Source organism: Silene latifolia, chromosome 11 (assembly GCF_048544455.1).
Source record: "Silene latifolia isolate original U9 population chromosome 11, ASM4854445v1, whole genome shotgun sequence".
Taxonomy (NCBI): Eukaryota; Viridiplantae; Streptophyta; class Magnoliopsida; order Caryophyllales; family Caryophyllaceae; genus Silene; species Silene latifolia.
The window spans coordinates 26,079,904-26,204,059 of record NC_133536.1 but is presented as its reverse complement, the minus strand read 5'-3'; the positions used below and the strand labels follow the sequence as shown (position 1 = coordinate 26,204,059).

At 39.4% G+C, this 124,156-nt stretch overlaps 3 protein-coding genes and 1 long non-coding RNA gene across 5 annotated transcripts; all 4 read left to right on the top strand.

Moving 5' to 3' along the window:
- Window positions 1–41,091: 41,091 nt before the first annotated feature.
- On the top strand, window positions 41,092–46,991 carry LOC141611434 (cinnamoyl-CoA reductase 1-like). Its single transcript, XM_074429966.1, has 5 exons — window positions 41,092–41,538; window positions 41,839–41,993; window positions 43,384–43,569; window positions 45,110–45,462; window positions 46,602–46,991. The coding sequence occupies exons 1-5, from the start codon at window positions 41,394–41,396 to the stop codon at window positions 46,783–46,785; spliced, it is 1,023 nt and encodes a 340-aa protein (XP_074286067.1). The 5' UTR covers window positions 41,092–41,393; the 3' UTR covers window positions 46,786–46,991.
- Window positions 46,992–58,411: 11,420 nt separating this feature from the next.
- On the top strand, window positions 58,412–59,745 carry LOC141613736 (uncharacterized). The gene is made up of 5 exons (XM_074432480.1): window positions 58,412–58,644; window positions 58,740–59,042; window positions 59,123–59,275; window positions 59,364–59,456; window positions 59,541–59,745. Exons 1-5 carry the CDS (start codon window positions 58,570–58,572, stop codon window positions 59,664–59,666), a joined length of 750 nt encoding a protein of 249 aa, XP_074288581.1. The 5' UTR covers window positions 58,412–58,569; the 3' UTR covers window positions 59,667–59,745.
- Window positions 59,746–77,038: 17,293 nt separating this feature from the next.
- On the top strand, window positions 77,039–77,488 carry LOC141613135 (uncharacterized protein At5g19025-like). The gene has a single exon (XM_074431871.1). The coding sequence runs from the start codon at window positions 77,039–77,041 to the stop codon at window positions 77,486–77,488; it is 450 nt and encodes a 149-aa protein (XP_074287972.1).
- Window positions 77,489–77,670: 182 nt separating this feature from the next.
- Window positions 77,671–80,831, top strand: LOC141611428 (uncharacterized). Of its 2 annotated transcripts, XR_012528614.1 has the most exons (7): window positions 77,671–77,784; window positions 78,071–78,361; window positions 78,507–78,747; window positions 78,930–79,081; window positions 79,172–79,262; window positions 79,349–79,457; window positions 80,581–80,831. It is a non-coding gene; the product is annotated as an uncharacterized LOC141611428 (long non-coding RNA). The 2 variants fall into 2 exon arrangements; XR_012528615.1 differs by lacking the exon at window positions 77,671–77,784 and having other exon boundaries at window positions 78,271–78,361; window positions 78,667–78,747; window positions 78,872–79,081.
- The last annotated feature ends 43,325 nt before the right edge of the window (window positions 80,832–124,156 follow it).

The window sequence follows — 124,156 nt, the reverse complement described above, 5'->3', positions numbered from 1 at the left end:
GCCACGTATACAATGCTACCTAGCATTAACAAAAAAGCCAAGTGACTTACTAAACAAGACATGATAAATTTTAATGTGACATGACGAATAAATATGACATGAATTATCAACTTTTTATTACATGACATTAATTTAAATATATTATTTTCCAAAATTTATGTAAGACTTACAAATTTACATAAAAGTTTCATAATTTATAATTAAAATTGAAATTTTTGTAATAAAATATGTTAATAGATTAATTAAAACTTTTCATATTATTTAACACCCATCATTTTTATTAAGTATTTTTTCCTATTTAATTCATTTTTTTGATAAAACATGTTAATAAATTGATTAAAACTCTTCATAATACTTAACACCCACCAAATTAATTAATACTTTTTCTATTTAATTAATTTTTATAATAAAATATGTTAATAAATTGATTAAAACTCTTCATATTGCTTAACCCCCACCATTTTCATTAACATTTTTTCTTATTTAATTCACCTCTTGAGTGTCTCGGCATTCAATTATATTATTCAACAATAACACAAAATAAATTAAGAATAAAATTTAAATATTGGAATCTATGGTTGTGTAATGGCTATAAAAGTTTTAATAATACATATAATACTTTATATTCACTTCATTTATTTATTTAATACCTATTTTCCATTTACCCATCAGTTTCTAAGTTGTGGGCTATATATTTTATGGTTTAATTTATTTATTTTATTATGATGAGAACATATATTTGTATGTTGTTGTTGTTGTTGTTGTTGTTGTTGTTGTTGTTGTTGTTGTTGTGGTGGTGGTGGTGGTGGTGTCCTACAAAGTATATTTTATTTTTTATGTTTTATGAATTTTTTGCTTTATATCTGAATTCATGTTTTCCATTTGGTTTTTAAATGATTGTTATTATTCGTTTGCCAAGTTGTTGCCATGTTAATGTTTTACTCTTTGGTCAATATCATTTATTTTTATTATATAAACTTTAAAGTATCATGAAATGTATGTGACTGCAGATAAGTAAAACGTCATGTGGGTAATTTGAAGAGGGAAGAAATACAAAAGGCAAAAAAATGAGGTAAAATCAAAGGTAAAGAAAATGTAAGGTATCAACTTATAAGTAATGAATGCATTGTTTATTAGTAGATAATCTCAAATAAAAGAGCACACATTTTGTGTCAAATGTCAATGGGTTGGAAAGTTTCTGGAACAATTTTGGATAGCAATTTTGTTCAAATAACGATAATTTATTTCATAATCTCATATTTATTTTCATAATTGACACAAAAAATTAAAATATTTGTCTTCGTAATTCAAGTTATTTATATTTTTTTTAAGAAAGACGTAATTGTCTTGTACAATATCGTAATTTGTGCAAGAATTTGTTACACATTTATACTCAAAGTTAAACATTGGTGCTCAATTTTACGTTTAAAAATAAACATCAAAATTCTAATAAAACATAATTATTTTGTTGGGTAATTCGTAATAATTACTGAGTTATTTTTTTTCATAGGGACGATTCATTGGAAAACGAAGACGATATGTAGAAGTGAAATAATAGGATTGATTAAACAAATATATATTGGAGATTAATTATAAGATTGACGACATCAACGTGAATGACTAATAATTTTTTTTTTTCAAATGTATGATTTATTTTGATATTTGTTGGGTTTTTTCATCATTTTACCTTTGAAATTAAAATAGCACTCTTCACCTACTTGACTTATTTAATTTATTGATTTTGGTCTTTACGTTAACATGTCAATGCCCGTTATTTAAGTACACGATCTATCATCAATTATTCATGAGGCGATCTTATTATGTGGTTTGATATTTTACAAAATTACAATTTCTAGAAACACTAAAAACATCAGACTAAAAACAAAACATCCCGTGAATTTCACGGGTCACAAAACTAGTTATTCTTTAATTAGGCTATTTTCAATCCCGTTAACCCGTTTAATTACGTAATCCTACAAAACCTTTTTTTTTTTTTTTTTGAAAAATCCTATGGCAGGATTTTAATCTCATTGATAAATCGGTTTTAGCAACTTCAATGATGTGACGAGGAATATGTAACACCTCCATATACCGAGGAGCCTTAACCAGACCTTCCTTAGCATATAAAGGCATTACCATCTCGGTTGCCCAAGGTAAGTAATCGTCAAAAGGTCGATAAAAGAACAATTATAGTTATATTACAAGTGTTACAACCAACTAATAAAATAAAGGTACAACTCGTCAGCTACACATTATCTCTATCAGAACTCGTGACGACACACCCCTGCAAGGACTCCAGCTATCAATCTCATCAACACCTGCTAAGACTGACTGCTCACCATAAGGGATCACGGCAGACACATAAACAAATAAGACAACCACACAAGGTCAGTAACTGAGACAAGACACAACATAAACCAACAACAATTGCCAACACAATACAAACACAACCAGTCACACACAATCACACCCACTCCAATCAATCTCCGTCACCGACTGTCCACTGGACCAGCCCTGCCATTGGGGGACCGCAGCCGTTCCCACCCAAGCCCCGCTCATCATACCGAGCGATAAACCTGTCCCATTAATGTGCACATTCCCTCCCGTGGCGGGTTCCACGGAGGGCGAAACTAGGGCGTGAAGCCACTCCCGCAAGTGACTCCACTCAGCCGAGGACGCACCTCGAGAACCAGAGACAATCAATCACACACAACTGCAATACAACGACAACCAACAGAACAGTATACACCAATCGATTACCATGTATACTCAACCACACGGTCACAACAACAACGCAGCAATCGACACACTAGACAATCAACAGAAACTGAGTAGGCGAACCTACCTTTACCCAAAAGCAGCGATTCCTCGATCAATCATACGACATCAACCAAGCAAGCAATACCTAAACAAACAATACACCAGTCTATTGCTACCAATACAACTTTACAAGGAACAACAAAGACAAGGATGACGACGACGTACCTACGCATCTCACAACGGCGTTATGACCGCTATCCGACTCAAGCAATGCATCCCCAAGGCACTAACATCCTCCAAGGCTCCCATGGAAGGTATATGGTGAAGGGAAGGGAAGGAGGCGACCTATAGATCTGAAGAAATGAGGCGGAAATGATTTGCGGTTTTAACAAAACACGATTATAAACCCTCGCTGAAAAGACGCTACTCGATCGAGTAACCCATTTACTCGATCGAGTGGCCCCTACTCGATCGAGTACCCAAGCTACTCGATCGAGTAACCTCTACTCTATCGAGTACCACTCACTTTTACAGGCGATCAAGACACCAGGTAACTCCGGCACGCATCACTAAGGGTTATCACCTGTCCTCCAAAGGTCGGTCAACGTTGGTCAGCGGGTCTCTAAAAGTACGGGTATTACAGTCTTCCCCTCTTAAAAATAACTTCGTCCCAGAAGTTCCACTCATCTTCCCCCACCCATAAAACAAGGAACCAAGGTCAACATCACTGTTCTCCCGACACAGGTCACTACTCTCTAGAGGTCTTACCCCACTACGTCATCGTCATCATGTCCGACACACTACACACCAACTCCTGTAACCCACAACTCAAATTACTAACTCATAACATGTACCAACACAACCAACGACTATACTATTATTCCGAACTTTTAGCCACGCAAGTACGAGATTATAATGTCACCAGCACACAGCTACCAGCATCAAAACATGTCACAATACTTTCACTAGCATACAATTACCAACATCAAAACATACCACACAACGATCCTATTACACTGCGTGATTCAAGCACTTCGTTACCGTTCCCGACATACTTCTCTCTTTATGACCATCTTTTCTTTGTAACTACTCAACTTTTACTCAAGCATACGAATTACTCATCAAACGATTAAAACAGTTATAACTTCATGTTAACAACATAACAGGGATAAAAGAAAACATTACGAACAAACAACAAAATTATTATAGTATCGGTCTATTTATTTCCTTTTATTTTTGCGACATTACTCTTCCCCCCTAAAAAGGAACTTCGTCCCCGAAGTTCACCATCAAATAAATCTTCTAACATAAGCTGCACCTTGTCGACATTACTCATTAATCACGACGAACATAGTCCTATATATATATATATATATATATATATATGTATATACATCTGCTACCTTACGAGACTAATTATCAAAAATCATAAAAGAAATGCACATATCAACTGTACGTGAGGTAGTTATAGAAATTCTGCGCCCTAAGTAACAAGTTTTTTCGGTAATAAATAAGTTAGGCTTACTAGTGAAAGCAATAAAAGAAACCTTTATGTCACATTTATTCCCGCAAAACATCATTTATAAGACAAGCATGGATCCAAGCATAACTAATAAGTCAACCCAAACATGCTACTAACCTTCAATGACCACTATTAGTATCAAAATATGCAAAAATGAAAGCATTCAGGCAAACAAAATTTTGAAAAGTTCCTGTAACAGTGACACTCGATCGAGTGGGTTAGGCACTCGGTCGAGCTGGGCTTACTCGATCGAGTATCTTAGCTACTCGATCGAGTAGCTTCAGGTTAAAGGCTGCTCAAAATTTCCAAACACGACATCTATATCTATATATACATAATCACACTCTATAAGTCGGAATGATAATCCGACTGCAAATCCTGCAATCAAGTCTAAGGAAGCAAATACGGCCTTATGGCCACCAATACAAACCGAACATGAAAGTACGAAAAGAGAACGTTCCAACCAAAGCAAACTAACATCCGACACAACTACGAACAAGATAAGAAAAGGAGTATCACTCCTGCTGCTGCTGCTGCTCATCCATAACATCATACTCATACCCACCACCACCTGAGGTGCCTGCTCCTGACGTACCAACATCCGCATCACCACCGGCTCCAGCATCTGGCCTCACATACCAAGGGGTCAAACCGCCGTAAGGGTAAGACTGAGGCGCTCCTCATGTGGATGCATCCACCCCGTTAGAGTGGAAGACCTCGCTGTAATATCCGACTACCCTCCACTAAACTGGATGTGGTCCCGATGTCCCAATACCCTGAGAATACGTCATCTCATGCATGTTCCGGAGTGTCAAGGTAGAAGACACTCTCTCAGTCAGATAGCTATCACGTGTCTCCGGGGTATCAAGGTAAGGGTAACAAGGAAACGGGTGCTATGGTGGTGCTGTCGGCTGTGGCTGGGTCTCAGCCATCATCTCCCTCACGCGGCGTGGTCCTCTCCTTAACCTGGGTCTATCCTCTGCCGCTCTCACATTCTCCCCCTTCCTCGGCTCGGGCATAACCTGAAGAATCGTGTCATCAATGAGGTACGTCTGTCTCGGCCGGGGTACATCCTCATCCTCATCAGAATCAACCACATCCAAAGGCTCAGTCGGTGGGAGGTGCTCAGGAGCCGGTACCCCCATCCAGCTCATACCCCATACCCTCCAAGCTAAGTTACCATCCGCTAAAGTTCTCAACCATTTCAGGTCGAGGAAATAATCTCTATCCATGATAGGCACCGGTGTGGCTAAGGGAACGTACTCAGAGGAAGCCTCAAAAGAAGCTAGCTTTTCAGCCAATCGGGTGGCAATAGCACCGCAACTCAGGTACCTGGTACTAGAAGAGGCCATCAAGGCAAGGCTGGCACAAACCATAGCGGGAGCATTGAAAACTACTTTCTCGGTCCGCTCCGGGTTAAGATATAGGCCATCAGAAGCAACAACTCGTGAGAGTTCAACTTACTCATATCAGACCTCTCATAAATAAGACACGACACAGCACGAAGAAAGATCCTCAAGGTAACATGTTGCACATCGTTGATCAACATGTTACTAGCGGTGGGAGCAGATTTCCCGGTGATACAAGGCATAAGGCGGCAAACTCCGCACTTAGACGGTATGTCACGGAGGGCATTCTTGGAAGGCTTAGCCAAACCAAGGTGGGAAGCAAACAGGTCCATGGTTAACATAAAACTGGTGTTCATCAGACGGAACTGGACGGTCTGCTCAACCGGCTCGTATTTGAACGAGCTCATGAACTCTAGGGTCAGAAAAGTATAGGAATGTTTCCGTAAACGGTATAACCCTGTGAAACCCAAAGTCTCAAATATGTGACGGACATCCGTCTCAATACCCAGGTCCTCTAAGATAGTCGTGTCCACACAACGGGTCGGCCTCATCCTGCGAGACTGTAAAGCTACAAACCTCTCTCGTTGGTTAAAATCTATGAACACCACTGATGGGTACTCAGGTACCGCTGGGACTACTGGTCTGCTACCCTCCCCAACTTCGGGCTGAGAAGCCCTTCCCCTCTTACTTTGTTGGGTTCCCAAGTTTAGTCTCGGCATCTGTTCAAAATAAATTTAAATACACTAACATGGATGCACCAAAACATGCTAAATACACAAGTTATGCCATGAAAGAATTATCTAAGTACACACTATTACCAACAAATTCCCAAATTACAAGTAAAATTCAAGTTTTCAAAGTTCAGACGGTCTTTACAGCTGCGAAAATTTTGTCAAAATCAACATGAGTTAATTCATCTATTACAATTTCTAGGACTCCTACATTCAAATTGCATCCATGTACAACACAAAATCCCAATTATATGAAACAAATTTCAATTTGAGGCGCTTTTAAGACGGAGTTTTAAGGCAAACTTTGAGGTGAAAATCACAAAAATCAATTCCCCACATAACATATACAACATACATTACTCAAATTTCATCCTCCAATATGAAAAAGGTAACCAAAAATCAATTTGTTTTCTCAAACCCTAGAAAATTTCGGTCACTAACATATGCAATTTCTATTCGAGTTTTGTATAATAAACAACAACAATCATAGAAGGGGAGCATGTGAATCATATTACAACAACTACAAGCAATTTTCCTTTCATATAAATCGAAATTTTGGATTTTCAATCATTCTAATTACCTTTTAATTGATGAAAAGCATTAAAATAGGAAAGAAATCATACCTTACTCAAATAAGAAGCGAAAGAGCAAACAAAAGCAATAAAATCACCAAAAACACAAGGATCCAAGAGTTGAGAGGAGTTTAGAATCTAGGGTTTGCGAGATGTGAAGAAGAAATAAGAAGAATGAGGAAGAAAAGGGGTTTATGAACCCGTATAATTTCCGGTACTGTAGCTTACTCGATCGAGTGTCTAGGGTACTCGATCGAGTGCCCTTTACTCGATCGAGTAGGCGCTATTTTATCGAGTAATCCGTAGGAAATTTCCTACATCCCAACGTCATAGCTTCCTAACTAGATCGAGTGAGGTCTACTCGGTCTAGTAAGCACTCACACTCGGTCAAGTAAGGTTGGGTACGCGGTCGGAATAACAAGGTTAACTGAAGATTCCTGCAAAACAACATTACGTGTCGATTCCAAACCAAGCCCGGAAGTCGACACTGGTTATCATATTCATACACATTATACCATTACCACTCCACTGTATCGCAACGGTTTCACCAACTAGAACTCATATCATATTACTCTATAACGAACTTCACACGACATTGTTTACCACATGATTAAATCGTTCATGTATACATTCAATGCATTACCTCATAATTAAATCTTCGTCTTATTACTTCGCTAATAGACTTGTAAACACATTATTCTAGTTACTCATTTAACATTAAGTTCACGGGCATCGTACAAGTATACTCACAACATAATTATGCTTCAACCTAAGCAACTAATCTACTTAAATTAATCACATCATATGCGGAAACTTTCAGCCATACATGTATTACACTCATCCATTAACATTTCATAATTCTCATTACCATTCTATAATTATTTTAATTACCACCATCAGCACTATAGTAAAACTTATAAAACCGTATAAAAACTACTAGTACTAACAAGCTGAAATAAATATAGCTGTTATCACATTCCATATCACACCACACATTCTTACTCTTTTCACACACTTCTATCGAATTAAACCTTTCACGTTCCTCATTATCATCACACACACGTTCTAACTCCATCAAAACTTTTCCAGGTATAATCTTAACTTAACTATTACGCACATGTTAACTTCAACAAGGACTCGACCACTGTCAATGCCAGTATAGTCACAACACACATTTAGCACATGATTACCGATTCTACATTCCCATACCCAGTGACTGGCTTAAGCACAATGGGGCCAGGATTTTGAAATGAGGGCGCCTACTTACCCAAAATCTAGCATCAGCTGGGGCTCCCATTATACATACACCAGGTTCATTTTATTAGACTCCCTACGTTCATTAGGTTCATTTGTTACAAGTTCCAAAATCGTCGCTCTGATACCACTTTGTAACACCCCCATACCGATGAGCCTTAACCAGACCTTCCTTAGCATATAAAGGCATTACCATCTAGGTTACCCGAGGTAAGTAATCATCAAAAGGTCGATAAAAGAACAATTATAATTATATTACAAGTGTTACAACCAACTAATAAAATAAAGGTACAACTCGTCAGCTACACATTATCTCTATCGGAATTCGTGACGACACACCCCTGCAAGGACTCCAGCTATCAATCTCATCAACACCTGCTAAGACTGACTGCTCACCATAAGGGATCACGGCAGACACATAAACAAACAAGACAACCACACAAGGTCAGTAACCGAGACAAGACACAACATAAACAACCAACAATTGCCAACACAATACAAACACAACCAGTCACACACAATCACACCCACTCCAATCAATCTCCGTCACCGACTGTCCACTGGACTAGCCCTGCCAGTGGGGGACCGCAGCCGTTCCCACCTAAGCCCCGCTCATCATACCGAGCGATAACCCTGTCCCATTAATGTGCACATTCCCTCCCGTGGCGGGTTCCATGGAGGGCGAAACTAGGGCGTGAAGCCACTTCCGCAAGTGACTTCACTCAGCCGAGGACGCACCTCGAGAACCAGAGATAATCAATCACATACAACTGCAATACAACGACAACCAACAGAACAATATACACCAATCGATTACATGTATACTCAACCACACGGTCACAACAACAACGCAGCAATCGACACACTAGACAATCATCAGAAACTGAGTAGGCGAACCTACATTTAACCAAAAGCAGCGATTCCTCGATCAATCATACGACATCATGTAGATACCTCATTTCTGCACCTCACGCAAACCACCCGGTGATGATTGGGCCGCATGTTTGGTACGCGGAACGATTTGTGACAATTCGTAAGATTATCGTCAAGTGATTGCTCAAATATTAATGTCTACCTCTTAGTTGTCATCTACGTCCCGATACGGTCGTTTTGACAGTAATTAGAGTACATTCGGAGTCCGGGCCTAAAACCGTCTCCATTTTCTGATAACCGCTAAATCCCGAGTCAGAATGTTCTGGGATGTTCCAGATATTTCTATTCCATATTTCACAAATTTTATCTTTTAGTAAGCAATTTCCCGTAATATTCACATAAGATATTAAGGAAAACCGAATTATTTCCGTCCTACCATAACTCAAACACGGAGATCTTTCTTCCGCAGGAGGAAACCACTTGGGAACAGACGCAGCAGGTGCTGCGCCTCTTCCAAGAGACGCAGTGGCTGCTGCGCCTCTTCCCAGGCCCTTTTCTGCATATTTCTCGTATCTTTTCATATCTTTCCGAGATTCACTTCCAAAGAGTCTCCGAAACCCTAATTCCTTCACGTGATTAGTATAAATAGGAGCCTTTGTTCCTCATATTTCTCACGCGAGTGTCCGCCCTTCTCTTATCCCTTTGCATTCTAGACTTTGTTCTTACTTTTTGGCATCTACGTGCTTGAACATTCGACCACGTAAGCTCGGATCCTTCTGAGTACCAGCCTCCCCGTTTGCATGACCGACCAATTTGACCAACTACACAATAATCAACTTAATTAATTAATCGTTTTCCTCTTACGAGGGCACTTTCTTTGCATTCGAGTCGAGCATCACTAATCGATATCTTAGTCCTTCTCGTTTCGTCAACATGTAAGTCTGAGGGTGTATAATCTCTCTTTATTTATTGTATTTATTTATTGTAATCATTAATGTAAGGTTTATGTCGAAAACACCATTAAAACCGATTTCTAAAACCATGCTTTAAAATCTCTTTTTTACGGATTTCCAGTAGATAACCGTCGAGAAAGGACGCAGCAACTGCTGCGCCTCTTCGAAGGAGCGCAGTTCCTGCTGCGCTTCTTCGTGAGGCTGCCGCAATTCATGCTTCCTTTCTTCTTCGTTCGTCCTCTGTTATTCGTCAAAATCCTTTTGTTTGTTTCGTTTGTTTGTTAATTCTTCATCGTAACAGTATATAATTCACATGTGTTACATTAATCATCATCATTAATATGTTTTAATCATCACAAATCCGACTTAAATCCCTTATAATCTCATATTCGCGGGTTTTCGTCATTAAATTCAATTCCGGGTTGTAGAAATTCAATTCGTCAATATTGGGTTTCTGGAATTCGTCCTTGATATAGTTTTCATCCATCTTTCGTTGTATTCATTGCATATTCGTCATTAATCCATCATATCTAACCTAATTAATTGAATTAATTTGTTCACTCATTAATATTTTTCACTTCTATCATTATTCTGTCTTATGTTAATTTGTTCAAATCCGTCTTATTCATGTTTTATTGTTTTCACGACCCATTCATATGTTAAATAACATGCTAATCACTTTCATCCGAGTAAATATCATCAATCGATCATTAAATTCACCAATTAACATTAACGGCTTGCGATTACGGCTTCACAATTTAATCGAGCCAAAGGAACAGACGCAGCGTCTGTCTGCGCCTATTCAAAAGGACGCGCTCATTGCGCTTTGTTCTGGCCGAGTTCGTCCCTGAACTCCGTTTCTGCCTTGACCTAGTTTAATTAGTTTACGTATTAACTAACTATTATCCGTAATATCGCGCTAATTCCTATTTGTTAATTTATTTGATTCTTTCTTTTTTATTCTTCTTCTCAAACCATCCGTTTTAAAGGTATTTTCGACATAAATCGCCTAATCCATTGTAATTATTGTAATTTTCATTATTGTAATTTATAATTATTGTATTTCTTTTATTGCTTATATGTTTTCACATGTAATTGAACTTAAATCCTACTTCGACCCAATTGTATGCTAATTACATGTTTCACCGACTTAGTATTAATTCTCACATGCTAGGATTAAAACTTGGATGTTGCATTGCATGCATATAGCCGACGATATATCGAGTACGAATAACTTCCCTAATCATTAGTAGAGGCCGCTATCGAGGCGGGCGGGATTAGGTGTTCGATCAAAAGAGCTTCCTAATACGTACCCTCACCCCTTACTCCAGATATCTGTGAACACCCGTGTTCATTGGTATCCACGAGAGTCATTCTAGACATAGAATGCTAAGGGTAACGATTGCTTAGTGTTCATGTCTTTACTTTGTGTCTAGACATGGCACGAGGTATTCGAACGGTTCCAATTTCCCATAAAAATTGGTGGCGACTCCATACAAAATGCAAACGCTTGTTTCCAAAGCGCCCCCGTGGCCCCCGCGTCCACGTTTGGCGACTCACTGGGATAATACACTTACGTGTTGCCAAGGGTGAAACTTGAACAAGGTTAGGGAATAGTTTGTACAAGACAATTGTCGGTTTTCATAACTCGGTCTTCCTAGACCGTTTTATTCGACCTTCCTAGGCCCAACCCAACCCATTCGACCAATTGTCCCGTCTAAACGGTCCTAATTCTTATTTGGGCCTAAGGATGGATAGCGATTGACGTCATTCATACCATGATGCTTACTCTTGTTTGTATCAAGGGCCTTCACTACTTGAGGAAATGGACTAGGAATCGGCCTTACTCTTGTTTGGCACGAGCCTCTCCACAAACTTCGGGTTTGATGGTTCGGTATGGCAACCCACCTTTTAAACCAAATCCCTTTTAAATGCACTCAGCATCCCGTTATAATGCTTGTTAAATGTGTATACCTTACATGATCACCATTTCTAAACAAAACCATGACGATTTTTCAAAAAAAATCAAAACCCACTTTCAAGCAAAATTTCGAAATGGGCTTTTAATTAGCGCAAAATCCGGTCAAAACTCTGTCCATTTGTCGTGTCAAAATTCGGGCCACAAGCCCATCTCAAAACCTCACTTCGAGTCCACTCCTACAACTACACCATAGTTAACTAGGACACACATTTTCAAAAAAACTTGTCTTTCTTCAAAGTTCACTCAACACAAGTGGCACACACCCACTTCACGAGTCAAAACTTTTCCTCTTTTAGCAAGTGTGTTAGAATGGTCGATCGTGTTTTGATTCGTCGCCGATCTCTTATCCAGTTTCCAAGATGCCCGGATCAAGTGATGAAACAAACTTCAACCAACTTCAAAATAGTAATGATCGAATCCTAGCCGCGCTAGCCCAAATGCAAGCTACTCAAGAACAAACCTATGACCGCCTTGAGCTCATCGAGGGCCGTATCTATGCCGTAGAGGGAAGGTTGCCTCCTCATGAAAGTGAAGTACTACGTGACTCTGACAACGAATCCAAGGATGAAAATCCTCTCATGGGGATGACTGTAGCTGAGAAAAGACTCCAATACCTAGAGGAGCAATTGATGTACCTTAAGGGGGATGACATTTATAGGGAGAACAATCGCAAGTACGAGGCCGTCAATTCCAAATTGCCAACTAACTTTAGTATGACGGATATCCCTAAGTTCAAGGGACACGAGAACCCTTTGAACCACATTCGTGCCTTCAAGGATTACATGTCTATCAAAGGCATCAAACCCGAGATGTTCTTAAGGATCTTTCTTTCATCTCTTGATACCATCCCAAGGCAATGGTTCTACTCTTTAGATCACAAGAAGGTCGCTACTTGGGAAGATGCCGCAATCGAGTTCTCCAAACAATATGCGAATAATGCCGAGATCCAAGTCAACATGCGTACTCTAGAGGTTCTTACCCAAAATGACAAAGAAGGATTCACCGACTTCCTAAGTAGGTGGAGGAAGACTAGCACTCAACTAGTAGAACGCCCGGACGAGGCTACTCTTGTGGAGAAGTTTGTGGATAATCTCAAGCCCATCTATGCCAATCATTTGAGATACCAAAACATCAAGACTTTCAAAGACTTAACCGTACTAGGGACAAGGATTGAAGATGACATCCGTAAAGGACTCTTGTCCAAAACGGTAGGTTGAGGATATCAAGGGTCCACAAGTCGTTCATACGGCTCTACTAGTAAGACCGATGAAGTTAACCTCCTCGAGCCATCCAAGAAAACTACCCCACCAAGGAAATTCACAAACCTTGGGGACACTTACTCCAACGCTCTAAAAAGGTTAATGAAGCAAGGTAAACTCCAACCCATTGGACCTACTCCCGAACCCGAAAGGAAGTCCAAGTTTTGGGACGAGAATTCATACTGTGAATACCATAGGGGCAAAGGGCACGACACAGAAAAATGCTACAAGTTGAAAAACGTGCTTCAATATATGATTGAAGATGGTCGACTCCCAATACCACCGGGAGGTAAGCCCAACAACACTCAGAATCCTCTTGGAGTTCTAGTGATCACAAGTGATGAATCTACCTTAGATTGCTCTCACCTCATTTCTCCCATCGAAAATGAAATTCATGCAATCGAGAATGAAGGGCTCTACTCTACTATCTCCCCTACCATTTCCGACTTCATCACATGGGCAAGGAGTGTAGATAGACAAGTTTGGGAACTAGAAAACATGGTACGCAATCCCAACGCAATACCCGAAGAACATGTGCCCCTAATCTTCTCTCAAAATGCCACTATGCAAGAAATAATCACCGTGGTTGATAAACTAGTCGATCAAATCATACGATTAGAAGATGATATCATGAGAATGAGGGAACTAGCTGCAATCAATGGGGTTTGGGCCGATGATGATGAGGACGAGTATCTCATTGAAAACTCCTTAGTCAAGGAAATAGTCCAAAATGGTGAATACCAAGATGTGGACCACCTAACTCGTTCGGGTCGTCCATATCAAAACACTACTCAAAACGGTCCAACCAACGTTATCACGCCAAATGACAACGAAGATGACTCCACTGATCATTTGCTCAAGCAGTTACAGAAAACAAAGGCTGATCTTTCAGTCTGGCAGTTAATAGCAAGCTCATTCCCACATCGCCAAGCTTTACTGCAAGCTCTGGCCAAGCTAAACGTAGCACATAACTCCACTCCTGAAGATATAGTCAACTTGGTCTTCCAAGAATCACCGAAGCTAAGTAATCCTATTACTTTCTCGGACGAAGATTTGCCACCTTTTGGCGCTAGTCACAACCTTGCTCTATACATCACTGTCATTTGTCTAAAGAAGAATGTGCCAATGACTTTGGTGGATGATGGCTCCGCGGTCAACGTCATACCCCTCAAAACGGCATACAAGTTGGACATGCAAGAGTCGGATTGGACCCCTACTAATCAAGGTGTGCGTGCATATGACGGTACACGACGAAAAGTAGTAGGACTTGCTAACTTAACCATAGCCACAGGGCCAATTGAACGAAAGGTTAACTTCCAAATAGTGGACATCGAGGCTTCCTTCAACATACTTCTGGGAAGGCCATGGATTCACGCTTCCAAAGCGGTAACATCCACCCTTCATCAAAAGATCAAGATCCCACTAAATGGCAAAGTAGTGACGATCACTTCGTCACCCATCAAGGCAATAATCGAAAAACAATCAAACAATCAAGTCCTTGTAGATCCTATATACGAACTTGGGGGCTTCCAAAGTGTAAGTGTCATAGAAAGTGGGTTGGCACCCTTATACTATAATCCCTACTCCAACTTGGTGGTCAACCACATACTTAAAACCCAGGGATACTTCCCTGGAATGCCTTTGAACCCTCTTCGGAAGAATACCTTCGCACCATACAAGGAAGGCAACTCGACAAGGATACCACTTGGACTAGGGTACAAACCCACAAAAGAGGAGGTTCTCGAAATGCTCGCCCAAGTCCAAAACCGCAAGCACGTAGGAGTCCAAATGAGGCCCTATCTCCCTACTTTGAATGGGTACTTTGTTCAAGAAGGAAGTCTAGAACCCTTTCACGGATTTCCCGAACCTTGGCATTATCGCGAGAGGAAGTTAGTCGGAATCGAGATCTTTCACGATTGCTACTTCATCCCTCCAGAAACGGTTCCTACCGTCAAAACCCGTCAAGCACCTTGCTTAGACGAACAAGCTGTTAGCCTATTATTTGGAGAAGATCGATTCGTTAGGGCCGCGCAGGATGAGATCATTACTATGATACTTCAAGACGATCGCTTCAACCCCACCGCGTTGATCACAGAAACCGACGCGAAACAGCAGAAAGGATGGAGAAAATCTATCAAATGGACCAACAATCAAGGAAGACTCTTCAAGCTCACCACTGGAGAAGGAGAGATGTTCAAAGGAGAACCAGAAGACGATGAGTTCGAGTCGGAGTCGGAGTCAGAGTCTAGAGAAGTCATTAGAGAGTCTACTCCTGTCGTCATCCCCACTCCCTTCGTTTCTCCTAGCTTAGTCTCGAGTAGTCACAGTAGTTCGGGAAATGCCCCAACCACTGTCCCTTTGCCGCCACTGACCATGGATCAGTTCGCTTCTTTGTTTCAACTCTACTCAAATTTTAATATGAATAAACCAGGTTCTGCTTACTCTTTGTGTTATCTTGAGTGCAATTCTGTTTACGATGATACTGAGGATGACCAAGACCCAGACTCAATCGAAATACCTCCCTACTTAGCCAAAGAAATACTACAGGAAGGGGAAGGGGGACCAGTAATAGAGGACACCGAACCCATCAACGTAGGAACCGAACTAGAACCCCAAGAACTTAGGATAGGGACTACCTTGAGCTCTACCGAAAGGGCCGATTTCATAGACCTCCTAAATGAATTCAAAGACGTTTTCGCTTGGTCCTACAAAGATATGCCAGGGATCGACAGGGATATCGCTGAACATAGGATTCCGATTAAGCCAGGTTTCAAACCTGTGAAACAGAAGCTTCGACGAATGAGAACGGAATGGGCTCTAAAGATTAAGGAAGAAGTTGACAAACAATTCAAAGCCGGGTTCATCAAAGTTTCCGAGTATTCTGACTGGGTAGCTAACATAGTACCCGTACCCAAGAAGGATGGGAGAATCAGCGTTTATGTTGACTTTAGGGACTTAAACAAAGCAAGTCCAAAAGATGACTTCCCTCTACCTCACATCGACATATTGGTAGACAATACTGCGGACCACGCATTACTATCCTTCATGGATGGGTATGCAGGTTATAACCAAATCAATATGGCAATGGAAGATATGCATAAAACCGCATTCGTCACCCAATGGGGAACCTACTGCTATACGGTAATGCCGTTCGGATTGATCAACGCCGGAGCTACATACCAATGCATCGCAACTACACTCTTACATGACATGATGCACAAAGAAGTTGAGGTATACGTAGATGACATGATAGTCAAATCCAAGGAAAGAGAGGGACACATTGCGAACCTTCGCAAGTTCTTCGCAAGGCTACGAAAGTACAACATGAGACTCAATCCTCAGAAATTCACATTCGGGGTAACATCTGGCAAACTCCTGGGATACGTCGTTAGTCAAAGAGGTATAGAAATAGATCCTTCCAAAATCAAAGCTCTGATCGAAATGCCACAACCTCAAACAGAAAAAGAAGTCAGAGGATTCCTAGGAAAGGTGCAATATATAAGTCGATTCATATCGAAACTTACGATGATTTGTGAGCCTATCTTCAAGAAACTCAAGAAAACAGACCACACCATGTGGGATGACGATTGTCAAAAGGCATTCGACCGGATCAAGGAGATATTGGCTAAACCACCAGTACTCATGCCACCACAACGAGATCAACCTCTTGGTTTATATCTCACAAGAATCGAAACGGCCATGGGTGCCATCTTTGGCTCAAACTGTAGGAAGTGAAGAAAGAGCTATCTACTATCTTAGTAAGAAGTTCTTGGAATACGAGTGCAAATACTCGCAACTCGAAAAGACATGCCTCGCTCTTGTGTGGGCAACGAAGAAGCTACGCCATTACATGCTTAGCTACTCCGTCAAAATGTACTCCAGAATGGATCCAGTCAAATACCTCTTCGAGAAACCCGTCCTCAACGGACGTCTAGCAAGATGGACCTTGATGCTCTCAGAATTCGACCTCAAATACGTGCCACTGAAAGTTATAAAAGGTCGCTCCGTCGCCGAATTTTTCGCAGAAAATCCTATCAATGACGCACAAACAATAGATACTTGGTCATTTCCAAACGAGGATATACTCCAAACCGATGTAGAGACTGGGACTGTACTTTGATGGAGCATCAAACTTAAGAGGATTCGGAATAGGAGTGTTGCTCATTTCTCCTGAAGGCGAGCATACACCAATTCTTGTCAAACTCGACTTCGAGGTGACAAACAATCCGAGAATCACGAAGCTTGTCTCATTGGACTACAAGCGCAAAGTGAGCTTAGGCATTAAAAACCTCCGAGTACATGGGGATTCATCACTAATCATCAACCAAGTTACAGGATCTTAGAAAATCCGAAGCGAAAGCCTCGCACCTTATCAGGCTAGAATAGACCAAGTCGCTCAATTCTTTGATCACATAACCTACATACACCTACCTCGGGAGGAAAATAAATTTGCAGACGCTCTTGCGAAACTTGCATCATTGATTAATATGCCAGATCACATGGCGGAAATGCTTTTGTGCATCGAACGACGGTCAGAGCCGGCTTATGTCCACCAAATCACCGATGAAGAGGAAATCGCGCAGGAACCCTGGTTCCAAGCAATCCTGAATTTTAAGCTGAATGGTACATATCCACCAGATATGGACAAGAGGGGACAACACGCTATACGCCTACTAGCTTCCCAATACATTCTCATGCAGGGAGAATTATACAAAATAACACCTCTTGGTGTAGTCCTACGTTGCCTTGATCATTCACAGGCACGAAAGGTGATGGAAGAAGTCCACGACGGAGAATGCGGTCCTCACATGAGTGGGCCCATGATGGCAAAAAAAATCACACGTTTGGGATATTATTGGACCACAATGGAATCCGATTGCATCAAATACGTAAGACATTGCCACAATTGCCAAATCTTCGGGAATGTACAACATGTCCCTCCTTCATTGCTCTATACAATGACATCCCCTTGGCCATTTTCTGCATGGGGAATTGACATAATCGGGAAGATAACCCCAGCCGGAACAGGAGGTCACTGTTTCATTCTAGTAGCAATCGACTATTTCACCAAATGGGTAGAAGCGGCTTCCTACACTGGTCTTACGGCTAAAAATGTGGCAAAATTCATACAAAACAACATCATCTGTCGATATGGTTGCCCACATGAGATCATTAGCGATAACGGATCACATTTCCAAGCTGAAACCGAGCAATTGCTAGCCAAATACAAGATTAAGCATCACCACTCTTCGCCCTATAGACCACAGACTAACGGCGCGGTAGAGGCGGCAAACAAGAATGTTGTCACAATCCTCAAGAAAATGATTGACAACTATAGAGATTGGCCAAGCAAGATACCCTTTGCTTTATGGGGGTATTGTACATCTGTCAGGACGCCCACAGGGGCTACTCCTTTCTATTTGACCTACGGCATGGAAGCTGTACAACCAGTCGAGCTAGAAATACCATCCTTGCGTATTTTACTCGAAAGTCAAATCCCGGAAGCCGATTGGAAGAGGGATAGATATGAAGAACTCATCCTCCTGGATGAACGTAGGCTACGCGCCTTACATAATGTCCAAACATATCAAGCTCGTATCAAACGAGCTTTCAACAAAAGGGTTAGGCCAAGAAACATCAAAGAAGGAGACTTAGTGCTCAAATCGGTTAGAGCTCTTTTACCTGTTGACCCAAGAGGAAAATTCAAACCTAACTGGGCCGGACCATTTCTAGTCAAATCCATACTCCCAGGGGGTGCGGTTAGAATCACAGACCTAGACGGGAATGAGTTTTCAAACCCAACAAACCTTGACCAACTGAAGCGATACTATGCCTAGAATAGGAATAAAAACGCGCCTCGCGTAACCCCACGTGTCGCTCTTGTGGCACTAAATAAACGGCCCCTGGCCAAGCTGAAATAAGCCAATGTCACTGTGCTCTTGCATTTTGACAAATTCGTTATCCTCATATCATCAAATAAACTAAATTCGCACCTTCAGAGTAAGCAAAAGCTCATGCTTCTTTTCTAAGTTCATTACAAGCTCTTGCTTAGAACAATTATTCTTTTACATTTACTCGAACTATGCGCAAGGGTTTGATTTCGCTTTTTAAGTGAATACGTAGGCAATCCTTCACGGGATTCAATCCATTATATCTAAAATGTAAATAGAAGGACATTTGCATCGCATTTGAAATTCGACAAGAATAATAAATAGAAAGTCACAACGGTTTCATAACCACTTGACCTTTTTATTTCATTCATCTTCTAATAATAATACGCTACATAATAAAAATAGAATAGGCTAGGATTCTAAAAATCCCTCCTTTTTATTACAACAACAATAATAATAGTGATCAAATAATAATAAAGAGATTCGGGCTATTCCTCCATCTTCCCCTTACCCTTGTCATTCTTGTCATATTTCTTGTCACGACCTCGAGCCGGACGCTCTTGCGCCACTTCAGACCTAATCACCAACGGTCTTTCTCGAGGCCTAGCTTTTCCATTCTTGCCAATCACCATCTCTGCGACAGGAGTAGTCTTCGGTTTCTTCGAAGGATGAACAACTCGAAACCCGGCTTCTTCTTCTCCCTCTGTCAGATGCTTCTCTTTCTCTTTCTCTCCCTCGCGCACCTTGTAGTCGATGGGCTCGCGTTTCTTCAACTTCTCGCGCTCTTCCGGAATTGTAGCCTTTCTCCACCTCAGATAAGAATCCGACACGCATAAAGCATTGGCGGAGAAATTCAAGAACCACATGTTTCTTTGGGCCCATTTGATAGCCCACTCCCTTCGGCTCTCTGTAATAAGCGCCATAGCAGTATGCGGAACGGTATCGAGCCTTGGGTTCGTCTGTTTCAGCCCAACTTGTCTCATCAGCCTTTCTGGGAAGATACACACCATAAACTCCAATCCGGGAATGCGCACCGACCTAGTGGGATCCAAAGAAGACACTCCAGTGACGGACTTGAGGTGCCACCACGGAACGACCCACCTGATCAACGGGCCATCATCACTCTTCAGCTTGTTCTTCCAATAATCACAGACCCGGGTGAAGTCCACCATGTACAACCTCGTCCTCATCGCAATCGAACGGGCATGAACTGGGGGCTCGATCAATCGGAGCCGCTCCATAAGCCAAACCTACCAAAAGAAGGTATTAGACATCGAAAAAAAAAAAGAAAAAAAAAAAAAAACGAAAAAAAAAAACGAAGAAAAGGTGTCTTTTATCTGCAAAATGACGGGACTCCCCAAGAACGGCAGATCACGATTGGATTTCCTATTATCCAAACCCAATATAATCTCTCCTAGGCATAAGCAAGCTGGGCTCCTACGCAGCTCCATCTGCTCAACAAGGCCCAAAAGACGGGGATCACCTCTCAAGTCTTCGTCAACATGCCCCTGGAAGACATACACATGCAACAAGCAAAAGCCAAATGCCCTTCCGCCTAGCAACATGAGAAACGGTGGGGTCGGCCCTGTTTGATGAATCGATCTATGAAGTCCAACATTCTCACACCTTTTGAGGTAACTAGACGGTCCACCTCAAGTCTAGTCAATCCGAGCAAATCTCTAAATTTGCTTTTGTACCCTTGAGAAGTAGAAGGAATGGCAGGCAAATGTTCGGGGTCCCATCCACCAATAGCAGCAATGTCTTCAGGAAAGGGGCAAATATCACCTCCAGGGAACATAAAAACGTGGTAGTTCGGGTCCCAGTAGTCAAGGCAAGCATCCAAAAACGGTTTAACAACCTTGATGAGTTTCAAACTCAACAACGACCCAAAATTATAAGAGCCCATATCATGCTTCTCCATATTTGAAAACTCGTTGGTCCATTCCTTCAAGCGGATCTCCAAAGTATTCATGATGAAAATTTTGTTTTGAGAATTTTATGTATTTAGACGAAGAAGAGACGGAAGATTTGTGTGAATAAAAGCTCTATCGACGTTTCTATTTATACTAATTACTGTTTCCAAAAATCCGTCAGAATAGAACACTTTGGGAACAGGCGCAGCACCCGCTGCGCCTCTTCAAAGGGACGCAGCTCATGCTGCGCCTCTTCCTCAGTTTCACTTCCGTGATTTTCCGCGTTGGATCTTTCCTAATTCCATGACGAATAATTTCCTATTCCTACGGGTTATTATTTTGGTAAATACGGGAAGATTACCATGTTTCAAGTTTCCTAATTCCGCGGGCACGCATTTTGAGACGACATCGACATTTCGCCATTTTACCACATGTACACATTTTCATTTTTAGGAAATAAATTTCATTCTTTTTTTTTATAAATTTCATTTTCATTTTTAGGAAATAAATTTCATTCTTTTTTTTTTTATAAATTTCATTTTCGTTTTTAGGAAATAATTTTCATTTTAATTCATTTATTTTAACAAATCTCAACATGTATATATTAATTTCTTAATTTCATTTCTACATTTCTAACTTATACATTTTCTTTTTCTTTTTTTTTAGGGGATAACCCTCCCTACCGTCCGGTCATTTTTCGGCAAAATTTTTGCATTTTTTTGCATTCTCTCGAGTCTCTCATTTTGCGCTAATCAAGGCCACATGTATATACAAATGTATGCTTTGCATGTTTTCTATGTAATTTTCGGCAGCATGACGGCGTAAACCGTTATCTACCAAACCTGTTCGAAATTAACCAACATGTACAAGCAACACAATCCAGCAGCAAAGGCACTCAGGCCATCGTATATATACCAAATGAAGGAAATGTACAACAAACTGGGGGCTCGAGCCCCAAACGAAGTCCAAAAAATGTTCAAAATGATAGTCCAAATGTACAAATGTGCAAAATACAGCTAACAAACAAAAACTACTGCTGGGCGCCCTCCAACTCTGCAACTCTCGCCACAAGAACGGCATTCTCGGCATCCTGAACCTCGAGCTCCCTCAACAAGCGAGCCGTCTCCTCCCGGGACTGGGCCAACTCCCGCTCCAGCTCGCGGTCACCCTGTAAACAATAAATTGGCTCATGTCAATCGTTTCAATCAAAATCAGAAAATCAAAAAAATCAAAAAATGAAATAGGCGTAAGGTTCATACCTGACGACCTCGACCGCCGACAAGTGCCTCGACGGCAGTAGCTCGCAACCGGTTGGCCACCCTCCACAACGCCACAAACCGAGACGGCGCAACCTGCATTTTCAAAAAGAAATTCTCAACACTTGAACAAACCCAATCAAATGTGTTCTTACACAAAGGTTATACAAGTTAGAGGCTCACCCTCCGAATCAGATGCTGCCAGTCGTCCAGGCCAGCATCCGTCACAGCCACGTCAAAGTCACGCAGCTCGGAGATCGTCGTCCTCCCGGTCGCGTCAGTGTACTCGAGGGTCTCGGGGTACTCTGGGGGCTCGATGACCGCCGCCTCGACCTCCTACAAAGACAAATGGTTCCCATCAATCGATGATCTTTCATCATGATTCTCAAAAATCAAATCAAAAGGAAAAATAAAAGATACTCACCACTACCGGCCAGTACGCCAACTTCCCGTAAAGAAACGCCGAGTAGTCCTCGCCAGGAAGAATAAGGGCGTCGCCACTGACACCAGCCAAGTCCGCCTCCCTCTCAGCCTCAGAAGGCTCCCTAAACATCGTCCTGGGAGGATCGACGGGAACCGTCAACACGTCCCACAAGCACTGACGAGCCAAGCGCTCGCCCAAGTACCACACATGACCCATCGACGTCCTCGGTTAGTCGGCCCGAGCTCCTAGGTCGAAGGACCTCAGCCACAAAAGGAGGCGCTCCAGCGTACTTCGCCCAAGGTCGGGGCACCCACTGAGACAAGATAAAAAGGATCATTCCCGCGATCAATTAAAAGCAAATATAAGAAGCACGAGTAAATATAAGTGGGATACTCACGCTACTCAGCTGAAGAGCGTTCACATCCCGCCGGTAGACGTTGTTAGAAGAACGCTTGCTCTTCGTCCGGCACATCACCCAATCCCTCACCACGGGATAGGCCCTCTCCAGCGGCTCCGTCCTCTTGGGCGCGAGGCTCGGGAAGTAGGAGTACACCCACGCTTGCAAAGCAAAATAATCGATGACGATCTTTCATGATTTGATAAAGAAAAGGAATTTACTTTGGTCTAAAGGAAGGTTCATACCTCCAGCAGTAGTCCAGGTCCGACAGCACCAGGAGAAGTCCCCTTCTCCATCAACTCCGGACGAACCATGGCCCTCATGAAGCGGATGAGGACCGCAAAACCAGCAGCGACCCAGTCCCAACGTCCTAGGGAACTCAGTCGAGAAAGGAAGGGAAGAAGCTTCGTCGATGACCTCTCGCCCTTGTCTCCGAGGTAAATCGAAGACAGAAACCACGAGCCAGCGAGGCACGAGCCCCTGCTCGTCACCAGACAGGGGGAGGAGGAGCCGTCTCCCTCCCGTCAATCGTCACACGGGCCGGGTCTTCCCGCAAGTAGTCTCGAACGTAGGAACGGGTATCAAACCCAAGATCAGAATGACCTTCGGCGACAAGTTCCAGCCGATCAGTCTCCTCGCCTCGGCCGAGTCCGCCCTCATGGCAGTCTCCGGCCACACCACCTCCTTGGTCCCGCACGGCAGACCAAAAATCATGCCGTAATCCTCCAAAGTGACTCCCACCTCACCAAAAGGCATGTGAAATGTGGAAGTCGTATCCCAGAATCGGTCCAAGAAAGCACGGACCAGGCTAAGGTTAGCCCGCAACTTCCTCTTCGCGATATCCCTCCAGACCTGAACCAAAGGTCCGAACGCTCCACGCTCGATCATGGCCCTCTCCTCCGCCGACAACCGCTCGTAGTGCTCCATCGCTGTCGTGTAACCCGGGAACGACCTGATGTTCCCGGCCTCCTATTATGATTTGAAACAAAGCTATCTTTAGTTTTGAATGAAATTTGAAAGAAATTTGGACAAAAGAATGAAAGGGGATGAGTAGTGAGTAGTGAATTCCTATTTACCAAACTCTTCACCGTCCTGTAGGACAGGTGACCCTCTGCAGCCCACACCAGGTGCCTGCTCTCCCAAGTCTCAGTCCACGCAGGAGCTCCTCTCAGCTGACGACCTCCTCGTCCGACGTTGGCCCGTCTCGGGGCCTCCTCCTCCTCGACGGCCTCCTCCTCGTGAGCCTCGTCCCCGGCAGCCATCACCGCAGCGGTGAAGGCCTGCTCTAAAGCCTCCTCGACAGTAGCAGTGTCAATATCCATGGGAGCTCTCCCAGAAGTAGAAGCCTCATCGCCTGCAACATTAAAGCAAATTTAGGCCGCGTCACATGACGACAAGCCTTGGTTAAGGGATTTTCGAGCCTTCGGAAGCCCTGAAACCGCTCCTTTTTCGCATCCTTGGCCATATTCCCACCTACCCGATAACTCATGTGATAAGTTGGGTTAAGTCAAGCCTAATTCAAAGCCTAGTTACGGGTTCGAGTCGAAATTTCGGCAGCATTTCGTTATAATGGCGATTATGCTCTAGAAAAGTGTCCGGAAAAAGCCGTTACGAATCAAAATTTCGAGATGGTAGAAAGTTTACCCATCATTCAAGGATCCCAAATATCAAGTTCGATCGTAAATGGGCATTCTTAAGGCTATTTTCGAAGCGATTTACGGTTCAGCTGTAAAACCGTCTCAAATTTCACTCAAAGGCTCAAAACTTGATGAAAATTCGAAACAAATACATGGTTATGTTCCTAATATTACATACTATCCATTTCCAATGTCAATTTGACAAGGCAAATTCATTTGGGGGAAAAGCCCTAAATTTTCGATTGAAAGGGTCATAAACCCTAGATTTTTCGGCTCAAAATCGGACGAATGTGGATGATTAATGCAAGATTGAGACACATAACTCGATTAGTCATGATTAATGCAAGCTTTTGAATCAAACCTTGTCGGAAATGGTGAAGATTTGAGAGAGAAATATGTGATTTATGTTTCGAACAAATGAATACAAAGCCTCCTGATTTTCGCGTTTTTACGCAGGGAAATCAATTTGGGGGAATAGACGCAGCAGACGGTGCGCCTCTTCCAAGAGACGCAGCTCTTGCTGCGCCTCTTCCTTTTGTTCCCTCCATACGGATTTTCAAAAATTCGTTATGAATTCGTTATTTGTGGGCCCATCTTTGGTGCGCCTCTTCCCCGATGTTATTTTCATTCCTTTGGTCCGTTTGACGATTTTCTTTCGTTCCGGCCCGCATTTCCAAGCCCGCAGAAGACTGTTGCGTATTATTTATTCCGTCCAAGACCTTTTGCTTGTCGCAACGAGCATTCATTCCTTCACAAAATTCGACACACCTTCATTATGTCTCCAGTGAGAGTAAGCGGATATACTTTCCCTCTCATGACAAGAAGAATAAAATTCCCAATCATGTCTCCAGCGAGAGTAAGTGGACGTAAGGATTGATGATCTACCTAAGCAGATTTCCTCTCAGCAGTTCCCACCTCTGTCCTGCTACTCGCAATTATTTCCCAAAGACTACCCAAAGCAGTTTTCCTCTCAGCAGTTCCCGCCTGTGTCCTGCTACTCACAATATTTCTTGTTTCCCCGGGGGGTGCGACAAAGGTGTCGTTCTCCAGAAGTTTCCAAACCAACGCCTTCTTTCTTAGGTTCGTAGACCCGAAATTAGGATTTTTTAACTATAGGATCCCAATCCTTTTAGGTTCATAAGCCTTCAAGTTCCCAAACCAATAGAGTTCCTATACCCAAGCTTTAGTTACCCTTAAGTTGAACTTACTTTAGGCCTCATTCCCGCCGATGCTTTCCTTTAGGGTCCCACACCCTAGCGCCAATCCTTATGTATCCTTTAGGTCTTACCCTTAGCTCCTACGCTTAACCTTAGCTCCTACGCACCTCCGGAAGCATCTCGAGGAAGAAGTCTCAGGTATGATCTCTTCTTATGGCTGGCGAGCCTCCTTACGTAGTCTAATGGACTTTAAACGACCCTCCCCGATAGTCGACAGACTCTAAAATGTTCCCGACGACAGGTCCTTGGTTCAGACCCCTTGAACCGCCTCGCGTCGCCAAAGTCGTCAGGTTGTAATATTCGATTGACCTGATGGCTATACTTTGACTTTCGCCTTGTCCAAGCCTCAGTCAAAGTGGGGGGCTCTGTAGATACCTCATTTCTGCACCTCCCGCAAACCACCCGGTGATGATTGGGCCGCATGTTTGGTACGCGGAATGATTTGTGACAATTCGTAAGATTATTGTCAAGTGATTGCTCAAATATTAATGTCTACCTCTTAGTTGTCATCTACGTCCCGATACGGTCGTTTTGACAGTAATTAGAGTACATTCGGAGTCCGGGCCTAAAACCGTCTCCATTTTCTGATAACCGCTAAATCCCGAGTCGGAATGTTCTGGGATGTTCCGGATATTTCTATTCTATATTTCACAAATTTTATCTTTTAGTAAGCAATTTCCCGTAATATTCACATAAGATATTAAGGAAAACCGAATTATTTCCGTCCTACCATAACTCAAACACGGAGATCTTTCTTCTGCAGGAGGAAACCACTTGGGAACAGACGCAGCAGGTGCTGCGCCTCTTCCAAGAGACGCAGTGGCTGCTGCGCCTCTTCCCAGGCCCTTTTCTGCATATTTCTCGTATCTTTTCATATCTTTCCGAGATTCACTTCAAAGAGTCTCCGAAACCCTAATTCCTTCACGTGATTAGTATAAATAGGAGCCTTCGTTCCTCATATTTCTCACGCGAGTGTCCGCCCTTCTCTTCTCCCTTTGCATTCTAGACTTTGTTCTTACTTTTTGGCGTTTACATGCTTGAACATTCGACCACGTAAGCTCGGATCCTTCTGAGTACCAGCCTCCCCGTTTGCATGACCGACCAATTTGACCAACTACACAATAATCAACTTAATTAATTAATCGTTTTCCTCTTACGAGGGCACTTTCTTTGCATTCGCGTCGAGCATCATTAATCGATATCTTAGTCCTTCTCGTTTCGTCAACATGTAAGTCTGAGGGTGTATAATCTCTCTTTATTTATTGTATATATTTATTGTAATCATTAATGTAAGGTTTATGTCGAAAACACCATTAAAACCGATTTCTAAAACCATGCTTTAAAATCTCCTTTTTACGGATTTTCAGTAGATAACCGTCGAGAAAGGACGCAGCAACTGCTGCGCCTCTTCGAAGGAGCGCAGTTCCTGCTGCGCTTCTTCGTTAGGCTGCCGCAGTTCCTGCTTCCTTTCTTCTTCGTTCATCCTCTGTTATTCGTCAAAATCCTTTTGTTTGTTTCGTTTGTTTGTTAATTCTTCATCGTAATAGTATATAATTCACATGTGTTACATTAATCATCATCATTAATATGTTTTAATCATCACAAATCCGACTTAAATCCCTTATAATCTCATATTCGCGGGTTTTCGTCATTAAATTCAATTCCGGGTTGTAGAAATTCAATTCGTCAATATTGGGTTTCTGGAATTCGTCCTTGATATAGTTTTCATCCGTCTTTCGTTGTATTCATTGCATATTCGTCATTAATCCATCATATCTAACCTAATTAATTGAATTAATTTGTTCACTCATTAATATTTTTCACTTCTATCATTATTCTGTCTTATATTAATTCGTTCAAATCCGTCTTATTCATGTTTTACTGTTTTCACGACCCATTCATATGTTAAATAACATGCTAATCACTTTCATCTGAGTAAATATCATCAATCGATCATTAAATTCACCAATTAACATTAACGGCTTGCGATTACGGCTTCACAGTCAGAACTGAGCCAAGGAACAGACGCAGCGTCTGCTGCGCCTATTCAAAAGGACGCGCTCTCGCTGCGCTACATTGTTTCGGCCGAGTTCGTCCCGAACTCCGTTTCTGCCTTGACCTAGTTTAATTAGTTTACGTATTAACTAACTATTATCTGTAATATCGCGCTAATTCCTGTTTGTTAATTTATTTGATTCTTTCTTTTTTATTCTTCTTCTCAAATCATCCGTTTTAAAGGTATTTTCGTCATAAATCGCCTAATCCATTGTAATTATTGTAATTTTCATTATTGTAATTTATAATTATTGTATTTCTTTTATTGCTTGTATGTTTTCACATGTAATTGAACTTAAATCCTACTTCGACCCAATTGTATGCTAATTACGTGTTTCACCGACTTAGTATTAATTCTCACATGCTAGGATTAAAACTTGGATGTTGCATTGCATGCATATAGCCGACGATATATCGAGTACGAATAACTTCCCTAATCATTAGTAGAGGCCGCTATCGAGGCGGGCGGGATTAGGTGTTCGATCAAAAGAGCTTCCTAATACGTACCCTCACCCCTTACTCCAGATATCTGTGAACACCCGTGTTCATTGGCATCCACGAGAGTCATTCTAGACATAGAATGCTAAGGGTAACGATTGCTTAGTGTTCATGTCTTTACTTTGTGTCTAGACATGGCACGAGGTATTCGAACGGTTCCAATTTCCCATAAAAATTGGTGGCGACTCCATACAAAATGCAAACGCTTGTTTCCAAGCGCCCCCGTGGCCCCCCGCTGTCCACACATCAACCAAGCAAGAAATCCCTAAAAAAACAATAAACCAGTCGATTAATACCAATACAACTTTACAAGGAACAACAAAGACAAGGATGACGACGACGGCGTATCTACGCATCTCACAATGGCGTTAAGACCGCTATCCGACTCAAGCAACGCATCCCCAAGGCACTAACATCCTCTAAGGCTCCCATGGAAGGTATATGGTGAAGGGAAGGGAAGGAGGCGACCTATAGATCTGAAGAAATGAGGCGGAAATGATGTGCGGTTTTAACAAAATACGATTATAAACCCTCGCTGAAAAGACGCTACTCGATCGAGTAACCTACTTACTCGATCGAGTGGCCTCTACTTGATCGAGTACCCAAGCTACTCGATCGAGTAGCCTCTACTCTATCGAGTACCACTCACTTTTACAGGCGATCAAGACACCAGGTAACTCCGGCACGCATCACTAAGGGTTATCACATGTCCCTCAAAGGCCGGTCAACGTTGGTCAGCGGGTCTCTAAAAGGACGGGTATTACAGAATAGACGCACCATCGAGGAACTTACTTTCACCCACAGTACAAGAATGAGCTAACATATGAGCTGCTCGGTTAAATGTTCTACGAATATAAGACCAAGCAACGAAATTAAAACCTACACACAATTTTAAAATATTACTAATAATCATATGAAAATCACTACGCCCAGAATTACGACATTGGAGGGCTTCAATAACAGTCTTGCAGTCACTTTCCACACGGACTCTTGTATGCTTCATCTTCTGAGCTAGCCGGAGCGCATTTTGAACTGCTTCTGCTTCTGCAACTCTTGCCTCGAACTCTTCTCTACGGCGTCCCTCCCATCCCCATAACAAATTCCCATTCTCATCTCAACATAACGCACTCAAACCCATTCCTTTACCTTCCTTAACACCCGCATCCACACTAAAAATTACCTCACCTGGCACCAACCGTCCACCTCGCCCTACACCCTCCCTTTCCCTGAACCTATCCGGTTCCCCTATACTCCGCTGCTCCCCTCTCTTCTCTACGTCTTCCAGTTCACTTACAAGCCTCTTCACCCTCAACACCACGTCCTTCACTCGTGCCACCCTATTCTCAAATACGACCTTATTACGCATCTCCCAAATTGCCCATACACCCGTAATAAACACCTCAACTTCCTCCTCATCGAGCTCTCCCAACACGTCCTCCACCCACTCCTTCACTCTCTCATACCTCAATATCGATCTCAGTTCCACCCCCAAACCCTTCCAAATCCCAGCCGTATCCCCACACCCTCCCGCAACGTGAAAACAATTCTCTACATCAATCAAACAAACCGGACATGTTACATTAATTTGCGTCATCCGGGATGCTAAATTCCATTTCGTAGCGATTGCGTCACTACAAAATTGCTAAAAGAACATTTTGACCCGCGGTAACGTGCGAGAGTTCCATATCCTCTTCCACAGCCACCCACACTTAGCTTCATCCGATTGTCCTTCATTAATACCATAATCGCCCATTAACGCCTTATACGCAGATTTAACCGAATACACTCCATCCTTCTCCAAATCCCACATCTATTCGTCCTTCTCTCCACCTCCACCAATTCTAGTATTAAGTATACGCTGATGCTCAAACGGGTGAAAGAACTTACGTACCTTAGACATGTCCCACGCACTACCATTCGCATCCAGCAATTCCGCAACTAAAAGCCCGTCATCAACCCCACCCATTGGTGATAGCACCATCCTTGTCTTAGTTCCTGCTATCCACGGATCATACCATACCCGAGTGCTCAGACCATTTCCAGTGCGCCTTCTTAGCCTTACCATAAGAGCCTCATTCGCCTCATAAATACCCCTCCATGTATAACTCGGGTTCGTACCAAGTTCGGCCTTCATAAAAGACATGTTAGGGAAATACTTGCCTCGCAAGACGCGAACCATCAAACGCTCTCGATCAGTAATCATCCTCCAGGCCTGTTTACCCAGCAAAGCTAGATTAAATTCAGTGAAACTTCGAAAACCCAACCCGCCAAGACACTTCGGCTGACATAGCTTCGTCCAAGCAATCCACGGTATCTTCCTCTTGCCATTTTCCGAGCCCCACCAAAATCGAGAAACTAAGGAGCGAAGTTCGTCACAAAAATTAGAAGGAAGCTTGAAGACACTCATAGCATAGGTCGGAATCGATTGGGCGACATCCTTTATCAAAACATCCTTCCCTGCCTTCGGTAATAGCATACCTTTCCATCCCTGTAACTTACGACACAGCTTGTCCCTAATAACCCGACTGATAACCTGCTTAGAATGACCCACAACAGTCGGGAGACCCAAATATTTATCATGCTTATCAACCGCTCGTACTCCCAACCAACCCGCAATTTGTCCTCTTCTCGCAACCTTGGTACATTTACTAAACAAAACCGTAGTTTGATTATAGTTCACAAGTTGCCCTGGCGCTCCCTCATATACCGCGAGAATCTCCTTAATCTTACGGACCTCCGCTTCCTTTGCGTGAACAAATAGTATACTATCGTCTGCAAACAACAGATGCGTAACCGTAGGTGCGGCTGGCGCGACTCGAATACCCCTAATTGATCCATCTGACAGGCTAATCGTATACCTAGCAAAAATAACCAACTGGTCTCTAACTAATATAACTAGGGAAGTCGGGATCGTATCCACAGGTAGGCAAGATATCTGTTAAAGGTCCGTCTATTAGGTCACAAAATGGGGGTTTGATTTTTGATTTCTAAACTAATAAAAGATTAAGGGAAAGAGAAATTAAACCGGAGTAATAAAAGTGAGAAAATGTAATAAAGATGATCAAATAGAGAAAGTATGCCAGGATTCGGTTCACCATGGTAGTCTATCGACTCAGCTGCAAATAGCCTAGACAATCTACTGTGAGAAGGATACAGGAAAGGTCCTTCCGGTCCACTTTCTATCCTAGAACTCTACTAATTTAACTTCCGTCCCCATTAGGGTAGTCTACTGTTCATAGCAGGTCTATTTAATCCAATCTTCCGATCCAGGAGTAAAATTAATCAGATTAAAGGTAACTTAGAAGCGTGCACTCAACTAAGTTGATATTACAGTTAAATTGCTATGGGACAGATTCTCACAAATAAATCGTCTAGTCTATTCGCTACATCGTCACAATCCTACCAAGGATTCCCTAATCCCGACATTAAAGGAATTAGCTACTCATAATATTAATGGTATCAACACTAACAATAACGAGTGTACTAATCAAAGGCATGATGAAATAATGATAACTAAGCATAAACTAAATTAGGGCAGAAATAATAGAGAGAAAACAAAGATTAAAGTAAACAAAGTAAATAAGATTAAGATCATGGAAGAAAGAATGATTACAATCAAAAGCAATCCGGCGTAAAGATCAATCCACAAGCAAAGTACGAGATTAAGAGATTAAGCAGTAGGTTTAGAAGCAAAAGTAGAAGAAGAGTATGTGAAAAAAAGGATCCCCAATGACCTAATTAACGTATGCTTAAATAGGAAAAACAAAGCTTAAACAAAATAATTGTAACACGGGTCACTGAAGCCCGCTTAGAATAGCAAACCACTTGATCGAGTGGATTCAGACCACTCGATCGAGATCTTCTCCAGCATTTCTTCTCGATCGAGCAGATAAAGCTCTCGATCGAGGAACTCCAGCAATCAACATTTCGATCGAGCATGTAGAAGTACTCGATCGACCTCTCGTGTCATTCAAACCACTCGATCGAACCACAAAGCTTCTTGATCGAGTGCTTTTTTTTCAGATCAGCCTCTTAAGTTGTCTTTGACCGCTTCGTTGACCACCCTTCACGCACTCCAAGGTATATTTCTTGCTCTAACATTCCCGTCTCCTCATTATGCATGCTAAATGGGACGAATAAGACGCGGTTTCACCACTTTCAGGTTCGTTTCTGCAATTTAGACAAAACAAACCAAAGTAGCCAATTCGGGGCATTTTGCAATACATAACAGTACAAAAATGCATAGAAATACGTGCAATAAAAGGCTAAAAGGACTATATAAATTGCTCGTATCACCATCCTCAGCTGCTTTGCGAAGTTGTCCTAACAAGACTTCCGCACATAAAATAAATAGATAAGGGGATATAGGATCACCTTGTCGAATCCCACGACTTGGTGCAAATTCTTCTGTAAGCATACCATTCACCTTAATAGAAAAAGTGACTGTTGAGACGCATTTCATCACATTATCGACCCATCCAGCATCAAACCCCATTCTCCGTAACACCCGCTCTAAGAAATACCATCCAACCCTATCATATGCTTTCGCCATATCCAATTTTAATGCCATGTGACCATCTCCGCTTCTATTGTTCTTCATCTGATGAAACAGCTCGAAAGCAACCAATATATTATCTGAAATCAACCTGCCCGGGGTGAAGGCAGATTGATTCTCAGACACAATATGACCAAGAAAACCTTTAACCCTATTAGCAAGAACCTTAGCTACCAGCTTATATACTACGTTACAAAGACTAATAGGCCTAAAATCAATAATTTTATCCGGCGCCTTCTTTTTCGGTATTAAAACAATCTGGGTTCTGTTCAGGGCATGCGGAAATGGCTGACCCCGAAGAATAAGTAACACCGTCTTAATCACCAATGGTCCAACAATATGCCAATATGTCTGATAAAATAAAGCATTCATACCGTCTAGTCCTGGAGATTTAAGAGGATGCATTTGATTAGTAACCCATTATCCCAAAATTCTGAATAATAATTCTTACTTTCAAACGAGCTTGTTAGATTAAATATCAAGTTAACGAAACGAAATTTTGACTAATTTAAATAAATGGGTTATTTGTATTGTGTTCTTGTTGAAAGACCTCAACCCTAATCTCACCCACATAAGTTTTGTGGCGTGTCTGTGTCAATCAATTAAATAAATGGTTCGTAAATCAAATTATAAATATATGGTTCATAAATCAAATTATAAATATATGGTTTGTAAATCAAATTCTAAAAAAAAAAATTTAATAAAATTTACTACTTCCCCCTTCTCAAATTAAATAGACTGATACGGAGTATATTTTAAATAAATCAAATTAAACTTATCATCTACGAATACTTTAATTCGAGACAACTTATTCTTAATAGACCAAATAAAATTTAGGCGAAGTTGACAAAAAAAAAAGTAGAATCTGAAGGAAAAAGTATGCAAGTCGTTTATAAAACACAGTAGTATTACTATTGAGAAGTACTCACTAACTAATATGGAGAGTAACTAGTTAAAAACGTGCCATCATGATTTAAAACCCCTAACTACTATTCATTAACGGATTCAACCCAGGCCATAACATACATAACAAGTTAGAGTAATTAGTCTGCAATGATTTGGTCATTACTCCGTATTTCCTAAACTGTAACTCTAGAAGAAGAATCATCAACCGACTCAGCAATTCTTGCGTAAGACGGTTGTATCTGTGCTTTTTGACAAAAAGGTGACTATTTTGTGATAAATAGTGATCACTTTAAAAAACGGCTCATTTTTTAAGTAATAAAAAGTAGTCACTATTTAACATAACAACTAGTTTTGTGACCCGTGAAATTCACGGGATATTTTGTTTTTTACTATGATATTTTTAGTGAATCAACTCATAACATTCTACAATATGATTTCATGTTTTAAGACTTCTATAAAATCAAGACAAATTAGTTTTTTTGTACAATAGTTTTATGTAAAATCAGAAACTCAAGTGTTATATAGTAAATACTTTTATCAAAACCATGTCATTATTTGACGTTCTTTTATGAGGGTTTTAAATGGAAAGTGGTGTTACTCAAATCCTTTTACGTGCTTTGTAATATGTCAAATATGCGCAAATGGAAGCTGATTAAAATCAATTAATAATACAGGTATTCGCATAATCGAAAACTAAAGTAACTCAATGGAAGCTGATTAAAATCAATTAATAATACAGGTATTCGCATAATCACATTACATGAAACCATAATATTATCAAACAAAGATCGCCAAACATGCAACACCCTCACTAATTAGATATTAAAATTTTATCAACAAATCCGAAATTAATATAAAACACACGATTAGAATTGTTGTGACAAAAACTAACATTTCACAGCACCCATAATATTGTAGCTAGTATTATAATAAATTGCGGAACTAAGAATTTGAAAGGAGCAACTCGTAATAATTGGATCATTAAGCCCCTATACTTCATCCATTAAACAATATTAAGCAAAAATGTGCTTTGACATTTCTCCAAATTTTCCACCTTGGGGATTCAACCGTATACTTCAAAATAGATAAACTAAGCATTCCACTCAATCATGTTTTCTATCAAAAGCCATTTTGAATAGGCATGTGTCTCATGTGTATAATTAAAGAAAATGAAAATTAAATTTAAGGTGTACAAAAGAATAATGTAGATGTAAATAAACTTTTTAGATTTCTCTCATCTTTATAGTTATTAATAATTGATAATTAATTCACCTCACTAATTTAACATCTAACTCCTTTCTTAAATGATAATTTTTGGGCTTTTCACTCCATTATTTATGCTACCTATTATCCATGTCAATAAGATTGAGATCCTCGCAAATTCAATTTCATTCTATGAGTGTTATTTTTCTAAGGAAAAATGATGATTAAAAAACAACACATATCAAAATAAAGCATACATTTGAAAGTTTTTGAAATACTAATTTTTTTTATGAACCTAAAAACAATTAGTCATTTACATTCATATTGTCAATCTTATAGTTAGTTTATAATATAGTATTGAGTCAAATGAATAGAGTATTTGTTTAAGTAATTCTAATATTTCTCTTCTTAGTCTTCTTTCTTCAATAAACCATCCCTACATAAAAAAAAATCACTTAGTCATTAATTTTTGTTATTAATTTAAGTTTCTCTTAAATAATGGAAGAAAGATGACATTGAGTCTAAAGATGTAAGTATATTTACCTTTGAATAGCACAACACCACAAATCTCAATATCCCTAAATAAGAAATAAACAACAAATATGCGAGGTTAAAAATGTGATGTACTTCATAACCAATGGAAAATAAAATAAATAAATGAATTCTTAATTTAAAACCTTAATACATTTACCTTGATCTTTGATACAATGATAAAAAAAAAAAAAGTTAGTGACATATACAATTCTTTTCGCGATAGCGGTACAAAAATATTTACTTAAATGTTGTCTCACAAATGTTGTCTTCCGTCAAAAACTTATAGTCAATCTTGTAGTTAGTTTATAATATAGTATTGAGTGGAATGAATGGAGTAGTTGTTTAAGCAATTCTAATATTTTCTTTCTCCATATAGTATTTTTTCTCCAATGAACCATCTATAGGGAAAAAAAGGACAAAATCCATCGAGTAATTAATAAGAAATAAAATGGTGAAATTTGATTTACATGATATTAATCTTATCGTTATTAATTTAAGTTTTTATTTAAATAATAATAGAAAAGGGCATTGAGCCATAAAGATGTAAGTATATTTATTTACCTTCGAATAGCACAACACCACAAATCTTGATAGTTCCTACATAAGAAAGTTTTAAAAAGTGATGAGCAACCAATTGAACTTAAAAACAAATAAATGAATTATTATTTTAAAACCTTAATACATTTACCAAATCTTAATACATTTATCTACCACAAATCTTGATAGTTCCTACATAAGAAAGTTTTAAAACGTGATGAGCATTTCATAACCAATGGAACTTAAAAATAAATTATTAAATTATTAATTTAAAACCTTAATACATTTACCTTACCTTAATACACTTACCTTGATGTTGATATACTGATAAGATTTAAAAAAGACTATTTACATATACAACTACGATTTTAGGCGATGAGGGCAAAAAAATATTGGCGTGAAATTTGGCTCACAAATTTTGTCTTACATCGAACATTTATATCCAATTGAGGATGCATGTTATGACTTTTGGGTGTCTTTTTATTATTATCATCAAATTTAATATATATAATAATTATGTAGTAAGGTTTTAGGACTTTTGAGCATTCTTTTTCATTATTAGCAAATTTAATATAAACATAAATATGGAGCAAGGAGAAATGAAATGTTAAAGGTTTGCTTTAATTTTTATTTTATTTTTTATTTTTTTGTTGACAAAAGCCACCTTGTTTAATGTTAAATATGTTATTATTTACTCTTAATATCAACAAAATATTTATTTTTTTAATAAACGGAGTAAATTAGAATTATGTGATATTTATTTGTTGCTTAAAATATTCTAACAATAAACGTCGAAATTTAAAATTTAATATGAATTTTGATTTTAATTGTTGTTTAATTTATCTACAAGCTTAAAAGTCCAAAGTATAATATTTGTAATGCTATTTGCATTTAATATTTCTTTCTTTTTTTCTTTTTTACTTTTAAAATTAGAAATAATGATGTAAACTTTGGTGTAAATTTTAATTATAAATTATGAAATTTTGATGTAAATTTGAAAGGGATATATAAATTTTGGAAAAAAAATATATTTAAATTAATGTCATATAATAATAAGTTGATGATTTATACCACATTAACTCGCCAAGTCATATTAAAATTTGACATGTCATGTGTAGTAAGTGACGTGGCTTTTTGATAGTGTAAGGTGGCATTTATGACGTGGCATTTTAAGTTCCCTTTTTAATAGTATTATATAGAAGTTAGAGTAATTAGTCTGCAATGATTTAGTCATTGTATGATAAACGTTAACTGTAGAAGACGAAGCATTAACTGATGAAGTATTAGTCCGCACCAATCATCTTGGAATCATGACAATTTCAGAAGCTAATAACATTCAATTTCTTGAGAATTTTCGATGCAACATACTCTAACATTACAATAATGGCAACATGCACGCTGAACAATGTAGTATTTCCAAAAAAATGTCACTATTTGAACGAGTAAAATTATTCTTTTTAGTGCTGTTTTTGTTCTCTTTGAATCTTCTAAGACTTGTTTAAATGGTCATCATTTGTGTTTTAGCTTCGGTTTTCTTGTTAGCTACTCAACGAGACACTTGTTTTTTTTGTTGTACGTAGAGGTGGCAATTAGGTCATTTGGGTCAGGTTGGGTTTGGGTCAGGTCGGCTCATATCGGGTCATCATATATACGTCCGGGTTGGGCTTGGATTAGTCGGCGGGTCAATTCTTAGATCGGGTTCGTAGCATTGTTTATTTAGATATTATGTCCGGGTTGGGTTGGGTCATTTAGATAGATTTGTCAGGGTCGAGTTAGGATCGGTTTTGATTATTAGGTCGGATCATTGTCGGGTGGAGTCATTATTAGGCGCATTTTTGGGTCGGTCGTTATGGGGTCAGGATGCATGATAATTTGTCAGGTTTCGCTTGGTTCGGCTCATCAATATATTTCGGTCGATTTTTTCCAATTATTTTACGAGTTTTAGTTGAGTTGGTGTCATAATTCTCCGAAGTTATAATTAAGGTTTGTTGACAAGGTTAAGTCGTATCCCTACTCAAAAATATCCTAAACAGACACTAAAAATGCAGATAATGAAATCAGGGGTCGAAACACAAGAAAACTCGATTCCTAACTAGTTACCTATGAATAGATTAAAGGCTATTAGGTCACAAATAGATTGAGTAGATTGTAATTAGGACGATATCAAATATATCAAACGAGTCTAGGAAATCCGGTTCACAATGATTATCAGTTAAGGGTTTTAGGATCAATTAACTAATAACATAGATCGGCTACCTAAAGACATATATATTGTCTTGTCGGTACTTATAGGTCGTTTAGTACGGTGCTTAGCATGCGGTCGCTATAACTAAGTCGTCTACATGATTATCATAAGCCTTTCTTAGTATTAATCCGGTCGGCAATAATACTACTCCCCCTGCCCCGTCATTTGTTTGCCTATTCCATTTTGAGTTGTCTTAGTCAATTGTTTGTCTTTCTATTTTAGGAATGCTTTTGATGAGCAATTGGATCTTCCATAATTTGGTCCATTTGACATCTAATAATTGGCTCCCTCCCCTTTATTTGGTCTTTATACCAAAACCAAAGGCAAAAAAATGATCAGGACAAAGGGAATAGTTCATAATACTAATCAATTAACCGTGGCCAATAATTTATGATGATATTCTGATAGATTTTAGAAGGGGAGAGTATTTCATAAACGTACTTTGTTATTATTGATAATATTGTGTTATGATATGAATACATGACACCGTATTTATAGTACTGACTCAAACCTTAACCCTAGATCTAAACTTATTCCATAAGACAATAATAATATTTTTATGCTCACACAATATTTATCATATTGTGTTTCCTAATCTCACTCGGATACCTTATTACCCTCCCTCAAACTTATGGTAATTTGACCCAAATTTCCATGAGTTTGAAATTACAATACAATAATTAATAAGAAAAAAATAATTGTCGACTTTTCTTCGTCTTCATTATCTTCTTCCTCATCGATGCGTAATCGACTCGCCAGTCAAGATAAGTGCGTAACTTGCCAGTACATACGAGGGGTAACAACCTACCCACTCAATTCAATACGTGCGTAACTCGCCAGTACAATAATGCGTAACCGACTCGCCAGTCAATACGTGCGTAACTCGCCAGTAAATACGACTATATGAGCGATAACAACCTACCACTCATATAAATAAATACTCTTATCTTACGACAAATAGATAAACAATACGCCTCGTCTCACGACACGAGGAGAGCCGGAACGCCATCATATTGGACTGACAACCTTGCCGGTGTCAATAACAATGGCTACATACGACCAATACGAACAGACTTTTCCTTTGGGGAATACGTACAATATTCCAACTGAATTGTAATCACACTTGCTTACTTGCATGCGGAACGACATGCTCACATACTTTGACAAAACTTATGTAAATACCAGGTATCTCACGGATACCCGATACGTCACTTTTTTTTTTTTTTTTGTTTTTTAATAATAAAATTATCAATCAATCAACATAATTCCCGCCGGTGGGTATACATATCAATCAACCCACCGGCAGGGCAGCGGAATTTTAATTTAGGCCTCAAGCGCGTGAGGCTCTGATACCATGATAGATTTTAGAAGGGGAGAGTATTTCATAAACGTACTTTGTTATTATTGATAATATTGTGTTATGATATGAATACATGACACCGTATTTATAGTACTGACTCAAACCTTAACCCTAGATCTAAACTTATTCCATAAGACAATAATAATATTTTTATGCTCACACAATATTTATCATATTGTGTTTCCTAATCTCACTCGGATACCTTATTATATTCTTAAGTTGTGTTATTTTGTATTTCGGTTGTATGGTCGCATGGTAGTCGTAATTCGTAAACTCGATGAAATAGCACACGAACTTGCATATGCTACCCCGTTTACTATCACAAAATCTTGCTTGTGACGGAGGGTATCCGTCACAAACTTGTGACGGGTACCATATTATCTCAAAAAAAACCCATAGGGGGTGAGAGAAGGAGCACATGGGGTGGGTGCCCACCTTATCCCCTCTACTCATTTCCACTCACAAATTAACCGTCGCAAGATCCGACCCGTCACAAGGGAGACCTACTGGTTTACTATAGGGAAAGAGTGGTCAATAGAGTTCCCTCGAACTATTGCTGAAGGTGTAAACTTTAATTTTTTATTTATGAATTAGCCCCATAAAAATTCTTTAAAAAAAAAAGTTGTCTAAAATAACATGATCGACCTTGTATCCAATTTGCTCCTAGTACGTCAAACTCCACCATTTTCCTTACCTCATTGGCCCATTTACCCCTACACCACAGAAACATAAATAAAGTCATCAAGGATCCCTTCACTATGTCAAAATTTTTATTTTTAACAACTTTTCAATATCAAGAGTAACCATTTTCTTTAGGGGTTTATTTTTATTGTGTTAGTAATTATTTTTTTGACGGTCGTGTTGTTTTTATTATTAGTAATCTATTTTAATATCATTTACGACCATTTTATGATTTCATGTATTAATGTGTGCTCTTAGGGTATACGTTTGAAAAATCGTTATTTCTTTACGATTTGCTTTATTTTTTTAATGTCTACAAAGCCTAATAAATTATTACTCGGTACTACGTATCAGGTGCAAGTTATTTTTTAGGGAGTATTTCTTAAAACATAAATTCTCTTGACTTTATATCAAAAGTAAATATACATAAAATTAATCGGCACCGGTAGAGTATATTCGAGCTCCTTTGAGATGTCACTCGATCGCTACATTACCTATAAAATGAAATTGCAATATTTTAAAAATCTTGGCACTTCAATCTGTTTAATAAATTCCTATAGTGCCACTATCTATTTGTTTACGTACACTTAACCTTAATTAAATTCATTTATTTATTTATAGGAGAAATTTCTTCCAAAGTTGGTAGGTGAGTATTGGTGATCTCATTTCCTTATAAATACATCACATTCCACTCTCATTTTCCTTAGCTTCGAAAGCTCTTCACTCTTTTACCTACCTTAAGTGACAAAACAAACTCACATACATACATACATACACCAATTACAAAACAACCATCTTCAACAAAAGTCATTTTTCTAGTTTGAAGTAAAATGCCAAACATGCCTTCCGACGTCGTTGCCACCGGAAATGGACTTACTGTTTGTGTTACCGGTGCCGGAGGCTTTATTGCCTCATGGATCGTTAAGCTTCTCCTTGAGAAAGGCTATACCGTTAAAGGGACAGTCAGAAACCCAGGTAATTAAAAATTAATACAATTTTATTTATTTATTTATTTATTTGGTATGATGTTGAGAGTTGAGACGTACGTAAAGCCTAGTATAACAAGTTCACCTAAAATATGCATACGCATTACATTTATTTGTAATGGTAGTAAGTCTTGTATGAGACGTTCTTAGATCAAGAGATAGTTAATAATGTCGTTTATAAACCGAGGTGTATGTATACAAGTACACAACATGTTTAATATAATCATTAGTCATTATTGTGTAAATTAATTAATGAATTGTGTTTGTATGGTGATAATTAAAAAAACAGACGATCCGAAAAATGGACATTTGAGAGATTTGGAAGGTGCAAAAGAGAGGCTGAAATTATGCAAGGCTGATCTTCAGGATTTCGAAAGCCTGAAGGCTGCTATTACTGGCTGTGATGGTGTCTTCCACACTGCCTCTCCTGTTACTGATGATCCTGTAAGTGTCTTTACATTCTTAATTTTTTTTTTTTTTTTAAATGACGAGGGGATTGAATCCCCAGGCCCATGCATTCCCGCACCAACCACATGGACCATGTAAGCCACCCTTTTCGGGGGCTGCCGGCTGCAGTGGCCAAGTGATCATCGTCCCAGCTAGTAGTCGAACCCGGAACCTCTCAACTCCTGCATTTCTGCAAGTTTCAAGGTTTAAACCGGCTACCACTAGACTAACACTAGGGGTGTTAATGAGACGAGACAGCTCACGAGCTACTCGAGATCGGCTCGGTCAAAGCTCGGCTCGGTCTCGAGTTCAGCTCGAGAGCTTAACGAGTCGAGCCGAGCAAAGGCTGGCTCGACTCGAAAAGCTCGGGAGCGGCTCGAACTTGTGTGACTACGTAAGATATTGCTCATATTTTATAAAAATATTTTATCATGATTATATTTTTATATTACACATATCAAATGTCTCGCTGATTTGCCAAATAGTTTTACACATAACTTTAGAGCCCTATTATTTAAAATACCGAAAGAAAATAAAATAAAAAATAAACAGTTTTATATAGGCTCGAATGCTCGATTTGGGCTCGAGCTCGCGTTAAAGCTCGCAAGCTTTATAACGAGCACATTATTTTCAAGTTCGGGTAAGCTCGAGATCGGTTCGAGCTCGAGTTTTGATTCTTGAGCACAAGCCGAGCAAGGCCAAGCTCGGGATCGGCTCGGCTCGTTAACACCCCTAACTAACACCACTTGGTTCATTCTTAATTATTGTTTCCTCAACACTTTCCTTTACAAGTCACCAAACAAAGAATCTGTTTATTTGGGACTTGGGTAAATGAGATATGGTGCCCCCGATATCCAATAATAACCTTATTTGTTCCGAATTAACTTGATTATTACAAATAGATTCGAGATGACATATTACAAATAAAATTGCATTGACAATTTGACATAAATCTTAATAATGTTACAAATAAAATTGCATTGACAATTTGACGTAAATCTTAACTTCAATCTTCAAACTATGATATATGCTTTTTAAATTAGTTTTTGACTTCAAATTATTTGTCCAAATTAGATTTTAAAATATTGACTGAAATATAAATTGATAATCTCTCATAATAATGACCTAAAAAGAACCTGAAACAACGTATTACTTGATCATATGACTCAGCCTTTTTTTTTTTAACTTGTACCATACCCGAGCAGATGTCAACTAACTTAGTTGTTAATGTTATGAGATGTGAGGATACTCATGACCTTGGTTCGAATTCTATCAGCAGCAAAATCGCCCTTGAGGCTCCCTTTAAACTGAAAAAATAACTGAGTGATTTAATTGATTACCAGTTTACCTCATGAGTAGTACAATAATTTGATTTTATTTTCAAAAGGAACAAATGGTTGAACCAGCCGTGAACGGAACAAAGAATGTGATAATAGCATCATCAGAGGCAAAGGTGAGGCGGGTGGTGTTCACATCATCAATTGGAGCTGTTTATATGGACCCCAACCGGAGCCCCGATAAGGTTGTGGATGAGAGTTGTTGGAGTGATCTTGATTTTTGCAAGAACACTAAGGTTTGTATTCCTAACACATTTTTGTCTCCTTCCTGTTAGATACGAAGTATAAGGTTAATGAAATTAATTTTATCACAAGATTTATTGATTGTAGGAAAAAAAAATTCAAATATCAGTTGCTTCAATTTTCAATATATCACAATTAATAACAAATCTGTAGCGATATTCTGTATGTCACAATTAAAACCTGTAGCGATAACTCGATAATATCAGAGAAAAATGAATATTTCTAAACTCTACAAAATAGGTTATTCAAATTTCGTTCTTGATTTGATAGATGAATTAGAATTTATGTAGTTTTTAACGTCACTCTCATCAATTCCATGCATGTTCAATTTGTCATTAAGATAATTACCAGTACAAAAAACCACCCGACGATATTAAATCATTTTCCTAAACATCTCACGTTTGATATCCCGGCCCATATCCGTCTATCAAACTCTCAGCTACATTAGAGATTTAGAGGTTATTAGAACTTAGATGTGGTGTTCATTAGTCTTTACTAGGAATTTTCTTTACGTTGAATTTTGAGTAATTTACATGCAACGAACGAAAATAAAGAATTTGGTAGGATAAAATTAAGGCCCCGCAAGATCCACTAGCTCACAATCCACATCCCACCCACCAATGAAAATGAGGACGATACCATGTAGTATAGTCTTCTTTTTCTAGGGTCTTTTCAACAACTCCTATACTATGATGACAAATTCCACTACTTAACTTTTCTTGATTCTTGAACATTCTATGCTCCATATCATGCCGTAAAGTTGCACTACGAGTGGTAGCCGGGCCAATTCAAATCTCTAATAGTGTGGCTACATGTACTTTTTCATAATTTTCAATATAAATTTCATATTTTTTTAATTTGATGGTTCTACAATGTTGTCCTATATATATATAGAGCGGATTTTACTATTTCAGAACAAAGGTTTATAACATTACATTTTCTATAAGTTCTACGTTTTTCAATAACAATTCAGAAAATTTGAGTCAATCTGACTTCTGTAACATATTTTTGTATTAAGATCAGCCCGTACATTCCGTGCTAATTTGGGTGTAACAACTATGTAAATACGTTATTATAAGACAAAGACACTTTGTTTTGGTTGTGTTATGTCGGGTCAGCATTACTCATTAGTAAATAACAATGATATAGATTTCCATGGTAGTTTTGAGGTTTATAATACAAAAGGGTCAATATCATTTTCAAAGTTAGGTGAGTTAATGGGTTTACTATATCTTTTTTTTCACTATAGATGAGTTTAGACTTGTTCGTGCAAGTTGTTTCTTTTATAGACTAATAATTAGGTGCCATTTCTTACAAGTTTACCAAGTAACTACGTAAGGGAGTCTTCTCTATACTTGTGCTATAATAATAAAATTAATAAGAATATGGAGTAATAATACAAATATATAAATTTAATAAGAATACAATATTAACAAATATATAAATTTAATATGACATGTAAATTAAATCAGTTATCTCCTTTTATGAATTTTATCTAACTTATATAACTAACACGATTGAATTACAATACAGAATTGGTATTGCTACGGAAAGACCGTGGCAGAGCAAGTGGCCTGGGAGACGGCGAAAGAGTTAGGGGTGGACTTGGTGGTGGTGAACCCAGTGCTAGTGTTGGGTCCACTTCTACAACCAAGTGTTAATGCAAGTATAGTTCATATACTAAAGTATTTGAGTGGGTCAGCTAAGACGTATGCTAATTCAATTCAAGCATACGTTCATGTTAGGGATGTGGCCATGGCACATATTTTAATGTTTGAGAATCCTAATGCTAGTGGAAGGTTTCTTTGTGCCGAAAGTGTGCTTCATCGTGGCGAAGTTTGTGACATTTTGGCTAAGTTTTTTCCCGAGTACCCTGTTCCTACCAAGTATGTCCTCTTTTCTATTAATTTTAAATAATTTTTCTGTTTACTTATATAGGTGCCAGATTATTAACTTGTAAATAACTTAAGACAAAAACGTAAATAAATAACTGAGATACACAAATAATGAAATGTAAATAATCAAACCAGACATTAATGTATTTATATAACACTATTCCGTATAATATAAACCGTTTTCCTCCAAAATTAGTGAAATTATTTGTAAAAGAAATGTTGATGAATCGATCTATAAAAACATTCTTATTGACATGGTTGCCATAGTATGACCAGTCCCTTTCGCTTGTGACGGTCATAACCTTGTAACCTCTTACAACCCTCTTTCACTTGCCCTTTCACTTACCCTTTTATCTTACGTCATAAGCTTGTGACGAATTTTGTCCGTCACAAATGAGTATTCGGACATGTAAGTGTATAAATTTTCCTAACAAGTTGATTGGCGGGTTATCTAATGCTTTATTTGAAGTTGGTGGAACTAACTTGCACAAAGGATAAATGACTCATCTTGGTTAAAAGGACATCATCATTGTCCTAATCCCAAACAAATCCAAACAAAATCTCTAAATGATATCCTATTTGTGTTAATGATTGAGTAGGTTAATAAAACTTTAAAATTTATCATTGTACTATCGAAGATTGAGTTCACTCAACCATATTTGTAATTCATCCTCTATTATGTGTCATGATTTGGAAATTAAATTATAAATACTTCTTATTTATGTATATCTTAAGTCGCTTTATATCCAATAAAACAATGGAACCAAATTTTCATTGCTCAATAATGCACGAGTTTAAAATTAATTTAGCGCGTTTGTCTGGTGTTATAGTGACTAGAGAGAATATGGTTGGTAAAGTTTTGGTCCTACAACAATATATGGCCTCGTGCAAATGATATGATTGATTTTGTTGGTGAACATGGAAGGATAAGAAGTGAGAACCACAAGTACCTCTCTTTACCTACTACCACCTTTTGTGTTCTTTTTTATAATTTTTGGTGTGTTGTGTCCGTTATTGTGATATACACAAATTCGACCAGAGGATGATAATGTATATGTTATTAATAATGGTTTTAAATAAAGAACTATTTCGAAATGAGGTTAATTAAATTGGAATAATGATGAATGTAGGTGCTCGGATGAGGTGAAACCAAGAGTAAAACCTTACAAGTTTTCAAATCAAAAGCTCAAGGACTTAGGCTTAAACTTCACCAGTGTTAAGCAAACATTATACGACACCGTCAAGTGCCTTCAAGACAAGGGTCATCTTCCTATCCCTACTCAACAGCAAGATTGTATCCGTATACAATCTTGACCTTATCATTTTTAATTGTCGTTATTACCTTGTTTTTTATTTATGAATCGGGTTATGGCGTAGCTCTTATTATAATTTTAATGAGCAATAGCCATAATTGCTTGTCTATTGTTGATTGAGTTTTCTATTCTAACTACGGAGTTAAGTCCGAACTTGTACAGAATGTTTTAATATAATAATGGAATTCCGATGTTTACTTTGATAAATTATGCTACTTTTAATTTATATATTGCGTAGTTTTGTTCCAACAAGTTTGATAGCTATTTGCATTGGCGTTTTAGTGATCGGGAGATTTAAAACATGCGTGCCTTAGCTTATGGTTATGGATCATGTCGAGGGGTGAGTAAAAGCAGGTTCCTGAAAATGGTTTCGAAAACCACTCGACACTGTTAATTAAGGGTCTTTTTGTCAAAATAGCCTTTTAACTCAAACTATTTTCCAAAATAACCATTTTGTAAATCTAATTACCAAAATGATCACCTAAGTTATAAAGTTGCCATAAAAAAAGCTAAACAACTTTTTTTTTTTCAAATTTATTTATATTCCTTCAAAATAATACAATATAAACTAAACTATGAAAAAATTCTACAAAATTGAAAAATAGCAATATTTCAATATTCAATATTATTTTCATAAAATTATCTATTGACCCATGAATCTATTTTTCACTTTTGATTGAAGCCTTGTGAATTTTTCTTAAAAGTTTCAAAAAAACGTGCAATATTATAAATACAATTTCATAAAATATTGTTTACAAAAAATAAGAACATGCATTAAAAAACTAAATAAAAAACATGCAATTTTCTTTCTAATTGTCAAAGCGCTATCAACAACGTAAGTATAGTATTTCTAATCTTGTAGCTACTATTAATGTTGATTTTTAAGATAATTTCAATTTGTAAAAAAGATTATATAAGAATAATTTTCATATATTATGAAAGTGAATCATTTCTTCATTTATCATGATGAACTTAAATAATTTATAAATTAATTTGGATATTATGGTTAGTTAATATTTATAGTCATATATTACTTTGTTATATGGTCATTTTGGTAAATATAATGGTCATATGGTCATTATATATAGTAAATAGTTTAGACCAAATGGCTATATTGGCAAAAGACCCGTTAATTAAAGGGTGATTAGTTTTAACAGGGGAAAATAACGAGGACCGAGAATCGATCCAATGATCACCCCATGAATCCCCTATTTACTAAAAGAATAGGTGGATCTCCAAATTTTTCCGCCTAAAATTTTAGCATCTAGAATTGGACTTATTATTATAGTCTATTCTATGAGTATGTCTTGAAATATAAATGGATATAATCTTTTAATTGGATACGGAGTATATTCATAAAATTGAGATACTCAGAATCTGCACAAATTTGATATGCTAAAGATTTTCCTCCACAGTTTATATGATAAAAAATTCATTGGGTTTCTATAAAATAAGAAATTGTGGATCAAAATCCTCTATATACTAAAAGGTTAACAGATATTTAAATTCTCATGTTTAAATTTCCCGCCTAGGTAATAATTCTACTGATTTCCTAATTAATTAGTGTTCACTATCAATATTTACTAAACATTATTTATCTCTTAATTTATTTTGTTATAACATCAATCATTTTTAATTTTCACATAAATAAGGCTAATAAAATATCTCCTTGGAATTACATATGCAATTTTACTACCATTTTCAAAATGAAAGTAAACTGCATTAGTTTAATTAATTGTTAAATTTTTTAATATCTGTATCTAAAATACCGTACATTTGCACATACGGGAGCTATACTAATAAGACATTAACTACTCAACAATACTACGGAGTACTTCAAACCAAACCAAACCAAACAAGAAGAAGGACCACTGCACTTATCGTTGAGAACCTAACCAAGACATCGATCTGCAAAACTTAAGAATTACGGTCATTATAAGTTATTTGAGGTTATGTATTTAATATTTATTCATTAGTTAAATGTTTGTTGTTATTAAGAGTAAATAATTAGGAGCTAGCTTTTGAATAGTGTTGTGACTATTATATATGTAGTGAGATAAGTTAGGACTTTAAACCTTAAAAATAAAGATCATTGGTCAAATGGTCATTGTTGGATAGTATAAGTGCTACAGTTAATATCCCGAGGTAAACATAGAATGAAAAACTATAAATTCTTAGTTAAGTGTTTGAGTATTGTATTATTGTTACGGTTCTAATTAATAATAATAATAATAATAATAATAATAATAATAATAATAATAACAATAACAATAAATAATAACAATAATAATACAAGTGGGCTTGTCGGTTAATTTTATAACAAAAATTATTGTGTGCTTTGCATTTTTTCTTTATATTGTTTGTATCAGAACCCTCCACAAGTGGAATCAGAGATATGACTTGATGGAGAAATTTTTTGTACAAAGTTTGATATAGAGTTAAATTATGGTAAGAACAATTTCACGTTGTGGTAGAGCATAATCAAGGATGTTCTTCTCCAACACGGGTTGCATGCAACTCTCATAGACAAAAAGCCCCAAGATGTTCAAGTTTTCAATTGGGAGGACACGGGGTTGAGCGCGATTAGTACAATTCGCCTAGCTCTTCGCTCGAAATCAAATATAGCGTCTTAGTTGGAATAGATAAGTCCCTAAGAAGTTAAGGGTCAAGTTATGTATGTAGCATTTACAATGCAAAGTCTTTCGCTAACAAATTAAACTATTCTTGAAAAAAGATTTTTTTGAACACGAAATGGGAGATGGAGGCAATTTGAGGGATCATGTGTAAATAGGTTTAATGGCTTGATCACCCAATTAGCAAATTTGGATGAGAGTTTCAAAGAAGAAAACAAGACTATAATGTTTTAAGCTTCTTTTACCAAAAAAGTATAACACGATGATTACTAGTTTACTTGTAGGGAAGGCAACATCAGCCTTAGATGAGACTGTTGTGGTTCTACTCGAATCTGAATAATTGATAAGGCAAGAAATTGGTCGCTCTTCAAGTGACGGAGGAGCGTTGGTGGTGGACTTGTGTGATAAGAAGAAGGGCAATAGAAATTACCATGTGCTCTATTGTGGTGAGTTAGGTCATATACAAATGATGTGTCCTAAGGCAAATAAAAAAAATCTAAAAAAGTTGGCAAAGACTCGTGGAAGTTGAGTTTCAGCTATGATAAAAGTTGATGATGGTGAACTCTTAACAGTTCATACAGAAAATGAGCTTAAGAAGACTTATGTTGAACCATATAGAATATATATTTATGTTTTAATGATGTCAAGAGTGTGTGGACGCGGGCCCACGGGGGCGCTTGGGAGGAGAACAAGCGTTTGCATTTGTGGAGTCGCCATCAATTTATTGTGGAAAATTGGAAACCGTTCGAATACCTCGTGTCATGTCAAGACACAAAGTAGTGACATGAACACCAAAAACTCGTTACCCTTAGCATTCTATGTCTAGAATGACTCTCATGGATGCCAATGAACACGTATGTTCACAGAGATCTGGAGTAAGGGGTGAGAGTACGTATTAGGAAGCTCTTTTGATCGAACACCTAATTCCGCCCGCCTCGATAGCGGCCTCTACTAATGATTAGGGAAGTTATTCGTACTTGATATATCGTTTATTATATGCTAGAGCTGATCAAGTGCGGGTCGGCCCGTTTGGCCCAGCCTACCCGGCCCGCTATTTAAGCGGGCATGGTCATAGAAAAGTACCAAATTAACGGGTAACGGACAACAAAAATAGGCCCGCCAAAATTAATGGGCGGGTATGGACAATGAAAAATGCCCATGGGCCAGCCCACTAGGCCCGCTTTAAAAAATATTTTCCTATTTTTCTCTACATGACAACAACAATAACATAAAAAAAATGTATATAACTAAAAACTAATTATTATTTTTACGTAAAGTTAAGCGAAACGAGGTTGAGCCCAAAAAAAAGTTTATAAACCTACTTTAATCTTGGTAGTAGATAGTTTTGTTTAAGTTGACGACCGATTTTTTGTTTTAATTTTGAGCCCACGAGCCCGCGGGTCGGCCCGCCTATTTAAAATGGGCGGGCTTGGACAATCAAACTTGGCCCGCTATAATGGACACGGGCAACAAAATTAGGCCCGCCAGACAATTTTTTCAAGTGTAGGCCCGTCCATGTCCGGCCCAAGCCCGCAAATGATCACCTCTATTATATGCATGCAATGCAACATCCAAGTTTTAATCCTAGCATGTGAAGAATTAACTAAGTCGGTGAACAATTAATTAGCAAACAATTAGGTCGAAGTAGGAATTTAAGTTCAATTACATGTGAAGGCATACAAATGGTACAATAAAAGAAATACAATAATAAATACAATAATGAAAAATACAATAATTACATCGGATTCAATGATTTATGTCGAAAATACTTTCAAAACGGATAATTTGAGAAAGAATAAACAAACGAATTAACGAACAGGAATTAGGCGATAATACGATTAATAGTTAATTAAATACGTAAACTAATTAAACTAGGTCAAAGCAGAACGGAAGTTCAGAGACAGAAGTCAACCTGGAAGAGGCGCAGCAGAGCTGCGCCCTCTGGAAGAGGTGCATCAGTTGCTGCGTCTGTTCCAAGGCTGAGTTCTGGTTGCGAAGCCGGAACTGCAAATCGTCAATATTCTTGGATGAATTTAATGATTGATTATGATATTTGACTCGGATGAAAGTGATTTAATAGGTTAATTACATGCGAATGAGTCATAAAAGCGATAAAACATGGATGAAACAAATGCAAACGAATTAATTACATGAATGAAAGATTGATTAGTGACATCGGTGAACTAAATAGGGTAAATATGACGAATTAATGGCGGATACGACAATAGACAGATGGAAATATACCAAAGATCGAATTCCAGAGATTCAATATGAAAGAATCGAATCTCTACAACCCGGATTGATTTTAATGACGAAAACCCGCAAATATTGGATTATAGGGGATTTAAGCCGGGAATTAATGATGAATTATATACTAATGATGATAAATAATATGTTAAATTATGTTTAAATCGGCATATGAAGAAAGAACAATAAACGAAAGAAAACAACGAAACGAAAGAATTGACAGAAGACGGAGGAAGAAGAAAGAAGCGAGGAGCTGGCGGCCTCACGAAGAGGCGGTGAGTGCTGCGTCCCTTCAAGAGGCGCGGCGATTCTTTGCGTCCTTTCTCGACGTCTATCTCCTGATAATCCGTAAAAAGGGTTTTAAACATGGTTTTAGAAATCGGTTTTAAGAATACTTTCGACATAAATCTTACATTAATGATACAAAAAGGTAAATAACAATAATAAAAAGAAGGATTTACACCCTCAGACTTACATGTTTGACGAAACGAGATGAACTAAGTTAACGTTTTAGTGATGCTCGACTCGAATGTAGACGAAAGTGCCCTCGTAAGAGGAAAACGATGAAGATTAATTAAGTTGATTATGGTGGAGTTGGTCAAATTGGTCGGTCATGCAAACGAGGCTGGTACTCAGAAGGATCCGAGCTTACGTGGTCGAATGTTCAAGCACGTAGACCCCAAAAAGTAAGAACGTGGTCTAGAATGCAAAGGGAGAAGAGAAGGGCGGACACTCGCGTGAGAAATATGAGGAGCGAAGGCTCCTATTTATACTAATCACGTGGAGGAATTAGGGTTTTCGGAGAAACTTTGGAAGTGAATCTCGAAAAGATATGAAAAGATAAGAAAAATACGCAGAAAAGGACCTGGGAAGAGGCGCAGCATGCACTGCGTCTCTTGGAAGAGGCGCAGCACCTGCTGCGTCTGTTCCCAAGTGGTTAACCCCTGCGGAAGAAAGATTTCCTTGTTTAGTTTATGAAATGACGGGATATTTTGGTTTTCCTTAATATTTTGTGTGAATATTACGGGAAATAATTTACCAAAGATTAAAAGATTGTGAAATTTGGAATAGAAATATCCGGAACATTCCAGAACATTCTGACTCGGGATTTAGCGGTTATCAGAAAATGGAGACAGTTTTAGGCCCGGACTCCAAATTTACTCTAATTACTGTCAAAACGATCGTATCGGCGCGTAGATGACAACTAAGAGGTAGACATCAGTGTTTGAGCAATTACTCGACGATAAACTTACGAACTGTCACAAATCGTTCCGCGTACCTGATGAGTAGTATTTTACCATACATTTATACCTTATTCCGACTCGATTTTGCGTGCTTAAATGATTAAAAGGCTCATTTTATTTACTAATTTATAATAATTAATCGTCTCAATTTAATTTAATTATTAATCGGTTTTAATAATATTAGTGTTATTATTGTTTTATTGTTTGTAATTTGTAGATGAGGCGGAAAGTAAGAAGCTAATCGGGTCGAAACGGAGATGAGATGGGTCAAGAGCAAAGTGAGAATCAAATGAAAACCAAAATAAAAGTCAAAGGATGACTTTGACCTTTCCCTTTCACCATCGACACCACCATACTCCTCTTCCTTCCCCTGCATTTCATCACACTCACCATTTACTCTTCACCATCATTAACGCAACAGTCCACCATTCACTCATACTCCATTACCATTCACCATCATCTTCACACCGTAACACCTTCCCCTGCTTCAATTCACACATCATCATCATTCATCGTCGTCACCCTGAAATTTGACAACAACCCAGCAACCAGCTCGCCCACCACCTTTCATCTCGCCTAAACACAGGCAGTCGCAAACCTGACACCTGCTCACGCCGTTCACCAAATTCGACAACAAACATCCACGAGCAGCCAACAATCGAACCCATTTCGATCCACCGCCAGTCATGAGTCATGAGGATTGATCGAGTCAATTAATTGACTGAGTTGAGTTCTGATTTTAAAGAAAAGAAGTGAAGCAGAAACAACCACCATGGCCAATCATCTCACTCAATCACCGTGCAACAAGTGACTCTAAGCCGGCCAACCGGCTGCCGCCTCACCGGCTCTCAATCCGCAACAATTCAGCTAATAGCTCTCAGACGGTCAACCGTCTGCCGACACCCTTACCGGCTCAAATCCAATCAATTTACCCTCAAATTTTCTAGCGGGTTTTGTGCCGGTGCACAACCGGCGGCCGGCGAGCCGGCTGGGTACCCCTTTTGGCGATTTAAGACTTTGATTTCCCCTTTTTTGTTTTTCCTTTTTTCTGCGTTTTATACGATTAATTCCCCTCCCCCTTATTTGATTTGAGTCGTGTAATGTTGTGAGAAGGAGGAGAGTTTTATTATTATTATTATTATTATTATTATTATTATCATTATTATTATTATCATTATTATTATCATTATTATCATTATCATTATCATTATCATTATCATTATCATTATTATTATTATCATCATTATTATTATTATTATTATCATTATTATTATTATTATCATTATTATTATTATTATCATTATTAATATTATTATCATTAATAATATTATTAATATTAATATTAATATTAATATTATTATTAATATTATTAATATTATTAATATTATTATTATTATTATTATTATTATTATTATTATTATTATTATTATTATTATTATTATTATTATTATTATTATTATTATTATTATGTAGACTAGTATAAAAAGGAGACCACACCTTACCGCACATTACACTACCTTAGAAATTAGATTAGAAAATTAAATTAGTTCATTCTCCTCTCAAATATTTGTAGAACCCTAATATTTCCTCTCTCATTTTCATTCAATAAAAAGTAATCTTTCCCTAATTATTAGTTTAATTATTCTCTAGTTTATGCTAGTTCTTCATTTTCTCAATAGTTTACATTTAGTCATTTGGGTTGTATTTGGAAGACAAGAAAAATTCATCTTCCATTATTATCCAAGTTTGTTCCTTTCCTCTTTGTTGGTACAATTCTCATCTTTTATTTTTACAATTAGTTCATTAGTTTACGTTTATTGTTCTTTACTTGTTGTTTTCATTCAAAGTTTCTATATTTATATGTTTAGCATGTTTGTGTGTGTATTGTTCCATCTTATTGTTAGATTTTCATCCTTAAACATGTGTGAGTAGTCCTCATCTAGAGCTTAGGGGGATCTTGGGTAGTAAATGGGTGTGAATTTGGGTTGATAACATATTGATTTGGGTGTTTTAATGGTTGTCACTTTCTTGCACATGAAGTGTTTGTAGAATTGCTCCTATGAAAGTTTGAGTATTTTCTCACATGTTTGGTTATCTTGGTGTCTATACTAGTGGATGAACAATCTTGGTGTGTAGACTATTAGATGATCTTTGTGTATGTGTGTGACAAGATTTGGTTAATCGCATGAAAGTGGGTTAATGAATTTCTAAATGTCCTAAGACATTAGGCATAATTCCTTGACTATTTGAATTACCTATTTCCCATATTTGCCTTGTTTCATGCCCAATAACCCGAGTGAACCCGAAAGCTCTAGTCTTTCTCATATTGATCAACTACATTTTCATTTAGTTTAATTTGATATCTTATTCGCATCTTAGTTTACAATTTAATCAACCTCTTTCATTTGTTTGACTAAACTAAAGACTAAAACGGACTAAGTATACACCCCCGCCATCTTTGTGTTCGACACCCGACTAAATACTACTTTTAATTGGGTTTTATAAATAGTTTTTGATTGGGAAATGACGGCAAATCCCTATATCAGTACCAAACATGCGGCGCAATCATCACCGGGTGGTTTGCGGGAGGTGCAGAAATGAGGTATCTACAGAGCCCCCACTTTGACTGAGGCTTGGACAAGGCGAAAGTCAAAGTATAGCCATCAGGTCAATCGAAGATTACAACCTGACGACTATGGCGACGCGAGGCGGCTCAAGGGGTCTGAACCAAGGACCTGTCGTCGGGAACATTTTAGAGTCTGTCGACTTCCGGAGAGGGTCATTTAAAGTCCATTAGACTACGTAAGGAGGCTCGCTAGCCATAAGAAGAGACCATACCTGAAACTTCTTCCTCGAGACGCTTCCGGAGGTACATAAGAGCTAAAGTTAAGCGTAAGAGCTAAGGGATAAGCGTAAGAGCTAAAGGATAAGCGTGAGAGCTAAAGGATAAGACCTAAAAGATAAGTAAGGATTGTTCTAGGGTGTGGGATCCCAAAGGAAAGCATCAATGGGAAGGAGGCCCAAATACAATTTCAACCTGAGGGGGTAACTAAGGCTTGAGTGTAAGAACTCTACCGGTCTGGGAACTTCTAGAGAACGACACCTTTATCGCACTCCGTGGGGAAACAAGAAATATCGTGAGTAGCAGGACACAGGCGGGAACTGCTGGGAGAAATATGCTTGGGTCGTCTTCAAATAAACTTCAGAAGAACTCGAGAAGGACTATTGTATGTCGTGAACTCTCGTTAGGGAAACCTTATCAGGAACTTATCTCCATGTCTCGAGAGGGATTGTCTATCCGCTTACTCTCGCTGGGGGAAATATAATGAAGGCGTGTCGAAACACCTGTCGGGGAATACTTGCTCGTTGTGACAAACAAGGTCTTGGAAGCGATAAATAATGTATGATAGTCTGCAGTTGACTTAGAAACGTGGGTCTGAGCGAAGAATAATCGTCAAGCGGACCAAAAAAGAGATAAGTGGCATCGGGGAAGAGGCGCACCAAAGATGGGCCCACAAATAACGAACTCATAACGAATTTTTGAAAATTCGTATGAAGGGAAGCTGAGGAAGAGGCGCAGCAAGAGCTGTGTCTCTTGGAAGAGGCGCAACACCTGCTGCATCTGTTCCTGATGGTGTCTTTCCTGCGTAAAAGCGCGATGAAACAGGGATTCATTTCATTTGTTTCGAAACACAATTCCTCAATTTCTCTCTCAAATTTCAACCATTTCCGCCAAAATTTGATCCAAAAGCTTTCATTTGCCATGACTAATCGAGGTATGTATATCGTTCTTGCATCAATCTTCTATAATGGACGAATTGGATCTACAAAATTTAGGGTTTTCAACCCTAAAATGTCGAAAATTTGGGGCTTTTCCCCCAAATGATCTTGCCTTGTGAAATTGACCTTGTAAATGGTTAATTGGTAGTATAAGGATCATAACCATGTATTTGTTTCGAATTTTCGTTGAGTTTTGGGCATTTGAGTGAAATTGAGACGGTTTCACAGCTAGACCGTAAATTGCTTCGAAAATGGCCTTAGGATTGCCCATTTGCGATGAAACTTGATATTTGGAATCCTTGGATGATGGGTAAACTTCCTACCATCTCGGAATTTTGGTTTGTGACGGCTTTTTCAGGACACTTTTCTAGGGCATAATCGCCGTTATAACGAAATGCTGCCGAAATTTCGACTCGAAACCGTGACAAGGCTTCAACTTAGGCTTGACTTAACCCAAATTACCACATGAGTGATCGGGTTTGTGGGAATATGGCCAAATATGGCGGGAAAAGAGCGACTTCGGGGCTCCTAAAGCTCGAAAATCTCCTAATCAAGGCTCGTCATCACTTGACGCGGCCTAAAATTACTTTAACGTTGCAGGTGACGAGGCTTCCAATTCTGGGAGAGCTCCCATGGACATAGACACGGCCGTTGACACTTATCGTGCTCTCGAGGAGGCTTTTGCTGCGGCTAGGGCAGCTGGTGAGGTGGCTGAGGACGAGATCCTCGAGGAGGAGGAGGAGGAGGCCCCGAGGCGGGCCAACGTTGGGCGAGGCGGTCGTCAGCTGAGGGGAGCATCTGCGTGGGCTGAGACCTGGGACAGCATGCACTTGCTTTGGGCTGCGGAGGGTCACATGTCCTATAGGACGGTGAAGAGCTTGGTAATCTTGAATTCATTACTCACCACTCACCGTCTTTCATTTCATTTGCTCATATCTTTTCCAATTTCATTCAAACTAAAGATAGCTTTTTGTTTTAAATCACAATAGGAGGCCGGGAACATCAGGTCGTTCTCGGGCTACACGACGGCGATAGAGTGCTACGAGAGGCTGTCGGCGGAGGAGCGGACCATGATCGAGCGGGGGGCATTCGGCGCCCTAGTGCAGGCTTGGAGAGATATCGCGAAGAGGAAGCTGTGAGCTAACCTTAGCCTGGTCCGTGCTTTCTTGGACCGATTATGGGATACGACTTCCACTTTTCACATGCCTTTTGGTGAGGTGGGAGTCACGTTGGAGGACTACGGCATGATCTCGAGGGGCCGTGTGGGACCGAGGAGGTGGAGTGGCCGGAGACCGCCATGAGGGTGGACTCGGCCGAGGCTAGGAGGTTGATCGGCTGGAACTTGGCGCCGAAGGTTGTTATAGTGCCTGGTTTGGTGCCTAGTTCTTATGTCCGAGACTACTTTGCGGGGAAGACCCCGGCGCGGGTGATGATTGACGGGAGAGAGACGGCTCCTCCTCCCTGTACAGCTGAGCAGAGGGCCCGCTTGTGGCTTTGGTGGTTTCTGTCTTTGATCTACCTCAGAGACAAGGGAGAGAGGCTGTCGACGAAGCTTCTTCCCTTCCTTTCTGAACTGAGCTCCCTAGGACGTTGGGACTGGGTCACTGCTGGTTTTGCGGTCCTCATCCGCTTCATGAGGGCCATGGTTCGTCCGGAGTTGACGGAGAAAGGGACTTCTCCTGGTGCTGTCGGCCATGGACTACTGTTGGAGGTATGAACCTTCATTTGGACTAATAATCACTTCTTTTCCTTATCGAATTACGAAAGATCGTTATTGACTATCTTGCTTCATAGGCGTGGGTGTACTCCTACTTTCCGAGCCTCTCGCCCAAGAGGACGGAGCCGCTGGAGAAGGCCTATCCTGTCGTGAGGGATTGGGTGATGTGTCGCACGAGGAGAAAGCGTTCCTCTCACGGTGTCTACCGGCGGGACGTGAACGCTCTTCAGCTGGACAGCGTGAGCATCTCACTTATATTCGTTTTGCTTCTTTATTACTTTTTAACCGATCATAAGAATGATTTCTTGCTTGTCTTTTCCCAATGGGTGTCCAGGCCTTGGGCGGAGTACACTGGCGCTCCTCCTTTGTGGCTGAGGTCCTTCGACCTAGAAGCTCAAGTCGGTTACTGCTGAGGACGTCGATGGGTCTTGTGTCGTACTTGGGCGAGCGCTTGGCTCGTCAGTGCTCCCGGTATGTCTTGACGGTTCCCATCGATCCTCCTAGGACGATGTTCAGGCAGCCTTCTGAGGCTGAGAGGGAGGCTGACTTGGCTGGCGTTGGTGGTGACGCCCTCCTTCTTCCTGGTGAGGACTACTCAGCGTTCCTCTATGGGAGGTTGGCGTACTGGTCGGTTGTGGTAAGTATTTACTCTCCTTATGACCATTTCGATAGCATGATGAATGATCATCGATTAATGGCAATACTTTGTCCTTGCAGGAGGTTGAGGCGGCGGGCATCGAGCCCCCAGAGTACCCCGAGACCCTCGAGTACACTGACGCGACCGGGAGGACAACGATCTCCGAGCTGCGTGACTTTGACGTGGCTGTGATGGATGCTGGCTTGAACGATTGGCAGCATCTGATTCGGAGGGTGAGCCTCTAATTTGTATGATTTTTGTGTAAGGACACATTTGATTGAACTTATCCAATTATTAAGAACCTCTTTTTTGAAAATGCAGGTTGCGCCGTCCCGGTTTTTGGCGTTATGGAGGGTGGCCAACCGGCTGCGAGCTACTGCCGTCGAGGCACTTGTCGGCGGTCGAGGTCGTCAGGTATGAACCTTTCGTCTACTTCATTTTATAGTTTTCTTATGATTGCTTGAAATGATTGACATGAGCCAATTTTGTTGTTTGCAGAGGGAGCGTGAGCTGGCCCAGTCTCGGGAGGAGATAACTCGTTTGCTGAGGGAGCTCGAGGTCCACGACGCCAAGGTTGCTGCTCTCGAGGCGAGAGTTGCGGAGTTAGGCAGCGACCGGCAGTAGTTTTGCTCAGTTGTTGTTTGTTTGTTGGCTGTATCTTGCACATTTGTACATTTTAGGACCTACATTTTGGACATTTTGAATTTTGCTTGGGCTCGAGCCCCCAGTTTGGTGTACATATCCCTTTTTGGTTGTATATACGATGGCCTGAGTGCCTTTGCTGCTGGGTTGCTTTATTTGTACCTGCAGGTTAGTTTTGAACAAGTTTGGTAGATGACGGTTTACGCCGTCATGCTGCCGAAATTTACATAGAAATCACATAGAGCATGTATTTGTACATATGGCCATAATTAGCGCAAAACAATGTCTTGAAAATGCAAAAAATTGGTCGGAAATGACCGGACGGTAGGGTGGGTTACCCCCTAAAAAAAGGAAAAAAAAACATATAAGTTTGAAATGGAAAGTGAAATGATTCCCTGAAAAGAAAATTAAAAGAAATGTACAAGTGTGCGAAAATGACGAAAATGTCGATATCGTCTCGAAATGCGCATCCGCGAAATTAAGAAACACGAAATATGGTAAATTTGACGTATTTACCAAAATAATAACCCGTATGAATAAGAAATTATTCGTTAAGGAATTTAGGAAAGATCCAACGCGGGAAATCAGAGAAACGTTGCTGAGGAAGAGGCGCAGCAGGAGCTGCGTCTCTTTGAAGAGGCGCAGCAGGTGCTGCGCCTGTTCCCCGGTGTATCCGTCCTGGCGGATTTTAGGAAACAGATTTTAGTATAAATAGAAACGTCGATAGAGGTTTTATTCACACAATTCTTCCGTCTCTTCCTTCGTCTTATTACATAAAATTCTCAAAACAATCCTTCATCATGAATACTTTAGAGATTCGTCTAAAAGAGTGGACCAATGAGTTTTCCAATGTGGAGAAACATGACATGGGTGCTTATAATCTTGGATCATTGTTGAGTTTGAAGCTTATCAGGGTAGTCAAACCATTCCTAGATGCATGTCTTGATTATTGGGACCCGAATTATCACGTTTTTGCTTTCCTTGGAGGTGACATTTGCCCATTTCCTGAAGAAATTGCTGCGATCGGTGGGTGGACCCAGAACACTTGCTTGCTATTCCTTCTACTTTACAAGGGTATAGGAACAAGTTTAGGGACTTGCTTGGGTTGACAAGGATTGAGGTGGACCGTTTAGTGACCTCGAAAGGAGTGCGAATGTTGAACTTTATTGACCGATTTATTAACAAGACCGACCCCACCATCTCTTATGTTGCTAGGCGAAGGGCGTTCGGATTTTGCTTGTTACATGTATATGTCCTTCAAGGGCATGTTGATGAGGATTTGAGAGGTGATCCCCGTCTCCTGGGCCTAGTTGAGCAAATGGAACTGCGCAGGAGACCAGCTTGTTTGTGTTTAGGAGAGATCCTATTGGTTTTGGATAACAGGAAAGCCAATCGTGACCGACCTTATTTGGGAAGTCCCGTTATTTTGCAGGTAAAAGAACACTTTTCTTTTTTTTTTTCTTTTTTTTCTGTTCGTTTTTTTTTTTCGTTTTTTTTTTTCGTTTTAATACCTTCTTTTGGTAGGTCTGGCTTATGGAGCGCCTTCGATTGATCGAGCCCCCATTTCATGTTCCTTCTTATCATGCTCGCTCAATTGCAATGAGGACCAGGCTTTACATGGTGGACTTCTCTCGAGTGTGCAATTACTGGGAAAACAAATTGAGGAGTGATGATGGCCCCTTGATTAGGTGGGTTGTACCATGGTGGCATCTCAAATCTTTCACTGGAATATCTTCCTTGGATCCTACCCGATCTGTGCGCATTCCTTGCTTGGAATTCATGGTATGCATCTTCCCGGAGAGGCTGATGAGACAGGTTGGACTGAAGCAGACAATCCCAAAGCTTGACACTGTCCCGCAGACTGCCGTGGCGCTTACTACTGAGAGTCGAAGGGAGTGGGCCATTAAATGAGCTCAAAGAAACGTGTGGTTCTTGAACTCTTTTGTTAGTGCTTTATGGGTGTCGGACTCCTATCTGCGGTGGAGGAAAGCTACTACTCCGGAGGAGCGTGAGAGATTGAGGAAGCGCGAGCCCATTGACTACAAGGTGCACGAGGTGGAAAAGGAGAAAGAGAAGCATCTGACTGAGGGAGAGGAGGAAGCCGGGTTTCGAGTTGTCCATCCTTCGAAGAAACCGAAGACCTCTCTTGCCGTGGACAAAGTGATTGACAAGAATGGGTAGGCTAGGCCTCGAGAAAGACCGTTGGTGATTAGGTCCGAAGTGGCGCAAGAGCGTCCGGCTCGAGGTCGTGACAAGAAATATGACAAAAATGACAAGGGCAAAGGGAAAATGGAGGAATAGCCCTAGTCTTTATTATTATTTATTATTTATTATTATTGTAATAAGAAGGTGGGGTTTTTAGAATCCTAGCCTATTTTTCTTTTTCTTTACTATTATTATTATTATGTAATGTATTATTATTGAATGAAATAAAGGAGGTTAATTGGTTATGAAACCGTTGTGACTTTCTATTTATTATTCTTGTCGAATTTCAAATGCAACTGCAAATGTCCTTCTATTTACATTTTGAAATTAATGGGTTGTATCCCGTGAAGGATTGCCTACGTATTCATTAAAAAATAAAATCAAACTCTTGTGCGTAGTTCGAGTAAATATAAAAGAATAATTGTTCTAAGTAAGAGCTTGTAATGAACTTAGAAGATAAGCATGAGCTTTTTACTTACTCTTAAGATACAATTTAGTTTATTTGATGATGTGAGGATGACAGATTGTCAAAATGCAAGAGCAGAGTGACATTAGCTTATTTCAGCTTGGCCAGGGGCCGTTTATTTTAGTGCCACAAGAGCGACACGTGAGGTTACGCGAGGCGCGTTTTTGTTCCTATTCTAGGCATAATACCGCTTTAGTTGGTCAATGTTTGTCGGGTTGGCAAATTCATTCCCATCTAGGTCTGTGATTCTAACCGCACCCCCTGGAAGTATGGACTTGACTAGAAATGGCCCGGCCTAATTAGGTTTGAATTTTCCCCGTGGATCGACAAGTAAAAGAGCTCTAACCGACTTGAGTACTAGGTCTCCTTCATTGATGTTCCTTGGTTTGACCCTTTTGTTGAAGGCTCGTTTGATACGTGCTTGATATGTTTGGACATTATGTAATGCGCGTAGCCTATATTCATCCAGGAGTATTAGTTCTTCATATCTATCCCTCTTCCAATCGGCTTCCGGGATTTGACTTTCGAGTAAGATACGCAATGATGGTATTTCTAACTCGACTGGCTATACAACTTCTATGCCATAGGTCAAATAGAAAGGGGTGGCCCCAGTGGGCGTCCTTACAGATGTGCGATATCCCCACAAAGCAAAGGGTATTTTTCTTGGCCAATCTCGATAGTTGTCAATCATTTTCTTGAGAATTGTGACAACGTTCTTGTTTGCCGCCTCTACCGCGCCATTAGTCTGTGGTCTATATGGCGAAGAGTGGTGATGCCTGATTTTGTACTTGGCTAGCAATTGCTCAGTCTCGGTTTGGAAATGCGATCCATTATCACTAATGATCTCATGTGGGCAACCGTATCGACAGATGATGTTGTTTTGTATGAACTTTGCCACATTTTTAGCCGTGAGACTAGTGTATGAAGCCGCTTCTACCCATTTGGTGAAATAGTCAATTGCCACGAGGATGAAACAGTGACCTCCTGTTCCGGCTGGAGTTATCTTCCCGATTATATCAATTCCCCAGGCAGAAAATGGCCAAGGAGATGTCATCGTATAGAGTAATGAAGGAGGGACATGCTGTACATTCCCGAAGATTTGGCAGTTGTGACAATGTCTTACATATTTGATGCAATCGGATTTCATTGTGGTCCAATAATACCCCAAACGTGTGATTTTCTTTGCCATCATGGGCCCACTCATGTGAGGACCGCATTCTCCATCATGGACTTCTTCCATCACTTTCCGTGCCTGTGAATGATCAAGGCAACGTAGGACTACACCAAGAGGTGTTCTCTTGTATAGCTCTCTTTGCATGAGAACGTATTGGGAAGCTAGTAGGCGTATGGCATGTTGTCCCCTTTTGTCCATATCCGGTGGATAGATACCGTTGAGCTTGAAATTTAGGATTGCTTGGAACCAAGGTTCCTCTGTGAATTCCTCTTCATTGGTGATTTGGTGGACATAAGTTGGCTCTGATCGTCGTTCGATATATAAAGGCATTTCCGCCACGTCATCTGGCATATTAATCAAAGATGCAAGTTTTGCAAGAGCATCTTCAAATTGATTTTCTTCCCGAGGTAGGTGTAGATAGGTCACGTGATCAAAGAATTGAGCAACTTGGTCTATTCTGGCTTGAAAAGGTGCTAGGCTTTCGCTTCGGATTTTCCAAGATCCTGTAACTTGATTGATGATCAGGGACGAATCCCCATGCACTCGGAGGTTTTTAATGCCTAAGCTCACTGCCGCTTGTAGTCCAATGAGACAAGCTTCGTATTCTGCAGCGTTATTTGTCACCTCGAAGTCGAGTTTGACAGAGATCGCTGTATGCTCGCCTTCAGGAGAAATGAGAAACACTCCTATTCCAAATCCTCTTAAGTTTGATGCTCCATCGAAGTAAAGGTCCCAGGAGTCTACATCGGTTTGGAGTATATCCTCGTCTGGAAATGACCAAGTATCTATTGTTTGTGCATCATTGATGGGATTTTCTGCAAAGAATTCGGCAACGACGCGCCTTTTTATAACTTTAAGAGTGTGGACAAGGCCCTCGGGAACTGCGTCCGCGGGATCCACACTAGGCATAATCGACTCGAGGTTCTTTCGAATCGAATTAAGAAAAATTAGAGTCGCCACCAAGTTTTTTGGGAACTTGGAACCGTTCAAGTCAACTTTACACCTTTCATCGAAAAGCATAAAGCCAATCGACTACGAGTGATTAAAGATAAAGACTTGTACCCTATATCACTCGATTTGAATGACTCTCGTAATCCAATGGTATTTAGACGGATCCACAAACTATAGATCTTGAGTAAGGGGTGAGGGTACGTGTTAGGAAGCCCATAAGGACACCTAACCCCGCCCGTCAATAACGGCCTCTACTAAGTCAAGTGTCGGATTTCAAACAAGGTCATGGCTACTACGATATATGATATGCAAACATCGTTTTAAAACCCTGACATGTGAAGTTTCTATGTCGATTTAGATGCAACTAAACTAACTTTGTCAAAGTTGTAATTTAGCATGTGGGTTGATTGATCTAACAACATATAAACGAAACAAACAAGGCTTGATGGGAATGGGGGAGCCGTTGGGATCTACCTATTACAACCCAGGCATTTCATGCCGACACAACGAGGAATTAAAGATACAACTCGATCTAAATACAATTGCTATATACAACACCGTACATGACACATTACACGGCCATTCGGCCTAGAAAAACGTGCACAAAGGGGTGGCCCACGGCTTACATGACTCACGGCCTTGGGTCACTCCTCGTAATATGTGCTTTCACTTAATCTTATCGAATTAGACATTGAGTCACACACCAAAGCATGCATTAGCATAAATCGGGCCATGTTGCTTTAAACAACATGCGATTTACTACACTCTTACTTGCATTGGGGCACAATCATCTAACCAAACAAGACTAAGGTTTTTAGAAGAGGTTTTGACTCGATAAAAGTAAAACTAATTACAAACAAACTACCAAACATGACTCGATAAACAAAGTAATTACAAGATACGAAATAACGAGATAAAGATGAGAAAATAACGAGAAAAAGGGACTACAAGGACACGGCCAAACACGGCCTACACGATCTAGCATACCCTAATCCTTAGGTTAGATTCATTAGGTTAGATAGATGATTGCGAAACGGGATAGGAAACAAGTTAGAAAACGAGTTAGAAGCAACGTTGATCGATTGAGATGACGTCACGCCAAGGTGTATTCTATACGGCCAAAGGGGGTCAAATTAGGTCAAGTTTGCTAATTAAGTTAACTCATCGAGTGTTAATAAGAAGGTTCTAATCATGCACTCTTATACTAGCGAGAAATTAGGTGAAAGAGAGAGATGCATTCAATTAGGTTATAGAATTGTCAGTTGATTTTTAAAGCTACGTCGATGTACCCTAATGTGTCTAATTAGGTTATTAAATTGATCTAATGTCATCTAAACGAGTTATATGTTAACAATCAGAGGTCATACTAACATGTGAATGGTCCTAGGGTGGGTCGAATCACACGAAACAGAAGAGGGGTCAAAAGCGAAGAGCGAAGTTAGAATTCGTTTTATTAATGCCCTACCTTGAACACGAGGATATGTAAATGAGACGGGGGTGTACGACTGACTGATGTAGCGGTTTCTTTCCCATCTCAAGTCAACATAGGTGTTCATGGTGGTACTTTAACTCATACTCGGACTAAACTAGTTTCATAGTTAATGAGAACAATCGATAAACAAAAAACGATAAACAAACAAAAACAAACTATAAAAAACAAACATAAAAAACGAAATAAAAGGGAGAAAGAAGAGGATTTTATGCACCCTCAACCTACATGTATCGTTGACACCGTCTTGGGTCGTAATCGATGGTAGATTTTATCTCGAGAGGCCGTCGTCGACGAAGAAACAAAGCAAACAACACGTTTTTATCGAATCTGGACAGCAACTTTCAAACAGCGATTTATCTCTCGTTTCACGATGAAAATTCAATTTAAAAGATGTTTTGAAAACTAGAAAGAGAGAAGAACAGAGATCTTAAAACAATCCCTGCTCGTTTTGAGTTATTGGGCACGAAAAACGAGCACAAACAGAACTGGACAGACAGGAAAAGCCGCGAAAACAGAGTGTATAACACTCTGTTTTTCGAGGGAATTCGTGTACTCTCAAGGGCAATTTGGCTCGTAAATATTTGTCTAATGTGTAGATGGATGTTGTATGGTTAATTTGGAACAAGAAACTCGAATTTTGATGGATGTTTGAAGGAGGAACGAATTGTATTTCGAAGAGGACACACAAACTTTTCCAGTTTGCAAGTCGGTTTTGTGAAGGGTTTTTGAGAGGCAATTAGGGTTTGTTTCTGGAGTTTAAAGCTTGTAAGTGACGGTAGTATGTATGGAGACCTTAGAGGAATGAATGTATGGTGAAGGGTGGTATTTATAAGGAGTTAAAATAGGGTAAAAGGGGGGAGAGAGACAGACGGGCCTGTTCGTGCATAGCTGCTGTCCAGCAGCTTTGGTGAGGATTTGAGAGGCTTTGTGAGGGGTTTTCTTGGTGGTTAAGCTAAGGTAATATGGGTAGGATATTAGGGTATGGGTTAGGATTAATGGGCACGGGTTTTGGTGGTGTTTGGAGCGGGTTTTGGACTCGGGTTTGAGCTGCAAAACAGGGGGGCTGCTCGTGTTTTTGTGCGGGCTGTTGGGAGTGATTTGGGGCATGATTTGGGCCGTGGTTATGGGGTTCGAACTGGGGTTGGATGGGTAGAGGCTTAGGTTGGTTAGTGTACTCGAGATTCGTGTCAACTCGTAAAGAAAACGGGCTCAAAATCCGAGCTATAATCGAGCTCTAAAACACGTGTTTAAAACGAGTTCTTTTCGATTTTTAAATCGATTTTTCAAAACAATTAACACATTAAAATAAATGACTTTTCAAATCAAATATACTCATAAAATGATTTTTCAAATCAATTATTTATTTTATTTTCAATAAAATAAATTTGAGAAAATAAATTCTAAAAAGCTTTAATTTAAATATCTTTTAAATTAATAAAATGAATTCACTTTAAAAAACATTAATTTAAATATCATTTAAAATAATAAAATACTTCATCGACGACGCCCATTCTACATCGTAAAACGAGCTCCAAATAATGACAATGACAACTAAAGAATACATGTGTCCTATCATCATCGGGTGTTTGTCGGGTTCTCTATAAATTCCAATATCGACGGATACGGGTATCTCTGAGCCCCCACTTTGACCGAGGCTTGGACGGGCGAAAGTCAAAGTATACCCCAGGTCCCTCTCGACCTGAGGATTCTGCGGGTCGTTTATAGTCTATTAGACTTGCGTATGTAAGCTCGCCAGCCATAAGAAAAGATCATACCTGAAACTTCGTTCGGGATTAACTCTTGCTTCATGTTGCGTCGAATTATCATCGTTGGTCATCGACCCATAAATTGCATATATGGTGGGTTGAGCCTTATCCTTAGGCGCCTACGTATCCGTTTCTGACGGAATCAAACCCGCGTCGTAGTTAAGAATCGCCGACACATGCCCAAAGTTTATCATCTGCGGCATTTGTCCAAATTCATCATCTGTTGACACTTGCCCAAAGCTTATCATCTCTGGGCGGTGCCCAAATGGGACGGGACTTTCCAAGGAGGTTGCCGCCGCTTTCATCATTTGCTTTCAGCTACGAAATTCTTCCATTTCATACTCTTGTATTGAATTGAATTCTGAGTGGATGTCATCCTTTTCATCTTGATAATGGTCTTTGAAGCCAACGGCTTCAGAGCCCCCAGTTTGTGATGGCTCTAAAGTCGAAGACTTTAGAGCCCCCAGTTGAAACATATCCTGCTATATTTGAAGCACAAAAAATGTACGAGCAATAATTATCACATAAACATATTTGGATCATCGACCTTGAAATTGGATCATTTAAAAGATTGGGTCATCGACCCGAAAATTGAATTTGAAAATTTTGAATAATTGGGTCATCGACCCGAAGTTTGAATCACTTAGAGTATTGGGCCATCGACCCGAGGTTTGAAGTTGAAGTGTTGGAATGCTGGGTCGTCAACCTAAAATTAAATTTGAATGACTGGGTCATCGACCCAAAATTTGAACAAGTTGAAAATTTTGAATAATTGGGCCATTGACCCTTCAAAAATTGAATTTGAATTTCAAAGGATTGGATCATCGACCCACAAAGATTCCACTACTTGCATCATCTATCCACAATTCGCAAAAAGTTTTTGAAATTTCGGATTTCTGAAAAATTTGGCATTTTGAAATTGAACCTTGACGGGTGAGCACGAAATACGACTCAGACACGCTGTATGACCCGTAAATAACGTGGGCGTAGCCCGCTACCGTAAAACAAAAAAAGGAAAATAAAACCGTAAGTGTGCACGGGCTTTAATTCAAATATGGACTTGCTGGGGGTAGAAAGGTAAATTGGCCGTTCCGGCACCAAAAGATGGCAAATGGGAATCACAAGGTCATCGGACTTGGGACGGAGATATCGTATGGCATGGACGTTCTCCCGAGGGCACATGGGAATCAAGATCACTTGATATTGACAGGGTGGATTAAACTCACGGAGCAACAACGTTGGCTTCGCCCAAACACTAAACACAGATTGATTTTATGAGAACACTTAGACGTCACACATCACTCTTGTTGGGAACATTCTGTCACTCTTCTCCTCGCCTCCTTTCTTTTCAGCGAGTTTTCATTATTTCTTGCCACCGCCTTCTTTCTTTTCAGCGGGCTTTTACTATTTTTCTTCCACGCCTTCATTCTTTTCAGCGGGTTTTTCATATTTTCTGTTCCCAACACAAGCCCACATCTATGTGACTCAGCATTTTTGCCTAAACCATTAGATAAAGCTCATTCTGAGACTCGATACTATTCATCCGAACCTATATCCTCATCCTAGTCTACATCGAGTACTAAGACCAACTCAAACAAAGGTGGCTTCATTTGGACTTGGTTAAGACCCGTAAGAAACCGACAAGATGACAACTTGGATGATGGGTGGATTGAATCCCTTATTCTGAAGGACTGCCTACGTATTCGCGTGGAGCGAAATCAAATCCGACGTAGTTCGATCATGGTGCATAAACATGGCATTTTGATTGTGTGTACACACTCGAAGGTTTCACCTAAGGTATCATGTCATATCCCATTCTAGCCTGTAAAGTACCGTTAAATCCCGTGTTTGGGGTTAGGTGTAAAAGGCTTGGATCTTTTGGGATGTGGAGCTTGGTAATAACAAGTTTGAATGGTTAACCATCATTCTGAAGGTTTGTTTTGTGGTGCTAAGGCCAAGGGCTATGGCTGCTGATGTGGTTGGAATGGGTGTCTCGGGTTTGATGAACCACGAGTGCAAATAAATGGGTTGAAAAATGATGCGGGTTCAAATTTTCATGTCTGGATCCTAAAGGCTTGGGTTTACTAACACAAGCTAACTGATTCTCAGAATCCCTAACTAATCCCTCGTAACTGCCTCGGGAAGGACTTAGGGGTATGGATGACTGCTGATGGCGCTACCTGACCATTTTGGCTTCGCCTTTGAACTTCGATCAACATTCAGACATTTCTTTTTCTCTTTTCTTTTCTTTTCTTTTCTTCTTCTTTTCTTTTTTTCTTTCCCTTTTTCTTCTTCTTTTTCATCTCTTCTCTTTTTTCATTTTTCATTTTTTTCGTCCTTTTTTTTTCCTCATCTTTTCATTCTTTTTCATCTTTTTATTTCTTCTCTTCTTGAAAATGGTCTTCTATTCATTCCCTTAGTCACAAATGGATACACCTTAAAAACTGGGCTTCGCCAACTAAATTGGGTTAGAATTAACAATTCTTCTTAGAATGGGTTGATATCTTCTCTCTTCGAGAGGGGATGATTTTGTTGGGGAAAAGGCTTGCCTTCCATCATCGATAGGGGAAACAAGGAGCTAGTCCGAGTTTGTCATAGAATCATCTAAAAGCCTGTCATAAGCCTGGTTTTGATGGAGGTTTTCTACCGCCAGACATGGAATAGGTAAAGGAATCAAACACGGGATCCTATTGTACCTTACATTTTGAAACGGGACATATTTCTACCCCAGGGATGCCTTTGAGTGTGTTGTGCGTTTTATCATGCTTTCAGAATGATTGAGGATTGGAAACAAGAAAAATTTGGAAACGAACTGGAACTTTTTATTGGAAAGACAAATGCTTAACAGACTCGAAGGAACGATTCCTAGGACACACCCTAGGTCATCGCGGAACAAACGACTCAACTTCGGGAAAAGAAAGTCCTAGACTCGACTTGACTAAGAAAAGAAAACAGATCCCGACTCATAATTTTTCAAATCTGGTCTTGAGCTTTCCCTTGTTCAGCTGTCAGCTTAGATGCTCGGCTCTGGTCCTTGATCTCTTTGATGGTCTGCCTCCATCCCGAGGTAGTCCTCTGAGGATCTACGCCAGTGATAAAGGTTGGTGAACCGAATTGTCTTTTATTAACTTCGTTAACGAGAGGAGTACATTCTAGAGCAAGACTCCCGACTTGAATTTCATTCTTCGGGTTTGGCAAGAATTCACAGCAATCCACAAATATTTTCCCGATAAACACCCCTTTCAAGTGACATGGGCGGATAAGATGGGAATAATCGACATTGTCTTCGACAGAAACAAAGTTGGCGTGATCGCCAAATGGATTGGTGATGTTATTGGGTTTAACAGTTGGGATCGGGAGTGTTCCATTCTCGATTATGTCTTGAATTTCGTGCTTCAGTCGATAGCACTTTTCAGTATCATGGCATTTCCCTTGATGAAAGGCACAGTAGGCATTTGGTTTATACCATTTACCTTGTTGATCAGCGGGAGGGTCCGGAGTTGGACCAATAGGCTTCAGCTTTCCTTGGGCTATGAGCCTTTGGAGAGCGTAGGTATAAGTGCATCCGATATCGGTGAATGCCCTAGGTGTTTGGCGCCGCGACTTCTTAGATTGCCCTTCTAAGAGATTGATGGCTTCATCAATATGGGTCGTTGCTGGGGCTTTGGCCTTAGACGATGAGGCCCCTTGGTACCCTTTCGGCTTTTCAGCCTCTGCCCTTATGACATCATCTTCTACCTTTATCCCGATTCTTATCAATTCTTTGAAAGAGCCAAAATTCTGGTATTTCAGAGCATTGCGGTAAACAGGTCGTAGATTCTTTACGAACTTATCTACCATTTCAACTTCATCAGGCTTCTTGGCTAATTTCACGCTTTCAGCGCGCCATCTTGCAAGGAACTCAGTAAAGCCTTCTTTGTCTTTCTGTGTCCTCACCTCCAATGTTCTTATGTCAGTGAGTACCATGTTTGTGGGCAACTTATCCTGAACTGGGGCATAGGCCCTAGCATTTTCGTAGTGGATGTTCTTCCCCTGGGAGAGTTTCAGACGGTCCTCAATGAACTTGAACCGTTTCTCCAGATCAGTCAGAGGTGGGGTAGATGAATCTTCACCCAGCTTGGATTCGATCGCATCCATTCTAGTCATCATGAGGTTCACGGCCTCAGTGAGTTTGTTAACAGCATCTTCCATTGCTTGACGTCGGGTTTTTGGCGGCCTTTCTACAAGAAAACCCCGAACTGAGTCAATATTTAAAGTAAGAGCCCCTGCACACTTAAGGACACGACCCCAACTTGACTCAGACAAAAACTCGACTTGAGACTGACTAACCAAAGGTTCGACTCACGGTTGGATTTAGACCTTGATTTATTTGGACTCGACAAAACGACACGACCCGAATCACCATAATTCGGTTCTAAACCGGACTCGGTGTGACTAAACCCGTGATTGGACTAACATAGCCCATAGGTTCGAGTGAAACGCCCTAAATGGCCTAGCTTGGGCGTTTTCTGTGGACTATCCTAGACCAATTGGTCGACCAACATGACTCAAAGCCCAAGAGGTGAGCTTTGGGTGACCCAACAGGGTCGTGTTCTAGACTCTTGGAACGAAAAAACGCCTGGCCTAACACGGCCAGGACCCGGATACGACTCGACGCATTTCATGCTTGGTTAAGGTTCGAGAAATATTTTGGATTTGAATTTGAAAAAAAAACGAAGGATCGATTTGAAAATGAGATTTGAAATGGGCAGCATGCCGGCTATAAAAGCTTGTTTTGGCCGAAATTTCTAGTCCTATTTGGGCAGCATTCCGCGTTTTTAAAACCATGCTAATTTTGAAAGTAAGTTGTTCAAAAGTTCGGTTTTGAAATGGACATGGAAAATTTTGAAAAGACTCGGGAAAACAACTTGCACATTGTCATTCTCATGTTATAAGAATGTATGCTCCTAGACATCTCTAAGTCTCGGCGAGTCTTCTACAAGAAGGTCTATACCCTCCATCCTTTTGCGGTCTTATAGAGCAAGGGCCTTAAGGTAAAGTACCTAGAAGAGCGTCCCCACCATCAAGAACCACGCGGGGTGAAGTGGAAGCGAGCAATGTGCAGCTTCCTAGCATAGTGGGACGTCGCCCCCCACGCATCACAAAGAAACGCTGGGACGGCCCGGAAAACTCCTTAAGGGTTTATGCATGAATCGTAGCACTATGAGTAATGTTTTACTTTCCAACACTTTCTTTTCAAGTTTCACCTCGGAGGAAAAGACCCTAGAAACAAAGTGTAACTAGTCCTCTTTTCCCAGTGAGTCGCCAAGCGTGGACAAGGCCCTCGGGAGGCTGCGTCCGCGGGATCCACACTAGGCATAATCGACTCGAGGTTCTTTCGAATCGAATTAAGACAAATTAGAGTCGCCACCAAGTTTTTTGGGAACTTGGAACCGTTCAAGTCAACTTTACACCTTTCATCGAAAAGCATAAAGCCAATCGACTACGAGTGATTAAAGATAAAGACTTGTACCCTATATCACTCGATTTGAATGACTCTCGTAATCGAATGGTATTTAGACGGATCCACAAACCATAGATCTTGATTAAGGGGTGAGGGTACGTGTTAGGAAGCCCATAAGGACACCTAACCCCGCCCGTCAATAACGGCCTCTACTAAGTCAAGTGTCGGATTTCAAACAAGGTCATAGCTACTACGATATATGATATGCAAACATCGTTTTAAAACCCTAACATGTGAAGTTTCTATGTCGATTTAGATGCAACTAAACTAACTTTGTCAAAGTTGTAATTTAGCATGTGGGTTGATTGATCTAACAACATATAAATGAAACAAACAAGGCTTGATGGGAATGGGGGAGCCGTTGGGATCTACCTATTACAACCCAGGCATTTCATGCCGACACAATGAGGAATTAAAGATACAACTCGATCTAAATACAATTGCTATATACAACACCGTACATGACACATTACACGGCCATTCGGCCTAGAAAAACGTGCACAAAGGGGTGGCCCACGACTTACATGACTCACGGCCTTGGGTCACTCCTCGTAATGTGTGCTTTCACTTAATCTTATCGAATTAGACATTGGGTCACACACCAAAGCATGCATTAGCATAAATCGGGCCATGTTGCTTTAAACAACATGCGATTTACTACGCTCTTACTTGCATTGGGGCACAATCATCTAACCAAACAAGACTAAAGTTTTCACTACAACAAATCCCCTACATTTAAGACACTTTACCATCGACGCTTTAACAAAGCGTCGACCACATAATTCACTTTTCTTCCCTTTATGATGCGTTATTACGTCATTGGCTTTAATAACCGCGCAGGCGTGCATATATTAGCATATACTCCCTCCATTCAACTCCACACTAACACTATCTAATTTGCACAAGTTTTAAGAAAGAAATAAACAATGAATAAAAGTACAATAGGTTTATCAAAAATCTGCTTTATTAGTTGAAAAGTAGATTGGATTACCAATACAATTAGGGATTAAACTTCCCACCAAAAATTACAAGTGTTTAAAAAACCCACCAAATGAGCTGATTTTTTCAGTTTCCCCCCAAAAAACATCAACTCACAATTTGCATATGGTGGTGATATCATGGAGCTATTACTGCAATTTAAATGGACAAGCACACACACTCATTCAATGGTAGACCATGTGGTGGCTTTACTACTTCAAATTATGGCCAGTTAGGATTAACAAGTGTTTCAAATTTTTTTTAGCTCTCAAACCAGTAAGGTATTTATATCATTGAGCCAACTCTCAGTGAGGTAGAAACAGGCAAACAAAACATCAGATAACCAGTTGACTAGAATCACCCCAATTTATTTCCAAATGCCATACTGTATGTAGACAATGTACTCCATTAACACAAATTTTTTTCCAAAAGCTGCAACACAGTAACACAAAGCATTCAAAACTGAGCACCTATCAGAAATTACATTGGATAATTTGGATTTGAAGGTCAAATTTACCAACCCACTTGAGTATAAAAATGAGCACACTTGACACCACACGCCCCACATTTCCAACATTCATTTCTCTTTGAAAATAGTTGGTGATTTATACAGTCAAATAAACACCATTTTATCATCTGCTAAAAATTCCGACCCTTTACTAGATCTCTGCTAAAAATGCAATCTTTCTTATGATTTCTGCATGTTTACACCATTATATACAAACATCAGATGCAATGAACGAAAAAAGGGAAATGAGTATACAAACAGCACACCATTTCAGCAGATCTAATAGGGAAATGAGTATGCAAACAGCACACCATTTCAGCACATCAAATCCTAACATATTCCTAACAGCACGGCACCAGCAGTAAAATAGATGACCCAAAAAAAATCAAATATAAGAGAATGGGACAAGTACCTCCCTATTTTGGATTCGAACCATATTTTGCAAGCATCCTCCTCTCAAAGTTTTTGAAGGCAATTGACTCCTCAACAAATCTGACAGGAACATCGACAGTAGGAACATCGACGGTATCTTCGACCTTTAACCTCTTATTCTTCATATGTTCAGTGTATCTTGCGACGATGGCATCATATTTAATTGAGGCTGGTGATTTCGGCTCCATTACAAGTTTCAGAGGCAATCTCGGAGGAAATAGCCGAACATCATCAACAGGAACACAAAAACCAAGATCGTCAAACTCAGTTTCCCCAACTTGAGTCCCTAAATCATCCGGACTCAAAGAATCAGGGACACAAGTTGTAGGAGGAGGCGAATTAGGTGGAGATGACTCATTATGGTTAGGATTAGGTGAGGTAAGGACTGATTTCGATTCATCATCTGATGAACCAAAACTGTACCAATCAAGAACGCATTGCAAGCACTCTTTGGAACAATTTGCATGTGGCTTTTTCATCAGGAAAAAAGATGAAGATTTGAGAGTAATGACTGATAAGAAGAGATTTGTGAAAGTTGAAACACAGATCTGAAAGTTTAGAGAGACAAAGTTGGAAGCGGCGTGTATTAGAGAGGGAGAGGATTGAGGGAGAGTTAGGGTTAATGGGGAAGGATCTGGAAGAGGGAGGTAGTTAGGGTTAATGGGGAAGGATCTGGAAGAGGGGAGTAAATAGGAATGGGTAGTTGAGGGGATAGAGTAAATGTGGGTAGTTCAGGGATTTTTTGAACGGTTTTGGGTTATATGGGTGTGGGCCTCAGATTTTTTTGGAGGGAGTAATTAGTGGGTTGGATTGGGTTAGGGGAAATATTAGTGGGTTGGATTGGGTTAGGGTAGGTTTTGATGGAAAATTAGTGTGGGCCAACAATGACATTTTTTGTAAATATTGAGTTTTAATTAGGATAACATGGGGATATTATTTGCCAAATAAGGAAAGTGGTAGTGTGGATTTGAATGGATGAAAATGGTATAGTGTTAGTGTGGAGTTGAATGGAGGGAGTATATAGTAAAAGTTGAGCGCACTTTTTCATTTTATTAAAAAATTAAAAATTAGCCTAAATAGCACACCAATTATTTCCACCGTGCGCCTAACCCATCATCTTCCATAAGTTTCTCCCATTTTCATTAAAACAAAACCTAGCTAATCAACTGGCATCTCCCATTTTCATTAAAAAATCGACAAACCGTTAATCTCACTGCTCAATCTAATCGATTCAACAACTCATTTATCATTTACTCGCGCATCAAAATGCAAATTGGGGATTCATTCATAGCAATAGTCGATTCAATTGGGATTCATTCAATTTCCAGTTATAAATTAAGACAAAGGTTTGTTTACTTTCTTCAACATCAATTTATTCATTATCGTTCAATTACAAAGTACTCCAGACGTTATTACTGTCATACGTGTGTTGAATTAGATTTTGGTATAATTAGATATTAGCGATTTCAAGCATCGAGTGTTATTAATCCAGTTTCCCAACGGTTCTGGACTTTAATAAGTAATTATTGCTCTTGCTTCTATCTGTTATCTGATACAAAGTACTCTATTTCTGGAACTACCACCTTGATGCTCAGTTATAGACGATAAATGGAGACATGGGTAGTAAAGGGTATACTTATTACTATTATTTTTGAGATATTTTTTTCGTATATGTATTCAACGGATAGAACAATGTCCAACACACAAAGAATCCCCAATAGATGCATTCAACTGATTTCTTATTCCAATACTTTTAATTCTAATTTGGTTTTTGGGTCTTTGCATAGTTTGCATTTTGATGGCAGTGTTAGCTTTTTTGAGCCCATTTCGATAATGTATTTTAGTAGGATGAAGTATAATTAATCATATTCATAATCAGATGCAATCAACCTGCTGTGAATCTAAGTTGGTTGTTATTGATTTTGTGATCTTGATTGTTGTTGTTGGCGCTTTCGGGTTTTTGCTCTTCCCTTACGTTATGTGTACACATACTAAGCTTGCTGAGATTACTAGTTTGGTATATTATGTTTTGGAAGAGGAAATTTGTGAGAATCTAATTATATATGGGTCTTTGGGGGTTAGTATTGTGTGTGCAGCAATGGCTGCTTGGGCAATTGTCATGTGTACTACTCGAAAATGCCGTAATCCAAGTTGTCGGGGCCTTTGGAAGGCGGCCGAGTTTGATATACAGCTTGAGACTGAGGAATGTGTTAAGAACTCCAATCCTGTGGCTAAGGATGGTATTAAAAAGGGTTTATTTGAATTGCCTCGGGGTCATCATCGTGAGCTAGAGGCCGATCTTAAGAAGATTGCACCGCCTAATGGATGAGCGGTTCTTGTGTTTCGTGCCAGATGTGGATGTTTTATTTTGCAGAATATAATTTGACCAGTGTGATTTTTTGGTATGCAAGTAGCTTATTATCGACTCTCGTTATGCGATTTTCTCTAGAAGGTTGTTAGTGAGATTGAGATATTCAGATTCTGGAAATTGATTAGTGAAGTACTTCGTAGATAATTTCCAGAAGCTTTGTCTTGGCTGTAAAAAAACGAAGATTAGAGACATGAAGCTTAATGTCACACGGCTCTAGGAAGGATCAAATTAATCGCTTCAGCCAAAATTTGCAGGTGAGAATCCGACTTCTTGAAATAGTTCAGTAATTTATTTTATTTTCTGGTGAATACTCTTACAACCCATTATTTTAATCTGTTTTGTATTGTTTCTAATTTTTCCTTGATCACTCGTGTTCTTAAAAGTAACTTCTAAGGTTACCTGTCTTTTGATTATGTCTTAATTCGCATTTCGGGTAGTTATGCTTCTCATAGATGATATTAGTGCAGTAAGTCCTGTATGTTTGAGAGTAAACCTGTGAATTAGCTATGCTACTCAGATTCGACTATGTGTATCCGACAGGGTGTGCATTTAGGTGTAGGATCAAGACAGAATTCCCAAACACTTCTCAAACACGTGATCTCAGACCTAGTCATCAAAACAGAATTCCCAACAACCTCTCTGATGATGCAGAAGTGATCCCAAAGGATCAAGAATTACCAAATGCAGCCAAAGAGACTTCCAATTTAGAGAATGGTCAACTAACTAGGTCCAATAATGTCCGAGAACTGTTCACGCCCACGCGTTGTAATTTAATGCCTGAATGGTCGGATGATGTAGAATTTGACGAGGAGGAGGATGTTGTAACAATAGGTAAGGTTCTCCAGCTTTTAGTGTGCTTTTATAAATACTACCTTCGAGTCAATACTTTCAGTTTGCGTTTTATTTTGATACTTTTAGTGTGCATTTTATTTTTTTGCGTTTTATTTTGATACTTTTAGTCTGCATATTTTTTTAGATGCTGAAGGAAATTACGATTTGGTCAGTCACTTAATCCACCCTAATGATGTTTGGCATGCTAACAACGTGAAGTACTTTGTCACGTTTAATGAGTTTTATCAACCGCTGAAAAAGGGGGGCATATTCTTGTAAGATTTATTGGGGATGTTGCAAAACAGGAGCAGTTTTGTCCAATTAAAGAAACAAATTGCCGTCATGTCAAAGAACACTTCAAAGTTGAGATTGTTAAGTTGATTCGTGTAAGAATTTCTCCTAATCTATAAAGTTGATCTCTTTTTTACGAATTGGTTAGTGCAGGTTCAAATTTAATGTGCTTTACTATAATGTCTTTATTTATGTCTTTTGTTTATTTTTTCTTCCAAGTCCCGTTTTGTTATACCCAATGGTGATTGCTACGACCAAGGGATTCTAAATTGCACAGGTAAAAGCTTGAGACAATATAGACATTCCTTAAAGAAGAAGCTTTTTAAACCTACAACATTGATGAAAGAACAGATATAGCAATCTGCGCCTTCTGGACATCCTCATGGCAGTTGGATTGATTTGGTTGATTATTGTTACGGAAAGGGACAGGTATATAGCAAAGAATGGTGTCATAATAGTGTACTTACCCGCGTATGTGCCTGATGTAGAATTATTTATGATTTTAATTTGGATGCAAAGGTATACAGATTGTGGAAAAGAAGCATGTGCACTTCAAAATCATGTTCATACAACCGGAGCTAAAAGCTATGCTAATATACGAGCTTCTTTTGTATGTCTTCATCCAAATTTAACACATCCATACATTACATTTGTTAGTATATTTAGCCATATCATCTTGTTGATATTGTGTTTCAGGAGGAGAGAAATAATAGGGAACCAAGTGTATTGGTAATGTTTAGGAGTACTCATCAAAAGAAAGACGGAACATTTGTCAAAGAATAACTTACATGTAACTAATACAGAGGTACTTTTTACTTATTTCACTATTCTATCACCATGTGTGTATCCATCTGTGAAGTCCGCTGCTACTAGGTAGGGTGATGATGCTACAATTGAAATTTCACTGCTTAGAATGGTAATATATTGCCTTCTGTTAATGTAAAAACGTGTGTGTAGCCAACCAAAATTTTGCAACTAAGGGTATACTGGGGTCATGGCTTCATTTGATATTGCAGCAATATTAATTTCATTTGATATGACTGGCTTTTGATGGTCATCTTACCTCCCGTCTAACCGGATCTAGACTTGTTACAATGCTGAGAACCTTGCATCAACTCTAAATATTGTTGGGTAAAAACAATTTCCTGCATTAGATTTGAGCTGGTCTTTGGATTGAGTTCACAACAATCCTAGTATTTGCGGAGAATGATAGCTTTCACCAAATTAAAGTGTGTCTGAAATATGGTGGAACTATGGTTGCATTACTGATTAGAAAAATTACATTAGTGGAGATCTCTTTTGGAAATTCGAACTATGAACCAAGGTCTGCAAGTTGGCTGGGTCTTTGTTTGTCGACTTCTACTGTGAATTACCAGACTAGGCTTAGACAATTATACTTTAGGTCAGATTAAGTTACTCCTGTGTAAGGTTGCTATCTGCCAAATAGAGCCCTTCGAGAAGAGAAAGCCTAGCTATCACATTAGCAGGAAATCTAGGCTCCTTAAACCGACAGTTTCTCATATAGAACAACCGAAGTTTGTTCAACTTTCCAATTTCATCAGGTAACCCGTCCATAGACGATCCACATAAACAAACTAAGAACAAGTAGACTTCCCATCTCACCAATCAACTTAATATCTCCTAATTTACATTCCACTAAATGCAATGTTTTGAGAACTTTTAGTTTGCACAAGGATTTTGGTAGCCCTTTCTCAAAATTCATATATCGCATTTCCAAGACCTTCAACTTTGACATTCTTTGGAAAATATTTCAATCAAGAAAAGAATCATCATGTCTAAGTTGTAAACTTATGTTGCTACTATTAATGTTAATGTTTAGCTGATGTTGCTTCGCAGTTTCATTACATTTCCGCTAGCACTGAATTATTACCTAATACTAAATCGACGCGCTCATTTGAAATTTGTAGGTTTCTGATTCTTTGGATGGTCAAGTCGCGCCGGAATAATGAGACGGAATGTTATCTGCTACAACTATCGCGTCGAATTATTTTATTAAGAGATTTTTTGTTCTAGTACCATTTGATAACTTCAGTTTTAATATGTATTTTGGATTAAGTTTACTCAACAGTTTTTCTATATTGGCATGGTTGAATAATATAATAATTGTAGTAACTAGCTACTAATTATTATATATGAGTTTTCTAATTTTCGTGGTTATTAATTATGAGGTTCTGTTACAATATAACGACCCCAAACCGACAAAGTAAAGTGTAAGAACTTTGATTAAATATATGCTGTGATGTATGAGTACAACAAAATTGATGCATACAATAACTCGTTATAGAGAATATGAACAAATGATGCTTAAAAGCGTCATGAATATATAATTTTAGCGTCGTGATTATGCCATAGAGTGACACTTAAAAGCGTAGTTTTTATTATTGACGCATAAATGCGTCAATAATGGTGACACCAAAAAGCGTCAAAAAATACTGACGGCGAAAATTTTGACGCTTTTAAGAAGCATCGAGAATATAATTATCGACGCTTTTTTGCGTCGAGAGTTGGCTTTATAAACGTAAAAAATGCAAGGGATTTGTTGTAGTGTTTTAGAAGAGGTTTTGACTCGATAAAAGTAAAACTAATTACAAACAAACTACCAAACATGACTCGATAAACAAAGTAATTACAAGATACGAAATAACGAGATAAAGATGAGAAAATAACGAGAAAAAGGGACTACAAGGACACGGCCAAACACGGCCTACACGATCTAGCATACCCTAATCCTTAGGTTAGATTCATTAGGTTAGATAGATGATTGCGAAACAGGATAGAAAACAAGTTAGAAAACGAGTTAGAAGCAACGTTGATCGATTGAGATGACGTCACGCCAAGGTGTATTCTATACGGCCAAAGGGGGTCAAATTAGGTCAAGTTTGCTAATTAAGTTAACTCATCGAGTGTTAATAAGAAGGTGCTAATCACGCACTCTTATACTAGCGAGAAATTAGGTGAAAGAGAGAGATGCATTCAATTAGGTTATAGAATTGTCAGTTGAGTTTTAAAGCTACGTCGATGTACCCTAATGTGTCTAATTAGGTTATTAAATTGATCTAATGTCATCTAAACGAGTTATATGTTAACAATCAGAGGTCATACTAACATGTGAATGGTCCTAGGGTGGGTCGAATCACACGAAACAGAAGAGGGGTCAAAAGCGAAGAGCGAAGTTAGAATTCGTTTTATTAATGCCCTACCTTGAACACGAGGATATGTAAATGAGACGGGGGTGTACGACCGACTGATGTAGCGGTTTCTTTCCCATCTCAAGTCAACGCAGGTGTTCATGGTGGTACTTTAACTCATACTCGGACTAAACTAGTTTCATAGTTAATGAGAACAATCGATAAACAAAAAACGATAAACAAACAAAAACAAACTATAAAAAACAAACATAAAAAACGAAATAAAAGGGAGAAAGAAGAGGATTTGAAAAAACATTAATTTAAATATCATTTAAAATAATAAAATACTTCATCGACGACGCCCATTCTACATCGTAAAACGAGCTCCAAATAATGACAATGACAACTAAAGAATACATGTGTCCTATCATCATCGGGTGTTTGTCGGGTTCTCTATAAATTCCAATATCGACGGATACGGGTATCTACACAGAGGTACGTATTTGAGATCGAACTCTGAGAGCATCAAAGTCCATCTTGCTAGTCGTCCGTTGAGGACGGGTTTCTCGAATAGGTATTTGACTGGATCCATTTTGGAGTATATTTTGACGGAGTAGCTAAGCATGTAATGACGTAGCTTCTTCGTTGCCCACACAAGAGCGAGGCATGTGTTTTCGAGTTGCGAGTATTTGCACTCGTACTCCAAGAACTTCTTACTAAGGTAGTAGATATCCCTTTCTTCCTTTCCTACGGTTTGAGCTAGCATTGCGCCCATGGCTGTTTTAGTTACTGTGAGATATAAACCAAGAGGTTGATCTCGTTGAGGTGGCATAAGCACGGGTAGTTTAGCTAATATCTCCTTGATTCGGTCGAATGCCTTCTGACAGTCATCATCCCACATGGTGTGGTCTGTTTTCTTGAGCGTTTTGAAGATAGGTTCACAGATCATGGTGAGTTTCGATATGAATCGACTTATATATTGCACTTTTCCCAGGAATCCTCTGACTTCTTTTTCCGTTTGAGGTTGTGGCATTTCGATCAAGGAGTTTGCCAGATGTTACTCCGAATGCGCATTTCTGAGGATTGAGCCTCATGTTGTACTTTCGTAGCCTTGAGAAGAATTTGCGAAGGTTCGCAATATGCCCTTCTCTATCCTTGGACTTGACAATCATGTCGTCTACGTATACCTCAACTTCTTTGTGCATCATGTCATGTAGGAGTGTAGTTGCGGTGCGTTGATATGTAGCTCCGGCGTTGATTAACCCAAACGGCATGACCGTATAGCAATAGGTTCCCCATTGAGTGACAAAGGCGGTCTTATGCATGTCTTCTATGGCCATCTTGATTTGGTTGTAACCCGCGTACCCATCCATGAAGGATAGTAACGCGTGATCTGCGGTATTGTCCACCAATATGTCGATATGTGGTAGAGGAAAGTCATCTTTAGGACTTTCTTTGTTTAAGTCTCTAAAATCAACACAAACACGGATTCTCCCATCCTTTTTGGAGACGGGTACTATGTTGGCTACCCAGTCAGAGTACTCGGAAACTTTGATGAACCCGGCTTTGAATTGCTTATCGACTTCTTCCTTAATCTTGAGAGCCCATTCTGTCCTCTTTCGACGAAACTTCTGTTTCACGGGCTTGAAACCTGGCTTAATTGGGATTCTATGTTCGGCGATATCCCTGTCGATCCCTGGCATGTCTTTGTAGGACCAAGCGAAAACGTCTTTGAACTCGTGTAGGAGGTCTATGAAACTGGCCCTTTCAGTGGGGTTCAAGGTAGTCCCTATCCTAAGTTCTTGGGGTTCTAGTTCGGTTCCTACGTTGATGGGTTCGGTGTTCTCTATTACTGGTCCCCCTTCCCCCTCTTATAGTATTTCCTTGGCTATGTAGGGAGGTATCTCAATTGAGTCTGGGTCTGGGTCATCCTCAGTATCATCGTAAATAGAATTGCATTCAAGATAACACAAAGAGTAAGCAGAACCTGATTTATTCATATTAAAGTTTGAGAAAAGTTGAAACAAATAAGCCATATGATCTGTGGTCAGCGGCGGTAAAGGGACAGTTTTTGGGACATTTCCCGAACTACTGTTACTATTTGAGGCTAAGCTAGGAGAAACAAAGGGAGTGGGGACGACGACAGGAGGAGACTCCTTAGTGACTTCTCTAGACTCCGACTCTGACTCCGACTCTGACTCTGACTCGAATTCATCGTCTTCTGGTTCTCCTTTGAACATCGCTCCTTCTCCAGTGGTGATCTTGAAGAGTCTTCCTTGATTGTTGGTCCACTTGATTTATTTTCTCCATCCTTTTTGCTGGTTCGCGTTTGTTTCTGTGATTAACGTGGTAGGGTTGAAGTGGCTGTCTTGATATATCATAGTAATGATCTCATCCTGCGCGGCTCTAACAAATCGATCTTCTCCAAACAGTAGACTAACAGCTTGTTCGTCTAAGCAAGGTGCTTGACGAGCTTCGACGGTAAGAACCGTTTCTGGAGGAATGAAGTAGAAATCGTGAAAGATCTCGATTCCGGCTAGCTTCCTTCCGAGGTAGTGCCAAGGTTCGGGAAATCCGTGAAAGAGTTCTTGACTTCCTTCCCTAACAAAGTATCCATTTAGGGTAGGGAAATATGGTCGCACTTGGACTCCTATATGCTTACGGCTTTGAACTTGAGCAAGCATCTCGAGAACTTCCTTCTTAGTGGGTTTGTATCCTAGTCCAAGTGATATTCTTTTTGAGTTGCCTTCCTTGTAGGGAACGAAGGTGTTTCTTCGGACAGGGTTCAAAGGCATTCCAGGGAAGTATCCCTGGGATTTGAGTATGTGGTTGACCACCAAGTTGGAGTAGGGATCGTAGTATAGGGGTGCCAACTCTCTTTCTATGACACTTATGCTTTGAAAGCCCCCAAGTTCATGTACTGGATCCGCAAGGACTTGATTATTTGACTTCTTTTCGATTATTGCCTTAATGGGCGACAAAGTGATCGTCACCACTTTGCCATTTAGTGAGGTTTTGATCTTTTGGTGAAGAGTGGATGTTACTGCTTTGGAAGCGTGAATCCAAGGTCTTCCCAGGAATATGTTGAAGGAAGCTTCAATGTCCACTATTTGGAAGTTAACCTTTCGCTCAATTGGCCTTGTGGCTATGGTTAGGTTAACGAGTCCTACTACCTTTCGTCTTGTACCATCATATGCGCGAACACCTTGATTGGTGGGGGTCCAATCCGACTCTTTCATGCCTAGTTTGTATGCTGTTTTCAAAAGTATGACATTGACCGAGGAGCCATCATCTACCAAGGTCATTGGCACGTTCTTTTTTAAGCAAATGACAGTGATGTAAAGAGCCAAGTTGTGACTAGCGCCAAAGGGTGGCAAATCTTCATCTGAGAAAGTAATAGGATTACTTAGCTTCGGTGATTCTTGGAAGACCAAGTTGACTACATCGTCGGGCGTGGAGTTATGTGCTACATTTAGTTTGGCCAAAGCTTGCAGTAAAGCTTGGCGATGTGGGAATGAGCTTGCTACTAATTTCCAGACTGAAAGATCAGACTTTGTCTTCTGTAATTGCTTGAGCAAATGATCACTAGAGTCATCTTCGTTATCATTTGGCGTGATAACGTTGTTTGGACCATTTTGAGTAGTACTTTGATATGGACGCCCCGAACGATTTAGGTGGTCCACATCTTGGTCTTCACCATTTTGGACTATTTCCTTGACTAGGGAGTGTTCAATGAGATACTCGTCTTCATCATCATCGGCCCATACTCCATTGACTGTAGCAAGCCCCCTCATTCTCATGATCTCGTCCTCTATTTGTGTAATTTGGTCGATTAGCTTATCAACCACGACAACTACTTCTTGCATAGTAGCATTTTGGGAAACGATTAGTGGCGCATGTTCTTTAGGTGTCGCGTTGGGGTCATGTAAGGTTGTCACCATATTTTCCAATTCTGAAACTGGCATATACACACTCCTTGCCCATGCGATGAAGTCGGTAATGGTAGGGGAGATGGTAGAGTAGAACCCTTCATTCTCGATCGCGTGAACCTCGTCTTCGATTGGAGAAACGAGGTGTGAACAATCTAAGGTAGATTCTTCACTTGTGATCACTAGAATTCCAAGAGGATTCTGAGTGTTGTTGGGCTTACCTCCCGGCGGTATTAGTAGTCGACCATCCTCAATCATGTCTTGAAGCACGTTCTTCAATTTGTAGCATTTTTCTGTGTCATGTCCCTTACCCCTATGATATTCGCAGTATGAGTTCTCGTCCCAAAACTTGGATTTCTTTTCCGGTTCGGGTGTAGGGCCTATGGGTTGGAGTTTGCCTTGTTTCATTAACCTTTTTAGAGCATTGGAGTAAGTGTCCCCAAGATTTGTAAATTTCCTTGGTGGGATACTCTTCTTGGATGGCTCGAGGAGGTTAACTTCATCGGTCTTGCTAGTGGAGCCGTAAGAATGACTTGTTGAGCCTTGATATCCTCGACCTACCGTTTTGGACAAGAGACCTTTACGAATGTCATCTTCAATCCTCGTTCCTAGTACGGTTAAGTCTTTGAAAGTTTTGATGTTTTGGTACCTCAAATGATTTGCATAGATGGGCTTTAGGTTGTCCACGAATTTCTCCACGAGGGTAGCCTCATCCGGGCGTTCAACTAGTTGGGTACTAGTCTTACTCCACCTACTTAGGAAGTCGGTGAAACCTTCTTTGTCATTTTGGGTAAGAACCTCTAAAGTGCGCGTGTTAACTTGGATCTCAGCATTATCCGCATATTGCTTAGCAAACTCAATCGCGGCGTCTTCCCAAGTAGCGATTTTCTTGTGTTCTAGAGAGTAGAACTATTGCTTTGGGATGGTGTCAAGAGATGAAGTAAATATCCTTTTGAACATCTCGGGTTTGATGCCTTTGATAGACATGTAGTCCTTCAAAGTACGGATGTGGTTCAAAGGGTTTTCGTTCCCCTTGAATTTAGGGATATCCGTCATGTTGAAGTTGGTTGGTAACTTGGAACTCACGGCCTCATACTTGCGATTATTCTCCCTATAAATGTCATCCCCTTTAAGATACATCAATTGCTCCTCTAAGTATTGGAGTCGTTTCTCAGCTGCAGTCATACCCATGGGAGGGTTTTCGTCCCTGAAGTCATTCACGAAGTCATCAACGACTTCACTTTCCCGAGGAGGAAACCTCGTTTCTATGGTATAGATCCGGCCCTCGATGGTGTCAAGGCGATCATACACTTGGTCTTGAGTAACTTGGAGTTGAGATAGCGCGGTTAGGATTCGATCATTACTATCTTGGAGTTGATTGAAGTTCACGTCGCTTGTTTCAAGCATCGTGGAAACTGGATAAGAGGTCGATGACGAATCAAAACACGATCGACCATTCTAACACACTTACTAAGAAAGAAATGTTTTGACTCGTGAAGTGGGTGTGTGCCACTTGTGTCAGTGAGCTTTTGAAGAAATGACAAGATTTGAAAAATGTTGGTCCTAGTCAACTTTAGTGTAGTTGTAGGAGTGGACTCGAGGTTTTGAAATGGGCTTGGGCCCGAAATTTGACTTGACAAATGGATAGTGTTTTGACTCGGTTTTGTGCTAATTATTGGCCTTTTTGAAATTTGCATTTTAAAAGTATTTTGATTTACAAAAATCGTCATGATTTCGTTTAGAAATGGTGATCACGTAAGGTACAAACATTCATACAAGCATTATAACGGGATGCTGAGTGCATTTAAAAAGGTTTTGGTTTAAAGGGTGAGTTGCCATACCGAACGATCAAACCCGAAGTCTGTGGAGAGGCTCGTACCAAACAAGAGTAAGGCCGATCGTAGTCCATTTCTTCAAGTAGTGAAAGTCCTTGATACAAACAAGAGTAAGTACCATGGTATGGATGACGTCAATCGCTATCCATCCTTAGGCACAAATAAGAATTAGGACCGTTTAGACGGGACGATTGGTCGAATGGGTTGGGTTGGGCCTAGGAAGGCCGAATGAAACGATCTAGAATGAGCGAGTTATGAAAACCGACAATTGTCTTGTACAAACTATTCCCTAACCTTGTTCAAGTTTCACCCTTGGCTACACGTAAATATATTATCCCCAGCGGAGTCGCCAAACTGTGGACGCGGGCCCACGGGGGAGCTTGGAAGGAGAACAAGCATTTGCATTTGTGGAGTCGCCACCAATTTATTGTGGAAAATTAGAAACCGTTCGATTATCTCGTGTCATGTCAAGACACAAAGTAGTGACATGAACACCAAGAACTCGTTACCCTTAGCATTCTATGTCTAGAATGACTCTCGTGGATGCCAATGAACACGGATGTTCACAGAGATTTGGAGTAAGGGGTGAGGGTACGTACTAGGAAGCTCTTTTGATCGAACACCTAATCCCGCCCGCCTCGATAGCGGTCTCTACTAATGATTAGAGAAGTTATTCGTACTTGATATATCGTCGATTATATGCATGCATTGCAACATCCAAGTTTTAATCTTAGCATGTGAAGAATTAACTAAGTCGGTGAACAATTAATTAGCAAACAATTAGGTCGAAGTAGGAATTTAAGTTCAATTACATGTGAAGACATACAAATGGTACAATAAAAGAAATACAATAATAAATACAATAATGAAAATTACAATAATTACATCGGATTCAATGATTTATGTCGAAAATACTTTCAAAACGGATAATTTGAGAAAGAATAAACAAACGAATTAACGAACAGGAGTTAGGCGATAATACGATTAATAGTTAATTAAATACGTAAACTAATTAAACTAGGTCAAAGCAGAACGGAAGTTCAGAGACAGAAGTCAACCTGGAACAGGCGCAACAGTTGTTGCGTCTATTCCAAGGCTGAGTTCTGGCTGCGAAGCCGAAACTGCAAATCGTCAATATTTTTGGGTGAATTTAATGATTGATTATGATATTTGACTCGGAGGAAAGTGATTTAATAGGTTAATTACATGCGAATGAGTCATAAAAGCGATAAAACATGGATGAAACGAATGCAAACGAATTAATTACATGAATGAAAGATTCATTAGTGACATCGGTGAACTAAATAGGGTAAATATGACGAATTAATGGCGGATACGACAATAGACAGATGGAAATATACCAAATATCGAATTCCAGAGATTCAATATGAAAGAATCGAATCTCTACAACCCGGATTGATTTTAATGACGAAAACCCGCAAATATTGGATTATAGGGGAATTAAGCCGGGAATTAATGATGAATTATATACTAATGATGATAAATAATATGTTAAATTATGTTTAAATCGTCATATGAATAAAGAACAATAAACGAAAGAAAACAACGAAACGAAAGAATTAACAGAAGACGGAGGAAGAAGAAAGGAAGCAGGAACTGCGACAGCCTCCCGAAGAGGCGCAACAGGTGCTGCGTCCCTTCGAAGAGGCGCAGTAGCTGCTGCATCCTTTCTCGACGTCTATCTCCTGATAATCCGTAAAAAGGGTTTTAAACATGGTTTTAGAAATCGGTTTTAAGAATACTTTCGACATAAATCTTACATTAATGATACAAAAAGGTAAATAACAATAATAAAAAGAAGGATTTACACCCTCAGACTTACATGTTTGACGAAACGAGATGAACTAAGTTAACGTTTTAGTGATGCTCGACTCGAATGTAGACGAAAGTGCCCTCGTAAAAGGAAAACGATGAAGATTAATTAAGTTGATTATGGTGGAGTTGGTCAAATTGGTCGGTCATGCAAACGAGGCTAGTACTCAGAAGGATCCGAGCTTACGTGGTCGAATGTTCAAGCACGTAGACGCTAAAAAGTAAGAACGTGGTCTAGAATGCAAAGGGAGAAGAGAAGGGCGGACACTCGCGTGAGAAATATGAGGAGCGAAGGCTCCTATTTATACTAATCACGTGGAGGAATTAGAGTTTTCGGAGAAACTTTGGAAGTGAATCTCGAAAAGATATGAAAAGATACGAAAAATACGCAGAAAAGGACCTGGGAAGAGGCGCAGCATGCACTGCGTCTCTTGGAAGAGGCACAACACCTGCTGCATCTGTTCCCAAGTGGTTTCCTCCTGCGGAAGAAAGATTTCCGTGTTTAGTTTATGGAATGACGGGATAATTTGGTTTTCCTTAATATTTTGTGTGAATATTACGGGAAATACTTTACCAAAGATTAAAAGATTGTGAAATATGGAATAGAAATATCCGGAACATTCCAGAACATTATGACTCGGGATTTAGCGGTTATCAGAAAATAGAGACGGTTTTAGTCCCGAACTCCAAATGTACTCTAATTACTGTCAAAACGGCCGTATCGGCGCGTAGATGACAACTAAGAGGTAGACATCAGTGTTTGAGCAATCACTCGACGATAAACTTACGAACTGTCACAAATCGTTCCGCGTATCAAACATGCGGCCCAATCATCACCGGGTGGTTTGTGGGAGGTGCAGAAATGAGGTATCAACAGAGTGCTTTACTTTTTATATACTCGTTGCGCGTAATTATTTGTTTAGTCTCTTTAGATTAGATATACTATTTGTCAAGCTTAGAGAATTGTGATGAAAGTATACAAGACTATATTATGATCAAGCCCTCAATTACGGATCAAGATTTTACAAGATTGTGGAAGAATTAATCAAGCATCACGAGAAGACGAAGTTCGTCTAAAGATTAATCAAGCTTGAATGATGAAGTAGCCTATACTCGAAGATCTACTAAGAAGATTAGAATAGTATAAGTGATTATCTCGCAATGGTAACATAAGAATGAATTTCTTATATTGGTAAAGTTATAGCTTGACAGCTATAACATTACTTATGCAAGAGCTTGATGTTATAACTCTTCTATTATAACATTGACATGTCGAGTTTATATTACACACGACTCAAGAAGTTTTCAAATTGTTTTGAAAAATGTTTTTGTTTCTTTTAAATGTTCTAGCAAAAGTACTTATTTAATAAGGAAGCTCATAATTCATTAAAGTGTGGTTTTGCTTTAAACTTATAATTAGTAATTATGTTGGATCAACTTATGAGTTGGGCCATATTACTAATTAGGGTTTTACCAAAGCATACTCTTAAACCCTAAAGTCTAACCTAACTTTAAGCTAGGGTTTTTCACGAAAAACGAGGCATATGGGCCGTGGTTATTTCGTGTAAACCTAATGGATAAAATATTTTTATTGTTAAGATTTTATTCTTAAGAATTATCTTAACATATCTTTTATAATTAGCTTGATATCTTTATTTATGCTAAAGATATTCTTGATATGGAAAATCTTATCATATCTTAAGATTTAAGGAAGAATAATAGGAGAATATCTTATAAATTATATTTTGGAATATTATCTATTATCTCTTAGGGTTTTAAGGAAATAAATAACAAAGATATGTTTGTTTGCATATCTTATATTTCGGCCATTAGGGTTTCTTGTGAAACCGTGTGTCATGCTCCTTCTTTGCCTATAAATACTTTGCCTTTGCAACATTTAAAAGTAAGACCTTTAAGCATAAAATTGATTTTATTTTTAAGAGCAAAAACCGTGTATTTCAAAACAAGAAAACCGTTTTGCTATTTTCGAAAAGGTCGTGTGTTTATAAACTTGTGCATTCGTTCTTTAGTTATCGTTATAAGATAATGGTGCTTAATTGATTTCTTACTCGTTCATTAACGTGAACTTTTAGTAGAACCAACAGTGCTTTCTTATTAGCGTAAGTTAGTCACTTGAGTATTTAACGCTACTCACTTGAGTTACAACTAGGGTTAGTTGTACAAGTTGGGTTAGTAAATTTGTAATCCGTAGAAAGGTACTAAATTTATTAATCGAGAATAGTGGACGTAGGTTTCGATTTGTGAAACTGAACCACTTCAAAAACCGTGCGTCTTTCTCTTCCGTTCGTTTCTTTATTTCGTTCTTGTTCGTTCATTAGTTAATTAGTTAAAGTTTAATCAATAAACTTTAAATAATTAATTATACACATACAACCAAAAATGTAGTTCAAAGTTTTTAATCCTCAATTCACCCCTCCTCTTGAGTATTTCGGATCGATAGACTCTTCAACTTAGGTGTTAAATGCAGGAACTGCCTAACAGAGATTGGTTCTCTTCTTATAAGGAATGTAAAGGTAAAATATGGTGATAAGGTAAAGATAAAAGGGGTTGGTGAAGTGACTTTGTGATGATGGCCAACTTAGAAGGTTGGGTGATATAAGATACCTAGCAAATATTAGTAGAAATTTAATCTCTTTAGATGAATTAGATGGATTAAGTTGTACCATTCATGTTGAGATTGTGTTTGAATTGCGTTTTGGAGGTCATTAACAAAGACAAATAAAGTGATTCTCATACTATCCAATAATGATCACTAGCCTCTATTTACAAGGTCTCCTTAAGCTTATTTTCTGTATGAACTTGGGTTATAAATCTTACAAGATCTAACCAGGAGAATGCTTACCTTGGCGTTAAAGTCCGTAAGTTATACCTACCAAATTGGTTAAATTTCAGTTTATAGATTATAAATCAGATGTAGTACAACTTGATTGTGTAATTTTTGAGTTTTATTGTAAACTTTTTGGATTTTGTTTTATAATTAATATAAAGTTTTTGAACTTGTTTACTTAAATATTACGCTAAAGAGTTACAATATAACTCAAAAACTACAGTAGGTCTAATGAGAGACCGTCTCCTACTAATTTAGTGGAGGGACATAACAAGGAAAAAAGAAAATTAATAACTTCCTCACTCCATCATGCGAGAGGTCTCTCAATAGCGTTATTGAGAGACCGTTTCTCAGAAATTTTAATTATAAATTCATTTTGTTTTGAGTTTTGATGGCAAAAAAATTAAAATGTACCTTATAAATTTTAAAAACTCAGAAAAATAGACCTAAGCTCAATTGCTAAAAGGTAATACATCAAACATATAATCCTTTTTTCCATTATTTTTAATTCAGGTATCATTTGCATACAAAAAAATTGCAATTTATTAGACAAATGGTTTAGCCGTTAACCCAAGTTCGAAACTATCACAAGCACAAATAAGATCCTACAACCCGTTGTACAGTAGCATTGTACAACAGGCCCATATATATTAAATATTAAACTATTTAGGCCCAATAAAAGAAAAAATTATACACAACTCCTTTTTCCCTAATTCTGATTTCTCTCCAGTCGACAAACCATCCTCTTTCTTTTCACTAAATTTCTCTTAAATGACAGTTGACAAACCTTTCTTTTCCGTAATTCTGATTCTAATATGATGAAAGGGAAGCAATTAGCATCATAATCAAGGAGGAAAAACGCATCTAACAATATTTTGTTGAACGAGAAGCAATTTACATCTTCATCAAGAAGGAAAAATGGATCTAACAATACTTTGAGGTAAATTTCTACATCAATCATACGAACTATTATTAGAAGAATACAAGCTAAAAAGTACGAGCATATAAGAATACGAGCTATTAAGATAAGAATACGAGCTAATGTAAACAGTATACGAGCTTAAAAGGATCAAGAGCTTTAAAATACGAGCACATAAGAATACGAGCTATTAAGATAAGAATACGAGCTAATGTAAAAAGAATACGAGCTAATGTAAAAAAAAAAATACGAGCTCAAAAGGATCAAGAGCTTTAAAATACGAGCACATAAGAATACGAGCTATTAAGATAAGAATAGGAGCTAATGTAAAAAGAATACGAGCTTAAAAGAATCAAGAGCTTTAAAATACGAGCACATAAGAATACGAGCTATAAAGATAAGAATACGAGCTAATGTAAAAAGAATACGAGTTTCAACTATTTTCATGCATTATAAATTTTGGATAAAAAAATTCCTTTTTTACGAGTCATGTCATATGATTTGTTCCGCATAGACAATTAATTATAATAATTTAAGGGAGAATATGATTCATTAATTGGATGATAGAGGAAGATGGAGAGGAGTTAGAAAAATATGGAAGCAGTCAGAGGAGAGAAGGGGGATTGAATTGAAAATTGGATTACGTTATTTTTTTTTTTGTAAAAAGTACTTGAAAAAGGACTAAAATACCCTTGAATGTACAATAGCATTGTACATCCAGTTGTATAGTCTTGGAATTGCATCACAAGTGCAATATTAGGATTATACAATTAATTTTGGACATGAATTATGCCGTCATATCATATAAATCCCATAAAAGACTAGACTTCGCAAAATGAACCCGAACCAGAAAAGCAATCGAAAATACCCGAACTGATAACCGATCGAACATCCGATATGAGTAACCAGAATAGTACCTAAAACCTGACTCAATCCGAATCAAACCGTAACTGGACTGAATCTAATAATAACCGAATGATTCCTGCAACCTGAATATATCTAAACTGATAAGAGCTGAATCGCTTGACGCGAATTAGAAATATTTATTTTTTCAGAAAAACACTTACTTCCTCCATTCAACTCCACTCTACCGCTTTCTTTTTTCAACGCGTGTTTTACGCGCTAAATATCATTAGCTACGTATTTGCAAAAATTATAAAAGTTAGATATTTTTAATGTACTCGTAAAGACGAATCAAACAAGATCCCACATGAATATATTTCCACTTACGTATCGAGAGAAAATCGAAATTGAACACAAAATTGTGAATAGTGTACAAAAGTGAAATAGGTAGAGTGGAGTTGAATGGAGGAAGTGTATTTTAGGTGTTTTTTCCTTGATTTTTATTTATTAATGGCATTATGAATTATTACATTCAAATTGAAAAGAATAAGGTGTATTTAAGCTAATTATTTCACCCTCAGCACAAGAAAACTATGACCAGAAACTCAACTGAACTGATATTGTCTCGACCCAAACTGTATTCGACTTGAAATAACAAAAACTGATTAAAGTGCTAACCGAAATGAACTTGATCGAAATCAAACTGAAACCAAAACTAAATTCAATCATATTTAAATCGAATCGATTAAACCCGATCCAAAAACGAACTGAATGACCCGTTTGACACGTATGTAAAATACCTTTCCATGTCTAGGAAAAAACAGTCCATCTCATTATAGACGACCAATATCCGTTTATAGCTATAGATGTATAGCAGTTCTCTCACAAAATTAAAGTGGGAGGACAAGTGAGGATATCTATTTCAGACCCACTTGCATTACTCACTTTTATTTGTGAGCCGGATAGTGTCCGTCTATAATGAGAATTTGTGAAAATAAAGGGGCTAGTCATAAACAATGTTGGGAGTTAATGTTATTGGATCGAGCCCCTTAATGGCGAAATTTTAGAACTCTATATGGACTTCAAACCCAGTGGGCTCTACCCTATCACTTGGGCTCAACTCTTTTAAAGTAAGATTACATCTATTTCACATTTTTTGATAAGTTTATTTAATGAGAATTAGTGTAGATCTCCGTGATACAGTGTATTTTTTAACTTTGTTTTATAAAGAGACATTCTCATTAAATTAATTGTATAAATTAACTGTGCCTTTAATGTTATAATGTACTAATATAATCTTAGTAAGAGGTAGAAAATGAAAGTTTATTACAATCAAAAGACACTTTAAGTTAAGTTATTTTTGTCTTAAACAATTTTTACTTTACTATAAAAATTAACTTATAATGATATATCATTGCATGAAACTAATTTATGACATTAAATTACAATTAAGTGATGTAAAAATATAAAATTTAATATTAGTGTGTATGTGATGACAATAATTATGTTAAAGACTGCATAAGAAGAAGTTTGCGTAATTTTAGAGTGTAACTGATGAAAAATAATATCTATGGAAATGGAAATGATTGCATAATAAATTATGGATTTTAATGAAAAAGTCATAAATATGAATTTTAATTAAAAGATTAGAGTTTAATTATATTATATTAATTGAAAAGATAATAATGTAATGAAAAAAACAATTATTTGTTACCTTATTTAGTTAGATGTCTTTTGGGGGGGAAATTAACAGAATTTTTATTCTCTTAGTAGTAGGAGGATACTCAAAATTATTAAATTATTTATCAAAATACTCCAAACTATGTTTTAACTACCATTACACTCAACTAGACCTGTCAATCGGGTCAAACGGGCGGGTTACGGGTTCGGTCATTTCGGGTTCGGGTAAAATACGGGTCGGGTCAATTTCGGGTTTGAAAAATACGGGTTTATACGGGTCGGGTTTATACGGGTTTCGGGTCGGATTTAGGGTCAGAACGGGTCAGATTAACGCCTTTTAAAAAAAAATCATTTTCTTTAATTCTACTTATAAACACATGATTATTCTTAAATCTTTATTATTATCTAGTTTAATATATGATATAAGTAAGATTAAACATTTTTTGCTTAATATTTTCAATATCACACCGTTATACGAACGGATCGATGCAGGTTTCGGGTCGAGTTCGGATAAAAAAACGGGTCGATCAACATCTTTTACTGTTATTTTTTAAAACTTCTTTTATATCGTAATTTCTACCCTTTATACGTTTTTTCTCATCTTCCTCGTCTTAGTCAACTTAATTGTCACCATTCTCGCCATCACCACCTCGTCAACATTATCATTACCCTCACTAACTCGTTAAGTACGACAGTAAGACTCAAATAAGATGACAATGATTATGTGGCATGTGATTCGAGGTGATGAGGTGGCTGTGCTGACGTGGAGTGCGATTCCACGGTGCGATTCCACGTAATACCATGAAAGTGACGAGGTGGCATGTGATCGAGGTGATGACGTGGCAGTGCCGACATGGAATGCGGCTCGATTACGTAACACGGTGAAAGTAATGGCGTGGCACACACTTCAAGGTGATGACGTGGCATGTCGCTTGAAATGATGACATGGCAGTGCTGACGTAGAATACGGATCGACGTAATGTGGTGAAAGTGACGGCGTGGGACACACTTTGATGTGATGACGTGGTACACACTTTGATGTGATGACGTGGCATATGGTTCAAGGTGATGATGTGGCATTCCGTATATATACATATCTTTCCTTAAAATTTTATAAGTCAATACATATTTGATAATATCAATTTTAAAGAAGACATATTGCCTTGACCCAACGGTCAACCTGTTACGGGTCGGGTTTCGACCCGCTATTTACGGGTCAAAACGGGTTCGGGTATTTTTCGGGTTCGGGTTGAGAAGACCAGGTTATTTGCGGGTTATTTACGGGTCGGATTACGGTCGATTTTCGGGTCAGATCAGGTTTTGACAGGTCTACACTCAACTATTACATACTTCGTATAGCATATTTTAATAGAATTGTCTTTTTAAAACAGTAAAAACAATCATAGGTCCCACCTTCATCCATTGAACTTCATCTTCTTCCTTAACCTGCAATTGTTTGTAATTAATTTCCCCTCACCAGCCTTATTCCCTATCCTTTCTTTATAATTTCCTCTAGTCTTCCATGAATGAATGGCTCATGTCCATCCCTTATTTACCCCCCCTCTCTCTTTATAATTACAAACAAAATCAAAGCTACAAAACTTAAAACAAATCATCCAACCCTTTTCCATCATCAATTTCATATGAATTAACATAAGACCCAGAAAATTTTTTCCCTCAATTTGAAGATCCCAGAATACCCATTCAAATGAATCATCCAAAACGAAGAACCCAAAAAATTTAAAAAAAGAACCAATAATTAGGGTTTCATAAGACATTATCCTTCCATTTCCTAATTTAATTTACTATAATGTATTGCTAAATTCAATATACATATGCTTATTTGTTGAATTAAAAAGACGAGACAAAGAGGTGAGCAAATTGTAGAAGATAACCTAGGAGGCTAGGAATTGTATCCGTGTACTGTCTTCTTAATTCAATATTTGAATTTTCTGAGATATTACCTTGAGATTTTGTGTCTTGTTTGATAATTGATACATAGTATTATCTTAATGGCGTTTTTATAAGTTAGAGTAGAGTAAATGAGAGGAGGGGGACTCTAAACTGGGTTTGTGTTCAACAAGGATCCTCTCCATTTCTTTTCTCTCCATTTCCTCTCACAAACCCATTTAATAATATTATCTCATCTAACTCTATTAAACCTTTATTTTTATGTATAAATCGTGAACCGTTCGATATTAACACGATACAATCTTAGCCGTTGATAGGTAATGGTCTCTCCATTTCTTTTTAGGAAATGGAGAGAATTTTGGCTCGTTTGTGTTGCATTTTAAAAAGTAGTCATCGAAATCTATGGCGAAAATGGTAGTGCATTTAGTCATCAACTAGTATAGATCCCGCGCAAATGCGCGGTTTTTTAAATAGGGATATTAGAGAATGTAACAATTATACTATTGGTATTTAATAGTGTAAATCCCGCACATTTGTGGTATATATAGAGGTTTGTTTTTAGTTATTATTTAAATATTTTAAATTGATACATTATTAATTTTTCATATTTTTCATATACCTCATCGTATTTTGATATGAGAAAAAAATGAACTATGAACTAATCAAGAGAATTTAGTAAAGTTATAAAATATGTTTAATAATTTTTTTCTTTAACATTAAACTAATGATTACAAATAATAAATTTTCTCAAATTATGTTAATGATTTTTTATTTTTTTTTGTGATGAAGCTAATTAAATCAGTTTAATTTGTTGTTTTATACAAAATATGTCAAGTCATTCTCTCATATATAATAATACATAACAAAAATTCAGAAATTTAGAGTTTATAAAATTTATAGTGAATTTATCTTCTTTAATTAAAATATTATAATTTAGATTTTCAAAGAAAATACTATTATTTGATTAAAAGGTTATATTTTGATGAAATGATAATAATTTAAAGAAAGAAGTATTTTTATTTTCTTATTTAGCTTGATACCTTTTTGAGGAAAACTTCGGAGAATTTTATTCTCTTAGTATATATGAGGATTCATTCCAAATTTTATACCTTCAAGTTTTTATATTTCACATAATTTTATTTTAATATGAAAAAAAACGTATTATGTCATGATTTTTTTTAACATAAAGTTAATGAATTTATTTTATAACTTTTCTTAAATTATATTAATGAGTTTTTTTCACGTAGCTAATAATATTATTTTATTGTTTTATACAGTTTAAGTATGCATTAAGTCATTTTCGAAGAAAAATTAACGATTTTGTATTTTATAATTTTATATTCTTTTTATTTTAGTTTGATTAAAACATTATATAATTATAATTTAGAATTTAATAAAAAAAGTCATGCTTTAAGAAAAAGATTATAGTTTAATGGGAAAATTTTATTTCTTTCCTTATATAAGTAGGTGGAGTTTGGAGGGAAAACTTTTCAGAATTTTTATTCTCTTAGTAGTAGGGGAGATTGTGAAGCTTCAAGCTCACTTTAATGGGACTTGACTTTAATGGTGTTTGGAGTATGAAAAAAGAAGGGTTATAAGAAAGGTAACCTACTAAATAGGTAGCCCTTTCTCGTATTTTATTAAATGAGAATGAAGGTAATAATTGGGTATAATGCTAGTTAATTTAAAGTTTGTAGTAATTTGAGGAGGACTCTAATAGTTTGGAGTATTTCAATTAAATAACCTTTTTTGATATGTAAACTAGTTTAAATCCCGTGCAATGAATGCACTGTATTTATAAAGTTTTTATTTTTGTATTACTTAATCATGCTAGATTTACATCTCATTAATTTTTCATATTTCATGTTATTATATTTTGATATTAGAATAAAAAAATTGAACTGTAAAATTATTCAAGAAAATTGAGTAAAATTGAACTGTAAAATTATTCAAGAAAACTTAGTAAATTTGAACTGTAATTGTTCATTTTCTCGTTGTTGTATTTTGTTTCGAGAAAAAAAAAATTAAAACTGAAAATTAATCAAAAAAAATTGAGAAATGTGGTGAAATGTATTTTTTAAAAAAACATTTTTTATACCACAAAACTAATGATTCCAATTTATAAATTCTCTCAATTTATTTTTTGTCATGAAAATAATCAAAACAATTTATTATTTTGTTTATACATAGTACAAGTCAAGTCATTATCAAATAATAACATCAATCAAAGATTTAATATTTTATAGTTTTATATTATTTATATTTTAATTAAAATATTATAATTTAATGTTTAGTGAAAATTATATAATTTGATGAAAAAAATTAATTTTAATGAAAAGAATTATATAATGAAATAAATTATAATTATAATTTTCATTATTTAGTGAATACAATTAAATTATCAATAGCTTCCATATTTAAAAGGATGTTTTTTGGAGGGAAAATTTGTGAGTTCACCTTTTCTTTTAGTTGATAGGGGATGTAAATATTTGATCGAAATATAGTTTATGCAATTCAATTAACAATGGTGCATAACTGCTACCTGCCACTCCATGCAAATATTTGATCGAAATATAGTTTATGCAATGCGATAAACAAGTTCCAAAACAGATCATTTGATATATGACCGTTAGGGTATGTAAAGAATTGAGAAAACATTTTTTTGTTAAAGAATTTTGTGTATATTATGAATGAATATCAACACCATACATATGATCTATTTATATATATAAGACTAACCCTAAGATATTTACTTAACCATAATCCTACATCTTAGATAACAATAATATACAATCATATAATATCTCGGATATTATACTATTACGATATTATCACGATATGCGAAATATCGTTCAACACTCCCCCTCAAGTTGGAGCTACGGGTAAACCAATGGCCAACTTGAACTGCAAATAATTGAATGCCTCGCCACCAAGTGCTTTTGTAAATATGTCAGCGACTTGCTCTTTGTTTCCTACATGTGACGTCGAGATTGTTTTATTCATCAAATGATGCCTCACAAAATGGCAATCAATTTTGATATGTTTGGTACAATCATGAAACACGAGATTTTTAGCAATATGTAGCGCAACTTTGTTATCGCAATAAACTTGCACAGGCTTCGTGTGACCAACGAATGAAGAAACGCTTTCAGCCAAATTAACTCGCTTGTCAATGCTGCCATTGCGCGGTACTCAGCCTCAGCTGTTGACTTAGCAACTGTGGCCTGCTTTTTAACCTTCCACGAAATGGGTGTATCACCCAAGCCACGAAATATCCCGTTAGAGAGCGCCTAGATAGCGGACAACCACCCCAATCCGAGTCCGAGTACCCATATAAATTCAGTTCCTCATTATAATTCCGTTGCTTGGAGCCCCCTTTATATAACGAATGACTCATATTACTGCCTCCAAATGTTCTTTCCTTGGTTCGTGAACGAACTGCGACAAAATGTGTACGACATACACCATGTCCGGTCGTGTAATGGTCAAGTATATGAGTTGTCCAACTAACCGTCTATACTTAATGGGATCTTTAAGAATATATCCTTCGGCCAATGTTAAATTGTGATTCGGCTGAATTAGGGTGTTGACGGGTTTGCTCTTTCCAAACCTGCTTCCACAACGATTTCTAATGCATATTTACGTTGGCTTAGAAATAAACCCTTTTGACCCGCTGCAACTTCAATACCTAAGATGTACTTGAGACGACCAAGGTCTTTAATTCCAAACTTGTTATCGAGGAACGCTTTAAGCCGTGCACTGGCCTCTTCATTGTTACAAACGACAATCATGTCGTCAACACTCCAAGAAAAATATCATTTTTGTTATAAGTAAACAATGAATAATCTGTTAAAGATTGATCAAAACCGTACCCTTTTAAAGAATCGGCTAACTTTGCAAATCAATTTCTTGAAACTTACTTGAGACCATATACCGATTTTAATAATTTGCATACCTTATGCGCCCCCTTTGCCTCAAAGCCTTGTGGCAATTTCATGTAAATCTCTTCACTTAACTTACCATGAAGGAAGGCGTTGTTTACGTCTAATTGAGCTATCGACCACCCTTTCGTTACCGTCACAGGCAATAAGCACCTCACACAGGTCATCTTTGCAACTGGAGCGAAAGTTTCATGATAGTCGACCCCTTTTATTTGAGTGAAACCCTGTGCAAATAATCTTGCTTTGTATTGCTCAATCGTCTAATCGTCTTTATATTTCACTTTATGCACCCATTTACAACCAGTGGGTCATTTGCATTTGGGTAAATCAACGATTTTCCATGTCCCGTTTGATTCAAGCGCCTCTATTTCCTTTGCCATTGCATTCCTCCATTCGAACTTCTTAGATGCTTCCTGTGGACATGGGCCACCTGCACGCCAGGCCAATCTATGGACATGCAGCAGTCGGAAAGCCACGCTCCGCGGCGTAAGAAATGCTTTCGACCGGATCGCTTTAGATCGTTCGGTTTCGTCTCGGCAAAGGTCTCGAAACGAGGTTAGAGATGTTCGGAGTCGCCACCAAAAAATTATGGGATGCCTGGAAATCGTTCGAATCCACTTTATACCTAGGTCAATCAAGGCAAAAAGCAGTGCTTGACATAGGCACTAAAGATAAGGAATCGTCCCTCTTTAGCATCCTATCGCTAGAATGACTCTTGTTCGCCCTAGATAAGGTCTTCCATTATCCAAAGTCTCTGAGTAAGAGGTGAGGGTACGTATTGGGAAGCCCTAAATCGAACACCCAATCCCGCCCGCAGTAGCGGTCTCTACTGATCGATCTTGGTTGGTTAAGTGCAGAATTTGATATAGCGGGTTAAATGCATGAATGCGCTTCCACAAGTTTAAACCTAACATGTAAGATTTGGTATGTCGCTTGTTTATCCAAATATCAAGTAATTGATATCGAGTTGGATTTAGCGTTGATTTGCATGCAAGATGGAAATTAAACATCCATTTACCGAGTTAGGTTTGCGGTGCATAACATGATCCATTTGTCTTAAAAAAGGTGTTTTGTAAAATGGGAACTCATCAATCTGATCCGTCCTGTATTCAGGTTAACCGAAGTCGGGGTCATCCTAGACGAGTGCTGAAAAGGAAATAGGAGCAGCATCAGGCAGTCTATTGAGGCGCGAGCCATGAGGCGAAGCAAGGGAGCATGTCATGGTTTAAAATGTAGAAATCAGGAGCTGCCTTGGGGCTCGAGCCGTTATGTGACGTATGGGGCCTCTTCTGGTTGTTTAAAAATGCTTATGAAATCGTTTGTAAAAGGGTGTCAATACCCATTCTGTTGAAAAGGTCGTTAAGACCGCTTTTGTGCTAATATGAAAAAGGACTCGGAATAATTATCATTATGTTCACAATATTCGATGTCGGGTTCGGTTTTGCAAGGTTTATATGGATAGTGTTGTAAAAATGGATGTATAAAAAAGTTTGTTATGAACTAATTACGTTAAGTTCATTGCTTTGTAAATAAAGTGTAAAATAATGCTTAATTTAAACTAATTATATTAAGTTTATAGCTTTATAATTAATCAAAGTTCATCATCGTACTCGGATTAAACCGACATGGTATGTAGAACCAAAGATGATTATGCATGATGGCTAATATGGTTTTGCAAATGTAAACAAATGAATAAAAGGCTTTAAAATACCCTTTAAAATGTAATTAACTAAATATTATCACCGGGTAACGGATTAAACCGTCATGGCATGAAGAGCCAAGGGTGAGTACAATTTATGGTTAAAAATGCTTGTTGTAAAAAAAGAATTTGAAACATTTGAAATGGTAAAACCGATTACAAATAAAGAATGAAAATGAAGGAAAGATGAACTCAAACACATTTGAATTATGACATAGGATGCCATAAGAGGCGCGAGCCACCTAGTTGTGACTAGGGGCTTCTGCTTCAGGTCAAAACTCGGTTTTGGCTCAATCAATCCGTATTTGGCCACATTTTATGCATGTTTTAGCATGTTAGGGTCATAAAAGAGATAAAAAGAACATGAAAGAAGAGGATTAATTGCACCCTCATACTTACATGCTAGGTTGCTTGACGAGAAGACGACAAAGTATAAAAACTTGTGAGTCAGAAACCTCGATTTAAAACCGTTTTTTTTAAAATATGGAGTGTTACTTTGCTTTAGTTATGGTGTAGTTGGTCGAAGTGGTAGGTCAAGTGATTTAATACAGAGTCTTAGCCGCTTTCAAATGCACGATGACGGTACCAAACAATGTGTATGGCTCGTATTTTCAATCGGTAGGTCGAAAATATGTGTCGTTTGTTGACTCGGTAAGTCGAGCTCTAGAATTTCAAGGGAGAAAAGAGGGGGCGGATGCTCACGTGCTTTTAAATTGTGGCATTTAAGGGGTATTTATAGAGGATTATGTGGTTGTGTGCGTCTTAAACGATGTGGCCACCTGGGCTGCTTGAAGAGGCGTGAACATGTATGTGGGTCTTCAAGTTATCTTGTCACTATCACGCATTTGGATTTGTGGTTTGTTCTATCCTAGGTTTTGTAGGACATAATTGTTGAACTTGACCATCAAGTATACCGTGTATACTTAGCATGGAAGGTTTGTGATGTTTGTTTTTTGTGTTTGACTCGGTTTGACCCGTTGTTGGAGTCAGGAATTGAATTTTGAGTCAGTTTTTGGTCTGTTGTCGGCTTTCACTCTAGTTAGTATCATTGCGACCCTGTCATCGTGCATAAAACACACCAGGTACTTTTGAAATGTTTTGAAAATGTTTTGTTTTCGAAATCGCTTTTGATTTTTCCGACGCGTAGTTTATATAAACTGTCGATCAAACATATTAATTCCTAAGCATGTTGTAGTCCGATAATCATCGGGTGTTTGTTGGGTATTCAACAGATACCGGGTATATACAGATCCCCGACTTTGACTGAGGCTTAGATAGGGGGAAAGTCAACGTACAACCCCTAGGTCAATCGAAGATTAGAACCTGGAGACCGAAGCGACATCGAGGCAGCTCAAAAGGATTTCGGCCAAGGACCTACCGCAGGGAAAGGCGACGTTGAGGCGACTCGGGGATACGAGTCAAGGACCTACCGTCGGGAACAGTTTAGAGTCTGTCGACTTCCAGTGCGGGTCATTGAAAGTCCGTTAGACTACGTATAAAGGCTCGCCAGCCATAAGAAGGAGTCATACCTGAGGCATCTTCAGGATACGTCCTTGGATTGTTTCTAGTTTGCGCGTAAAGGCTCGCCAGCCATCGAGGGTCGAGTAATCGACTGCGGAAATAGCCTGATTTATCGGGCTTATTTCAAGAGGTTGGTGTATAGAGACTTGTTCGTCGTTGAAGGGTGCGTAGAGGCTCGCCAGACGTTGAGGGTCGAATAATCGAATGCGGGAAATAGCCGAATTTATCGGGCGTATTTCAAAAGGTTGGTGCGTAGAGACTCGCCAGTCGTTTGAAGGTCGAGTAATCGACTGCGGGAAATAGCCGGATTTATCGGGCTTATTTCAAGAGGTTGGTGCGTAGAGATTAGTTCGTCGTTTGAAGGGTGCGTAGAGGCTCGCCAGCCGTCGAGGGTCGAGTAATCGATTGCGGGAAATAGCCGAATTTATCGGGCTTATTTCAAGAGGTTGCTTGTTGTTAGTGGACTCCGTGAGGAGGTCTCCGATATCCTGCTGAGGAATTTTGGTGTTTATACATGATGTTTGCGGTGTTGGGAAGAGATATGCCTTTTGAAATTTGTGCCTGGCTCTTGCGCATGGCGGCCTATATTACTGCCATTTCTAACTTCGAATTTCGAAGAGAAGTAATAGTTTTTATCGCCGTTTGTTTTTGAAATTTGTGATGGTAGCTAAATTGAATTTTCACCGTTTGTGACTTGAAAAATTTCTTTGTGATAGTAGCGAGTTTTACTTTCGCCATTTGTTGTTTTTGTTTGAAGATAACGGTTTTTAATTCCGTCGTCCTGCGATTTTGTGAGAAATAGCGAGTTTTGAACTTCACCATTTGCTATTTTTGTTTGAAGAGAGTAACGGTTTTACTGCCGCCGTCCTGCAATTTTGTGAGAAATAGCGAGTTTTTGAATTTCACTATTCTGTTTTTTGTTTGAAAATGACGGTTTTTAATTCCGTCATTTGAAATTTTTGAGAAATAGTGAATTTCGCTATTTGTATTTGTAAAGAAAGTGACGGTTTTTAATTCGGTCGTTGAAAATTGTGAGAAATAGCGAGTTTGAATTTCGCTATTTGTTTTTTTGTGGAGAAAGTGACGATTTTTAATTCCGTCGTTTGAAATTGTGGGAAATAGCGAGTTTGAATTTCGCTATTTGTTTTTTGTGGAGAAAGTGACGGTTTTTAATTCCGTCGTTTGAAATTGTGGGAAATAGCGAGTTTGAATTTCACTATTTGTTTTTTTTTGTTTGAGAATGACGGTTTTTAATTCCGTCGTTTGAAATTTGTGGGAAATAGTGAGTTGAGTTTCGCTATTTGTTTTTTGTGAAGAAAATGACGGTTTTTAATTTTGTCGTTTGAAATTTGTGGGAAATAGCGAGTTTGAATTTTGCTATTTGTTTTTTTTTTGAAAATGACGGTTTTTAATTTCGTCGTTTGAAATTTGTGGGAAAAAGCGAATTTGAATTTCGCTATTTGTTTTTTTTTGTGAAGAAAATGAAAGTTTTTAATTCCGTCGTCTGAAATTTATGAGATAGCTAGTTTGAATTTCTCTATTTGTTTGAAAATGAAGGTCTTTAATTTCATCGTTTGAAATTTGTGAAAAATAACGAATTTGTGTGAATATGGGCCAAAGCCCAAAATTTCGCCATTTTGCTGGGATCACCTCAAAGAGGCATGCCTTTGTGCGATGTAAGGAGCCTCTCCTTATTTTCTTAAAAGGACGCGAGAAGCAGTAGCTCCTCATCCCACTTCGTCTTCTTCGACAAAACACACGAAAATCGCCAAAAATCGCCATTTTTGATCCCGTTTTTTTGCTTGTGTTTGTGCCCTTGCCATTATGTCATCTCAAGGTATGTAAATCCTCTTGATTCCATTTGAATTTGTTTGCCCTTTTTTTGATTGAATTAGGGCGAAACCCTAACCCTTTCGAAATCGTTTTGGGCGTTTTTGATTCGCCCGTTTTCGAGTGGAATTGATGCTTGCATTAGGTTAGGAACCTGTTTAGGAGTATAAGAGTGCTTTTAGTTTGCATTTTGGTCTCCGTTCCCGCTCCTTAGGTGCAAAAAACATGAATGAGACAAGAGACCGTCCTATTTCGCAATGTTGTGCTTGTTTGCTCGAGTTGTGTGCCCTATTAGGCCGCATTTTAGTCGGGGAAGGCCGTTTTTACTATGTTAAACCTTCGTTGGGTGTCAATATTTCGGAGGTGGAAAAGAGAAGGGCTCTTGCCTTTTGCCTGGTGCATGCTTACCTCCTTGTTGATGCTTTGAAGAAGGAGGGGCCAAGATGGTATGGTAGCATGACTACCCTTGTTCATGTTGTCGAGCAAATGGAGCATGGGTGAGATCCATCTTGGCTAGTTCTCGGTGAGATTATTCAAGCTTTGGATAAGAAAGGCTCTTGTGGAGAAGTCCCTTCCTATGGGTCCCCAAGGATCCTCTAAGTATGGCTTATGGAGAGGCTAAGGTATGTTGAGCCTCCGGTTGATGCTTCTTCTTACTCCTTTCGTCATCTTACCACGAGGAAGAAGTTGTATACATATATCTTTGCATGCACCGAGGCTTATTGGATATCAAAATTGGTGGAGGAGGGTGTCCTCACATCCGTTGGGTGGTGCCGTGGTGGCACTTGAGGTCCTTTACAGGGGTTGCCCACTCCGGCCGTTTGTTCTTGCTCTTTGATGGTTTTGGGCTTGAAGGATGCTTACTTTATCTATCCGGAAAGGGATATGAGGCAAATGGGCCATCAACAAAAGGTGTTCGCTCAAGACACTCTCTTCCAAGAGAGTGTTTTTCGAAACTCCGAGCTTGTGGAGGCTTTTGAGAGGTGGTGTGCCACTCGGCCGACTTGGGAGGTGCCAAACCCCGCTTCAACGACATGGGTAACTCCCGCTTATATCAAATGGTCAAGAACTCAAACCTTGGAAGAAAGGTCAAAGTTCCGCAAAGATGAAGTTGTCGATTTGAAGTATAGGGAGGTTGGCAAGGCAAACTGTAACACCCCCATACACCAAGGTGCCTTACCAAGACCACCTAGTGCATGGAAGCGCTACCATCTCGGTTACCCGAGGCAATGTATATCAAATTGATCATAAAAGAACATACTTAGATAAATATTTTTTAATGATTACATAACAAAATCCCAAAACTGTAAAGTGATACAACTGTTCCAAATATCAAAACCAACTAAAAAGAAATATAAGTTCATCAACACAGGGGAAGACTCTAAGTGACACGTGGTGACTCAATCCCAGCTATGCCATGCGTATCCATCTCATACCTGATCAAGAACTGCACACCATCCCCGAATGGATCACCACGATTTATAAAATAATTAAACGGGGTCAGTTACTGATTACACAAGATATGATACAACAAGATCAATAGTACACACAATCACCCAACTCCGTCACATCTCCAATCACTTGACTAGCCAGAAGGTCTAGCCCTGCCAGATTACGTCCGCGACCAGTAATCCTCACCGCCAGTGGGGGACTGTTGACATTCCCACCTAAGCCCATCTCATCAATACCGTGCGAAAACCCAAGTTCCTAAATGTGCACATCCCCCTTGTGACGGGAACCACAAGGGGCGAATCAAGGGTGTGAAGCCACTTCCGCAAGCGAATCCACTCAGCCGAGGACGCACCTCGCGAACCACAGACAAACACAACCAACCAACCAACTATAAAACAACAATTACCAACACTATTATGATATCGATCAACAACATTAACAACCATCAAATACAATGTAATCAATAACCGAGTAGGGAAACCCTATATGGAAAAGCAATCACCAAGATCGTCACAATCAGCTAATCAAAACCGTTCCTCTACGGAATCACCCCTTATAATCACATAATCATACCATTATTATCTAACAGTCACAATACTCCCAAAACCCCCAAAAATACCCAATTAGGGTTTAAACTAAAAAAAATGAAACGACATAAAAATCATACTTGAGTCTTACCCACAACGCGACGGTCTCAACGGCGTAAAGAACTCAACGATCCGATGACTCTAGTCCTTAGGATTTGATAGTAATGAGGGAAGGAATGTTACGTAACTTTTCTCTTGTTGTAAAATGTTTATAAAGAGTGAAAAAATAAAAAGAACTGATAAAATAACTTTATAAACATTCTCACGTTGCTATCAAAACCCGGCGAAAACAACCCGTAAAACCGACTAACTCGATCGAGTAAGTCACTTACTCGATCGAGTCCCTCCTACTCGATCGAGTGACACCTACCCGATCGAGTACCCATCAGACAGTACCTTGGTTTGTAACTAAAACTCACTTACTCGATAGAGTACCCAACAGCACAGAAAACCGTAGTATTACAGTTTTCCCTCCTTAAAAATGAACTTCGTCCCCGAAGTTCTAACCCATACTCAAAAACAAACATACTAACTCGACCGCGACACAGCGCAACAAAAAACTTAAAACAAAACCCCAACCTCAAATCATACCGACTCAAAACAACCACTAACTGTTCAAAAACTAACATAAACCATACCAAAACCTTATACGATTATATCCTAGCCCCCCCCCCCTAAAAGAAACATGGTTACGTCCCCGTAACCACACATACCTGATAAAAAAGAGACGGATACCGCTCACTCATTGCCTCTTACGCCTCCCAAGTAGCTTCCTCAACCTCATGATTAGACCATAAAACCTTGACTAACACGGTTTCCCTGGACCTAGTTTTCCGAACCTTGCGATCAAGAATCTGTTTTGATGCATCAAGATAAGGCAAGGATTCATCCAACTCGATGTTCTACACCCCTAACACATGGGAAGAATCACTCACATACTTCTATAACTGAGACACATGAAACACATTATGGACACGATCCAAAGGTGTGGTAAAGCTAACTGGTAAGAAGCCTCTCCCACACGATCCAAAATCTTATATGGTCCAATGAACTTCTGACTCAACTTTCATTTCTTACCAAACCTCATAACCACACGCATCGGTGACACTTTCAGAAGAACCTTATCCCCAACCTGAAACTCGATATCACGACGATGTAAGTCTTCATAGCTCTTTTGTCGATCCTAGGCCACGTTCATCTTTTGGCGAGTCACTTTCACTTGGTCTATCATGTCTTGTACCATCTGTGGTCCTAAAACCACTGCCTTAGCACTATCATCCCAACAAATCGGACTCCTACACCTCCTCCCATACAAAGCTTCAAACGGTGCCATCCCAATACTCGTATGGTAGTTGTTGTTAAAAAACTCGATCAAATCCAACCTATCTTCCCAACAACCACCAAACTCCATCACACAAGCCCGTAACATATCTTCTAGAGTCTTGATAGTTCTCTCTATCTGCCAATCTGTTGCAGGATAAAATGCAGTACTCTTCTTCATGGTAGTTCCCATCATCTCCTACAACTCTTGCTAAAATCGAGAAATAAACCTCGCATCTCGATCTGACACAATGTCCTTTGGGACTTCATGTAACCTCACCACATGCTTTCCGTACCCATTAGCCAACTGAACCTTACTCCATGTATCTTTCATTGGAATCTTACCTTGTGGTCATCACTACTCTCCCTTAACCCTATGACATGTCAAACATCGAGCCACAAACTCAGTTATTTCCCTTTTCATCCCAGGCCACCATAAAGTATTCTTTAAATCTCTATACGGCTTGTCACCACCTGGATGTACTGAATACGGTGTGCAATGAGCCTCTGTCATGATCACCTTTTTCAACTCTTCATCCCTGGGTACACACCATCTCCCATCAAACCAAACACTCCCATCTGAATGAATAGAGAACCGAGACACTTTGTCCTTCTCTACTCCATCTCTCCACTCTTGAATCTTAGAATCAAGAGCCTGCTTCCTATGAATATCATCATACAGACCTGGCTCCACTGTCAAATCTCCTATAGCATCCCCTTTTTGTAACACATGTATCCCCATCTTTCCCACCTCATCTCTCAACCTCATTAAAGACATAGTTGTCCATAGAGAATGTACACTCTTCCTGCTTAATGCACCAACCACAACGTTGGCTTTCCCTTTATGGTATATGATATCCATGTCATAGTCCCCTATAAGCTCCATCCACCTCCTCTGTCTCATGTTCAGTTCCATTTGAGTAAAAATATACTTGAGACTCTTGTGATCTGAAAACACCTTAAAAGTCGCCCCATAAAGATAGTGCCTCCAAATCTTGATAGCAAACACAATTGCACCCAAATCTAGATCATGTGTCGGATAGTTCTCCTCGTAAGGCTTGAATTGCCTAGAAGCATAAGAAATTACTTTCCCATTCTGCATCAAAACACAACCCAAACCCGTTCTTTGAAGCATCTGTATACACCTCAAAGTTATCACACCCTTCTGGTAAAGCTAAGACTGGAGCTGTGGTCAAACACTCCTTCAATGTTCGGAACGCCGCCTCACAACTCGCATCCCACCTAAACCTGTTCTCTTTCCTCATCAACGCTGTCATAGGTCTGGTGATCTTTGAAAAGTCTTTCACGAATCGACGATAGTACCCTGCCAAACCCAAGAAACTCCTGATCTCTGCCACATTCTTTAGTGATTCCCACTTAGATCCTGCCTCTATATTTGTAGGATCCACATATACACCCTCTTTAGAAATCACATGCCCCAGAAAGGCAACTTCCTCGAGCCAAAATTCACACTTAGACAACTTTGCATAAAGCTGATTATCACGCAAAGTTTGCAACACCAACTTCAAGTGCTCCTCATGCTCCTCCTTAGTCTTGGAGCAGACTAAGATGTCATCTATGAACACCACCACAACCTGATCCAAAAACTTAATGAAGACTCGGTTCATCAAATCAATAAACACTGCTGGTGCATTAGACAACCCAAACGGCATCACCACATACTAATAGTGACCATACCTCGATCGAAAAGCTATCTTCGGTATGTCCTCATCTCGAATCCTTACTTGATGGTAATGTGATCTCAAATCAATCTTCAAAAAGTCTCCTGCCCCACTCAACTGGTCAAACAGAGCATCTATCCTTGGCAGAGGTTACTTGTTCTTCACTGTAACACAAATCAGCTCCCGATAGTCGATGCACAACCTCAAGCTCCCATCTTTATTTTTCACAAATAGAACTAGTGCTCCCCACGGCGATAAACTAGGTCTAATGTATCCCTTTATCTATCAAATCATCCAACTGCTTCTTCAGCTCTGCTAACTCTTTAGGACCCATGTGGTACGGGGCCTTAGAGTTTGGTCCCATACCTGGTTTCAACTCCACACTGAAATCTATATCCCTCTTCGATGGCAAACCTGGTATCTCCTCTGGAAAAACATCTGGGAGCTCTCCCACCACTAGTATCTGATCAGCTGTCGGATACACTATACTATGGTCTTTCACATGGCATTGAATCAAAGGACACCCATTCCTTAGATAAGACATAAATGTCACCGCTGCAATCACTTTGACTTTGGGTTTGACAAAAACCCACGATAAGACACACTAACTCCCTTAGGACCTCTCAAAGAGACTCTCTTTTGGTGACAATCTATTCTAGCCTTGTACTACCCAGCCAATCCATACCAACTATCATCTCAAAACCATTCATAGAAAATTCTAACAAATCTACTGGAAGATAAACCAGCCCAACTATCATAGATACACCCTTATCAAACCTCCCACAAGACATTGACTCACCTGACGGTATAAAAACCTAATCTTTCACAGACTCAAACTCTCTCAAACCTAATAGCTTAGCATGAATCGATGATACAAAAGAATATGACGCCCCCAAATCAAACAAAACAAAGGTAGAAACATCATTAAGAAGAAAGGTACCCGTGATCACGTGAGAATCATCCTCATCAGCTTTCTTATCCATCATGAATAACTTGCCACTGGTTTTTTGTCCACCTCCGTGAACTGTACTAGCTGAAGTAGATGGCTTGGCAGCTGACCCCTGATTGTTGTTAGCTGTCGGTCTCTTATCAGAGTTACCGCCATTGCGGTTAGATCCACCGTTGCTGTTACTCTGACATCCTTGATTATTCTATGATCCTGTCGGTCGGTTACTAGCATAACGTTGATACGGTCCCTGCAAAAAGCTCCCTGTGATGGCCTCTGAAAACCTCTCCCTATGGCACAAATACACTCATGCCTCATGTGACCTATATCGCCACAGTTTAAGCAAGACATACTCCAGCTGCTACTGCTACCACCACGACCACGCCCATAAGAAGCTCCAACACTAAAACCCGATCCCGATGAGTAAGCCCTCGCCTGGTTATGGTTACCCCTCTTATAGCTAGACTGACCACCTCCCTCACTGTGGACAACGGGGGGCCCACGGTGGCGCTTGGGAGGAAGAGAACAAGCGTTTGCATTTGTTGGAGTCGCCACCAATTTTTATGGGAAATTGGAACCGTTCAAATACCTCGTGTCATGTCAAGACACAAAGTAGAGACATGAACACCAAGAACTCGTTACCCTTAGCATTCTATGTCTAGAATGACTCTCGTGGATGCCAATGAACACGGATGTTCACAAAGATCTGGAGTAAAGGGTGAGGGTATGTATTAGAAAGCTCTTTTGATCGAACACCTAATCCCGCCCTCCTCGATAGCGGCCTCTACTAATGATTAGGGACATCATCTATACTCGATATATTGTCGATTATATGCATGCAATGCAACATCCAAGTTTTAATCCTAGCATGTGAGAATTAGACTAAGTCGGTTGACACATAGTTTAGCATACAATTGGGTCAAAGTAGGATTTAATGCTCAATTACATGTGAAAACATACAATGGATACGAAATACAATGATAAATAAAAAAGAAAATTACAATAATGAAAATTACAATAATTACACCGGGTTTATTTGATTTATGTCGAAAATACCTTTAAAACAGATGATTTGAGAAAAAGAATAAAAGAAAGAATTAACGAACAGATCAGTGGGTGATAATACGGTTAATAGTTAATTATACGTAAACTAATTAAACTAGGTCAAGCAACAACGAAGTTCAGAGACAAAACTCAACCTGGAACAGGCGCAGCAGGATTGCGCCCTTTGGAAGAGGCGCATCAGTTGCTGCGTCTGTAACAAGGGTGAGTTCTGGCTGTGAAGCCGGAACTGCAAATCGTCAATATTCGTTGGTGATTTTAATGGATTGATTAATATATTTACTCGGATGAAAGTGATTAGTAGGTTATTTACATGTGATTAATGGTCATAAACGCAACAAAACATGGATGAGACGGATGCAAACAGATTATTTACATGAATTAACGAAGGATTATTAACAAATTAAACTAATTAGGCTAAATACGATGGATCAATGATGAATATATGACGAACACGACAAAAGACAGATGAAAATATATCAAAGATCGAATTCCAGAAACCCGATATGAACAAATCGAATTCCTACAACCCGGATTGATTGTAGTGACGAAAACCCGCAAATATGAGATTATAAGGGATTTAAGTCGGATTTAAGTGACGAATTATATGTATGAATGAATGATAAACAATATACATGAAATTATTAGACTATTGTATCGAAGAATTAAAGAGAACAAACGAAAACAAACAAAGACGAACGAATTACAGAAGACGAAGGAAGAAGAAAGGAAGCAGGAATTGCGGCAGCCTCACGAAGAGGCGCAACAAGAACTGCGCTCCTTCGAAGAGGCGCAGCAGTTGCTGCGTCCTTTCTCGACGGTTTGTCTTCTGGAAATCCGTAAAAAGGGGTTTTAAAGCACGGTTTTAGAAATAGGTTTTAAGAGGTGTTTTCGACATAAACCTTACATTAATGATGATACAAAAAAAGGTAAGTAACAATAAATAAAAGAGAGATTTACACCCTCAGACTTACATGTTTGACGAAACGAGAAGAACTAAGTTATCGATTAATGATGCTCGACTCGAATGTAGACGAAAGTGCCCTCGTAAGAGGAAAACAATTAGATTAATTAAGTTGATTGATTGTGTAGTTGGTCAAATTGGTCGGTCATGTAAACGAGGCTGGTACTCAGAAGGATCCGAGCTTACGTGGTCGAATGTTCAAGCACGTAGACGCCAAAAAGTAAGAACAAAGGTCTAGAATGCAAAGGGAGAAGAGAAGGGCGGACACTCGCGTGAGAAATATGAGGAGCGAAGGCTCCTATTTATACTAATCACGTGAAGGAATAGGGTTTCGGAGAGTCTTTGGAAGTGAATCTCGGAAAGATATGAAAAATATACGAAAAACACGCAGAAAAGGACCTGGGAAGAGGCGCAGCAGTCAGTGCGTCTCTTGGAGGAGGCGCAACACCTGCTGCGTCTGTTCCCAAGTTGTTTCCTCCTGCGGAAGAAAGATTTCTGTGTTTAAGTTATAGAAGGACGGAATAATTTGGCTTTCCTTAATATCTTGTATGAATATTTCGGGAAATTGTTTACCAAAGATTAAAGATTGTGAAATAATTATGAAATATGGAATAGAAATATCCGGAACATTCCAGAACATTCTGACTCGGGATTTAACGGTTATCAGAAAATGAAGACGGTTTTATGCCTGGACTCCAAATGTACTCTAATTACTGTCAAAACGACCGTATCGACACGTAGATGACAACTAAGAGGTAGACATTAGTGTTTGAGCAATCACTTGACGACAAACTTACGAACTGTCACAAATCATTCCGCGTACCAAACATGCGGCCCAATCATCACCAGGTAGTTTCCGAGAGGTGCAGAAATGAGGTATCTATAGAGCCCCCACTTTGACTGAAGCTTGGACAAGGCGAAAGTCAAAGTATAGCTATCAGGTCAATCGAAGATTACAACCTGACGACTATGGCGATGCGAGGCGGATCAAGGGGTCTGAGCCAATGACCTGTCGTCGGGAACATTTTAGAGTCTGTCGACTATCGGGGAGGGTCGTTTAAAGTCCATTAGACTACGTGAGGAGGCTCGCCAGCCATAAGAAGAGATCATACCTGAGACTTCTGGACGAAACGGGACTGAAGGCGCTTCGGCAAAACTCTTTGGGCCTGAATATAACTTGGTGTCTGAAAATACGAAGGCTTATTCCTGAGGAGGGGCATCTGAATGATATGAGGAAAGACAGCAGGACACAGCCTGGAACTGCTGGGGGAAATTTGCTTGTGTTCAGCTTCAAACAAACTTCGAAAAAATTCGGGGTCGATGTTGATCTCCATGTCTCGAGAGGGAAAGTCTATCCGCGTACTCTCGTTGGGGAACATATCGGGAACTAATCTCCATGTCTCGAGAGGGAAAGTCTATCCGCTTACTCTCGTTGGGGAATATAATGAAGGCATGTCGAAACACCTGTAAAGGAATTTCTGCTCGTTGTGACAAGCAAGGTCTTGGAAGCGATAAATAACGTATGATAGTCTGCTGTTGCCTTAGCAATACGGGTCTGAATGAAAGATAATCGTCAAACGGACCAAAAAGATAAAATAGCATGGGGAAGAGGCGCACCAAAGATGGGCCCACAAATAACGAATTTTTGAAAACTCGTATGGAGGAAACACCAGGAAGAGGCGCAGCGCCTGCTGCGTCTATTCCCAAGGGTGCATTTTCTGCGTAAAAACGCGCTAAACAGAGGGATCATTTCATTTGTTTCGAAACATAAATCACACAATACTCTCTCAAATCTCAACCATTTCCGCAAAGGTTTGATCCAAAAGCGTGCATTAATCATGACTAATCGAGGTATGTGTCTCATTCTTGCATTAATCTTCTATATTTGCTCAATTTAGATCGAAAAAATTAGGGTTTTCAACCCAATTATTTCGAAAATTTGGGGCTTTTCCCCCAAATGCATTTTCCTTGTAAAATTGATACTAGAAATGGATAATTGGTAGTATAAGGAACATAACCATGTATTTGTTTTAAATTTTCGTTGAGTTTTGAGCATTTGAGTGAAATTGAGACGGTTTCACAGCTAGACCGTAAATTGCTTCGAAAATAGCCTTAGGATTGCCCATTTGCGATGAAACTTGATATTTGGGATCCTTGGATGATGGGCAAACTTTCTTTCATCTCGGAATTTTGGTTTGTGACGGCTTTTTCAGGACACTTTTCTAGGGCATAATCGCCGTCATAAAGAATTGCTGCCGAAATTTCGACTCGAACCCGGAACTACGCTTCAAATTAGGCTTGACCTGACCCTAATTACCATATGAGTGATCGGGTTTGTGAGAATATGGCCAAAGATGGCGAGAAAGAAGCGATTTCAGGGTTCTGAAGGCTCGAAAATCCCTTAACCAAGGCTCGTCGTCACGTGACGCGGCCTAAATTTACTTTAATCTTGCAGGTGATGAGGCTTCTACTTCTAGGAGCACTCCCATGGAGATAGACGTTGCTGTTGTCGAGGAGGCTTTGGAGCAGGCCTTCACCGCTGCGGTGATGGCTGCTGGGGACGAGGTCCACGAGGAGGAGGCTGTTGTGGAGGAGGAGGCCCCGAGGCGGGCCAACGTCGGGCGAGGAGGTCGTCAGCTGAGGGGAGCACCTGCATGGGCTGAGACTTGGGACAGTAGGCACTTGCTCTGGGCTGCAGAGGGTCACCTGTCCTACAGGACGGTGAAGAGTTTGGTAATTTTGAATTCATTACTCATCACTCACCTTCTTTCATTTATTTGCTCATATCTTTTCCAACTTTCATTCAAAACTAAAGATAACTTTTGTTTCAAATCACAATAGGAAGCCGGGAACATCAGGTCGTTCTCGGGTTACATGACGACAATGGAGTGCTACGAGCGGCTGTCAGCGGAGGAGCGCGCCATGATCGAGCGTGGAGCGTTCGGTGCCTTGGTGCACGCCTGAAGGGATATCGCGAAGAGGAAGTTGCGGGCTAACCTTAGCCTGGTCCGCGCTTTCTTGGACCAATTCTGGGATACGACTTCCACGTTTCACATGCCTTTCGGTGAGGTGGGAGTCACTCTGGAGGACTACGACATGATTTCTGGTCTGCCGTGTGGGACTGAGGCGGTGGAGTGGCCGGAGACTGCCATGAGGGTGGACTCGGCGGAGGCGAGGAGGTTGATCGGCTGGAACTTGTCGCCGAAGGTGTTCTGATCGGGCTTGGTGCCCAGTTCCTACGTTCGAGACTACTTTGCGGGAAAGATCCCGGCGCTGGTGACGATTGACGGGAGAGAGACGGCTCCTCCTCCATGTACTGCTGAGCAGAGGGCCCGCTTATGGCTTTGGTGGTTTATGTCTTCGATCTACCTTGGAGACAAGGGATAGAGGCTGTCGACGAAGCTTCTTCCCTTCCTTTCTGACCTGAGCTCCCTAGGGCATTGGGACTGGGTCACTGCTGGCTTTGCGGTCCTCATCCGCTTTATGAGGGCCATGGTTTGTCCGGAGTTGATGGAGAAGGGGACTTCTCCTGGTGCTGTCGGACCTGGACTGCTGTTGGAGGTATGAACCTTCATTGAGACTTAAAATCAATTCCTTTCCTTATCAAATCAATTCTTTTCTTTATCAAATTATGAAAGATCGTTATTGACTATCTTGTTTTACAGGCGTGGGTGTACTCCTACTTTCCGAGCCTGTCGCCCAAGAGGACGGAGCCGCTGGAGAGGGCTTATCCCGTCGTGAGGGATTGGGTGATGTGCAGGACGAGGAGCAAGCGTTCCTCTCACGGTGTCTACTGGCGGGACGTGAATGCTCTTCAGCTGGACAACGTGAGCATCTCACTTTTATTCATTTTGCTTCTTCATTGCTTTTAATCGATCATAAGAATGATTCATTGTTTGTCTTGTCCCAGTGGGTGCCCAGGCCTTGGGTGGAGTACGCTGGAGCGCCTCCTTTTGTGGCTGAGGTCCTTCGACCTAGGAGCTCGAGCCGGCTGCTGTTGAGGACATCGATGGGTCCTGTGTGGTACTTGGGCGAGCGCTTGGCTCGTCTGTGCTCTCGGGACATGTTGACGGTTTCCATCAATCCTCCTAGGACGATGTTCAGGGAGCCTTCCGAGGCAGAGAGGGAGGCCGACTTGGCTGGCGTTGGTGGTGACGCCCTCCTTCTTCCTGGCGAGGACTACTCGGCGTTCCTCTACGGGAGGTTGGCGTACTGGCCGGTAGTGGTGAGTATCTTTACTCTTCTTCTTTACTTGATTTTAAAAGTATGATGAAAGATCACCGATTAATGAGAAATATTTGACCTTGAAGGAGGTTGAGGCGGCGGGCATCGAGCCCCCAGAGTACCCCGAGTCCCTCGAGTACACTGATGCGACCGGGAGGACGACGATCTCCGAGCTGCGTGACTTTGACGTGAGCCGTGTGACGGATCTTGGCCTCGGACGATCGGGCGACATCGATTCGGAGGGTGAGTCTCTAGTTTGCTTAATATTTGTGTAAGAACACATTTGATTGAACTTATTCAATTATTGAGAACTTCTTTCTTGAAAATGTAGGTTGCGCCTTCTCGGTTTGTGGCGTTATGGAGGGTGGCCAACCGGCTGCGAGCTACTGCCGTCGAGGCACTTGTCGGCGGTCGAGGTCGTCAGGTATGAACCTTGTGCCTATTTCATTTTTGGATTTTGATTTTATTGTAATTGTTTGAAATGATTGACATGAGCCAATTTTGTTGTTTACATGGGGACCGTGAGCTGGAGCGAGAGTTGGCCCAGTCTCGGGAGGAGACAGCTCGCTTGTTGAGGGAGCTCGAGGTTCGGGACACCGAGATTGCTGCTCTCGCGGCAAGGGTTGCGGAGCTGGAGGGCAACCAACAGTAGTCTTGTTTTGTTTCTGTTTGTATTTTGCACATTTTGTACATTTTGGACCTTCATTTTAAACATTTTTGGACTTTGCTTGGGGTTCGAGCCCCCAGTTTGCTGTACATTTCCCTTTTTGATTGTATATATGACGGCCTAAGTGCCTTTGCTGCTGAGTTGTGTTGCTTGTACCTGCAGGTTAGATTTGAACAGGTTTGGTAGATGACGGTTTACGCCGTCATGCTGCCGAAATTTACATAGAAATCACGCAAAACAGACATTTGTATATACATATGGCCTAAATCAGCGCAAAACGAATGACTCAACGGAACGCAAAAAATGCAAAAATGTAAATGCAAAAATGCAAAAAATTTGCCGGAAATGACCGGACGGTAGGGAGGGTTACCCCCTAAAAAAAAGAAAAAATAGAACCCTATAAGTTAGAAATGAAATGATGAAAACGACATAAAAGAAATATATAAAAAATGAAATAAATATATAAACTTTGAAATGAATTAAATTGGAATTGAAAATTATTTCCTAAAATGAAAATGTACAAGTGTGATAAAATGACGAAAATATCGATATTGCCTCGAGATGCGTGCCCGCGGAATTAGGAAACACGAAATATGGTAATTTCCTCGTATTTACCAAAAAAATAACCCGTAGGAATAGAAAATTATTCGTCATGGAATTAGGAAAGATCCAACGCGGAAAATTACAGAAACCTTGGTGAGGAAGAGGCGCAGGAGGTGCTCCGCCTGTTCCCAGGTGTGTCTGCTCTGGCAGATTTTAGGAAACAGAAATTAGTATAAATAGAGACGTCGATAAAGTTTTTATTCACACAATTCTTCCGTCTCTTCTTCGTCTTATTACATAAAATTCTCAAAACAAGCACTCATCATGAATACTTTGGAGATTCGCCTAAAAGAGTGGACCAACGAGTTTTCCAACATGGAGAAACACGACATGGGCGCCTATAATCATGGATCATTGTTGAGTTTGAAGTAGGGCTGAGCATCGGTCCAAGACCGGACCGGACCGGACCAAACCGGACCGGACCGGACCAAACCGGACCGGACCGAAGACCGAAAATAATTTTTTTGTGGACCGAAGACCGGACCTAAAACTTTCGGTCTTGGACCGGACCAAACCCGAAATATTCGGTCCGATCTGGTCTTAGACCGAAATGGACCTAGAACTAATTCTTTCACTATTTCGTGTATGATAATTACATTTAAGTTTCACTAAATTAAATGTCGATGAATAATTAGACGATTGTTTTTGAGAAAAAAATACTCAATATTAATTTATAATGTCTTGTGAAGATAAAATGGTAATTTAGTTTATAATATTCTAATGATAGTCTTTAGAAACATAAAATTCGGTCCATTTGGTCCGGACCTAAAATACCCGGGTTTGGTCCGGACCGGACCGAAGACCGAAAACTCAAAAAATGAGGACCGAGGACCGGACCTAAAAAATTCGGTCCGGATTTGGTCCAGACCAAATGGTCCGGTCCGGTCCATTTTTCCGGTCCGGACCTAAACTTGCTCACCCCTAGTTTGAAGCTCATCAAGGTTGTCAAACCGTTCTTGGATGGTTGTCTTGATTACTGGGATCCGAACTATCATGTTTTTGCGTTCCCTGGAGGCGATATTTGCCCATTTTCTAAAGAAATTGCTGCGATTGGTGGGTGGGACCCGGAACACTTGCCCGCTATTCCTTCTACTTCTCAAGGGTATAAAAGCAAATTTAGAGACTTGCTTGGATTGACTAGGCTTGAGGTGGACCGTCTAGTGACCTCGAAAGGAGTGCGAATGTTGGACTTCATTGATCGATTTATTAACAGGGCCGACCCCACCGTTTCTTATGTTTCTAGGCGAAGGGCCTTTGGATTTTACTTGTTGCATGTGTATGTCCTCCAAGGGCATGTTGATGAAGACTTGAGAGGTGATCCCCGTCTTTTGGGCCTAGTTGAGCAAATGGAGCTGCGCAGGAGCGCAGCTTGTTTATGCTTAGGAGAGATCCTGTTGGGCTTGGATAATAGGAAAGCCAATCGTGACCTACCGTATTTGGGAAGTCTCGTTATCTTGCAGGTAAAAGAACATTTTCTTCTTCTTTTTCTTTTTTCTTTTTTTTTTGTTTTTTTCTCGTTCGTTTTTCTCGTTTTTTTTTGTTTTTTTTTGATGTCTAATACCCGCTTTTGGTAGGTCTGGCTTATGGAACGGCTTCGATTGATCGAGCCCCCAGTTCATGTTCCTTCTTATCATGCTCGTTCGATTGCAATGAGGACCAGGTTGTACATGGTGGACTTCACTCGAGTCTGCGATTACTAGAAGTATAAACTGAAGAGTGATGATGGCCCCTTGATTAGGTGGATTGTACCATGATGGCACATCAAATCTGTCACTGGAGTGTCTTCTTTGGATCCTACCCGATCTGTGCGCATTCCTGGCTTGGAATTCATGGTGTGCATCTTCCCGGAAAGGCTGATGAGACAGGTTGGACTAAAACAGACGATCCCGAAGCTTGATACCGTCCCGCAGACCGCTGTGGCGCTTACTACTGACAGTCGAAGGGAGTGGGCCATTAAATGGGCCCAAAGAAACATGTGGTTCTTGAACTCTTTTGCTAATGCCTTATGGGTGTCGGATTCTTATCTGCGATGGAGGAAAGCTACTACTCCGGAAGAGCGCGAGAGATTGAGGAAGCGCGAGCCCGTTGACTACAAGGTGCGCGAGTCGGAAAAGGAGAAAGAGAAGCATCTGACCGAAGGAGAAGAAGAAGCCGGGTTTCGAGTTGTTCATCCTTCGTAGAAACCAAAGACTTCTCCTGCCGTGGAGATGGTGATGGGCAAGAATGGTAAGGCTAGGCCTCGAGAAAGACCGTTGGTGATTAGGTCTGAAGTGGCGCAAGAGCGACCGGCTCGAGGTCGTGACAAGAAATATGACAAGAATGACAAGGGCAAGGGGAAGATGGAGGAATAGCCCTAGTTTTTATTATTATTATTATTGTTGTAATAAAAAGGTGGGGTTTTTAGAATCCTAGCCTATTTTATTTATTATGTAGCGTATTACTATTATAAAAAAGGATGAAATAAAAAGGTTAAGTGGTTATGAAACCGTTGTGACTTTCTATTTATTATTCTTGTCGAATTCCAAATGCAATGCAAATGTCCTTCTATTTACATTTTTAAAATAATGGGTTGTATCCTGTGAAGGATTGCCTACGTATTCATTTAAAAAAATGAAATCAAACCCTTGCGCGTAGTTCGAGTAAATGTAAAAGAATAATTGTTCTAAGCAAGAGCTTGTAATGAACTTAAATAATAAGCATGAGCTTTTGCTTACTCTGAAGGTGCAGTTTAGCTTATTTGATGATATGAGGATGACAAATTTGTCAAAATGCAAGAGCAGAGTGACATTAGCTTATTTCAGCTTGGCCAGGGGTCGTTTATTTAGTGTCACAAGAGCGACGCGGGAGGTTACGCGAGGCGCGTTTTTGTTCCTATTCTAGGCATAGTACCGTTTCAATTGGTCAAGGTTTGTCGGATTGGAAAACTCATTCCCATTTAGGTCTGTGATTCTAACCGCACCCTCTGGAAGTATGGATTTGACTAGAAATGGTCCGGCCCAATTAGGTTTGAATTTTCCCCGTGGGTCAACAGGTAAAAGAGCTCTAACCGATTTGAGTACTAAGTCTCCTTCTTTGATGTTCCTGGGCCTAACCCTTTTGTTGAAAGCGTGTTTGATACGTACTTGATATGTTTGGACATTGTGCAAGGCGCGTAGCCTACGTTCATCCAGGAGGATGAGTTCTTCATATCTATCCCTCTTCCAGTCGGCTTCTGGGATTTGACTTTCGAGCAAGATGCGCAAGGATGGTATCTCTAACTCGACTGGTTGTACAGCTTCCATGCCATAAGTCAAATAGAAAGGAGTGGCCCCAGTGGGCGTCCTAACGGATATGCGATATCCTCACAAAGCAAAGGGTATCTTGCTTGGCCAATCTCGATAGTTGTCAATCATTTTCTTGAGAATTGTGACAACGTTCTTGTTTGCTGCCTCTACCGCGCCATTAGTCTGTGGTCTATATGGCAAAGAGTGGTGATGTCTAATTTTGTACATGGCTAGCAATTGTTCAGTCTCAGCTTGGAAATGTGATCCATTATCACTAATGATCTCATGTGGGCAACCGTATCGACAGATGATATTGTTTTGTATGAACTTTGCCACGTTTTTAGCTGTGAGACTAGTGTAGGAAGCCGCTTCTACCCATTTGGTGAAATAGTCAATTGCCACTAGGATGAAACAGTGACCTCTGTTTTTACTGGAGTTATCTTCCCGATTATATCAATTCCCCAGGCAGAAAAAGGCCAAGGAGATGTCATTGTATAGAGCAATGAAGGAGGGACATGTTGTACATTCCCGAAGATTTGGCAATTGTGGCAATGTCTTACGTATTTGATGCAATCGGATTCCATTATGGTCCAATAGTACCCCAAACGTGTGATTTTCTTTGCCATAATGGGCCCACTCATGTGAGGACCACATTCTCCATCGTGGACTTCTTCCATCACTTTCCGTGCCTGTGAATGATCAAGGCAACGTAGGATTACACCAAGAGATGTTCTTTTGTATAACTCTCCTTGCATGAGAACGTATTGGGAAGCTAGTAGGTGTATAGCACGTTTTC

Excerpts from the sequence above, each read along its gene's own strand:
- LOC141611434 (XM_074429966.1), top strand. The coding sequence starts at position 41,394 with ATGCCAAACATGCCTTCCGACGTCGTTGCCACCGGAAATGGACTTACT. Across the intron at positions 41,994-43,383 it reads CTCCTGTTACTGATGATCCT|GAACAAATGGTTGAACCAGC; the intron begins GTAAGTGTCTTT and ends TATTTTCAAAAG. Across the intron at positions 43,570-45,109 it reads ATTTTTGCAAGAACACTAAG|AATTGGTATTGCTACGGAAA; the intron begins GTTTGTATTCCT and ends ATTACAATACAG.
- LOC141613736 (XM_074432480.1), top strand. The coding sequence starts at position 58,570 with ATGTGTCGCACGAGGAGAAAGCGTTCCTCTCACGGTGTCTACCGGCGG. Across the intron at positions 59,043-59,122 it reads TGGCGTACTGGTCGGTTGTG|GAGGTTGAGGCGGCGGGCAT; the intron begins GTAAGTATTTAC and ends TTGTCCTTGCAG. Across the intron at positions 59,276-59,363 it reads GGCAGCATCTGATTCGGAGG|GTTGCGCCGTCCCGGTTTTT; the intron begins GTGAGCCTCTAA and ends TTGAAAATGCAG.
- LOC141613135 (XM_074431871.1), top strand. The coding sequence starts at position 77,039 with ATGCAATCAACCTGCTGTGAATCTAAGTTGGTTGTTATTGATTTTGTG.